The sequence below is a fragment of the Cinclus cinclus genome, chromosome 6 (assembly GCF_963662255.1).
Source record: "Cinclus cinclus chromosome 6, bCinCin1.1, whole genome shotgun sequence".
Classification (NCBI taxonomy): domain Eukaryota; kingdom Metazoa; phylum Chordata; class Aves; order Passeriformes; family Cinclidae; genus Cinclus; species Cinclus cinclus.
In genome coordinates, this window is record NC_085051.1 from 18,022,299 (window position 1) to 18,155,544 (window position 133,246).

At 46.5% G+C, this 133,246-nt stretch overlaps 4 protein-coding genes, 1 non-coding gene and 1 pseudogene across 5 annotated transcripts; 2 read left to right on the forward strand and 4 right to left on the reverse strand.

The window, feature by feature from the left end:
- Positions 1–9,207: 9,207 nt before the first annotated feature.
- On the reverse strand, positions 9,208–33,909 carry CRACR2B (calcium release activated channel regulator 2B). Its single transcript, XM_062495011.1, has 17 exons — positions 33,661–33,909; positions 32,115–32,226; positions 29,383–29,560; positions 27,083–27,229; positions 26,686–26,776; positions 26,460–26,552; positions 23,425–23,612; positions 22,702–22,773; positions 22,217–22,271; positions 18,223–18,302; positions 15,653–15,947; positions 15,334–15,475; positions 15,026–15,107; positions 12,615–12,729; positions 11,031–11,138; positions 10,264–10,340; positions 9,208–9,292 (listed from the first exon to the last, which is right to left on the reverse strand). The coding sequence occupies exons 1-17, from the start codon at positions 33,871–33,873 to the stop codon at positions 9,208–9,210; spliced, it is 2,133 nt and encodes a 710-aa protein (XP_062350995.1). The 5' UTR covers positions 33,874–33,909.
- Positions 33,910–58,887: 24,978 nt separating this feature from the next.
- Positions 58,888–83,305, reverse strand: PNPLA2 (patatin like phospholipase domain containing 2). Its single transcript, XM_062494373.1, has 9 exons — positions 83,107–83,305; positions 67,260–67,492; positions 67,008–67,073; positions 62,891–63,100; positions 61,964–62,024; positions 61,110–61,277; positions 60,544–60,676; positions 60,021–60,143; positions 58,888–59,152 (listed from the first exon to the last, which is right to left on the reverse strand). Exons 1-9 carry the CDS (start codon positions 83,291–83,293, stop codon positions 58,888–58,890), a joined length of 1,446 nt encoding a protein of 481 aa, XP_062350357.1. The 5' UTR covers positions 83,294–83,305.
- Positions 83,306–89,437: 6,132 nt separating this feature from the next.
- On the reverse strand, positions 89,438–93,699 carry RPLP2 (ribosomal protein lateral stalk subunit P2). The gene is made up of 5 exons (XM_062494495.1): positions 93,615–93,699; positions 93,095–93,218; positions 91,605–91,653; positions 89,974–90,072; positions 89,438–89,559 (listed from the first exon to the last, which is right to left on the reverse strand). Exons 2-5 carry the CDS (start codon positions 93,215–93,217, stop codon positions 89,483–89,485), a joined length of 348 nt encoding a protein of 115 aa, XP_062350479.1. The 5' UTR covers position 93,218; positions 93,615–93,699; the 3' UTR covers positions 89,438–89,482.
- Positions 91,351–91,483, reverse strand: LOC134045873 (small nucleolar RNA SNORA52). The gene has a single exon (XR_009933331.1). It is a non-coding gene; the product is annotated as a small nucleolar RNA SNORA52 (small nucleolar RNA).
- LOC134045533 (uncharacterized) lies at positions 93,246–94,984 on the forward strand (annotated as a pseudogene).
- Positions 94,985–96,123: 1,139 nt separating this feature from the next.
- On the forward strand, positions 96,124–112,135 carry PIDD1 (p53-induced death domain protein 1). Its single transcript, XM_062495358.1, has 16 exons — positions 96,124–96,460; positions 97,634–97,975; positions 99,703–100,116; positions 100,779–100,982; positions 101,825–101,879; positions 102,079–102,280; positions 102,932–103,060; positions 103,368–103,547; positions 104,121–104,268; positions 105,252–105,387; positions 105,623–105,773; positions 107,098–107,221; positions 107,576–107,694; positions 108,106–108,213; positions 109,180–109,385; positions 110,110–112,135. Exons 1-16 carry the CDS (start codon positions 96,124–96,126, stop codon positions 110,345–110,347), a joined length of 3,093 nt encoding a protein of 1,030 aa, XP_062351342.1. The 3' UTR covers positions 110,348–112,135.
- The last annotated feature ends 21,111 nt before the right edge of the window (positions 112,136–133,246 follow it).

Below are 133,246 nucleotides of genomic sequence, written 5' to 3' on the forward strand. Positions count from 1 at the left end.
CAGCCCAACTCCACTGTTTCTTAAGAGTGTCCATCTTCCATATCACAGCTACAAGGACAGATTTCACCAAAGTACAGGCACTCACAACTCTTTCCACTGCCCCGGCTCCCCACTGTTGCTTTCTTTCTTACAGAAGTAAAGAAAACCTGGGTTAACAAGTGAACTTTGCACCTTTTGTATTCAGATCTGGCACCAGCCACAGATAACAAACAATGGCCAATGCCAAACATTTTATGTCGCCGACTTCTGCCTTGGCTTTTCTTTATGAAACTTCATTACTTCCGCCAGGAACAACCCATGGGTCTGAGCAACATCCTCTCTTGCACCTCCCAAACCACACATCTCATTTCCGCCTCCCTTACGAGGCTGTGACACATCCCACATCCTCCACACTCCCTCTCTGGGATGCACTCACCCCAGCAGGTAGGAGAGGCAGCTCCATGGCAGCCTACAGGGATGCAGGCAATGCAACATCAATCAAGAGTTGCACAATGTGTATTTGCTTGGCTGCACCCTGCAGACAGTGCCTGTAGATCATCACTCAATTGAATTTAAACAACTGCCAAGGACCCTCCCTCACCTGTTGTAGAACAGAATTCCTGATGTCCCTTATCCCACTAAACCAGTATCCTGCTTCAAATAATGTTCACCAGTACTGGCATCAAAAGCATGCATGAAATATACACACACACATATATATACAAGTAACTCCATTAAAAGCCCAGCTGGCATGTCATGGCATCAATTCATGCTTACATCCTTCTAAGGAGCCGGACACACTTTCAGTCCCACACTGAGCTTATTGCACTCTGGCCCTATGGAGCTGCATAGCAGTTTTCCAGCTTGGATTGAGGTCATAACCACCCAACCACCACAAGAAACTCAGGCTAGAAACAAGCTGGTCACACCCAAGTGCCCAGACCCCAAAACATACCTCTTATTCAGCCATGAAATTCCAGGACTGGAAAACAGTCATCACCCTCCTGCTCATCTTGCCAAGAGTTTTATTACAGCCAGCAGCCAGGACGCAGGACTTAGCAGGACTCCCTGAATCCGTTCCCCAGGATCCCAGGGTGTTGAGATCACAACCAGAGGACTTTGGCAGGCAGGACAGAAAGGACCACTGAAGAGAGATGCCCATCAGCAGTGCTGCTACTATGGGGCAGATCCCTGCCAAGAGGGCCTGGCAGCCAACAGCTAGTGTGCTGTGGGGAGGGATGGAATGAGGCACTCTCCACAGAACTGACAGAACACCTCATCTCCATTCCACTCCTCGTTTCTCCCTCCACACCCTGGTTTCAGACACAGGGTAGCAGGGAAAAGCACATTTCTCACAGACTGGGAAGATAGTCACCATATTGGGGAAAAGTTCTGTCAAAATGCAAGTACAAAAATTTCATTTCAGCTCTGCTGTAGCAAAAGAAAAATCACATTCAGGGTCTGAAAGGTAGGATGAGACAGAAGGAAACCTGGTCTACACCCTTAGGATCTTAAAGGTTTTTAAACAACCAGGGAGACTTAGGCTTCTGTTCCTCAAAGCCAGAGAAGCTGAGATGAGCTGTCATTTCTGAGAGCCTCCCTCCCTCAGGCTTTCCATGACCTCAGCTGTCAGTGCACAAGCTTAGACAGAGCTGGAGATAACCCAGTGTTGAGCACAAGAGCAGAAAGTAGAGTTGAGGGGTAGAACATCCTCTCAGGAGGCTTAAGGAACAAGGCTGATGAGGCTACTGGGGATAGTAATGGTAAACTGGGACATGAAAAAGCACAGCTACCCTTTTTGTTTTTCAGAGGCTGTCAATTTTTTTCTTTCTAAGCGTCTGCCTTAAACAAACGGCACAAGAAGAAGAGAGGGACAGTATGATTGCTTTATAAACGACCAAATTACTTGGGAATGCCAGACAGGATAGTCTGCAACAAATGGGTACACAAGATGATAGAGATGTCACACAAACACATGAAAATACACATTTTCCTTCCGTCCATAACCAATAGTTCAATGCATTCCTGAGCGAAGAAGCCAAACTATGTAGAAGGAACAAGTGAATTTGTCAGTGGGATGACCTGGATAGAAGAGACACAGCTCTCTAATCAACCCCCTCAGGGCTGTCTCAAGAGCAAGGGAGTTGGTGCCTTCTGTGCATGTGTGATGGAAACAGTTCGAGCCATGGTACAAGTTTTATCTGCTGGGAATGATAGGCCTGCTGTAAAGTTCCTGAGAGGAAAGAGAGCCCTTCATCAGCCACTCCCACCTAGCATTTTTGCTTGACAAGGGAATACAAGCAGCTTTCTTCCACCCCCTTATTGAAGAATGTATCACACCCAGAGAGAGAAACCTTCAGAGGCTACATTCAAAGCAGCAAATAAAACCCCTTTAACACAATTGCCCTTAGTTAGGAGAAATAAAACCCGTTAAACTCTTACAAAATGTACCACAAGAGGGATTAACCACCTCAGACTCCAGAATAAAATAATCACACACTGGACGTTATTTCAAGTAGTCATTAAAGGTGTTTTCCTGAAGGAGCCAGGCAACTGGGAGAGTCATTCTCCTCCACTGCAGAAGCCACAAGACAATGAACACAAGCAACAATTTGAAATGAGACACATTTTGTGCAGAAATACAGCATGCGACCAGAAGTAAATACAAGCCAGGAACCCAAAGACATCATCAGCAAACTACAGAGCAAGGACGTGATCTGAGGTGAGTTACACGGAGGAGCTCAAAAGCTGCCACCTCCTCCAGCTTGCAGCTTAAGCCTCCAGCAAGAGCACCTGACACAGAGCAACCGTAGCAAACCAGAGCCCAGGCCCACCTGTCCAAGCCAGCCTTGTGCCTTTGACAGGGATCTGTCACCAGATGTGTCACACAAAGCCTAAGTGATGCTACCCCAGCTTCCAACGCTCCACAGACTGGGAACTGCCTGTCCTAGGCACACAGAATGTCTCAGAGAATATAAAAGCACTGAAACTTTTGCACTGACTTTTCTAGTTACCACAAGCTCAGCCAAGTCAGGCACTCTGCCCCCTCCACCACAGACAGTCCTTTGGCAGCAATGACAGTCACCCAGGAGGACAGGGATGGACATTTGTCTGACTTGTGGCACGCTAAGAGGCTCTTCAGCCTCCGCAATGCCAGCTGGTAAGACCACCCATCACACCAAAAACTTCCCCAAGAACCTTAGCAATAGCCATGAAGGTCGCAAAGTTAATGTGCTTTCTCTAAACGGACTTATTTCAAAACTGTCTGAATAAAACTGCCTCTGATGGTGATGCTATGTCAATCAACCCTCGTTCTAGGAAGCACCACAGGAACCCTCAGAGAAAGCCGGGAAGTGCTGTAGGAGGACAAAGGAAGCAAAGCAGCGCAGAATTTAAGGGATGCTATAGAGTAGCCTGAAATCAAGATATATAATTCCTAAAATTCAACAGGACACTGCAACGAGTTAATTACAAAAGCCTTCAGGAAAAGTCAGACTTTAAAAAAAAAGTTACCGCAGTTTAAGTTCTTCACGATAGGACAGGAAGAAGCAGCTACTCATAAAAGATTCCTCATGGCAACCAATAACCCACTGCCATCAGCTCCCCATCCGATGCAGCTTCCAGAAAAAGAAGGGAACAGAACATCGCCTGGACTGTGTGGTAAACAAGTACTCACTCTCTCCCTCCTCCGCCTCCGAGGGTCCCACCAGCCCAGCATGAAGGCCAACTCTTTATTTGTACAACAGGGAAATCTGACTGAACAAAAGGCGGAGGGGGGTAATAATCGTTTCACAAGATTTATGGCAACATTCTGAACATCTTTTTACTAATTCCGCGGCCTATGGAAAGTTGGTGACATCACCCACAAGAGGTTAAAACACTTCTCCAAGGAAAAAAAAATAAAAAAATAAAAAACCAAAGCACATAAGAACCGAGCCCCTGCAAAGCTGTGCAATGCCATAGGGCGCCGGAGGGGAAGCGAAGCAGTGCTGCGGTAGAGCCGCGCTCGGGTGGCCGCGGCCCCACAGGTGCGCGGTGCCGGCAGGGACGGAGGGAGCGCCGGGCCCCGCCGCCGCACACGGGGCCCGCGGGCCGCGCTCTGTCCCGCTGCCGCCCCGGCCCCGCTCCCCGGGGGCCCCCGGCTCCCCCCTGCCCCGCCGGTGCCGCCATTTCGGGCGCTCCGCCTCACCCTCGGCCGCCGCTCCGCTCCGCGCCGCCGCACGCCCCGACCTGCCGCGCCGCCCGGAGGGAGGCAGGCAGGCGGACAGCGACGGGAGGCTCCCCCCGGAGGGGCGGGAGGGAGGCGCGGCCGGCCCAGCCCGGGCCACCTCCCCCGCCCCCCGGCCGCTCCCCCTCGCCCCTCCGGTCGGGGCTGCCTGCGCTTTGCCGCGCCGTCCGCAGCCTCGGCTCTCGGCTCCTGCGCCTCGCGTCGCCGTTTGCATTGCCGCGGGCAACACGTTACAGCCAGCTCCGGCTGGAGCGGCTTCTTTTTTTCTTTAAGGCGCCCGATAAAAGTGTTCTCCATGAAACACCCTGTAAATCACGATCGAGTCCTGACTGACACGTTGCCTCATCCTCCCATTACCTCCCTTGAGCCACAGCCCGCATGCTGCTGTGCTAAGCAGCAGCCCTGTGCGAGGGGTGCTCCCAGGAAAAGACCTGCGGCCTCTCCACGGCTGAGTGGCCGCACATGGTTTTTCAAGAGTGGGAGGAAGAGAGGAGACCTGGGCAGGGAAGGGAAAGGCTAGTTTAGAACTTCCTGGGTGCTTGCCTTAACCTCTCCCTGTGCCCAACTCAGAAATCACTTCATCCTTCCCAAGGAGTAAGCTCACTTTAGCACAGAGCTGCCGGAGAACCAAGTGATCAACTAGAGCCTTGGGGGATCAGCTTGTTTGCGCACTGACAGATTTGTTGCAGGAAATATATGGCAGAACCTGGAAGCCACAAGAGACACCAGCCCCTGCCCAAGTCCTGGCCCTCCTTGGTGGAGCCCTGGATAGTCGCCACACTGGGCCACTGCCTTCTTGCTGTATCCAGGGATTTCATGCCCAAACAGGAATCCAAATAACCCCCCAACCCCAGCAGATTTGGGTCAGCAAATGGGCATGACTGGGCACAAGTACTTCCTTGGGAAAGCCTGCAGGTAAAGGCGAGATACACCACAGGTACCCCCCCCCATCCCCATCCTCAGTTTATTGCTGGAGTAATATTTTTATTTTTTTTTATTTTTTTATTATTTTACTGGAGATAGCTGTTTACCTTGAGGATAACTAATTTTACCTGGTCAGGTCCCCTGTGGACTAGTATTTCCAAAAGTAGCACACAGCTGCACTTGTGTTTGCAGTATCCTATATACGTATATAAACATGCCCTGCAGGCTGGAGAGACTACCGGGTTAGTGTAGCCATGCCAACTGAAATTTCCATGCAGCCAGATCAGTAATGAGCTGAGCGCCTGTTAACAAAGCCCTGAACTGCAGGGCCCTGGGTCTATTGGCAGTGAAAGGGAGATTGCCAAACAGAGCATTTGAAGGTGTATTATGGGCTGTAAGATATATTTATAATTGGAGATGAAGTACTTGGCCAATATATATATATATTTATAGTCTAAGCAATCAACAAATAAAAGATCGTGAAAAGACACAAACAGAAGACAAGTGACAGGACAGAAAATAACGTGTGAGTGACTCCATGAGCCCCATAGCAGGAACTCACTAATTGTGTGTAAATGGAAATAGTCCCTTGGAGTTCAGGCTGCTGGAATAAAGAAGGCAGTAGAAAACATCTCAGACCTTTGCAATGCCTGCATTTGTCCTGTGGAAAAGCTTTAAAATTAACACCGTGACTTAAAGCTCTCTTTTCAGCCCTGTCTTGGCTTTTCAAAGAGATGCTGTCAGCCTAATCCTCTTATGCTTACCCTTTGCATATTGACACGAAACACACAAGCAAAAGCAAAACAGAGTGAGGCCCCGTTGCTGGCCTGCAGAGACCTGTGGGACCATGGCTGCTTATCAGAGCAGCTGGCTTTTTTGCTTTTGCCCCTACACCTGACAGTGTACACAGGTGCACTGTTGCATGTGCTAGGATAAGACTTCGCAGGCTGTAAGAAGAGTACTTTCTTGTGATATGATTCCAAAATACCTTACAGATTATGTGCAAAAAGTCATCTGTTCACTAAGAGGCTGGAGCCAATATGGTGAATATATAAGCCCCCAGGCAGTCTTATTCTGCATCCTCCCTTATCTCATGCTCCCTCAGAATATCCCAGTATTTGCATTTATGCTGCAGTTTCCAGCAGTCACTTACAAAGGGTGGCTGTTCCCAGAGCTTCCATTTAGAGCCAAGAGAGATTCTGACAAAAAAGGGGGATGTAGTAAAATGAAGAACTTTTTTGAAATTCTGGTCTCATTTAGGTCTGATATCAGACAGGCTTAAAAACTAGCAACATGCCCCTTGAGACCATGTCTGGGTCTTCTGACAGGACATTTAATTAATTGTGCTGAGAGACAACAAAAGACCTTCCAGTAATAAACCCCATCCTGCTGCTTACTGTTGTCCAAGAACAGCCTGCTCTAATTCTGTGCCATTTTGTCGTCCTTTAAACAAGAATCCACCCTTTCCTGCTTACAAAAAAAAAAAATGTTACAAATAACTACTTGTGCTATCATTTTATAGCAGGGGAAATGAGTAATCATTTGTTTGGTCAAAACTGCAGTGATTAGTCCTGTAATGCATGAACATCCCGCTGGAGCTATGCCAGGGCACAAGGATTAAAAGCAGCTAAATTGCTAACTCTGGTGAAAAGGATGCATGGCACATTAATAAAATAAAAGTTCAGTTCTATGAATACAGGTAACAAAGTGAGAACCTGTCCTCTCTGACAGCACTACAACCCCCAGACATTGGGGAAGTGTTTCCCCTTTTTCTCCTGTGTGCTCTGCCTTCCCTAATCAGTTGGACTCCAGCTGCTTAAAGGAGGTAAAAGAAGACTGGAAATTAATTTCTCCTGAGCTGCCTCCAAGACATGGGTTCCTGGTTAACTCTTTCCCTGCTTGCAAGACCCCCTGTGTACCACCATGGGGGACAGGCCACTTCCTGAGCAGTGAGAAGGGAAGGCTGCACTAGGACCATCAGTGACTGAAGAGGGAAGGCTGAATCTCCCACAGCACCTGAAAAAAAAAAATCTCTCACCACAACCACCCATAGGACAGTGTTTTTTATTTCCTGTACTGTTTGCACACTAAGAAAACATACTTAAGGTTGTACATTAAAATAATCTGATGGTTCTTGCCATTGCAGTATGACAGCACTGATAAAGATAACACAGAACTAGCCCACATTTGTGTGACAGCTGTATTTCACACCTTTGCCTCGGGTGTGCTGTGTACAGAACGTGGGAGGTGCATGTTCAGAACACCTTCCCATGGATTTCCCTTCCCAAACGTCACTACCTGGAAACACGAGCAGTTCCCCTGGCAGCATTGTAGGTCTTACTCCAGGCTCCACACTAGCTACCCTGGTTCCTTCAGGGCCTCTTGTAGCTTTCTGATTCCCAGTCTCTGGAAGGCATTAATGCAGTCAAATAGTGTGAGCCACAGCCAGCCAACAGTAAGGACTGAGCAGGATCTTACTACTTTTAGCTCTTCCTTTTACTCAGAAATCCTGCTCTTCCAGAGAAACACTTCTTTCCTGTCACAAGAAAGGGCACCAGGAGGAACCATGGAAATTCTTTGTAATACTGATGGTCTGTAGGTGACTCAGAGCACTTTTCCTGCCTGGGATTTTCCCAGCAAACTTGTGCAATAAATAGACATTCAGAGTAACCACTTCATCCCAAGAGAGGAAAGACCATGGACAAGTAAAGGCCTTCCATGTGCCGCAAGGTTTGGGGGCTGCATCACAGCTGCAGTATCACATCTTGTGCCTAAAATGTCAGAGTCACAAACGGAAACAGCCTTGAAGACAAAAGGGGAAAAGGGCACACACAAAAAAAAAAATCTCAATCCCAAGGCTTTAGAGCCACTGAGCTGCAAACCAGAAAGCATTGCAGCCCAGAAGCTCCATGCCCAGGCACCGTGCCAGCTTTGCTGACAGGAGCATTTGTGGGGACAGCTCCCATCTCTGCCCCTAGTCCTCCTTGCCCTTTTCCCACCCCTTAGCAACAAGAAGGCCCATTCCCAATGGGAACAGGTTCAGTTCAGCTCTTTCTCAGGCCCTTCACCAGTAAAGTGAGGCTGTCTCTGCAAAAGAAAAAGGTACATTTCACACAAGCAGCTGCCTTGTACTTTCATCCCACGGGCATTTGAAAGCACTCTGGGGGAATCTTTCATGACAGCGGGTAAGGCAGTTCCGAGTTCCTGGAGATTCCTCAGGAAAGGATAAGAGAATGGGAGGAAACAAGCAGCATTAGCCTTAAAACAGGCTATATATGGCTCCTCTGGTTTGTACAGCACAGGTCCTGCAATGGGCTATGAATCAGCAGCACATGCCAGTGCCTGCGGGTCCCAGGGCAACTGCTCTGTGTTCTGTAAACATACACTAGGGCAGTGAAAAGGTCCATAAGGGTGACAAAGCAATGAAAACCATTGGGATGACTCGTCCTATCAATTCGTGCTATAATCACATATGGAATCTGTTAGCTACAATATTGACAAGTCCAACCAAATCCTGCAGTAAATCCGGGCCCCATCCAGATCTTGCAGGAAGCATTCTCACTCACCACAGCAGGCTCTCAGTTGAGCACTGCTGCTGCAGAACCAAGAGGAGATGCTTCTCTCCGAGTCAGATTAATCACTACTTAGAGCTAGCCCAAATTTAAATAATTTCTTTCACTCTTACACAGAAGTTCTAGTTAATACAGACCCTCTTTGTCCTCTGCTCTCTGCTGCTAGGCCACTTCTTCGCCAGAAAGAACAGGAGCAAGACTTTGTCCCTTTATGGGGAACCAACATCCCCAGACAGAAGGCCCAGTTCTGTGCTGCTAGCTAAGACCAGCCAAATTCCCCCAAAGAAGCAGAGGCCTCAAGAGACCAGGGCAGCATGCAGACTTAGGAAGTAGACAAGTGCAGATAATATGCATATTTTGGCCTGATTTATGCCTCAAATTCACAGATGGGGAAAAACTGTACCTTCCCCAAGTCTCTAGAGAGCTGATACCATCAAATTCAGCTTGCTTGAAAGGAACCCCCAGTTTCATGACACATGTATCTTGCTGACACATTGGTGTGCTTTATGTGCAGCACCCTTTCCTCCTGCTGATATCCTCCAGCTGCAGGGCATTCTCCCTCTGCCTGTCTTCTTGTGCTGTCAGCAACCTGGAAAGAGCAGCACAGATTAAGAACATAGCCTGGTTACTGAGCTCTTCCTGCCAAGGCATTTGCTTCTGCCCTTTGCTCTCCACCAGCCATTTAGGATTTACGTTTAAGATGGCAAGAAGCAACAAGGCCCAAGAAGAAGGCCGAAAGACTGGACTTCTCTGGAAGTTGGGCTAGATAAACCACACACAGAGAATAAGCATGAATTTCCAGGTAATAGGGAAAGAAACTGGACACATATGAGAGAGGGGTACCATGGCTTAGCAATCTAAGCACCAGTGTGAGTGGCCTATGTCTTATTCCCAAGATCCCCCACTGATGTCAGAATCCTGGGTTGCTTGCTCTACCTGTCTGGGCCATCTTGGGCAGCACCATGGTAATAAAACATGCTGAAGGCACATGCTATGGGAGATGTGATTCACCTAGATGCTAAATCCTCCCAGTTACATCCTGCTGTGGGGCTTTAACAGAGATTATGCAGGAGGAGGTAAAGAGATAAAAGAAAACAGAAGGATAGTTTTCTTGCGAGATTTGAAATACTTTTTTCCAAAAGCTACCTGTTTGTTTCTTTTTAACTGTAAAAATTTAGAGCAAATTTCTTTCAGCTGAACAGTATCTTATCTCATTTTAAAACTAGTGCCACTGAAATAGCTCAGTCTGTACAGTGCTTATTAAGGCAGATATTAAGAACACTTTAGCTGCATGAAGACTTCAACCTGAAAACACTAGCTTAAAATCTGGGACAGTATGCAAGGGTTTTTGTAATGAAATATTCAAATTTAACTCCTAATTTTGCAACAGCCAGTTCTACCAGGTGAAGCTTTGTGTGCGAAGAGTCCAGTCTACACTTGGTGTTCTCCAGGCACAAAAGACAAGGACACCCCCATCTTCTTGCCCATTCCCCAGGAGAGCCCACACCAGTCACCTCCAGCTGGGGAAGTGTCCCAGGGTGACTGCTTCTGTTCACTGACCTGGCCATATGCAGCATGGGCTCCATGATGTTGTATCCAGTCATTGCGCTGCATTCGTAGAACACAGCCTTGTACTCCTGCCAGAGAGCACAGCAAGTACCCAGGGTGACTGCCAGCTCTCCACCCATCACCATTCACCCACAGCCTTGGGAGCTGGCCCACCCTCATCCACAGGAACCCTGCCAAGAGCCACTGGAGCCAGGAAGGTGGCTGCTACCCTGCTGGGGTGTGTACTCACCAACCCAGGAGGAGGAGATGCTTTTTCAGCACTGGGGGCCAAGCCAGAGTGTCCAAAAGGGAGCACTGGGGGAATTGTTTGGGAAGAGAAAACATCTGTCCAGGGTACTCTGATTCCCTTACCTTTTTGCTGTGAGTCCAGATGGCAGGAAACACCTTTGAAACCCTGTTTCCCCCCACCCAGGGGCCAAGGTGCCAGCAGGCAGACAAGGGAGTGAGAAAAGAGGCAGGATAATGTTGCATTAGGGAAATAAGTCTTGCATGTTCCCCTCAGAAAGATTGTAATGAGGCATCAAGCCCCAAGAAAAATACAGGAGCCTGCTCAAGGGCCATTGTCTGCTTCATCCAGGCCACTACCTCATCCTCCCTTGTACCAGACGGACCTGGGTACATGTCCACACTGGAGAAACTGGGGGTGGGAGGGAGAAGGAAGGTTCCATACTGGAAGGGCTTTCTGCCAGCCAGACTGCCCTGCTTACAGCTGGAGAGTGGCTGCAGAGCAGGTCAAGCAGCAGAGCACTGAGTCACACCTTTGCCAGCCTTTCCCCCTCCATCCTGGGCACATTCCGGGTCTCTCTCTGCACAGCATCCAATTTATTTCCAAGCAGAAAGACCACAGCTCCGTCCTCTATACCTTCCTGCAAAAGAAATGAAGACCCCTAGAGACACAGCCACTCAGAGCAGATCCTTCCAGCTCAAGCAAACAAGACCTTCAGTGACAGCAGGACCAGGCCCACTAGATCATTAAAGGGCCATTCCTTCAATAGTCCCAGGGATTTGTGAAAGGAAGCTTGAGCTAGGGGAACATTCCAAATGTTTGGTGTGTTGAGCTGGGATGGTGAGAGAGGGGAGACAGGACATAAGTGCCTCTCAGGAAAATAAGAAGCCTAAAGAAAAGCAGCTTGCCCCATAGGCCTTTTGGATTTTGTGGTCTGGCAGATCTTAATAAGCTCAGTAATTTTTGTATGTGCAGTACTGTGTCTAATGTGCTGTCCTGAACTCAATGATCCCTTGCTGAAAATCCACTGGCCGAGCAAGTTAAGCAACTTTCACCTATTGTAAGCTGTCTCTGTAGGAACTGTTATTCCTAAACAATTCCTGGAGCCCCTTACCTCTGGTCAAACTCTCTATAGTTGCACTGGCTCACTAGAACATGGTCAGAGTAAGAGCAGGGCTCAAAGTTATCTCCACACTCAAGTGCCCTGGAGGAAATACAGAACCTGAACAGCTTCAAAACAAAATAAATACACAGATGGGGAGAGGAAAATAAGAGAGAAATTAAAATATACAGATTTCACGTGGTTTGATTTTCTGTGTGCTCAGTTTAACCTTTCTCCTGAAAGGAACTGGATTTTCAGAGGCTGGTTAGTTTTGAAAAATCTTAATTTTTGATCTTTTAGAGTCCAAAGACATAAGTGGTTGTTTGTTTGTTTTTCTCCAACAGGCTTGTGGAAATTAACAATACTAGAATCTTCCAACCTATACTTACCGATTCCACTGACATCTTGGTGTTTTGAGACTCAGCACAATCAAAACAAAACTGCCCTTGAAAATATCCCTTCACCTCTTGATCATCTACACACAACTATTGCAATTATAAACAAAGGTATTTTTGTATCCCCAAGAAGATATAAGCCACAGATAAATGCTCTTAGTGAATGTTTGGAAATAAAATAGAAGGGGAAACCCAACAGTATTAATACATTGTTACCAAATTTTCAAATAAAAAAGGAAATAAAAAGGACCACCTCACTTTCCTGTGCACAGGCCAGACACCAGGAGATCTCCCTGCCTGAGCACAGGTGGGATGTGACCACGTTTAAGAGATGTAGCCAGTGCATGTGGGTGTTTACATAGCCACACTACTGTTTTGGCAGGTTCTGTCACAGAAACAGGCATCCCTGATATAATGGGCTACCACTGGCTTTGTTACCTTCAACACAAAGCCTCTGGTTCCAAACTAACCACCACACAGGCATCTGCTTTGATAATTGAGATCACAAGGTCAATAGGACTTCCTGGGGCACTGAAAAATGTCACTTGCAGACAGACTGTTGGAGCTGGTGCAGAGCAAGGGAGCACCAGCAGCACTGAAGCCCAGGTCCCTCTCTCACCTGGATGCTGCTCATCCAGTTCCGCACCGCCACGAAGGAGCACTCGGCCGTAATGTCGTACATCACCAGGATCCCATCTGCCTTCCGGAAGTACTGCTTGGTGATGCTCCGAAACCTGAGCCCAGACAGAAGCAAAGGCACTCTCAGAACCTCGGCTGTGCAGCAAGAAGGCACAGGGTGGGATTAGATTATCTGTCTGTTAATGCAGGTTCTCTGCAAGGCCTGGCATTGTGTGTCCCTCTGGGCTGGTGCCTACACACAGATCCCTGCATCTTTGAGACAGGCCAGGCAGCTGTGGGTAAGCAGGAATCTTGCCAAATGCATGGTGCTGAGAAGGCAAGAAGGAAGACCTTTGCAAGTCGGGAAGAAAGAAGGAGAAGAATCTGGGTGGGATAAGAAAAGGTAATTTCCTATTAAAAGGGAAACATTATCTTTCTCTATAGTCTGGAATAATCTGCAGACTAAGCTGTACCACAGTACAAACTGAGCATGCATATTGTCTGCCCCAGGGCTGCCAAAACAGCAATTAAGAACTCAGCATCAGTACAGTCTGTTTCCACTATTGAATCTATAAATCAATGCCATTATATATAAAAAAATCAGGAGCTAGACATGATTTCCAAGAAAAGCTCCTGCCAGACATCTACTTTTTCCTGTCTGTACCATTTAAAACCACAGGCTTGTATTTTGTGAATAAATTTCAACCAAAGCAAATCAAACAACCAAAACAACAAACCCAAACCTTAGAATCTGTAAGCATTTTGTGACAGATCCATGACATAACCACCCCGATTGCATACTGATGGAATTAACAATGTAATTTGGGAATTAATAAATGTAACAAAAGTCTTGAGATCTCACTAGAGAGCTGTGAATTTCCTGCACAGGACAACAAACTCTCCTATTGCAAGCCAAGAAAACCTGCAGCTGTTATCCTCCTGTACTCTTCAGACAGTTGCCTGAAGCTGTTCTTTTTTGTTACAATAAGGACACAATATTCTGGCACCTACCAACTGAGAAAGCACAGACTATCTTTGGCACTCAAGGTGCACCTCTAGATCTGCCAGCCAGGCAAGATGCTCCAGAAGAATCAAAGGTAGCATGCATCAATCTCAGGGAAGTCACCAAGGAGTTCTTGCATGCTCCAAGGGGTTCTTCCATCTCTTCCTTAGATACTTAGAGTTGGACACCTCTAGTTAGAAGTAATTAATATTCCTCCACAAGAGGAAAAGGGCTTTTTCTTCTTCCCAGTCTCCTATTTGGTATCAGCACTGAGCCAAGCTCTCTCTTGTGGGTACACATCTAAGACCTGCTAGTCCTGCAGGGGCCTGTGCTAAAGGTCCTTCTACAGAGACAATATCTTGAATTTGGCCTCTGCTGCAATCTGGCCTCAATAAAGTGTCATATTTTATGTCATAGCAACTCCCCTTACTGCTCAGTTTCAGCATCAAAATAACCACAGGAGTCCCCTCAGAAATAATTATTTCTTCAGCATGAAGCCTTATTTTGGAAGAGAGAGTTGCTTTTCATTAGATACTCCGACTTAGTACATTCCCACCACCTCTGCATGGTCTAGAGACAGACAGCATCATTGGCACAGTTTAGGATTAGAATATTCCCATGACCTTGGCTGCCCCCAAAGGCCTGCCCCCATAACATATTTAGCTCAAAATACCCAGTGCTTATTTTTGTCAGGCCCTTGAGGGTCATGGTCCTTTTGAAATAGCTTTTCATCTTAAGCTTTGAATTATATCCTAAATAAAATGTAATTTACATGGAGGCAGTGATGGGCCTTCATTTTTAGTAGCAGATGAAGGTGAAATATGTCCTCTACTACTCTGATCGTCACCAACACTGCTGGTAATGTCTAGAGATATCCCATGCTTTTGAAACTAGAGGGCTTAATAGGGGGAACCAGTATTCAGTGTCACAAAAAGCTGCACAGTCTCTCTACCAAGGATTATCACTTTCACCATTCTATCAGCAGAAGGGACAGTGAAAGGGGCCAATAACCTCACTGGCAGAGCCTAGCAGGGTAATTCAAATCACCTTCCCCGTACATCACACTAACTCAGCTGGCTTTGACAGCTGAATCAGATCTGGAAAAGTTCACAGTCCTTTCCACCCTTTGAACCCCATGACATACATCTATGGACATACTGCTTGGAGCATTGCAGATCAGACACATGGGAAACTACTTTTCTGTCAACCCTCAGAGTGATCTCCCCAGGCTCTGCTTCACAGTCACAGCTTCTAGAAATCTCTGGAACAAACCTTTTCTGCAGATTCAGCACTGGAATAGCTGTCATGACCTGTCAGGTCCTTCTGAAGCTGGTAGTTTTCCCAGGGACAGAAACCAGCTGCATGCACTCTTTCCCTTTCCTCCACCTAGCCTGGCAGAAATTGCTTACCTCTCTTGTCCAGCTGTATCCCACAGCTGTAAGGCAACCTGGGTGTTATCCACCATTAGACTCTTCACCTGATAATCAATACCTGTCAGGAAAATGACAATGATTATGAGGTAGGATGGGGAGAGCAGCTAGCCATTACAATGGCCAGACCAACTCAGTTTAATTCAGGGTAACTGCAAGATTGATTCAATACTGGGAGACAGATTATCTTTACCTCTAGCTGGGCTATAATACAGGCAAAAAAGCATTTGCCCAGGCTGACTGTCCCACCTTCCTTATTCAGGTGAGCCAGGCACCCTACTACTTACCAATGGTTGCATTGAGCTCAGCCAAGAACCTGTCATAGCAGAAGCGGTGGATGAAGGAACTCTTCCCAACACCAGAATTCCCTACAAACACCACTTTAAAGATGCGATCTGGGGAACAGCTGGCTGGTTCCAGTGCTTGGAGCTACAATGGAAGAAAGGCATGAGGTTTTGAAGAGTCCAGCTGCAGGTAGTGCTTTGATTTAGGGATTGGACCCCCTGCACTGTAAATCTATGGAGGTGGAGTTGGATGGGAAGAGAGTCAGACACTCTCAAGTCCCTAGCAGATGTTTGAGGAATAACCCCAGGTAACTGCACTCACCCTGGTTTCAGTGCCAACAGGCTGTACTCGAGGAGGCAGTGGAGCAGCATCTAAGCCATCTGCATTTTTTCTGCAGTCAGAGTCACCCTTCAAAGTCATCCTAAACCACTCAGGATCTTCTGCTAAGGGCCATCTCTCTTCATCTCTGCTGTTCTCTCCAAAGTTGGTGCTGCCTCCTTCTCCTGTCTTCATCCATACCCCGTTGCCTAGGAAGTATTTACAGTTCTTTCTGTTGGGTTCTTCCACTGCCACATCCACTGGGAAGGTGAAGGGAAGGTCTGCAGAGGCCAGTTGTCTGTATTGAAGTCCACAGGCAGCACAGATAGGGTGGGAGGGGGTGAGGAGATAAGGAAAGGAGGAAGTTGCAAATTCCCAACCAACCAATGAAATCCAATTAGTGTGAATGAAGCTCTCACAGGAGCTCTATATATTCACTCCCCACACTCCCTGTGACTAAGACATCAGTGGCTCCCCTAGGGAAAGAGAAAGTTCACCAGAGCTGTGCTATACTCATATGTGCTAACAAATATTTCGTTAACTTGAAGAAAAAAATGCCACTTTGGCTTTTCAGGAATTCTTTGCCTACTGCTTCACCAAAATGAGACAAAACATACAAAATGAAAGCCCCTTTTTAAGATAAAAACAAAGAAAAAGAAAAGAAATAAAAAGAGGCAATAATTACCCCTGTATTTTTGTTACTAAATATCATATAAAAAGAAATAACAGACTGTGCCCACACAAGAGCAGGCTGATGCACTTTGGGCAGAGCTGATGTGGTAGTTGGAGGAACAACCTTCCAGAGAACACCTAAAATAACCAATTTAAACTACTGGAATCACTGCTGAGGAACAAGTCAGCACTGCTGGTTTTCTATGGTTCAAGATCTAGAGGAGAAGCAAGAAGACATAGAATTAAGCTGAAGGTATTTATCCATCACAGATGTTTCTGTTGCTTTCACTGGTCAGCAGACTACATTTGGAAACAAATTACAGTGACCAAAGCACACTACAGTCAGTCTCTTCAGGTCAGGACATCCCACCCTGCTCTGCAACATCTTTCTCTTTCTATTAGTGCAGGAATCCAGACAATTCTTCTTTCTCACTCCAGCAAGTACACTTCATCTGGGCTCAAAATGCAGTAGGCTGCCATGCCTACACTTTTTTCTATGAAAGGGAACTCACATTCCTGGTTGCCCCCCCTGCATTTGCCCCAAATGCCAGTCCAGAGTCAGGCCAGCTGGAACCTCTCCCTCTTAAAAATGAGCACGTACTCTCAGGCTCTGGTGAATGGTGCCCATCTCCCAGGGCTGGCAAAATCACACAGTGAGGGGTCTCAAGACCCTCTTTAGTGGGAGCAAAGGGACAAACCCAAAACTCTGAACAGCAACCCCAGATCTAATGGATTTCTTTTCACGTTTCTCAAGCAATGTGGTGTGACACAGCATTAGGACAGAGACGGGGCCAAGAACTACTCCCCTTCTCTCATTATCTGCCTTCCCAGGAGGTTTACTTACTGCAAAGCAGCATTTTTGCAATAAATAATTGGGGGAGAAGATGGGAGAACTTGGTTATCTGATTCAATGGATAGAATGTACCAGTCACACAACCATGAAAGAGCTCTGCCTCAGAGCTCAGGGCTCAAGAATCAACCTTCCTCCACAGTCTACCAAAAGGCCACAAGCCAAGGAGCCTCCAGCTGAATCCTTAAATGTTACTACCAAAATTACTAGTATTAAGAGTGAGTTGAAGCTGGAAGAAACTGTGCCTAGACCTGTGTCTCTGGCTGGCACCAGGAAAAACTGGGAAACAATGGAACTTTGCAGAGACCTGGTAAGAAACAGGGGAACACGCTGCCTTTAAAACTTGTTTGGGGCCAGTTGTTGCAGGTGAGATCCAGCTACAAGCCAGGTCACTGTAAATTCTGCATGTAGAGTGGAGAAAAAAAAAAGGCCTTGGCCACACAAATGTGCTGCTTGCCCTGGCTGAAGGGAGGCTTGGTGTGCCAGGTGAGCTTCTGCATAGGGGTAGAGGGAGATGAGCAGGATGAACCCACCTGGAGCCAGGCCCTCTCCTTGAGGCTTTCAGTTGCCAGAAAGAACCCAACCTTTGTGTAATTTCTGCCCTCTCCCATGCCCCAGGGATATGGACTCTGGCATGAGGCACCAGTGGACAGGATTTATGCCTGAGGACAAACTGGCACACTTGGGAGTTGATCCAGTCCTTTCAACAGAGCTGTCTGACTCAGAAAGAGGCAGCCTTTGTGACTCCCATCCCATTAACAGTCCCAGACCTTCTGGTAATATTTAGATTTCTCCCCCATTGCTGCAGGCAGAAGAAGCAGCAGGGCCACCTCCCTGTGGAAATAGTGAACAGTATCCTCAGCTTCATGCTGAGCCAACGCCACCTGATGCCAAGAGACAGCTAGAGCCACAAAAAAGCTGCACCCCACCACACTCCCAAAACTAGACAGCACCAAGGTGGGAGAACCAGACACAGGACACAGCTTGACTGACAGGGTACTGCAGTGGGCACGGACTGACACCACGGACACGACACAGACACCCATCTAACCGTTTGACAGGCTTGTCCTCCAGCAGGCAGCTGCCTAGCACTGACCCCTTCTTCAATGGGGGCTTTTTGTTCTGAGGCACCTGGAAGTTGAAAAGAAGGAATGATGAATGTGATTACAGCCCCAGTTCAACCACTCCCCACCTCTGTAGAGCACTCTGGGGAGGCAAGGCTGGAGCCCTGGCACCCCCACACCATGCAGTGGTAGTGCCTCACTGGAAGGCTCAAAGAGGTGAGCACAGGGCTTGCTTTGCTCAGTTCAAATAATGTAATTCCTGCAAGAAGCCATCACTGTTGCTGCTTTCTCCTTCACTTTAAAATCTATCAAAGAATTGATGTCTCAAACTGAATTCTTCCTCTAGCCAGACAGTTTTTATTTGTATGGCTTAGTCTCCACTTAGTCCCACATCTGAATCTCTCTTTCCCCACCTGCCTCTTTCTTACGCTGATGTTTTGTGGGACAGACCGATTGTCCCTTCGTCAGAAGAAACTAGTACCCTTCCTCAACCTGTACTCACCTAGAGCTGCACACAAACCACAGGAAAGGAAGGAGGCAGCTCAGGAAAGGGCGAATGTACATGCTCTGCCTTACACCCTCTCCATGCTTTCCTCCTGCTTGCCACAGAGACTGAACACTTCCTATAGCCAGTATTTACCAGCTCCTCAGAGAAGGAGGGACAACATCTCCCCCAACCCTCTTCCCCCCATACAGCAGCTTTGCCATTCCCAGCAGAGTCACTGCTCTGGCCACATTCAAAATGTGAAGCAAGAGACAGCATGGAAAGGTGCCCATCACATCAGCACTGGGGGAATATCCCATGAATACTGGGAGATGTACTCAGTCTGCAAATCTGAAGATTTCTAGCATGTCCTTACAAGTTTATTTTTGGGGGAAAGGTGGAGGAAGAAGGGTTTGCAGTCTGCCAGATCTGCTTCTCACAGTAGTTTTGAACTGACCAAACACCTGCAGGTAGCTCTGGACAGGCCTTCCTTCATGCTTTTCACAGCCTGGAGGATTACAAAGATTTCTTCAATAACCCTTACTGAAGACTTATTTAAAAGGCAAAAAAAATTAAGAAGCTGTTCTATTGGGTGAGAACTCCCAGAACACCTTTACTGCAATGCAGTCCAACAAAAGGAGACACTCTGGGCTCCACAGAGGGCCTGACCCAACTAGGAACTTTGTGGGGAAAAAAACCCCATTTTTTACATATAAAACTGATGTTCAAGAGAACCTCCAGCTACAGAAACAATCCAGCACTGAGAGGCTCACAATTGTGGAGCACAAATCTTCCAAGACAAACAGTACTCCATACTTCCCGAGTGCATAACAATACTCCAGTCAACACAGCCAGGCTGTGGTAAAGACCACCAGTGGCTCTCCAGCAGGGACAGAAGGGGAAGTTTTCAGTGTTTGAGCAGCTTAACTCGAGGGTACCCTCTAGCCACACAGAAAGAAGGAAATTGTGTTACAGGCCACTGGAGCTTAGTCACAACCATCAAGTCACCTGCAGAGCAAAAGGACTCCCACACAATCTGCTCTGCCACCACCTTACCTGGAGAGGGAACAGCCTGCAGAGCATGTACTTGTATAAGAAAGGAGGAACAGTGGGGCATGTTTTGCCATTTCTTCTGCCATGCTTTATTGGCCTGCCAGGTTTGTGTAACATTTGGCTTTTCACCAGAATGATAAAGGGACAGATGCAACATCACAGCTGTGTAAAACATGATGACAAGGATTCCACAACAGCACATGTACAAGCATTTTGAATGGGAAAGATTCTGGTTTACCAGTGAAATAAAAATACATGTCAAATGTAGTCAAAGCACCAAAACACTCTTCACAATGAACAGACATGAAATTTGCTCTGTCAACATAAAGCATGCAAGACAATAACTACATAGCCAGATGGATCATGGGTGTGGAACTGAATCTGCAACCCCTGGGTCTTAAAAATACCCATCAGTGGTTTGCACATAGACAGAAAGAGCCACATATTGCTATGTGTGACCCAGCCTCTCTTGCCTGGGACAAGACAGTGCCCCACAGTGCAGTGGGGCCAGGGTCTGCCCACCGTGGCAAGGCCAGAAACTCTTATGAAGAGCAAGGTATTGAGCTGGGAACAGAGAAGAGCAAAGGAGCAGTGACTGGGTTACTATCAGCCACATACAGCCCAACTCCTCCTTCCAACCACCTCAAAATCTTTGCTATGAAAGAACCTCTGTTCACCACACTTTCATTTCACAGAAATAACTCTTCCCAGCACTAAGAGAGGGTATTAAGGCCTTGGGTTTCTTTTTAGCCTGTAAAAGCACTGATGGTCTCTGGCAGAGAGTGTATTGCACACTAGGGATCCCCATCAGAAGGCTGGACTCTCCATTTTGCTTCTGCAAAAGCATTGCCATTTTTTCTCCCTCTTACTATGAGACAGGCTGGGGAGCAGACCTGCAGGTATGCATATGATGATAGTAGCATCTCTGTAAGCCCTTAGAGCCCTGCTTCCCTGTGGACTGAAATGAGAGCAGCCAAAGGAAAAAACCTTACTCCAGTACAGGCTTCAACTGCCCAGCAAGACACAGCATTGCCAGATGAGCAATGGTGGTAGGAGTTCACCCTGTGCCTCATTCCCTACTGCCAGTGCTGGGAGAAGGGAGAAAGCAGCCCCTCTGTGCTGTGACTCTCTCTGCTGGGCTCTCTCTTGGGTCCATCTGCAGCAGCAGGTTTTTAGCAGGGGAGCAGAAGAGAAGAGATAAGAAGCAGACAAGCTTTGCACATACACAGGTACATACCTGAGCTGTGGTCTCCACAGGCCACCTGCCCACCCATTGGAACCCACAAGCTGATGAAGCACAATACACAGAAAGAGGAGAAGAAACCATTTTCTTTGCCTGCTTGCCCTGGACTCTGCTACAGAATAACTGTGTTCATGGCTTTTCCAAGAGGGAACAGGAAGCTCTGGTGTACATCCCCATAGATAGCAGCTTTAGAAATGAAGGTTGAAGAAAAATCTTCCAGATTTTAGAAACACACATACTTCACCTCTATCTAAAATTGTTACTGACATTATTTTATACCAATGAAGCTCTCCAGGAGCTCTCCACCTGGAGAACTCCAACCTCTGGGTCAAGCAGGGCATTTTGCCTCCTATATGGGCACAATTCCTGTGTTTCCTTCCAGAGTCCTTTACACACCCTTCAGAAAGACTCTCACAGCCCTTCCTCCCTGCAAGTCACATACTTCCAGATCTTCAGGTGGGGCATGATGGCAGAGCAGGCAAAGAGCAGCATGGTGGCAGGGATGGGTCCAAGAGGGCAGAGCAGCTGTGCAAGTGACATTTGGGAACACAAAAACCTTTTAATGAAAAATAATAATTAAAAATAGACCACATATCCGTGCTTATCTTGGTGACTGGGAAAGGCCAGAGATTGGCAGTTCCAGATGAGAGAGATCCTGCTTTCTCCTAATTCTCTGACACAAGACTCACTGCTGTACCCAGCAGAGTTCACAGGAATGGGGAACTCCCCAGAGGAACCTCTGAAAACAAACTTAGGGTGTCAGAAAAACTCCAAAACCTTCCTGTGCCACTCCATGCCCAGTCAGCCAGCAGCACATCTGAGAGTCCATCTTCTTCCTCACCACCCAGCTGCAGGATGCATCCAGCTTCTCTCCCCTCCTTGCATGTGCCCAATGCCTGGCACAACACACAGACCCACATGTGCAGCAGGCAGCACCCACTGCAGCCCTGCACGGGGCTGTGTGACAGTCCCCAGCCAGCATGCCTTGGGTTAAACCCAGGGAGCTGGCAGCAGCAGCCAGCAGAGCTTGCCTCCAGCACGAACACAGAGGTGCTGCAAAGTCTGTATTAAGCACAACACCAGACCCCGAGAGCTCTTGTCATTGTCCCCCGTGGAAGTGACAGGCCCCCGAGTGGTGACAGCAACAGCAGCAGATGAAAGGAGGGTGGTTGGGAATTAAGGTTTTCTTTCTTAGACTAACCAGCTTCTTGGCTTCAAAAGCATCTCTCTCATCTCGAAGTTTCTTGTTCATTTCTCTGCTCCAAAGGAAGACACAGGAAAGACACAATGAGATGCTTGTTAAAAATTAAGTATACCCCAATATTTGAAAGTAAGAACAGAAAGAGAGCTTGGGAACAGATATAAAGATGTTGTTTATAGCCAGACTTGCTGGGATTTCCATGTATCCCAGCTGAGGTCATGGGCTCTACATAGTTGCCTTAGCCAGCAGGAAAGACTAAATTCCTCCAGAGGAGAGATTACCTCGTGAAATAACATAGCCTGCAATGGGCCAGAGCTGGCCAAATTGTACAACTCTGTCTGGACCTAGAAAAACAAGCAGAGTCTAAACGCTGCTTGAATATAATCCTGTAGCTTTCCATGGGAGAAATGAGTACAGTGCTGAAATCTCAGTCCTTTACAGGCATAAGAGCCCAGCATTTCCCTCCAGCCTACACCAGTTCTCACCTGAGGAGCTCCAGCTGCCGAAGGAGGCTTTGTTTCTCTTTCTGCATGTTCTTGGAGACTCTAAACACATCCCTGGGCAAAAGATATTTTAAAATAAGGGGAAATAAATAAATAGGAGAAAAAAATACAAACATCCCTTTCTCAGGGGCACTCGTGGTATCAAAGACAAGGGCCTGCCTTATGCTAGGAGAATTCAGAGGAAGCAGCACTGTTCTGGGAGCTGGGATAGTTGGGTTGTACCAGAGCTCTCCTCCAACATGAGAGCAGGCAACTCATCCTCTCCACTTCCTCAGCTGCTAAAATTGGGAAGGATGCTCACTGCCATCTGGATCTGAAACATCTTAATGTTTTAATAGGCATTATTAGATTTAACCCAGAAATGGGAACAGAATTAATTAGAAGAGGATCTTTAAAGAAAGCATTATAGAGAGGATTGTGTACTGGAAGATACATGGAGAAGTCTCTTTTAGGCTGAGGAACATCAGTATTTTTGTACTGATTTTCTAGAACATATTCATTTCCCACAAAAGGTAGGCAAGAAGTAGCAGTATCACTCTCTGTTTAGTCCCATAAGAACATTGGGATGTTTCTTCTTTTCCTTAAAAAGAGACAAGGCTCCTAACTAGGGATACCTTTTCTTTAATTGCTTGCCCACCTTTCCTTCTCTGTCCATGTCTTTGCCCTAGCACAGCCCCCCACCCCCCCCTTTCCTGATTTTCCCACCTGTCCTTCTGCTCTTGCTCAAGCTGAGCCTCTTTCTGGAGCTTCTGTAATTGTCCCTTCACTGCCTCTAGCTCCCACTTGCTTTTCTCCAGCTCTTCCAGCAGGTTTTCATTCAGGTGCCGGAGCCTTTCATTCTGCACACGGGTCTCCAGCTGCTCCGAGTTCAGCGACTGTAGCTGATGTTCCAGCTGCATTGGGAGAGGAGGAGGAGGAGGGGTTAAACACAGAGGAAGAGTCTTCTGCTACAATCGCAACTGTAAAAACAAGCTGAAAAAGGAGATGTAAACAATGAGGCAGAAGGGTGAACTGGAAGGAATTCTCTCTCACCATGCCAGCAATGGGGAACCAAGCAATGCAATTAGGCACAGCTGAGGAAGTGCTTCAGGCAGCATGAGTAGCCTGATGCTGTCAGGCACTGTTGGAATCAGAGTGCAAATGAGAGTCAAAGGAGGACTGGAAAAACTTGGGTGGAAGCAGGGTTGTGTCTGTCGGGACTTATTAAGCAGAATTGTCGAAATGCATCCTCTAGCTTAGGGGTTTCCTGAGCCCATGGTAGCTGAAAGGAGGATATATTGAGGTGCTAGGAGCATCTCACACTACACCTGGAAGGTAAAGTGATTGGGTGGCCTTTACTACTGCTAGAGACAGGACCTTGGGCTAGAGATGTCATTTAAATGCCACCAGGGCACAGCAGCACTCTAGGCAGCACAAAGCCCCAGCACAACTAACAAACCTGATTTGGGAAATTCAAAGCCTGCTATCATTGAGCCAGTAACTGAGTTCCTTACAAATGGCTGGCATAGTCTGGGAAAGGGTCACAGACAGATGCAGCCCCAAAGCTTCCCATCTTAGATGACAAGCAGGGCATTCCAAGAGGGATCATAGTGACACTGCAGTATCCAGCCAGCCCCACCAGCTAACCAGGGCCCTCTACTGAAGCTGCCGCTACACAGAAACTGCAGAACTGAGAACTTATAGCCCAAAATAAAAGCATGCAATTCATGTTTATAACTAGACAGAAACACCAGGAATCAGGTCTGATCAGGGCAGCAGGTGGCAGAGTCAGCCTCCACATTTACACCTTCCTCTTGCCTTCTCTCTCAGCCTACTTTCTCCCCCTCTCAAAAGAAAAATAAAGCAGCATACCATGGCAGAAGATAAAACGTTTTTTTTCTTCCTACCCTCCACTCTACCAGCACACATGTACAAGTGTCAAGAGCAGGAATGAATAGACCTGATCTTCCCTGGGTTCCTTGAAACACAAGCCTCATCTCTCTCCTCACGGAGGCTGGAAGGGCAAGCCACACCCAGCTGTAGGTGGAGTCCTCCAGTCCTGTGGACACTGGGGAATATTTCAACAAGACTACATATGCTGAGCAGTGGAGTTTAGACTGAAAAACAGCAACCCCTGCTTACAGCCTTCGGATCTTTCAATAAGCCAAGGAACCGGCTTTAAATAAAGCACACTTGCCCCTCCCTAAAAAACCTCCATCACGCACAACTCTCCGGTTAATGAGGTCTGTCCTTGGAAGCCATTCTGTGGAACAGCACCATCACAGTACTGGTCTTCGGCCACAAGAGGGACCCGATTATCCACACAGCTCAGTACAAGCCTCAGAGTAGGAGCGCGGGAACTATTAGAGTAGCACTAAGTGTCCATGCAGCTCAAGTGTTCTGCTCTGACCCTCAGCAAGAGCAGATGCTACCTAGGAAGAGCATGCCTGAGCTCCTAACTCCCCTCATGTCTATCTTCGCTTCCCATTTATGATCCCTAGACTAGGGATGCTAGAGGCCACATCTCTGACTATTCATTTCAATGAGTATTTGCAAGCCTATTGTCCATTTGTTTGTCCAATTCATTTTTGAACTGCTGATACTGCCTGCCTCTTGGGCCAGAAGTCCAGCACTAATCTCGGTATAAAGAAGTGTGTTCTTCTAAATACAATTCATACTGGTCTCACTGAGTGTCTCTCACCTTTGCTGTTGCAGGACTTGGGGAATAAGTTTTCTGTTTTCTCATTACTTTCCTGAGCTCATGAAGCTCATGTGTATCTTCCCTCAGTCTCCTTCTCTCCAAATCTAAAAGTCTAGACTTTCCTGGTTTCTCTTACTAAGGCATATTTTCCATTTTCTTAATAATATTAGCACTCTGTACCTTCATACTCGAGGAAGACACAGTGGAATTAGAGGAGACCAGAACTGCACACACTGAGGCACATCAAAGATGTGGGCAGCAGGAAAAACACATCCTCTGTCTTATTCTCAATATCCTTCCTGATGGAACCTCAGTTGTGCTGGCTTTTTCAGCTGCTGGACAATGAGCTGGTGATTTTAGAGAAGCGCTGTTTCACTCACATCACAGCTAGGTATCTAACTGGGATACACCTTCCCCCCCCGCACCCCAGTCTCCAGCATCTTGCAAGTACCTGCCATGACTTGTTTCTGTAGGGATCACATCCCAGTTCTTCAGACACCAAGGAAAAAGCCATCTGGAAGGGACCATCCCATACAAATGCCCATGCCAGGGATGGCAAGCTAAAGGAAAGTTTATGCTTCGATCTTTTATGTGACTGATTAATCAGTATGTCATCAAGTGCCCAAATGCAAGTATACAATATATAGCTCTCCAAGTGTCACAGAGCTGTTCACGCCGGGTCATTTTGGAGTAGCCAGAATACAAAACCTAGAGAAATCTGGCTCTGTTATGTACATAAACATCTTCTTTACACATCACAAAAAGCTTCAAACTCACAGCTTTAAAATTTTTATCCCATCTTCCTTGACAGCATTTAAAATTGACAGGACCATTGTGCCAAGAGAACACAAAGCAGGTAAGAAAATGCACGAACAAAACATTCACAGAATGGCATGTCAGCTCAACACCTTCAGAGACAGGAGACGACTTCACTAGCAAGAGTCAAATTATCTAGTGCCAAACCCTCCACATCTGAACACCATTTTCCATCAGAAAACGCCTGAGCAGAAAGACAGGAGAGGGGGATGCCCTTTGTTAGAAAGGATTTGGATCCCATTACCTTCCTCTGGCAGTAGAGGATTTTCTCCAGCTCCTGCTCTTTGTTGTGCAGTTCCTTCTGGAGCAGGTTACTCCTGTCATGCCTCAGTGCTTCCTGCAGAGTTAAAGATACACAGCTCTGCACAACACTCAGCACAGTAAGAGCTGTTCCTTGGCCAGACAAGCCACCACCTTTACTTCAGAACAAAGGAAGGTCACCCTCAAGCCAAGATAGAGAGAGAAGTTACCTGGCAGACCAGCTTCTCCCTTTCTGCTTTGATTTGTTGTTCCATTTCTTCATAAAGGCACCTGACTTCTCGATCATGATCTGACTCCTTCCTAGAAAACACAGGCGCAGGCAGGTCAGGAGAGAAAAACAGTACAGAAAGGAAAGAGAAGCATGGAAACAGATTCCTACTAACAGCTGTGTGGCAATAAGTGGGATTTTTAAGCAGACTAAATGTTATGAGTGAGCACCACTGCAGAGCAAACCCATGGAAAACAGACCAAGAAAGAGTCGTTTTATTACAGCAAAAAATGTCTTCTTTACTGGTGGAGCCTGTAACCCAGTCTCTCCTTGCATCTGAGGCAGGATCCAAGCATCAGCTGGCTCCTGGCCGCAAACGGCCATGATGTTCTCCTTACCTCTTCAATGCTTGTTCCATAGACTCCTTCTCATGATTCACCTCCTTTATGTATGATGAAACACGCAACAGAAACTCTTCAAAATTGGATAAGAGCTCTGGACGCTCCTTTCGTAGGCGAGCCCAGAGCTCCCGAATCTCATGTGGGCTGGAGAAAGCATAGAAGAGAGAAGGAAAGCAAAATAGTTACTGTGTCATCTTATGGAGTACTATTCCAACTCCAACATGCATTCAGGACAAACTGCCATCTCCCTGTGACAATCTCTGTTACACCATTACAGCAGAAAGAAAAATTGGACAGTGACAGAGCATGCATGTGGAGTGGGATCTATTGTGAGGTCAAAATAAAGGAAGTCATCAGAAAGAAGAAAAGAAAAATAATCCAGGAAGCAAACATGGAAGGATTGCTTTTCCAAGTATTCATCAATCACACATTTGGTGTCTACATCAAGACTTGGAGAAATGAATATTCAGCAAATTTACTGTGTGTTATGGTCAAACTGCTATAGCACACATCACACATCATTGGTGTTTTTTCTTAGACTGTACTGGTGGCTGCTACAGTCCTCCTTATTTTTTTACAGGCTTGGAAACCAAGGGACAAAAAAATATGCAAATTTCCTCAAGTGTCATATCAGAATAACAATGAAGGAAGCCCTGGAAAAGCAAATACATCTTTTTCTAAACCTGCTATAATGATCACACTGTTTAGACATTTAATTAATTGCAAGTTGATCATAGCACTTACAAACTTAATTCTCAAAGTGTCTTGTAAGCCTGCAGACTTCATTGTTTACATCTGCTTTTTCAGATTTCATGTTTCATTTTAGGGAAGAGCTTTTTAATTTTTTTTTTTAAATCATAAAACACTTTGGAAAAACTGCCTTGAAAGATACAGAATAATTATAGCTATAGTCAGTATCCATATAGCTATTTTTCTTTGTCTATGTATTTGTCTCCCTTAGTGTTCTAAGTGAAGCAAAACAAACCAACCAAAAAGCTTTTGATTTCCTTTGCCAGTATTGCATGACAGCCTTCTTTTCCTGTCACAAGTTTAAAAAGTTATAGCACTTCATCAATCTTTATATTTGAAATAAAATAACATATTGAGTCCTGTTAGGAAATGAAACAATTTCTTTCTAGAGAAAGCAGTGAAAATATTTCAGATTCCTGCTCTCACCCCAATTAGCTTCTATTTGATATTACTGCTTTACAACAGCTGTTTTGGCACAAAGATGTGACATGAAGTAGCTACTGAACTCGTTGCATAAAACTGCCAGTAAGTGGTCAAAATAAAACACAAGATAATTCCACTTTGGGACTTCTGCTTCTCAAAGCAGAGTTATAAACAGTAGACTGTTTTCCCAGAATGGTAATATGGCCTTTCACAGTGTCTGTTTTGGCCTGTTTTTTGAAGCATAACAGCTTTCTAGATTTTTTCCCAGACATAAGTTCTTTATCACTAAAACATGCAGGTGCTTTGCATCACAATAAAAATGAGGGGGAAAAAAAAAGAAGTCTGTTTTATGATAGACGTCCCTCTGAAAGCAGCAAATTCCATTACTCTCAGCAACTGTCTCAAATCCTGTCCACCTCTTTGCTAAATGGCAACACATTTGGAGCACAAAGCCTGAAAAGAAGGACAGCTGAAGATACAGTTGGGCACTCCAGGCCCTGCAGATGTACATCAGTAAGAACCAGTAATGCATAATGCCTCATGTTGGAAAGCCTAAAAAAAGGCTGAATGACACTGGCGCCAGCAGACCCTACTGGGGCTAAATGCAAGGACCTTAATACCAAGTTTCAAGGCTCACAGGAGCACCCCTTTGCCCAGTTTAGCCTTCACACTCTTCAAGATCAGCACAGTCCCAAGCAGCTCCTCAAACACAGATCCTTAAGAGACTCTTAAAACTGATTGTCTGGAAATATGTGAACAGTCACACATCATTTTGGAACAGAGAGAACTCATCCTCCTTACCTCATCTAACCCTCACATACTTCTTTTCATTTGCTTCCTGTGCTGGACTTGTATGCCACCAGCTGTTCCGTTTTACAGCTATGAACTCAAATTTGGGAAATTGTGAAAAGCACTGAGCTAAAAGTAATTGGTACCCGATGAGAAAACCCAGATCACACTACATTTGCTACCAAGCATACGAAAATCCAAGGCAACAGTACAGAGAGCCCAAGCAGCGCTTCAGAGAACAAGCAGGTTGGTTCAGCTTTTTGGTCTTTTCTGGTACTTTGGTACTGCAAGATCAAATCAGGATAGAAACAATGCCATGTGACTCCCCTACTTACTCTTCAAACAACTGAGCTGCTCCAAGCTGCTCCATCATGGAACAGAATCGTTTCTCTTCATCATCATCATCATCTGCAGGGTCCAAGTCATCTGACCAGCCTGACTCAAAGGTCTCCTCGTGTCTGGAGTGATCCATTCTCCCAGCCCCTTGACACAATTCAATCCCTATTAACTTTCCTGGTGGAAGGTGAAGAGAAGAAGAATAAATAAAGTCAAATTGGATGTCATTGAATAAGCTGCTATTTACATGACAGCCTGGCAGAGCTCCACGAGAAGCCTCGTGCATGCTGCTGGTGTAGGATCCAGCTCCTGGTCAGTGAAGCGCCTCCGTTCTGACGTCCTGAGTGATGTCAGTGTCTGTTCCGCAGTGCCGGGACTGAAACTGGCTCCCAGCCCAACCACAGGCTGCCAGGGCTCTGCTCACATGTGTGCAGATGAGCCCCCACCCATGGCCTTGGGCTGCCAGCACGGAAAGCGTGCCATGAGGTCACTGCACTCCCACAGAGCTCCGGGTTCAGCTGCCAATGATCCCAAAGGTTCTCTCCGGACCGTGTGCCCGGCCCCAAATAGCTCCATGCTGCAGTGCCTCAGCTTAAAACATGGAGAGGAGGGGCTCATTAGCCCTCCCTCCTCATGTGCTCCCTCTGTTCTGAGTCAAGCCCTGTGCAGCAAGGACTGCCCCTTGCTAGCATTGTGTAGAACAGAATGAACTGGACCTCCAAGCACCTCCTCCTGCCCCGGCCCACGTACAGATAGCTTTCCAGCTATCTGGATTATGTTTCATGCTGACACTAATGCCACGAGAACCTCCTGCTATGCAAGGCATGTGACAAATACTGGTGCGGGGAACAAATCCTTCTCAAAGAAACAAATCAAGCAATCCAAAACACAGCCCCTCATCTGTATACAGAGGTCAGGCCTTCAGCAGCAGCTACTCATCCTGTCCAAAATACATCTGCTTGGTTCAAAAGACAGAAATTACATCCCAACTACAAGACCAGGAGTCAAGGATGTTCACAGAGCACAGAGTAGCTTCATATTCTCATCTAAGGGGAAAAATATCCATAGTTATGCTTCAGAGGACTCAACTTTACCTCTTGCCTACATAAATCCAGAATTTAGCTGCTTCTCTCTCACTCTTAAAATGTGCTGTAAAAAAAACTTGTAATGTGGAGGTCCAGGCCCTACTTAGTTAAAACCTGATGATCAGAGAATTAATTAAGGAGAATGATCTAGATTAGGCACTTTTGATGACTGCTTTTGAGAAAGAGTCATTATGTCTCATTATCTCTCTTTTACAGATGGGAAAATTGAGATGGAGATGAGAAAATTGACATAGAGAATGATCTGAAGATTGTTTTGATATCCTAGAAGGTGCAAGGAGCCCTCTCAAGAAGCAGACTTGATTGCAACTTGAACTGCTTCCCCTTGATTTGCTCCTGCACACTTTATAAGAAAGAGAGTCAGGCCAAACTCTTGAGTTAGGGGCAAAGTCTGAAAAGGATTTTATTGATGCCAGACACAAGTAATAATCATAAAGAATGGAAATGCATAAATCAAGTGTTTTGCCTGTTTAGACTGAAGCAAGTGTCATGGACCCAGGCTGCCAACACAGGGTGGTTCCTGACACAACGAGAAAAATTTCCCTACCTCTCCCAGCAATGGCACTGAGGCAGATGCCCATTCTAAGGCTGTGCCCATGGGACAAATGACTCGTACAAGATTTGGAAGTAACCAAGTCATAACGCAGAGGGCACTGTGGATGCCAACATGCCCAAATGGTGCCCATTTACCTGCTACATACAGTACTGGACTGGAAACCCCCACTCCCAACAGGACTCTTGTTTCTGCCAAAGAAGTGGAACCAGACAACAAGGACAGAGGCACAGGGCAGGAACAGGTGTAGTCAGCAGGCACTCAGTGGGATAAAACAGTCCCTGTACAGGCTGGCCCAAGACACAGTTTGCAACTTTTCCTCTCACGGTGGCTGTTTCTGACCATTCAAATTGCAGCATGAAAAAGCTCTCCCTCCCAAATTGTGAGAAAGCCAGGAGCAAATACAATCTGAACAATCAGGACAGCAAAATTCAGGAGCCTCTTCCACCACTTCTGAAAACCCTAGCCCACCTGTGTTCACTTGCTTTGACCTGATCCACTTAACACCTCTGCATGTCCAAGGAAGGTGCTGACAGGTACAGGTTTTCTGAGACAGGTCGGATTTTCTGACAAGGCGCATGAGCACCTGTGCTGCTGGGTGAGGACTCTGGTCAAGGATTAGCATTCTCCTACTGTTTGGAAAAGACAGCAGTAAGAAAGCAAAAAAGGCTTATTTGCCAGTGTTCTAGCCTACCAACAAGACTCCTGCTAATGCCCTTGAACAGCACTGCTACCAGCTGGGGACAGCTGCCAAGAGGCATATTTCTGTGCAGATGAACAACTGATGAGATAGCCAGGCACAGTTTGCTGCATGTACCCTCTCCAGCAGGAGATGTTCTGTGGCTGGCTCTACCACACAGGCAGGGAACAGGTGTGGGAGAAGGCAGCACAAGGACTCCAGCAGCAGGATACACACCCACCTTCTCCAATGATGTCCACATCATGCTCAGCATGGAGCATTGTCCTGCATAGCTGGTGCACCTTCAGCAAAACCACTGCACTTTGGTTCTTACCAACAAAAAACATCCTGTCACAGGTGGGCTTTTTTCCTCCTCTGCCCCTGTGCAGTCCTTACCTAGACCCATACTGAACTCCACAGGTGTCAGGTATCCTTTATTATTCTGCTCCAAGCTGTCAAAAACAGTCTCCAGCTGCTCAGGGGTTAGTGGGAGTTCACTTTGGAGCCGCTGCAAAAACAAAAGGACAAACAAACTTGAGCCAAAGCTCAAGTCTTCCTTGTGACTGTCCCTGCTATCCTCAGCTCTGGCCCACAGCAATGTGCCCTTTCAGCATTGCATCCTGCCCAGGGTGCGACAGTCTGCCAGTAGAGCTCAGCGATGACACAAATACCTGTGTGGAGTCATTGATATGTTGACTTCTTCCATTACTGGGTGTTTCAACCAGGACTTCAGAGAGGGAATTTCAGGTTATTTTGTCTGGAGAAAGCTCAACCTGCCTCCTCCCCCACTACAGAGCCACTGTCTCTAGTTCACTGCCTGCCTTCCTCCATTCCTGCTCAGAGGTGGCACTGCCAGCCTCCCATGACCACTGCTGCTCCCAGGAGAGCTCTGGGCACACCAGGTACCAGCTCTATCTCTTTGGCCAGGTCAGAATTGCATGTGTCTGGATGCAGTTCCAGGCTCTTGCAGATCCCAAAGGAAATGTTCAGTCTGTAACAGCAAGCCAACTTTCCTATGTCACCTTCTGTCCGTTGGGACTGTATCACTACTCCCACAACACAGACAAGGAGCAAAATAATTTCCCTTCATAATATACAACCAGAGCACCTTTTGTGGAGGGGCACCCAAAGAAACAAATAACAAAGGGGTGTAGACTAAAACCTTGTAACTGTCCATTAAACATGCAGCTTTAGAAAAAAACTTGATAAAAATTTGTATTAATATAAGTGTAAAAACTAGGCATCACACAACCCAAAGCAAAGTGAGTCAATATTTTAAGTGGCATGGACATGTCAAGCATTATTTATAGATGTTAGGAGAGATGGGGCAGGAAAAAAACAATTCACATGTAACCTTCCTGATAAACCTTTAAAACAAAACTCACAAAGAACTACAGAGATTTTGTTAACAAGTACTTTTTAACAAAAAGCAGCAAAATATATCATTGTAGAGCAAAGTTATAGTTCAGATCTAGGGTGAGTTTTTGGATTAGGATTTAGCTATGATTGTATCACTTTGTTGTCTCAACTTCTTTTTGAGAGGCTGATGGATCGTGCATTATGTAGTTTTTCTGCAGGGTTTGTTTTGCTTTTTTTTTTTCTAAATTAGAACAAAGATTTTTTTCCCCCTCTAGATTTCCCGTCTACTGCATGTTTGATGTTTGTAAGAACAGTCACAACTTTTTTTTTTTTTCATTTCTTAAAGATTTTGAATTGCAGTCCCACTTGTCTCAGGAATTCCCTGTAGGTGCGAGGCCCTCCTGGGAATTTTAGTTCCTAGCAGCTGTCTGTGCCAGAGTTTGTCCTTAGAAATCTCAATAAGGCAGAGGCCATATGCATATGCACACTTGCCAAGAGTAAGGCATGCCACACTGTCTCCTGTTTTGCCACTCACAACTTTAGAGATCCTCCCAGGACAGAGGAAGAAATTTTTTCCCCTCACCTGCATGTCCATCTTGGTGATAAAACCTTTCTCATCCTTGTCACACAGCTGGAAGAGTTCCCTTGCCTTCTGAATCATCTCCACCTGCACATCTTCCAGTCTGCTCATTTGGCTGTGAGGAGAACCGCGAGGAGCCACCCCATCTTCCTCACCCCCTTCCTCTTTTCCTTCCCAGTGGACATATCCCAAGAGCACTCCATTCTGGTTCTCCATCTTCTCAAAGTCTTTTTCCCCTGGGCAGGTCCAAACGGAAGAGCTGTAGGGCAGGAAACAGAGAAAACCCAGTGAAACACAACCCTCCACTTCCAACCCACAAATGATATAGTTAAATGCCTCAGTGGTTGAAAGAACAACATTCAGCATCCATATCTGGACAAACTAACCTTTGAAGTCCCCTCCTACCCAAAATATTCCATGGTTCCATGAACTGAGCACAGGGGGGAAAGGGAGCTTGTGTCAAAGACACATCACACTAAGGTACACATCACATGTTGGTAAACCCTGCACACAACATGGGTGTAGCTAAGCCTTCCATACACCTGTAACCCTGCACCCAGCAGGAGGGCTCTGCTGCCATCTCTCCTCCTCTGCCTCAGACCCACAGCACAGTCCGAGTTCTTTGCTGGTGAAAGCCAGGTGCCAAGGGAAGGTTTCAGCAGAGATGAGAGAGCAGGAAGGGAATATTAAAGCACACAGGTAAATCTGCATGGAGCACAGTGATAGTTCCACATCAGCTAAGATGGGGCTCAAATGCTGCAAACTGCTCCTCTCTGGTCTTGGTTCCTCTGGGAATGACAAGCACTTTTCCTTCTCTTGTTACTTTTCTGCACCACACCTTTGAGCACCAAACCTGCATTAAAACTGCAAAAACCCAGAGCAGGATGAGAGCAGATAGGAAGATGATCTGTGCAAGTGACAGAAGAAAGAGAAGAAATGTCATTCCCAGCCAGGTCCTCTGTCTGGCCTTCCATCTCTGACATTTTCTTGTTAACGCTTTCCAAATAGTAGCTCCATATTTATTTTTTTTTATGCTGTTACAGTACAAAGAAAGGTCAGACAATTCCTACACTGGGAAAAATTTAATAAGCTGGGCACTCCTGACCCCTTGCCTTCAAGCCTCTGTTTTGAAAACTCATGAGCTGCCAAACAGAATTTTAATCTGAAACATCCACCTTCAAAGGAAGGAAACCACAAAACTATGGAGACATTTCAGAGGCCAAAGAAAATATTTCCCATCACTTACAAGTAACTAAAGCAAAAAGAAATGGGAGCACCCATTTAAGCTTAGCACTGTGACTGTAAATATGCCTACAATGCATCCCTACACCAAGCCACCTTCTGACTTACTGATCTCATGGAATCAGACACCTTCTCCAGACAGCTTTTCTTCAGCAACACCACCACATTTTTGAAGCCTTGTTGCACTGACTGCTTTAGATTTCTCTGTCTGCAGACCTGTTTTCTGCATTGCAGGGCAGAAGTGAGCTGTGCAGGCAGGCTGAGAGCAGATTTAAACAGCGCTGGACAAAGAGGGTTTAAGGGTTGGGTTGCTTGGGTATTTTTAACCCCCAAGAAATTAAAAGTCATGTACAGATGCCATGATAACAAACTAATTCTATTTGCACTCCTGGTACAATGGGAGGATAAAGAGCATGATGGCCAGGAAGAATGTCACATGCGAGAACTATAGGAAGCTGACACAAAAGGAGAAGGCAATTATGCCCCACGCTCTTTGACTCTGTTTATTACTGCTGGTCCACGAGCCAGCGGGTGGTTCTGCTTCACAGAACAAGCGGAACGCTTCATTCCCCCTTTCAAATCGGTGTTTTTCCAGGGCACCTCTGTTTCAAAAAAGTATCTGCTCAAGTGACACTAAACTCTGCAGATGACTACCTATAAATGGGTACTAATACATGTTTATAGTCAAGTAAACATCCCTGGCAAGCAATAGACACAGGGTTGGACCCAAGCTTTGTGGAATACAGCAGAAGAAAGAAAGGGAGCAAGTATAAGAAATAAGGAGGTGTACCATGTTTTTCTCTCTATTCCTCTTTCTCAAACCCTCCCACCAAGCATTTTTTTTTGTGTTATGGAGCCAACACAGCAAAATTTGGAGACTAAAGTTAGATTCTATGCATTAGCTGGACAGTCAGCTTGCTTCTGATAAGTCTGTGTGTGTAAGTAGTAAAGAAGTCATAAAGAACACCAGCTTACTTTCCATATTCAAGTAAAAGTAGCAAAGCTGGCCTTGAAAGAAAAACAAAAAGGAGCCAAATATCTTCCTAGATATTACAGGTGATTCTTCTTAGATTTTACAGGTGATTATGGTGAAGAATAACAGCCACACTGGTGAATGATAATTATTGGCTTCTACAGGCCACCTTCCTAAACGTTTTTTCCAGATCCATTCCTTTTGCAAAGACACAGCCTTAGCACAAGCAGCACCCTGTTCCACACAGCAGCAGGGGTGGAAAGCAAAAGGGATTTCAAAGCAAGAGCCGTGACAGGATTGTAGAAAACAGACAGACTAAGAAAGGGCACAAGTAAGCAGTGTTTTAGAAAACATCCTTAGCTGCCTAAGAGACAATGAGGATCCCAGAAGTAAAGATTACCTTACTTTCTTATCAGCTTCCTCAGTTCTAGAGCAGCCCACACAGTTGATGTCTCCTCAGCTCTGCTGCAGCAAACAAAAGGTGGTGCAAAGAGAATGCTCTGTTCTCTCTCAGAGACATTTTTTTGAAGCTGAAATCCAACCCATTACATCCCTACCTCTAGCATTTCCTCATTTTATCAAAAGCCCAGCTGCACTGTAGCTCCCAGATACTGGCTGAGTTAAAAGCCTCTTAATTAGAAGAGCTGAGAGCCTGACATGGACAAAAAATCTGAAAGGATTTCACTCGTGTAAAAGACCAAGTCCATTAATTCAATGTTCAGAGCAGGAAGTCTCTTGTCCAAGATGCTGCAAGTGGCTTCAAGCCAGATGTGGCTTTTTCGATGTGAGACAGCATTTGCAGAGGAACAAAGCAGCAAATAAAAGAAATCCCCAGGAAGCAAAATATATTTCAGATTTAATAGATTCCTCTCCCAGAAGCCTGTTACTAAGAAATTCTTCCTCTCTGTGCCTGTTTGTAAGGGCACTGCATGGTGCAGGTGGGGCCCAAAGCAGATCTCAGTCTAACAAGTGCTGTCATACCTTCCCTCGTTACATCACCAGTGCAAAGGACTGGGGCAGCATCTTCAGCAGCACGATGCACAACATCACATAAGGACCACTTTGAAAGAGGCTGAAGTCTTTGGAGTACCAGAACTGTGGACTGCTATCCAGAAGTGAGGCAAGCAGAGCTGGCTTAAGTGCAGAAAGATCAGCTTGGGAAGAACAATGCTTTCCTAACACAAGGGCAAAGACAGAAAACATATGTACAGGCAGCTAATGCTTTTGGTCAGGCAAACCTGCCAGGCTCTGCCAGGGAGATGAAGTCAAGCCATCTCCAAGGACAAAGCCAGTGGTTGTTTCCAAGTCTTCTTCTCAGCATTAGTTTTTCCAGGTCCCTTCTTGCAGGAAAAGGTAAGAATCAATTTCCACACCTAACCTGAAGTCAGGACAATCTCTGCATCTTGAGCTGTTGATTTCCATCACAAAAAGGTGTGCAGTGGGTCACAGCAGAGTTTGTCTAGCCTAGCATCCTGCCCTCAACAGTGGCTGTGAAAGGCTGGTGAAGGAAGAGTCACAGCAGGGCAAGACAAGAGACTTCCCTGAAGACATTGGCCAACTAATAGCCACTGTCAGGCTGGGGCAATTCCTGAGCCACATGCTTCCTTCCTTATCTTCCAAGGCACTTGTCCAGCTTCCCTTTGAAACTGTGTGAAAGCTTTCACTGTTCCCATGAACATGCTGATAGAAACAGGATGCCTGCTGCAGCCAGTGGGTGCTGACAAAGCTTAGTGGGATTATTTTCGGAGTAGGTAGTTTGACCAGCATCAACTCCACAAGAGATGGAGTCCAGCTTCAGTTCAGATGAATTCTCAGCCACCTTCACCCCTGGGAACTGTGTTGGAGACCAAAACTCTTCCCAGGGCCTGGAGATCTAATGGGAGGATGGAAATGCCAGGGATCTAGAGGGCATCTGTACAACATGCTCAAATCACCCTGGTGTGTAGTGTTTTTCTTCAGCCCTGTCTTCCCCCACCCCTCAGGTTTGGCTGCCTATGCTCAAGGTCAGCTCTGATACTGTACAGTCCAGGTTTGGGCAGTGTCCAACACCTGAAAAACAGAGCTATGGATTAAACCAGGTAACTCCTGCCATAGTATGTGCTGGGGCTTAGCAAGTAAAAATTCACCTGCTCCTGCAAGACAACTTTCCCAGAGCCTGGAAAGCAAACACAAGTCTTCTCAGACACAGTACAGAACAGAAAATTGCATTCCATAAAGACATCTAGCACTAGCTCCTGGATTTCTATACTGAGGAAACTCAGACCAGTCTTACATGACTATTTTAACTACCTAAGGCATAAACTGAGGTTTGACCTGTGCAAAGCTGTGGCAGAAAGTCAGCTGGCTCCCACGGGCTTGGCATTGTTTAGGAAAATCCTAAGACTTGAATTTTAATCCTGAATCAACTGGCCATATGGGTAAGTCATGTCACTTGCCTAAGGATGTAGGCTGTCAGCTCCTCCAGTTCAGTTCCTGATGCTTGTGACAGCTGGAACTTTAAGACTCAGTATCTAGAGACTGATAATTACATGTCAAATGCAAGCATCCAAATAGTTTCAAAGCCTTGAAGCTGATGAATGAAAAATTTGAACACAGAAACTGCAAATTTCAACAAACAGAAAGAACAGACAAGAGTTGTTTTTCCCAGAAAAGAGAGGTACTACTTTCAAGGTAGCACTACAGGGTCATAATTTCCAATTTATTGCCTCATAAAAGCTTCTCTTGTAGCCGTAAGCAGTGTTAAAGAGGTACAGGAAAGTCATGGACAATATGCTATCAACAGCCAAGCCTTTATCTGGGTGACCCTGACCACCATGTGCACATGACAACTTTGGGGTGTTGTTGTTTTTTTTTTCATTTTTTCCATAGCCTGATGAGGAGGAAAGGAAAGTGAGGAGTGCAGCCAAATTTCCACAGCTGGTCCTTAGATGACCCTAGTCACTGCAGGGCATTGTGGATGCACTGAAAACGATGCAGTCTCCACAGTGCAAGACAATGAATCAACAGTTAATGAAGGAGAGAAAAACTAAGCACAACTGGCTGAGTGGCTTATCCAGGATTACAGAGCAAGGGCAGTGTTTGGGTCCTGTAGAAGGAACCTATAAGGGGAAATCTTTCCTGTACCACTGAATTTTTGGTGACAGAGTGGCAGAAAGGAATATTAAAGAAGAATCTTTATAGGTGTAGCACAAAATGAAGTGCTCAGATATTTCCTTGGAGGTTTCCCAATAGACATCCTCCTTTATCTCCGCCTAAGACAATATTATTAGAAACAACAAAACCACCCCCATACTAAAACTAAATATTTAAGCCATTTATTTAAACAAATCAGAAGAACACACACCCTTTCCTTTCTAATCCTGTTGCAGAAAAATAAGTCTTATAACTTCAAAGGAAGGAATTCACCAGGTGTTTAGGCACACAGTGATCACACTGCTGGTGCATACGCTGGACAAGCCAGGTTTGATCCCATACATGAGAAGATATTGCACAAAGAGAAGATGAAGGGCTGGGTAAGGGATCACTGCAGCAGAAAGCTGTTGCTCCAGCACATTACAAATGCACAACAAAAACAGGCCAAGATGCAGTAGGTGCAAAGCATTTGTTGCTTGGTCATGCAATGGAAGCATCACTCAGGAGCAGGTGAGCAACAGGTAAGTTTTATAAGAAAAGGACAATAAAAACGTCACAGGTCTTTATACTATTTTGTATCAAACATATGCCACTTGCTCTGTTTGTTCTACCTACCTTTTGCTCCCAAGGTTTTGAAAACTAGCAATTGCTATAAAAAAGTGCTCATTGTAGGTCACAGTCACATGTACACATTCCAGATTTTATAGTACTGTAAGATTCAGTGATCAAATATAGGTATTTACGATCATTATCCTAGTTACAGTCAAAAAGCACATATACATTGACAAAAATCACAGCCTTACAAAACTGACCAGGTGAAGGCAGAGCAGAAATCTTGCCAGGGAAAGACACCCTGCGACAAATCAGCTTCCACAGATGTTAATTTCCAAAAGCTGCTCAAAGGACCTGGGTACTCACTTGGTGAAAATTATTTTAAAAGGCTCTGCTAAGGCTCAGCCTGAAAAGGCTAGGACAAGGGCAAAAATAAAATAGTTATTTCTCTAGTGTACTTTGTTCAAAATTAATTTTGCTCTTTCTCTTCTCTAGGAAATTTGTTTCCGTTGTTTGGAATTTGTTTGGGTGGTTGTTGGGTTCTCCCTTCCCAAAGGGAAGGGCAGGAAAAGAAATACACTAAAAAATGAGAAAAACATCAATTGTTTCGTGAAAGTTTTTTTCTTTAAAAAAACCTAAGAAACCCATGCACACCCTGGGCAGAAAGCCTGAAATCAGGTGTTCATATCTAGAGCTACACTTTACTCTCTCTCTTTTAATTGCCTGCACTTGACTGTATGCCTTTAAGGAAACAGGAACAAATCCAGGAACCTTTGTGTTGTTTATTCAGCAGGGGATTAGCCCAGCCTGATAGCCCTGAGCTAACCCGTGCTGCCTATCTTGGATGACTTCATCATGGGATACGCCAGCAGGATACCGAGGTATATCCCAGAAACACTGACAGGTTCAAGAGCCTTCATCCTTCTGAACAGCCACTTATAAAGAGGCTCTGCTGCAATTCACTATTTCCCTCACCAAAACTGATCAAAGAGGAATTTACGATTATCAACTTCTTGATCTTTGCTAAAAAAAATCTTGTCATGGGGAAAGTCGTTTGATTCAGACTCTATGCTCTTATCACCAAGCAACCTGAGAGCAGTAAAGGTTCTCTTTTTCCATTTCAGAAGCTGAACAAATAAACTTGTTAAATCTGCACTCACTCATGCTTCCCAATTCAACAGCACAACAGAAACCACTGACTGTGCCAACAACTACCAACATAAGAAGTCTGCAACACAGACAGGTATCTACAGAGTCCCAAAACAACACCCTTCACCCCAGAAATTGCCACAAATCCTCCATCACACTCTCGTGCTGCTCTCACACCCTCATGCTGGTCCCCAGCTTTGGCATTGCCAGCTAGTGGCATTTTGCAGCTCTCTCACACTGGCACAGCACACACTGAGGGAGAGTTTGCTCTGGAACCTCTCGCTCCTACTAATTGGGCTTTTGGCTTTGTTAGGTTGTTTTGCTTCGGGAATGGAGAGAGAAAGCATCAGTTTTTCCTCTAATAATATTTGGGCCAAGAGTTAATTCTCAGCAATTAAAAACAAAATCCAAACCACATTTTTTCCATAAACAGCTAATGTTCTTGGATCTGTCAGTGTAACTAGCACACAGCTGGTTTCTCAAAAAATAAAGAGCATGCCTGCAATAAGACATGACAAATAACAACAGCTAGTTAAAAAACAAGTAATTTTCATTAATTCCTTTACTTTATAAAGGAACAGGTTTCCTGACTACTCAGAACAGATTATTACATCACATAGGGATTAATCTTATATACTGCAGCATTAAATGAACACCACTAATAGGCCTGTGAAGTTGGAGGTAGATGCTGCTTGGAGTTGAGCAATCAGAAACTAGATCATGCCTAACACCGAGTATGTTGACAACAGAATGTGTGCTCTGCAGGGAATCCCAGCAGAACAGGCAAGTAGGCAGAAGGCAAAGAAACTTTATTTGCCAGCCCAGATGAGGGAAAAAGAGGATAGAAGACAGAGGACTTGGCACTTGACATCAGGTCCAGCTTGGCAGTGGATCATTTTTGATTCAAAGTAAACACTGAGCACGAAGAGCCCAGGCTAAGATCCCTGCTCTCTTCTACTCCTCTTTTTCAGGGGCTGTTGAGGCAGGTAGGAATGCCCCATAAGGAAGACAAGATCCAAACCTAACCTGGCATTTAAAGCTCCTCAGGAAATGACATAAAACCAGGGCAGATCCTCAGCTAGTTTAATGGAACAGGAGAGGCAACTCTCTCCTGCCTTACCTGCCCCTTTAGAGAAGGGAGCACTGGCATGCAGAGCAGGTTGTACCAGAGACAACCAGGATTCAGCACCTTTCTGCTGGGCTCATGCCACCTTTTACTGAACAGCTAAGGTGTCACCAAGCTAAAAAGGACCTCAGTGGCTGCAGCTCAGCAGGGACACATCAGGAGAAAGGCTGATGAGGAGACTCCTTTCACACCCTGCAAGCAGCAGAAGCCCCGGGTACATGAGGCTCTTCCCCAGCTCTCAGGAACGCAACCACACTTGGTGTCCTGCAGACAAAAATTCAGGCTGAAAGCAGGCACACCTCAGTCCTCTGCTGGTGGAGGTCCAGACACATTTCAGCAGTGTTCTTGAAGTATGTCAAAGGCAAAATTATGCAGAAACAGCTTTTTGTTTAATAAATGGGTAAAAGATTCTAAAGGACACACAAAGCTTCAAATGTTAAAATTTGAGGATTTACCTTTGATTGGAATTCCCGAATGGCAGAGATGGTAAAGAACTGTCCTCAGTCACTGCCTTCCATAAGAAAAGAATCCAGGAGCCTCAGATTAAGCTGTTGATGGCATTTGCACATCAAACAGGAGGAAGAACTTCTCTACAAACCCTACAAGTGTGTCATCTCACTGACATGAGATGCTGAGAATGTCAGAGGCATTCATGAGCTGTAGAAGTAGCTGTTTTGTTCTGCTCTGAGCTTGTCCATGAAGGACTATTACAAAAAATAGCTGTTTTGGTGAAAATTCTCTTCTCCACAAATAGCAAAAAGAGTGCTCTAGGACAGTAAGATCCCATTTTTATGCTGGGAAGATGAGGGGATCTGCTATTAGCTGCTGTAGGAGACACAAGGCTGCTTTAGCCTGGCTGCTCTTCAGCATGAATAGAGGCTGCTCCCTCACCTGCAGATATCCCCCTCAAAGTACATGGAATCTTTGACCAAAAGGACCAGAGAATTTGCTGCATTTTCACCAGCAAAAAGTCGAATGAACTGGACTTGGTACTCCAACAGCCATAGGCCAGGCTTCTCCCCACAACTGTCCCAGCCATCACGGCTACTGAAATCCACTCGGCTCTTCCTTGGAGTCCTCAGATTCTAGCTGCCTATGTCATACCAGAACAAAGATCTTCCTTTCCAATAAGAAGCTGAATCTCTCAATGACAGCCTCACACCTTGTCTGGCCTCAGTAGGATCCCTCCTGGGCTGCTGTTCCACATGCCCATTCACCCAGCAGAGTCACTGTTTAAGTCAGGCACTCTCTCTGGGCTTCTTTCGAGTAGTTTTCACCTCTGTTGTAAGAGAGAAACATCTCGTGTTGCTTCATGGAGGATGAACTTTCTGCCACCCAGCCTCAGGATGCTGAACAAGAAAAGTGTTCCTGGCTTCCTCCAGGTGATTCCAAATCTTGTTTTGCCACTTCTTCATTAAATTTCCCAACAGCCACCCACTGACTTGAGCACTAGTCCCTCCTGGCCACCTGCAAGTTTTCCTCAGCCACTTCAGCGGCCTCTTTGTACAAAAGCTAAAAACCCTGTGACAATGCCATCTCACCTGGAGTACCAAGGTGTGAGCTCAGAGAAGTGCGCAAGAGCCTCACCTTTGTTGATCAAGATCCTTTGTCTTGAAATAAGCCTCACACAAACAAAAATTCATAGCCTTATGTTGTCCACAGATTGCTCCCCCAGCATACACAGGCACAGATAAAATATCAAACCACAACATCAGACTGCCCAATCCTTTTCTCTTTCCCCTTTCAAAGGGAAAACTTCTTTTTGGTAAAACATTCACATTGTTTACTGAATACATGTGGTAAACAGTGGTTTCTCCTCCAGCTGAGCCAGCAAGTTCTCTGCAGCACCTGAAACCTCCTTACCCAGAGGGCTGGATACAACTGCTGGGGGGATGCAAGAAATTCAAGCATATTTTCCTCATCCCAAGAAGTTCTCCAAATTTTGAGGACTGGACATGACTATCTCACCCCCACAGTATTTTCTAGGCTACATGTTAGCAATGGGGTCAGCATGAAAAGCTTTACCTTGCTCTTCTGAACCTGCAAGATGCACTTAAAAAACAAAAAAAGTTTGCAAACATTAATGAGAAGGAACGAGCATGGATAGGATTTCTAGGCGCCACAGCTCCCTGTGCAAGTATCTCTCTGGCTGATGCTGTATTTGTTTTGCCCAGGAGGGATGCGTGGATAGTTTGACCTTTCTGAAAACGTTGTTAAAACAACAAACAGAGCCGAGGCAGGTGGGTGAAGCCAATTTCCAAGAAGATGGTTAACCCATTCTCTGCCTCCCAGAGAGGAAAATTGCTCTGTGCACAGGTGCGTGACACAGTTACCTCTCACCTCTTGATCTACCTGCCAAGAGTGAGTATAAAGGCAAAAATTCACTCCTTCCTGTGAGCTTAGGAGGTGTTGGCTATGCTGTGCAAAACACCTTTCCTAAAATACCAGTGTAACCTATGCACTGGAAAAGGTTCAGTCCATGCTCTGAGTAGAGACACTGCTTGGCTGTCAGACCATTGAGGGGAGCACAGGTAGTCTCAAATCCAAATACCAACACTCCCCATCCCAAAAGATGGATTTTTATGTTCAAGAATTCCAGGATCTAGTACATGCTATCAGAAGTACCCTTTCCTTTTCTCATTCAGAGGGGGCAATCACAACCAAACACTAAAAGCCTTGGACTTCTATGAGACAGAAAACTAGAGAATGTTTTGAGCAGCCACAAGCCTTGAATTTCTCTTCCACACAGCAGGATAACACTGGCACACTAAGGGCACCTGTTCCTGGCATACCAGGCACGGCTTAGTGCAACCAAAGCAAACAACAGCAATTGAAGCAAAGTTGGAAGCAGGTGCCAATTGAGAGCTGCTTTTGTTCAGCACGTACAACTGTTCAAGGAAAAGTAAAATTACTGCGGGGTTGAGGGGATAGTCCTCTCTTTGACAAAAGCTGTCACTGACTCAGAAACCCACAGCAGGAACAATGAGGTGGGATTACAGAAAAGGGTGGAGGAGAATAGGGGAAAAGTTATGTTTATGAGAGACAGTGGGAAATTTCCTGCCAAATGCTTTTAAAGAAAGATTTCTAGCTGTCTTCAGAAAGCATGTAGCTTAGTCTTTAATCAGACCTGCTCAAGACATCCATTTCTTAAAAAAACAAACAAAAAAAACCCCACCACAATTTTACACATTCTAATATTCAGCTATTGCTCCAAATCAGCAATTTCACAAATCAGTAAGTCACTAGATAAGCATCTTGCAGAACCACATCAGAATTGAGAGCAAGTTTCTTCAATTCAACATTTGCAAAGATCTTGAGTGATCCAAACTGAAGCATTAATTAATTAATTAAGCACGTCCAGCTCTTGAAAACCAATCAGTGAATTTTCCTTCCTCTGCCACAGGAAAAACAACTGTTTTTTTCAGTGATATAGAATGCCACTGCACTCAGTGAGCTCTACTCTGCTGCTTTAAAGCAAAAGCAGGAAGTCAGAACAGAAAATTCCTAGGGAGAAACTCTGCTGAGACACAGCAACTCACAAACTCATCCAGACTTCCTGCTAAAATAATTCTTTGCCCAAACAAGGGACTTTCTTCCCTCCCCTCCACCCCACTTCATCTCTCTGCAGGTGTCCCCAAATACCTGGAGCAGCAGGCCAGTGTTGCTCCCCTTCCCTGGAAGCAGCAGTATATTCCACAGCAAAAATCTAGCGGGGGAGGAACACTGCCACTGTAAATAGAGGATCAGAGCCGGTCCAAGCCAGGAGGTGTGGTCTGCACTGCTCCCTACGCATCCCAACCCCTTTCCAACACAACTTAGTAGTCCTCAGTTCAGAAGGCAGCACAAGAAAACCAGCCCTCAAGCTACCAAGGTAAATTCCTTGTAACCATGCCTTGAGCACAGCTTTGAGGGAGAAGGGCTTGTTTCTGAGCTGCCTTAGGCAAGAGGGGGAGAAGGGGTAAGAAAGCAGATGATCCCTTGTCTCACATTGAACTTACCTTCCCTGAGAAACTCTAGCTTTGCTTGTACTTAGCTTGCTGCCTTGCCCCCAAGCAATTTCCACCAGGCAAGGGCTGGAAACTACTCCTGTGAATTCTGCCTCAAGTTTAACTCCAGTTTAATGAAACTGGCAACCTATTTCACAAAGAGAAGTACAGAGACCTCAGGAAAAGAGAGAAGTAAAGTATGAGATGACAGGGCAAGGAGCCTGTTTCCAAAGCATCATAAAACACACAGGAAGGGTGGGGTGCACATCCCAGGACTATCTCACTAAAGCAGCCAGAAATGCCACCCTCTATCCTGCCACTGGCAGAGCACCACTCTATCCATTAAAGCATCCCCAAAAGAAAGCAAAGCCATCCCTGCCTGCTGACAGCTGAAGATCCTAATGGGGATTTGTCACTCAGTGGCAGCTCAAGAGTCTCCAGGCAGCACAAAAGATGCTCTCAGCTGTGTCAGGTCCTACTAGCTAAGCCTGAGGTCTTCTCAGGATAGGTGACAAAGGAAAGAAAAAGTGTTGAGACTCTGGCAGGCTGGCTCTTCATCACCTGGTAAGGTTTTGTGCCCTTTTCTCACCCCTACCCCAAGTGCCTCTTTTGCACAGAAAACAAGCTTTGCCATACAAGTAATAAGCAGGCAAGTCAACCCTCTACAGAGAAGAAAACCCCTTCTTCCACCAAATTTCTACTAAGAAGACTCCAGCTAGTATCTGAACAGCAGAGACCTCATCAACCTGCAAAGAAAGGAGCTCAAAACAGCTGCATTCTCCCAGCTGCAAGCAAATGGGACCTGCAGAAGGCAAAGATGGGTCCTTCCCTATTATTTTAAGATGATTATTTCAAAACCCAGACTAAAAAAATGGACACAAAGCCTACTACAAACAATCACAGTCGTCTTTACTAGAGACAGGGCCAGTGAGCTTCCCTGAGTCATCTTGGAGGTCTCTGCTAGCATAGGGCATGATCACCTTTCCATTCCTCACAGGCTCAGCTTTGCCTTAACTGCAGGACCCTAAATCCCCTGAGGCAGGCTCTAATGCTGCAGCTATGGCAAAAAACCCAATAAAACCAAACAAACCATACCAAGTGAGGTGTCTGCCTCCAAGCAGGAGAGTTTACTCACCATTTTGTTCATCATTGCTGCAGAAGTCTTGCTTGACACTGACCCATGGTCTCAGTCGGGATGCTGCTAGAACAGCACAAAAAAGGGAGCAAACTGCTTTCCTGCACCTTGCACCCCGTCCTGTCTCTAATCTCCTCCTGGGGTTCTTTATAAAGGTTCTCTTAGTACTGACCACAACAAAAAAGCTTATAAAACACACAAAAGAAACACTCCAAGCTCCACACTTTGGAGACACATTAATGAATCCTTAGTGTTACACGGATAAAGGTCAGGAAATACAAAAAAAGTTATGGTTCCCATAGTAATGCTAATTCAACCATACTGCACATCCTGTGTATTTAGTGGTACGCATTGAAAAGAAAAAGGCTTCATTTACCAATGCTTAAAAGGTTTTTGATTTAGTAAAGACACTTGAATACCACCCCCCACATGCAACATTTATTGTTCAGAGCAGTGGATTTTCACATCGAATTGGATTAAACGAATCTGAGCATCACTCCAGCTCCCCATATCTAGGGCAATAGCAAGAGCTCTCAAGCATGTTTATAGACTGAACATTATTTGCCCAACCTGAACAGAGGAAAGGGATCCAGGCATCAGAGTGGCCTGAGTCACAGATTTACACTGGGATGCAGCAGAGCCTTGGTAAGGAGAGAGGGGAGACAATAACCAACTGAACTCCCAAACCCATAACCAGCAGGTGTTAATCCATTCCTATAACACTCATTTATTCAATGCTAACAGCTTGAAATATCCTGCCTGGTGTCCCACCTCGCAAGCCTGGGAACAGGTGAACTACAGCCACACTGACCTTTCTCTGGCACAAATCCTTGTATTGCTCTGCTCTCCCAGCTCCTGAGGGCTCATCTCCATGCTTTGCATAAAGCCCACACCACTCTTGGAGAGGGAACAGCTACAAGTGGTCCATTTGCATTTAGTGGCTTGAGCAACCCGATTTGCATAGGAAGCAAAAGGTTCTTTGTGCCATAGGAAATCCATTAAATCAAAGGGGCTGGAGCACCTCTACTGGAGCAGAGGATTACCCCTCTGGCTACATGTCTAGGGGAAAGGAAAGGTAGATCAGGCACCTTGCAAACTCCTTAAAGAGGCAAAGGGAATTAGGAAGAAGGAAGGCAGCTTTCAAGCACGGGAGCAAAGTGTGCAACAGAAGAAACATGGACATTTGTGGGGGCACCCATACGTCCCTTCTCCCTCCAATAAATCTGAATTTTTTTCCTAGTTCCCACGATCTCAGACAGAAGGACACAGTTCAGGACAACAGATACCTCAGAACTTCAGAAAGGAAAGAAGAAAGAGACCTCTTGCTGCTGAAGAGGTTCTCAGCTCTGCTAGATACAGGTCACCCTCACAGCCCTGCTCAGAGGGCATCAAGCTGAGGGAGCTGCCATGGAGCAACGTCTGCACCAGAGCCTGCACAGGGCACAGGCACAGGGACACACAGCAGATGTCCTTCTGCCCACAGGGTTACTGGCTGGCTGTTCCTTTACTCACACCCCTCAGACCCTTGTACTCACCTTCCCTGCTGGGCTCCAGCATCGAGCCTCCACATTTTAAAGAGACTTTGCCACTCTCCCCACAGCTGAAGAGCCTGGTTATTCCTCTGAGCTGCACAAATTCAAGACAGCATCTAGCCACACCTGCCAAGGGTAACAAGGTTTTGGTCACGCTTTATCTTATCTAAGCAATGATGACGCTTGTCTTTCTTCTTGGGCAAAGCTCAGTAGCTTGGCACCTGCCAAGGCTGGGAGCTGGGCAGGGGACAGGAGCGTCAGACTGCAGCAATTCACTCCAGAGCAGGATGGCTCTGCCGGCCTGCCTGTCCTACCCCATAAAAAAATGGGCATTTAGTCCACAAACCAGGGCTGTGAGGAAAATAAGGCTCAGCAACACATACACTTCTCATCCCACCTTCATCTCAGGTACTGGCACAAGCACACAGCTCACCTTCCCTAGACACAATACAGCCCCACTAGTCCTTGCCAGGAGACAAAGCAGTACTTTACAGGGAGGCAGAGGTCTTGTCTGGAGATAAGACTTCAACATCTGTCATGCTGTCAACCTATAGGTCACATACCACTTCAATTCCCAGCAGGAGATGAGCTTGGTTTCCTCCTCTTCATTTTCCAGAGGGGAAAATGCGGCAGATAAAAGCGTTACTCTTACAAATGTTATGCTGAACAAAATGTAAAGGAATTCAGCTACTGTAACAGCAAAGGCCACCAAGTTCCTGTAGGATGTGTTAGATCTTCCTCCCTGCACTTGCACCTCTGCCCAGCTCCCACCACGCTCAGCCAAGGGTTTACAGCTAGCCTGCAAGTTTTTTGTCTCCTCTTCCAAGGGCTTGACTCACCCAACTATACCCAAACATAGCTGAAATTTTCCCAAAAGGCTTGCTTTCCATAGCCTAAATGACATGTTTAGACATTCCACAACTTTATTTTTAACACAACAGCTACTCTTCCAAAGGTCTGCAGATATCCTGCCTGTTATTCATTGGAGGAGCTTGAAGTAGGAACCAACAAACAGGTAGATACGTTACCTTTATTGCACAGTTACAATAATTGGGCTTTTTTCAAGCCTTCACTTGCACTGCTTTACTTTCACCCAGCACATATGCTAAAGGCTAATTCTTTCAAAAAGCTGTGGGATATATCTTCAGAGCTTTCCCCTTGTTCATAGTCCCATCTCTCCAGAAACAGTTTGCCTCAGCCCATGATAAATCCATCACCTGCTGTGAGCAGGGACACTTTTACATCTGCCAGGATCTTACCAACAACACAAACTCCAGCCAGCCCCACGCCCACACAGTGCTGGACCACCACAGCAAATCTCAGGCGGTTCACAGCTCCCAGGCTCATTTTCAGAGCTCTCCTGCCATCCCCAGAACAACACAAGCCTTTCCTGCAGGGTTTCCAGGTATGTGTAATCCTCGGACACCTTTCTGAACCAGGCAGTCCCTTCCACACAGATGGGACAGTAACTTGTGCAGAAGAGTGATACAGTCTCATACCAGCAGACTGAAGGTACAGAAGCAGAGGCAAGAGCTCCTCCTTCAGATGATATCTCTGCTAAATTAACCGCAATCACACACTTAACTGGATAGAAAGCAGGGATGTTACAACCCCCCTTGCTCTCACTCTTTTTACTTGACAGATTTTCTTCCAGTTATGCCAAGCAGATAAGAACACTGTACCCTTCCAAAGTGTTGCACCATATCATTTCCTCCAACACAAAGCTATGATGGAATTAGAACCACAGTCTCTGAAAGCACAAGACAGTATTTGTTGCTGCTTTAGTGCTCTGTCACACAAGATTAAGAGAAAAACATTTGGTTAAAAAGTCCAAAGGGCTTCCCAGCCATGTAACTCCAACCTGGACTAAGCACAGGAAAGCCCACCATGGCTCCAGCCTTTATTTCAAAGTCCACAGTACCACAACCCGCCGCTACTTTGGGTGCTTCCCCAAAGCTCACAATATTTGTTATTCCACTTGAGGCACCTAAGTCCTGCATCAGACAAGAAATTACAGTCTTGGGGTGCAGGATGAGGAGACGAGAACATTGCTAGGAAAATATTAAGAGGGTAAATGAGGACATCCACAGCACCTCCCTTTCAAGCTGCTGGGCTATGGGTACCTCCAAGGATACACAGTGACAAAGGGCAGAAGCTCTTACTAATTGTTGCAATTCTGCTGTTCTGGTAGGACAACAAATGAATCATGAGACATTCAGACCTACAGAGTAAACCAAGCATTTCCCCCTCAGACTTTACATAGACAGCAAGACAAGGCGTCTGGCAGGAAGGAGGGAGATGCTGCTCCACTCAGTGGAAGATGACACATTTGATACAACTGAAGTTTCTAGTCACTGTCCTCAAATCCAAGATGAGCTCCTACAAGCAGGGGAGGAGAGGAGAGAGGATTCAGTCTCCAGAGCAGCCTTATGAAATGAAAAATATTTAGACAGTGAGTAGCTGCATTATGGAAACCAAATCTAGTTTGCTGTACATAGGAATCAATTTCCCTAAAGCTCTTTGACCATGAAGAACACTGTGCATGAAGCTGAGCCCATGTGATTTCTGTTGCTGTCAATTGTCCTCATCCCATTAGTTCATTTTCTGAGGCTGCCTGGTAAAGTCACTAGGAACAGCAGTTCCCTAGCACTGTCTTTGTGCTGCTAAAGACAGCCCCACGTGGAGCCCTCCTTTGCAGCACCATCTTCAGGTCAGCAGACAGGTGGCTCTTGGTTCATCAGATGAGTCAAATTGGGGTGTGAGGGAGAAATTTTCCTATCTGATGGTGACAAAACAACCAAGCAGACTTTCCAACTGGACAGTTCACACTCCCCACTGTAGCTTGCCACAAGAAGCCAAGAGAAGAGTGATGCTCCAGGGAATGAGAATATTTTTTGCCCAGCAAGGTAGCTTCAAAGACATTTCATACCATTTTATGAAGGATTCTATAATTTTATATCTCAGGCTTCACATCACTGTGAAGCAGGGTGTCCTGGAAAAGAGAGGATTCTTCCACCCCAAGTCACTGCAGCTTTTCAGAACCTCCTCTGGACCACCTGAACCAGCCAGAGAAAGGACAGACCAAACTGATTATCTGTTCAAGCAAAGAAGTTTCCATAGCCCTCAGGAGATGCGTACATATATATATACACACATATACACACACACATATACATATAGCAAGTTAGATGATCCTCAGAAATAAACATAGCTCTAGAACATGATAAATAAGACACAATTGCCCCTGAGCCTGCATAAGGCAAAGCTAGAAATTAAGGTTTTCTGAGCCCCCTCTGATGCAGAACAATCATCAGAATAAGCAAGAACTCAACAGGCCACAACTAAACAAGCAAGCTGTGTTTGGATTATCCGGCCTCCTCAGGATATTCCTAGCACAGCCATCTCCCTGGGGCTAACCTCTTTTCCCCTCAGCTGTTTTCAGGAAGTCCTACAGGAAGGACTCAGGTTCAACATACAAGTTCACCAAAGCGCATCCCGTGAGTGCAAGATATTAAAGAGAAAGAATCCGCATTCTAAGGAGAGGGAAAGTACTGGTATTTTCTTCCTTCCAGAGAAGGAGAAGCAGCAGCAACACAGCTGCTGTAGGAACCTGCAGCATCTTTATATAGTGCAGTATCATCTGCACCTAGACCATTGCAAGAAAGAATATTCCCTGAACAAAGGATTTTGGAAAAAGAAAAAGAGAAAATTACAAGGTCTCCGCTCAGGTTCAACAAGAAAGACCCAAGTTCCGTGACTTCGCATCAAAGGAGCCTGCAGACTTCACAGCGACAGAGGAGGAGAGAAGGCGAAAGGGGCAGCGGCTCCGCATGCCTTTCCCCACCGGGGCCGCGCTCCCCATCCCGCGGCACGGCCGCAGCTACGCCTCAGGAGCGCTGTGTGCTGGACAAGGCGGCACTGCACAGGAACGTGGACGCTCCGGACCCGTCCGGCCCCGGCGAGGAACCCGACAGCTGCGGACGGGGCAGGCGTGCGGCTGTGGCCAGGCGAGGACCCCCGGCCCTCCGCTGCCCTCTCCCCACAGCCGCGGGCGGGCAGCCCGGCCAGGCGAGGGCGAAGGCGCCGGCGGGGCCCTCGCCGGGGCAGCCGCTCCCCAACACCTCGGCTGTATGGCAGCTGTCCCGGGGAGGGGACCGGCCCCGCAGCACCGCCCCTCACGCCGGGCTCCCCGCACGACGCTTACCTGGCCTGGCCCGGCCCGGCCCTGCGGGACCCGCGGCACCTGCGGCCGCCCTGGCGGGAGCGGAGCCGCCGCTGGCGCCGGGGCGGCCCGGCCGGAAATGAGCGGGGCCGCGGCCGGGCCGGGAGGGCGGCAGCGAGAACCAGGCCAGGCCAGGCCGGGCCGGGCCAGGCCGGGCCGCCCCCGCCCCAAGCGCCAGCACCCCCGAGGGGCCGGCAAGCCGCGCACCCAGCCCCGCTCACGGCCACTCCCCGGGCGGAGCCGCCCGCAGCGCCCGGGCGGCTTTACGGGAGAAGGATCCGTTTTACTGATTAATAGCACCGGGCTGGGGGTTTTGTCATTTTGCAGGCATTAGCGGTTAAGAAAGCTGTTTGCTTTACCAGCTGCGTCCTATAATACCAATTACAGCACTTGTCCCCATCACGTGACAGCACATAACAAAGTCTCTTCCTAAAGTTTCCGGCTGTCAAAAGCCTGGACAAAGAGGAGCCCGAGCTCTGTACCGTCCACCCGCCCCGCGCAGCGCCAAGCCCAGCCTACGTGAGGCTCCTGTCCCTCCTCCGGGCGATCTCAACTGTGCAGCCCGGCCATGCCCAGATACCTGGGCTGGCACCAAGGAAAGCCCCAGCCTTCGCACAGCCCACGGGCCGGTGGTTCCCGTGCACTCCAGCGGAGGAGTAACCGGGCAGACCCCGGTATCTGTCCTAATAGAAACGCACACAACAGTCAGTGGCATCTATTGCACCAGCAAGGAAACAGACTCTCTAGAAAAATGGGTCAGTTTCCTCAAAAGGTGGTCCCATAACGGAGAAGTTTCAAATTCGTGAGTAACTTACGAACTCTTTTACAGGTGCCAAACACCGGCTATTCCCACAAGAGGGTGCTTAATTTCTCCTGGAAACCCGGGTTTGCCACAAAGCTCCAATAAACAGATGCTAATAGCACTTGGGACATCTAAGCTGGAGTAAATCAGAACTGGACCAAAATGCACCCTTTTTCCACCTCTACATTAAGGCCCCCTTTATTGTGTACTGATAAATGTTGACCCTGAGAGGAACTTGAATGGGCTTGGGCCTAGCAAAACAAACCCACATCATCCAGCACATCCAAAAACTATTCACTAAACCTTTAAACATCAAGAAAAGAAGCCTACCAGAGCCAGGTAAATATACTGAGAAAGTTTTTATTAGAAGATATATTTCTGCCAAAATAAATAGTTACATTTTATTCAGCAAAACATTAGAAAATAGAAATGGGAGGGGGGGAAAAAAGCATCAACATTTTAATACTGATCTATTAAAGTGACTGTGAACACTATTTAGTGACATTGCCAGGTAAATACATAACTTGTGTATGCTATTGCTGGTCTGGTTGCTGCTCTGACACCAGTAATTTCCACAGGACTTCCACATGTGTTGTGTGCTTAATGGTCTTCTCAAACTCAGTGGCAGCAGTGGAGTCCCAGGACACATGAAGCTCAAAGAGCTTTAGATGCTGTTTTCAAGAATAAGAGAAAACCCCAGAAGTGAGAGGTATTTATTTCAAATTTACATTTCCAAGTCTTCTGTTTGGAACTAGAGTTTCAACCTCCCTATCCAGGAGGGCTGGTCTGGATCCACAGAGTGAGATAGGTGCAGTTAGGAGCTCTCCTAGTGAAGCTGTCTGCAGGTTGGAAAAGAAGTGATGTCCCACCAGCAGGCAAGGGGAAGGAGGAAAGGGGAGCAAGTCCTGCTGCACTCAGAAGAGTGCAGACACCAGAGGGACAGGAGGCCAGAGCCCACTGTAAAGGCACAGCATGTGTTTGGCACAAACAAGCTGGCTGACATGGCAGCCAGGTGAGGTGGTCCATTCTCCCACTGATTTAAGAAGACAGAAACAAAGATTGAGAAAACTGTTGGGAAGGCCCTCTGATTTTGGCTGCCCTACCATCCACCACATCCAGCATATGTTTAGAAGAAATGGACACCCCTAAGGAATAAACGCACACAGAGTTTCAAGTAGTTCTCCTACAACCACTTTAGTGAAAGTGAGAGCTCTTTTCTCCAGGGAAGTAGTGAATTATGAGATAATTTTTATAACTCAATAAAACCACCAGGGACTATAAAAGTACTAGGGACACCCCAGTGCTGGCAGACAGCAGATTCTCTGTTATTCTCTGGTCTGAGTACTGCAGGTACACAGCCTTCCAAGAAGCCTTGAGAAAACAATTCCTAGGTCCTATACATAGTGGTCAGTATTTTCTCCTAACCCTTGAAAATCAGCTTACAACAACATTAGCAATAGGGCAGGCAGGACAGGCAGCAAACCAAACCAATTATACTACACACTAATTGTGGGTTGCAGAGCATGCCATAGGCACAAACTGTTGTACACAAAACAACCCTACAGTGTTGTACAGGTTAGGGGCTGGTTAGATGCACAACAAGGTCACCATTAGCCTTGTTAAAAGCAGCAAGTAATAACACAGGAAGGGGAAAAAAAAGTGGATTCCTGAATGCACAGGCTCTTTATGTGAAACAGTGGAAATAGCAAGGGCTGGGATTCCTGCAGGAATCCAGTGAATGCTATAAGGACCACTGGACATGGACTACAAGATGAATTTTTAACCAGGAACCTGACCACTCACTCACCATACACTGGAGAGTGGACAGGCCCTGCTGGGCTGCCCAGCCACACACATTTTGGAGAAGAAATGACTGACTGCAGATGACCTTGCTCCTATGGACTTGGCAAGTGAGGGTTAATCAGCAATGGCTGCCCAGCAGATAACTTTGCACGCCATGAGATACCCACAGAACAAGGGGCTGAACAGTTCCAGTGAGCACTATTGTAATAAACCCCTCCATATCCAATCCATAGATCTCAAAAACAGTGGGTTCTCATCTAGACAAGGCAGAACTGCATAACAAAAAACTACTGACAAGCTGACACAGCCCATTTTCTATACCAGTGGGAAAGGTGATCTTCCCCAATTCCTTCATCCTTTGCAATCTGTGATGGATGAGCAGCAAGAAACTCAAGCAAATGGGTGAAACTTTTCAAAAGGAAAATGAGGGTAGTTTGAGGTATTTTTAACAGATCTGCAGTTCGTTTATCAGAGCTCAAATCTATAAAGCCAACAAGCTATCACACAATAGCCATTGTAACATGTGGGGAATAAAAACGGGGAAAGAAAGGGTTAATACAGAGTGGTATTTTCCCAGTATCCCTTCACACCCTGCAAATTAGCATAGGAAAAACAGAAATTTCCTTGTGAAGAGTTGTACCTTGATTTTTAAAGCCAGGCTTTGATTTGTGGTTATAGTTTGAAGTGTACCGAAGTTTCTCTTGAGAAGTTATTATTAATAAGTTAAACTACAGATGAGGTGAAACACAGAACAAAACTCATGCCTTTTACCAGGCACAGCTGTTGCTCTCTTGAAATGCATGAACCAGAATTCCCAAGCCTTCTGGATCAGAGCACTGGAAGACAGTGGCATCAGCCCAGTCGGCACCAGATCAGTCGGTTCTGATGCAAAAGGCAAGGGATAAGGGTGCCAAGCTGCAACTTCTTAGCATGCTCTGTTGCCAAGAGTATTTTGTTTCATAGTTTAGTGGTTAACATAATGACTCAGTGGTTTTACCAGTCCAGGAAGAAGGGATAAAAAAAAAGACTTCCATCATTTTCTCCACCCATGTATTAACTCATTAAAAAAAAAAAAATCAAAAGGGCAGCAGCTTCTAAACACAAGATTTTCTTTATGCAGTCCTGCCCCTCTCAGATGGTTTCCTTCTGGATAAAATGCCTTAATTTCTTGACACTATATAGCTCTATGTTCTTGCCAATTGCTCTGTGTGCACTAGGGACAAGAGATATGCATTTAGCAATCTAAGTAGTTATGCCTTTGCCATTCCATCCAAGAAGGTAGTCCAAAACAGTGGGAAAAAAGAAATCCCATACCAAACCATGAAATGAATACCTTTTCTCAGTTCCAATTTTCATCAAATTCATCCTGCTCCCACTAAGTGATGTAGCTTGTTGCTGGTTCACTTCCACTAGCATTTAGCATTTTTTTTCTGTGGGCTTTAAACAATCACAATATTGACTTGTTTTGTAATTGAATGTTCTATTCTGATTTCAGAATCCTCCAATTTTTTTTCTTCCTGTAGTGACTTCCCTGTTCCCTAACTGACTTAATCATGCAAAGCTTAAGACTAAATTTGATTGCATAAGTGCAGGCCTGCTTTATAAGCTACACAGGCCCTTGTGTTACATAGGTAAGTTACATTCAGCAAGGGCAGTGGGGTGACAATCTAAGTCACAAGTTCATTCTTGTGCTGGCATCTCCTGGGCAGAGGCCCACTCCATTGCCTCCCAGCTTGGCACAGCCACTGCAGCAAAGTCCTGGTGCTTATTGGAGTCCACACAAACACCAAACCCATGCCCAGTGGGAACTGTGTTCATAGGAAACAGCACCCACCCCATTACCCACACTGCTCATGAAGATTTACTACTTTCTCCAGTTATTAGCACAACTTCTGGGTTTATTTTCCTTTCTAAATATAAGGTGCAAAACAGAGTCTGTTAAAAATCACTATTCCATGTATAGACTATAAAATCATCTTGATACCCTGTCCTGCTCCCCAGCAAAGACAGCATATGCTTGCTTTGGCCATTGCACACTGTTTGTCCTAGGAGAGGTAGAAGATGCCTCATGTAGCAAGACAGGCAGCAAAAAAAGATACCAGGAGCTGGGTTTGTGAAGACCTAAGCTTAAGTCCATGGAATCCCCACAGGAAGCCATGTCTCACCCTATGAAGAACAGGGAGTTCATACTTCTCACACAAAGTCACAACCAGACCACTGATGATAAGTCAGTGCCTCAAGGCAGAGTCCTGCTCTGCTACAAACCCACTAGCTCTGGTCTTGTAAGGTGCAAGACAAAGAGGAGCCAGTTCCAAGTGCCTGCATGTGCATCAACAGTCTTGTCTTCACTTCTCATGCTCCTGCTACTGCTAGCTGCAGAGCAGGACCTGTGAGCCACAACACCAGACAGGCAAGCTGTGATGCTGGTGTAGCTACAAGCCTACATCCTTCTCAATACAAAGCCTCAACAACCAAACATTCTGAGCAAAATAGAGACAGAAGCCTCAATTTGGCAGGAGATCCATTCTATATCACCCACTTGGAATTTGCCTCACTTGTACAGCCCCTTAAGGAGCAAAGCCTGACTGACCACTATTTGAGGCAGCCACTTCCCCAGCACTTGCTGTGACACTCTACCACAAGCCTCTCAAAAATAACATGCCCTGCACAATTCTCATCTTCCTACAAGCACTTCATACTACTTCAGCTGCTAATCCTGAGATAGCTAGGCTGAGCTTTTTTCAAGGCAGCCCCACACCAATTCCATTCACAGAGTCAGGAATAGGTCCTCAAATTTAACATGTTTCCCTGGGAAAAAAAAAATCCGTCAAAATTACTTCTTTAAGTAAGCTCAATCACTTAACACTCAGAGTTCAAGTCACAGCAGCTCCCTGAGGACCCCAATCAAAAAGGGAGTGAGGAGGGCAACATGAATCAGCAAAAATATGTAACTTTTCCACACTTCTGCAGTTCCAGTGTAGTCTGCTACAGGACCAGCTCCGGCTTCCAGTGTGGATGCAATTCAGGGACAGAGGAAAGGACATGGTTTCAGCCAAGAAGAAAGCAAATAAGAGATTTGAAAGCCATGAGAAAAATTGGTTTGGCAAAAGGCTACTTCATCTTTCAGTAGCACAAAGAGCTAAGGGTTGTCAGATGATTTAAGGAGAGGAATAAAGACACATGCTCTAAAAACCCAACGGAGGTAAAAGCTGTATGAACTTGAGAGCATCATCTACATCCTGGTTATTTGGCGGTAAAGAGCCAGTGGCAATTCAAAGTGCACTATTTGGGAGAGCCCAGCTGGGTCAGCATCAGCCTGGCCACAGGCAATGGCCACGCCTCACCACAAGTCTAGAGCAAGGAATCAGCCTGTGTGTGTCTGTGAACACAAACGTCCCTTGCTTGGCCCAGTGGACAACAAATGGCTACAGTCAATTCCACCAGTCTCCATCTTGGGGAAATCCCCTTTGCAACATATTCAGGAGCAGGGGGCAGCCTGCTGCTGAGGGATGAGACTGGTCCCACCCTATGTCCGTTCCCCTTCCCACCCACCCTCATCCCCCCACAGCAGCAGGTTCAGAAGAGTGGCAGGCACTCTTTTGCACAGTCTAGAGGTGGAAGCTTTAACTGAAACCCTTCCCGAGGGAAGAGGGAGGCTTGCATGTCCACGTTGATGCAGAGCAAGCCCAGCATGAGCTGGCGCTGGTACTCCTCCCACTTCATCATGACATCAGAAACCGAGCGGTTGCTTCTAATCCACATAGGCAGTGCTTCACCACAAGGTGGTGGGGGAGAAATTGGCAGCTTCTGGGGCCCTCCGAGCTCGAGGTGGTAGTAAAGCCTAAAAGGCAAACACATGCAAAGACTCAGTACATGGGAAGACTTAAGCAGGTCACTAGAAGACTAGAGCTCCAGTACCACAGTCCTGTTTTGTACTAAATTGACTACGTGATTTTAGTGAGGAGTCTCTGTGTGCCCATTTCACACACCTCCCCCCCAGCCCCCCCCCCCCCCTCAATATCTCAGTTATTCGGGCCATGAACTCTTTTGGGTAAGAATCACAACTTTGTACCAGGTTCAAATCACAGCTGGGACCCCCTGACTACTACTGTGAGAGTTTCTTATTCTCATCCACACAACATCTTGCCATAGCCTCAAGCCAGGGGTTATTGCAGGAGTTCAGTCCAGAAGCACAGGTACACACAGGCCCAAAGCACTCAGTCTCATTTGGAAATTCTATTGTGTTCCCTGGCCTCCATATTCCCTCGTCCCAAAAAACGAGGCTGAGATATTTGAGGTAGAAGAGGTGATTTGCACACAAGTATTTCTTGGAAAGGACTTTCAGGGGATCCTGGGTGAGCAAATGCCACAAAGACAAGCATCTCTGTCTTCTAGAAGGAGCATGAAATAAGCTGGCACACTGTTTGAATCAGACTTGTGTCTTCTAACCTACTGCTATAGTGACAGCTTCATTACAGGGTCTACCCTATAATGGGACAAAGAAGGCGACCATGTGCTGAGTCTATCCAACAGTTAAGGAAGCCAAGAAACCATGGACCAGATTTGCATTTCAGTGTAAGTGGTAAATTATTCTGGTCAATTTATGCTGTATTTGCTCTGCTACAGTGGAATAGAGTCTCTAGAATTCAAAGATAAAAGGGGAAATGAAGGGCTCATCCAGAACAGTGCTGTGAGAAAAGCAGCCATACCTGGCTGAAAGATGGCTGCCCAGTTTCTTCTTAGCTTTCTTCACAAGATAGTTGCAGATTTCTGTCATCTGCTCCCTCATCCATCTTATATCCTCAGGGATATCTGGGAGCCATTCCAGCAACCTGTTAAGAGACAGGAGACAACCATTAGCTGGGTCATACAAGGGAATTTGATGAAAAGAACACCAGTTCCAAAGTCTCTCTTAAGGCTCAAAAGTTTATCACCATTTTCTGGGGTAAATTCTAGCACACAGCAATCTTCCTTCAGGCTGGAAGTAGGGGCTGTAACTACATGACATAGGAAAATATGAAGTGCTTTGGGTTCTTGGTTTTTCTGGTTTTGTGGGGGTTTGTTTGTTTGTTTTAATTCATGTCTGATAATTATCAGGAGCTCCTTCCCCAGGAACACCAGCAGCACAGAATCAGAGAGAATCCCACTCTCTGTCCATTTAAACACTATAGGTTCATCAAACACTTGTCTGCACTGGGAAGAACACCACTGAGGGATCAGCCCAAGGCTTACCTGACAGTGAAGGAAACCGCAGACTCCAGAGGCAGCATGTAGGGAACCATCATGGCCGTGGCCACACGCACAGGCAGCATGTTGCTGAGGCCAGTCAAGAAGCTTCTTCTTTCAGCACAGGCCTCCAGGAGAGCTGAAGGCAGAAGAAAACATGATTGAATATCCCCAGTGGGACTCTTTTCTTGTCATACCTCAGAAGTTACTTAGCCCAAGGCAGCTTCTCCCAACTTCTTAGGAAGTCTTGCTGGGGTTAGTAATTCCCTGAGCACAGCTAAAACCAGCAGCTTTCAGCTTTATCAGACTCTAAAGGAGTGAGCAGCAAGACTGCCTCATCTCCTTACCATGCAAAACACTGTCAAATGAATTAACCTCTCCCAGTCCGGCCTCCACAGTATAAACCATATCTGAGACCCCCCCCCAAGTCATCTAACCTTCAGCAGGTGTCATTTCAATCCCTGGGCATGACCAACCCCAGCTATACAAAATAACCACACATCCCAGTAATCCTCTGAGGGAGGCCAGGCAGTTCCGGAAGATTACCTGGGATCTCTCCCTTTGAATCATACCTTGGTTCAGTCTGGGAGGCAAGTGTTCAAAGATGTGCTCTTCAACAACAGCAAGGGCAGTGTTGTCCTCTAGTTGGTCCTCAGCTTCTGTTTCTTCCTCTTTCTTCTCTCCTGGTGGTGCTTCTATGGCAAGGAGAGGACGGGCAGGACTTGGACGATGAAGGAGACCTGAGAAGAAAAGTTATACTGTAAGGATGACACAAACCAGCTGCCCTGCCTGGTCTTTAGGGTGTAACTCCTTGCTTCACCCTAATTCCCCTCTGAGGCTAAGGTCATGCCCAGCCTCTTTAGCTTACACCTCTTGTAATGCTGACCACAAGGAGATACAAACCTTGCTGCTTTAAGTTCACTCCTTCCCCGTCAGAAGTTCTCATATTTCCCTTTTAAGTTCCACAGGGTGCTGTTTTGCGGAGTTTTGTTACTATAATCTTGCAGGCAAGATTTCCCCTCTGAGTGCAATCCCAGTTATCCCGGTCTGCATCACTGCCCATGGACACGAGGTGGCAGCAAGCGCACACCCAGCTCTGGAGGCGGGAGAGCGGCACCCAAGTGTTCGCACCGGGGCTCTGAGGGCAGCACCACCCAGACCCAGCTGCACACAGAACAGCAGGGTGCCTGCAGGAGGTCCAGAAGGCACTGCTACCCAGCAACTGTGTCTGTAACTGCAAAGGTCACGTCTCCTTCCTGAAGTGCTCAAGCAGACTTACTGATAATTCCATACCCTAGTATCTAGGCACAGTTAAATTCTCCCCTTCCTCCTTTCATATGCACCACCAACTACTCTCAAAGCCAAGGCACCAAGCACGGCACAGAACAGGCAAGTCAGTGCACCCTACAAATAACCAGTGCCTTACCATTTTTCTTCAGGAAGTGCAGTGCATCTCGATAGCCCTGCTTGCACATATCCCGCAGCACCTGTGGGCAGAGGAAGAAAAGTTCCATGTGGAAACTAGCTGAGCAAACACCTACCACAATGCTGGCTTCAGAGGAATTCTCCTGACTTCTAAGCTATCCCAAGAACAATTCTTGCCAGCCTTGCTCAGGCTATGAGCAGGAATGGGAGGTACAGCATCAGTATATCAGCTATGGGAATCACTGGACAATTTAGATCAGAAGGGACACCTAGAATCCTACCTAAGTATGGGCACAGAGTTGCAGCTACCTCATTGCCCCATCTACAGCTGATGCTGCTATGGGCAGCCTTCAGGCAGTCACTCTGACAAGCAGCATAGAATGCATCCCTGCAGATTTCAGGAAGGGCCATTGTGTTTACAGATAAAGCCAGCTAAGACTAGAGAGGGGGTGGGAAGAAACTTGCCCACGTAATTCAGCACATGAATGCATGCTTATTATGTCCAAAGGTCAGGGCTATCTGGCACTTGCATCTTCTCAGAAGTACACAAAGTTTGCAGTGCTTCATATTGGCAGCTCCATCCTTACTTTATAACACTGAAGTGCACATTGGTTCTGGTGGCCAATACATCTTTGTTTACAGTGAGCCTGTTTTGCAGGCAGAGTACTCTAGAGAGAGCAATATGGGAATATTTTACAAGCAACTGCTACCACCTAAATTCCAGATGTTCAAGTATTAAAAAGAAGACCAACCCTTGTGCAGGTGCTCAAGGTTTAGCGAGTCACTGGGTTGATAATATCAGGATTAAATACAAAGCACGAGACACAAAACTAACAATGTCTGGAATCTTCTCCTGCCAAAGTGCACACAGTATAGCCAGTGCCTGAGATCTGTGGTCCCCAAGCTCTGGGGTGGCCAGGAAACTCACCTGTGGCTCCGGAGGAAACAGGGCCTTTGAAAGGCGGTAGAGATTGCGAAGGTTGAACTGGATGCTTGTATTGGTGACTCTCAGCTCATGCATGTTTGTGGAACTGTCCCGTGGGCAGATATCGCTCTCTCCAGAGAAAGGAGACACTGTGATTGTGTTCTTCAGCTCATATTGGGGCAAATTGTCAGAAATCCCTCCATCAACATATCTCTGAAATCAAGACAAATGCAGCAATCTTCATTCTTGCGACTGATCAAGCAGCTTTTTTACTCTGTCCCTTTTCCTGTTCGTGCCAACAACTTGGGAAGAGAATGAATACATCCACCAGCATTGGAGGAATAAAAACCAGTGATAGCACAGCTGTGTTGTTTATAACAACTCCTTTTGCTATGTGCTTTTTCTTGGTTGACTGTGCTGCTCACAAATGTTCAGTAAGAAAGGCACATTCACCAGTATGACTGCTGACTTACATCTCCTATGTGGTCTGACTGCTGTCCAATTAAATAATAATACACACCAATAACCACCCGCAGTGCAAATTAGCACTGATCTAAGCTGTCACACTGTGACATTGTGCCATTTTTCACTTGTGTTTAAAATTAATAAGCTCAGACACAAGTCCCCACTGGCAGAAGGTTTATTACCTGTGAGTAAAACCAGCTGATTTGTTGCTAGCAGACTTATCGAGCAGCAATCCCAACACATGCATACACACTGGGAATCAACATGCTGTGGTATAATAACAGAGCACAAGGGACTTGGGTTTTGCTCTTAACAGGCACCCTCTTATCAAGGAATGTTCTGTCCTTCAGTACCATAAACACATTTGCGTTACCCTTGCAGGAATGGCAACCCCAGTAGTAAGTTCTCAAAACATTTGTTGGATACTATAATTGCACAAGGAGCTGAGCAAGATGATCCCTATCACAGGTTTTGGCAGAGTAAGCAACATGCAAAAGATAAAAGGAAAAGGATGTTGGTCAAGCCAAAAGAGAAGGAAGCTTCAGGTCTTTGCAGAGCAACAATTCCAGCTCTTGTGAACCTCAGTTACAGAAGAGTACTGCTGGTTTTGTATCAGGGTTGTTCCTGCAATTTCCTGCCTGGATCCATTTCCTTCCTACCCAAATACAAATCATGACACAGGGACTATGCAGCCCCACAAGTAGCAGCTGTCTTTCAGCTCTCTTCTGGGTGAGAAACTGAACCAGTAGAGGCTAAACCCAGGTGGAGCACAGAAATGCTGATTGAAGGAGGACGTGCTCCATTCTGCATCCTGCTTCCTCTGTCTCACAGGCAGACTGACCACCAACATTGCTCTTTTGCTGCACAATGCCTAGAAAAACACCAGATGTGTTGCCTGAAGTGCTTTGCATTTTATTCTCTCTTCTGCTCTGGATGGCAGACAAGACAGAGACCTCAAGTAGCTTCTCTAAGCCTGGGGAACAGTTCACAGGCTCGTGGGCTAAAAGCAACTCAATTCAGCTATAGTAAGCCAGCTGTCATTGATGCAACAGGGTCAGGGTGGACTGCACACTCCCTTCTTGGGAGGCAAACTAAACCTCAGGGCTACCTTTGCATAGAGCCTACAGTTTTATGGGAGACAGCTTTGATTACAGTTGTAGGCTACAGCAGCCCAAATTCAGAGCACAGGACATTTTATCCTCATGGCAGCCCTTGCTCACCAAACCCTGTGACAGGCCTTTAGAAACTCCTACATCACCTGAATTTGGACAGCAAAGAAAATGGAAGGACAGGATAGATTAAACTCAAGGATAAGTACACCCTCTCAGAAACAGTAACATGCTTGCTCACAAGATGTTTTCTGGTAATAGAGCTTCCAACAATCACCTGAACCCTCTCCCCTTCTAAAGTGGGCATCAGTGTTCCCTAAGCCTAAAGCAACCACAGCAGACTGCCATTGTCATCCTCTTCCCAAAGATGCTCCACTGAGAGCCAGACTAGGCACAGCTAGAGCTGGCGACATCTGCCTGACTTCCTTTGCAAGGATGAGATTCCAACATGCTGAGTGGGACAAGAACAGAGTAAAGCAGGCAGCGTGCACTTTGTTTAAAGAAAAAGGAGGCAAGCTTTAGTGGTGGACAGCATTAGTTTTACAGAAGGGGTGCAGAAGACACGTTTCCCTGAGGGTGGCAGCATGATTACACAGATGCCATTAGAAAAAAGGCTCCACTAAAACAGAGCTGACAGGCAAGGCCTTCTGACTCCACAGAAATCCAGGAGTACACATGCATACCCCACTCTCTGGTCCACTGCTTCTAAGTAATGCTGATTAACATTTCTCAGTAAAGCCCAGCTGCCACTTCTTTGGATTTGCCTGAATCTCCAGTTACCCAAGTGTAATCACTCTCCAGCCTCCGACAAAGCCCAGAACAGCCCAAAGCCACAGGCTGGAGCCAGCAGCTGCCTGCAGGCATGAGCAACAGCAGCTTTAGGGGATGGTTCATAGACTGGGGTGCCCACTTCCATTCCCTTATCACGTCCTCCCACGCACAGGGCACCTCACTCACATGATTTGACAATCAGCTTTGTGACCCTTGCCAGGGATTCATCTCACCAACATGCTGCAGACAATTCACAACTATAGTGTGTAACAGGTCAGTTACTGACTTTTCCATTTCTCAATATTTAAGTTTTTGGGGTTTTTTTAACTTCCTTGCTCATCTCCATCATCCACTCTGAGGCCAGATCTCAGAGAAGTGAACAATGGAAAAAATTTAGGAGGAAGGTAAAATATGGACTTTGCAGCTTGCACACAAATAACACTGCCTTGAAAACTAGTCCTATTGCCAGGCCTCTCAGTTTATCCTGTGGCAAATACAGTCACCACAGGCATGCTAGGAACCATGCATTCCTGTTTCAAAACCATGTCCCAAGCTCATACCAACCCAATTTAACCTCTCACCTCATCAGCAATCCCCCTTCACAGCCATACTTTTCTGGGGGAGAGGCAGGAATTAAATTTCCTCATCTCATATTTCCTCCCCACCTCTTCCCATGAGAAGTTATCCCTCAGTGTGCCAGGGCAGCTGCACATTCCAGAAATCCTGATGTTGTACACAGTTTTGGAATTGTGAGATTTTTTCCTGATGCACACTGACCTCAATTAGCCCCAAAGAAATGTAAGGCAAGAGCCACTGCTATGGTCCCACCAGCTGAAGGGAAAAAGCCCTGCCTGCAGTTGCTGAGCAGATACCAAACCATTATTGATTCTGTCACTTCTCTGAAGGGCTGGATAACACTGGACATCTCCAGGTCATTTCCCTCACCAACATGCTTGCACAAGACAATACCAGCCAAGTTGTATATTATGCAGGAGCAAAACTAACCTCACTTTCAGGACACAGGTAGCAATCAGAGTAGATTTGATGCTGTGCTCTGACAGACAGAGACACTTTGGTGAGGACACATTTTATAACCGTTCTTCATCTCACTTTTGACTGTGTAATTTGCAAAACCCCTGCCTTTTACATTAACCTGTGTAGCACAAGGGAGGCCAAGCTCAATCAGGAGGCCCTTAAAGCATGACTGCAATATCCAGAAATGCTGCAGCCCTGCACAGCGTTCACATGTTTTCATTTCTAACATGCAAAGACAGAGGGATAAATTGCTCTTGAACAGCTTTGGACACAATTCAAAGAAATCTGTGGCGTGTGGCAGAACATTATTCTCAGAGAAAGGACAGGAACTCCATGGAAAAGAGGGCCAGTATCCACACCACTAGTTAAAGCCCTGCAGAAAGTGTCAGGTGTGTGGGAGAGGGACTACACTCCTGACTTTTATCCTGGACCCAACTTCTTTCCACATGCAGACAGCTGGAGCCTCAGTGATGGAAAGTGTTGTACCATGCAGTCATAAGAACACTCTGCTAATCCAGACTGCTATGTATTACACTATGTTATATCCACTGGTCTTCAGGACATTTACAGTCAGCCACAGGCAGCAGTGGAAAGAAGGCCTATCCACTGCTGGAAGTTGTTTATTTGGGAATTTCTTGTGTCTCTTCAGATAAATGCTGCCAGCAGGCATGCAATAATATTGTCAAAACCTTCTCATTAGTGTGCAATTTAATGAAGGACCATCTTAGAATCTTACTTACCACTCCACGCAAGGTTGGAGGTATCAACCCACAGTAGACAGGGATAAAGGTGCTGCAGACACAGGCCTGAGGGAGAAAGAGATCCACAAACTAAGAATCGGATCAAAGCCTACTGAAACTATTACCGTTCTCAGAACACCATGCTGGCATGTGCTGACAATTATACTCCAGTACTAAGGATGTTTGGAGACCAAGGCAAAACAAAACTGCATGCAGTTCCTGCCCAGCCCTCTACAGTAAGAGTCCATTCACCTGGATCAGTTCCTCCTTGGAGTTGAAGTCTGACAGTATCACATTTTCTCCATCAGACACCCGTGTCAGGGAAATACCCAAACGTCCTGCTGCAACCTCGTGCCCATTCTCTGGGACCATCTTGGACAGGGACATCCGAATGGTCTTCACCAAGTTGAAAGAGGGGTGGAGTGGGCCCAAGAACCTCTTCCGGGCTTCTTTTGACACCCGAATAATGCTGGCACCAGCCTCACCTGCAACAAGAAAAAGACCAATGCACCATGAAATGCTACCAAAACTTATCTTCTTTATAAAACTAGGCACAGAAAAACCTCATTCCTAGCTTTCCCCAGAGGTTTCTCCCCACTGGCTAATATGCAACTCAAACCAAGAGTATTATTTACAGAGGGTGTTATAGGAGTCACAGAAGTTTGCTGTCTTGGCCCTCACACACCCCCCATCATAAAGAGCTACCCTCCTCTGACTTATGTTTTATGAATTCAAGGAAAATTATGTGCATCTGACTAAAGGCCTCGCACTTTTTTTAGATCCTGATGCACTGGCCAGTGCAGGGCTGGCGAAAACAGATTAAGAAAACAAGGCTGCTTTCGACAGCTTTGAGCTTATGGATAAATCCACTTCAAAACATATTCCACTACGACTTTTCTAGTAAGCATCTTTTTCCTGACAGGAGAAAGGATCATCAGCCAGTAAGCAGAAGTGCCAGAATAGGAAAGGTGAAAACAGGAAAGCAGAATGGGAAACAAAGAGGAATGCCTTCCAGCTAAGTGATCCCAACTCTGCTGTGAATGTCAGCCACATCTCAAGTGAACAAGAGGGACTAACACTCCATCAAGGAATCAGAGACTTAGCTCCTCCTTCAGAGCCTCTGGTGTCCCCACCCTTTCCATATCCAATTCACAGCACTAAACTAGGCCCTGACGGCAAGCCTGATTTGTGAAGGAATGCTTGCTTTACCCTTTCACAGTGACCCAGCTGGGTTTGAGAAGAAGAGACATCCCAGCTGCACAAAAGGGAAGGTATCTGCTAAGCCCATTATCTCAGTCACTAGGAGCTCCATCTGGCAAGTGCATCAGAAGTCTCCAGTAGGAAAAAAGGGATGGGAGGAAACAAAAATACAAAACTACAGCATCCAACATGTTGCCCTTTGCACTCACTGACTGCTGCCTCCACATACATGCAGCCATGGTGAGGCACAACAGTTCCAGCTAAGTGCATTCACTGCATTCCAAGAGTGTCGGGAGCATACATGTGACAAGAATGTGAGGGGAAAAATTAGAGAAACCAGGAGAAAAGAAACATGCTTTTACAAATGAAGACTCCTCTCCAATCAAACTGAAGGTCATTTCCTGGAAAAGGACGAAAGACTGCCAGTTCAAGCCAATTGGAAGTCCCCTCATTTTGCTCTCCCACTCAATTTTTCAATTGAACAAATAAGGCAGCAGAATGAAAGAACTCAAGTTAGACCCAGGTTAATAAATACAACGGAGAGAAGAGCAACAACCCTCAATGCTATGTTGACACATCCCAATCTTTTGCAATACATGTGTGCCAGCAACATGTTTTCCATCAATGCAGCCTGGGAACGTGATTCTGGGCTGAGGAAACCTACCAAAACCAGTAGCTCAAGCACGCAGAGAACTGGACCCTTGAACATGACCAGAGACCCTGAGGTCAGGATTTCAGGCACTGTGAGGTAGCAACTTAGCAGAAAAGCCAAAGTTCCCCCTCTGAAGCAATTTTTAGCCCTGTAATCCCAGTCTTCTGTCTTCTAGAGCAATGTTTAGCAGTCTAATTCTGATCTTACTTACTCAATTAGCAGTAAGCCATTGAGCCCAGCCTGTTCCAGATAGTAGCCACATGGTTCAACACCTTTCCCAACATGAAAGAAGTCAGCCCCACAGAAATACACTTTATAATCACTGAAACACTTGCACCCAAAACTCTAAGATTCCTCCCCTTGACAGACATAAAGGTAAGACACACAAACTGCAATTGAGCAAAAAACTGAAGGAATCCCAGCCCAGCACCTTGGTCACATGACCCCATAAAGGAAAATCCTCTGCACTGAGTGCCTTGCAGGGAACTGTTGGCTTGGTTGAAACCCCCAGTGGGAGGGTGGGTGTTGAGCATGCAGCTGAGGGGAGACCTCTGTGTGCAAAAGCCGTGCTGGGGAAAGGGTGGGTTATCCAAGAGATGGTGCTTAGAGAATGATGCTTTCAGGCTAGGCATCTCAGTGTGCAGAAAGACATGACAGCAATACTGAAAACAACTGCAACTAAATGGAGCTCATTACTGCTTGAACAAAAATGTGAGCTGGAAGGGGTGTGGGTTTTTTTAAGAAAAACAGGAGAGCAAAGTCCTGACTATGCCAGGAGACAGTATTTGAGGGGATCCCCAAGTTGCAGCTGCCTGCTCTATCAGCATTTCATACCCAAGAGGGCAAAGTGAGATTATTGCTAACTAGCAAGTTCATTCTTTGAATACTTTCTGGGTGTTTTTTGTTTTGGGTTCCTTTTATACATATGTGCAGACATGCATACCCACAGGAGCTTTGAGGCACTTCTGTTTAAAGACATCTGTGATTCTGTTGGACTGGCTGAATCACGTACACCAAAGCTGGATGTGGAATTGCTCTGTGGGAAGGCATGGGCACAGGGTGACCTGCAGTACCACCAACTTTCTGGGAAATAAGGCCAGCTGAGAGGCAGCAAAAGAAGCCAGGTTTATGTAGCAAGATTCATGATAGATGGAAAGTTTTCTTGGAAATATATTTGGAAGGAGAGAAAAGAAATGCCAGTGTTTTAATCCTGGTACTACCAGAAGTTCTATTCCAGGAAAACCAGCTCAAATTCTGTTTGCAGTCTCTCAGAGGGAACAGCTGAATTAGAGGCAGTCAAGAGAGAACTCCTACAGAGGTCAGCCAATAGCTCTCGCTTATTTCTAGGACTAGTCCAGTGCCAAATGCAGCCCTTAGGAAAGCTTCTCATTGTTTTTTATGGATCTAGTGATTCAGGACACAGAGTCATGTGAAAAAGCTGAATTAAATTTATATTTCCTTATTGAGAAGCATACCAGAGGACAGAGGCAATTCCTAACAGCTAGCAGTATTTGCTGTGAAAACATTTCATTCTCCTCACACCAACCAATTAATTCAACACCTTTCCCTACACAGATATCAATATTCCAAGCCAATATTCCTCAAAAATGTTGCATTAATATCTGCAAAGTATTTAATTTTCATTAGAAAACCCACATTCCCCTTTATCCCCATCCCTGCCCCACTAGGTGTTGTTATACATAAACCCAAGTACTGCAGGGCTATTGTCCTTATCTGAATTTCAGCTGTGATGACGCAAAGGAGCAACACACAGTTGTGTCCTGAAACACCCCAACTTGTCCCTTGCCAGAAAAGGGGGGCCAGCTGCTCTCCCCCTGCTGATTTGTCATCTGCAGTGGCTACAAGGGGCAGGACAGTGGCACCCATGGGAAAAGCCTGAAGGCAGCTGTTAACTCACATATAATTTTTAAGCTATATCAATCCAGCTTCACATGAGCTTATTGACATAGGGTTAGATTGTTCCCTTTATCAACTGACTTCCATCTCTATCAGTCATGCTCAACTCCAAAATAACCCAGTCTGTACTGCCTGGCATTCCCTAAACCCTAACCTGAAAAGCATTCAAGCAGCACGTGCTATTTATAACTGTAAACAAACAATCCAGCAGAGCAGCCTGCTGTTACTCTGCCTCTGGAACAGCAGAGCTGAAGATGGATCACCTAAAACTGATGTTTGCCAGGCAGCTGGGAAAACCCTTAACTGCTGCTAAGGGCTCTGGGATGAAACAGAAAGGCTACTCCAAACCTGTGCAGTGCATGAGGACCATAACAAAGCTTAAACACAGAATGACAGGAGGGGTGACAAATGGGGAAGAAGGGCCTCTTCGGACCCACATCTGCAGCAGCAAGGCTTTGGCACCAAGCGTGCTGTGATGGTCTCCTGCTAAACCACATGTTAGACCATATTGGTATCCACTTGCCAGCCAGTAAAATGACAGATGACCCATGAAGTATTTCAAATGGAAAAAAGCACCTAAGACACAGACAAAAATAGGAGCAGAGCAAGCTAAATAGGGGGAAGGGCATTCTGAATATTCAACCCTGTAGCTGACCCATGACACTGCAGGTTGCTCTGGGAGACCTCTGTCAGCACAAAGATCACCCTCTGCGCCAGGGACATTCGCACTCCTTGCCTAGTGCAACAGTAAACAGGCTACAAACTTCCAGGAAAAGTTCTCCAACAGGGATGGAGAGCAGAGGACGGCACAGAGAGAGAGCTGGTGGATGCAGGGACAGTACTCTCTGTCCCTGCTGGCAGGAGGCACAGAGAGATCACACCCCAGACTGCAGATTCCATAACTTGCCTGGACTAGTGGGGCAGGTAGGAAACGGCAGATCCTCACTAAACCTGCTTCTCATTCAATACCAACAAATGGACTCCTTCCTACACATCAGCAACACTCCTACCTCCTCATTCCTACTACCCAGCTAAGGCTCCAGACTGGGCCAACACACCAACAGCTTTGAAAGGAAGCCAACTAGCAGAAGGAAGCACAGGTACTTTTGGTATTCTCCCAGGACCCTGACAGCCCTATGCCTTGTTAGTCTGGGATCACATGACCAAGCTATTTTGACTGTAAGATTTTCAGGACAGGAGTCCTGCCAGCCCTGTGTACTATAACCAGGAACCTCATTCCAGAACTCCTTAAGTTCTGCTCAGCTCTCTGCTCCAGGGGGGTTTGTGTGATACTCAGCACAGATGCCCATTTCAAGAGTCCCCAGCTAAATTCTTCACACTTTGCTTTCAATGCAGCTTGTTATTGAACACTGCTGGAATTGTCATTATCCCACTGATAGATCCCAGTGGGATGTGAATTTAGGATGAGTCAGAAGGAATTTATTAGCATGATCTTCCCCAAAACTAATTTATCTTGGTTGCCCATGTCTTGCTATTTCAGCTGTTCTGTGCCACATACATGGAAGAGCTAAAAGTCAGTCTCTAACAAGGAGCAGAGGTTTCAGGAGAGCTGCTCCATGTTCTTCCAGGGCAAAAATCCTCAAGCTGCTCCAGCTCAGTATGCACAGCTCCCACACCTGCCTCTTTTCTAAGTACTGAGAGTAAGCAATGCACATGCCTTCCTGCCTGGCCTCTCCCAGGAGATGATATAGTCCTAATTATAACACAGTCCTGTCACCAACCCAAAAGAAACTCACAAAGCTATAAACAAGAGATACCAAAAGTTTTCCAACATCTAGAAAATAATTAACAGAGAACTTTATTGGGTATTTCCTCATGGGTAGCTCAGATCACAAGAAAATGCCTGTTTGTTCATCCCAAGGAGCAGTGCACAGCAATGTGCCTGCGACCCAAGGACAACCCCAGTTCTTGTGAGCAATGACCTCAGTTTGTGAAAGATCCCACTGCTTGGATAGACTTCTGTTCCACTTTCCATGCTCATGCTGAAGCAATCTGATTTCCACTTATTGTCCCCAAGGGAACAAAAACCAGCCAACATTTCAGCCAAGCTGAACAAACGCCAACTTGTCCTGAATGGGAACCTGACCCAGTATGTTCTCTGATGGTCCATCAGAGAGGCTGAAGAGATGTCAAAGGGGGCCCCAAAGACAAATCCATGACAGCAGGAAATGTTTTACAACCTGCCCTTATAAGACGTATTCAGGTGACTGGTGTACCCCACTGCTGGTGACAGCTCTTTAATTTCTATCTGAAAACCTGGACAGACACCTAAAAGTACTGGCTCTGGAAAGAATATCCCTCACTGTCCAGAAGCTGTAAAACTGCCACTATTTGACACAAACAAAAAACATCAATTTTGAAACATTTGAGGCTGGGAGATGACAGCTATCAGTGAAGCCTTTAAAAGCACCAACCCTTTTCACATCTATGCAATTCTTCCTGTAAGCCAGTTTGATTGAGAAACACCACGTACCACAACTAGCTGTTCTTCTGGGACTTCCCTAATTTTTGTTGTTCTGATGTATATTTTTTATTCTATTTTAGGTCTTCACTCAATCCTCCTCTGCAACTATTTTGCCATCAGGTAATAAACAGTTCAGCTCACTTGGCTCCAGATAAGAGATACAGGAAGGAAACTTTTTATTTTTGGTGATACATTGAGGTAAACACAACTCCCCGCACAACCACACCCTCTCACTTTGCAGCCAGATCTACTGCTTGACCAGCTATTCCCCGCAGCAAGATCAGGGGCTTTGTGTAGGTATTTAACCTCAGAGTTCAACAACAAACAATTTTATAAAGGAGAGTTCTTGGAAAGCACAGCCACCAGCTGTACATAATGGTATTTCTCCCCCTTTGCTTGGGAATTAGAGGCACTGACACCCTGCTGGAGCAACTCCTAAGGATCCCTGTTAAGACTACAGTCAGCAACACCTATTCTGACCTTACAGGTGGGGCAAGTGCAAACACCAAAAGAAAGAGCTTTTCAAGTAAGGCCAGCTGTTGCAGCCAGAGGCAAATGCTAAAAGGGCTCAGCCCACAATACTTCCTGGTTCAGATTCTTCATGTTCAGCATTGCTTAGACTAGACACAAATTGTTTAGCCCAAGACACATTGTGCAGCAGGAGGGCTATGTAAATTCAGAGCATTTTGCAACTGCTTCAGAACCAGAAGCCTCCCTCTTAACAAAAAACTGTCAGTTATGTTACCCGTTTAAATAAAGCCAAACCAAAAGGAGACATTTTTCCCATTTGAGCCAAAAGATACAGTTAGTGTGCTCTAGATATCAGTTAATAAATGAACCAGAACTATTGCCACATGCTAGATACGAGGAACATAAGAAAAGATCTGCTTTTAAGTTGCCATGTTTTTTCCCTGTTGCACAAAGCAGCTCAGAGTGACTGCCACATGCCCATCCATCAGCTAGTACCTACAGGGTAGGACCCTCATGCAAGCCCGAGTGCAGATGTATCATTCATACCTCACCTTAAGGCCCAGTGTTCTGCTTTGTACAGAAGCAAACAGGGAGAGTAGGCATAAGAATTCATGGGCTTGATGATGTCTCCAGCTACATTTTTGCACTGGACTTAAGGAAGTGCTGGCACACCAAAGCCTTACTAGAACTGCTGTTCTGCAAGCAGAGACTTGCTTTGTTTCTGTGGTCAGGACAGGAGTGCTTATTTTTGCAACACAAACCCAAAGACAGCTGCCACTGTGAAACAATCTATAGAAAGAGCAGGAGGCAGCTCAGTGCAGGCAGGCAGCCAGGATCACTCTGTCACAACCACAACAGCAACACCCACTAGTCTAACCTTTCTCTACTGCAAAGCCTTAATACAAGGCTTAATGCTGCATTTCTATTCATAGCATTAGAGAAATTAAACGTCATACAGTGCATGAAAAGGAAAAGCTGCTCACGACCCCTGGCAAGCTGAACTGAAAGCCATGTTCCATCTTCATCCATGCATCGATCCCTATCAATGCTATAGTGCAATTCAGACAGCATGGGATGGCAAGAAAAGCAGGTTCACAGGGTAGACAAGGTGCAGCTCAGATCCCTGATAGTCACTTTGGATCAGGTAATACTGAGTTTGAAGCAATTTTTTTAAAAACAAGTACTCATCCAGAGAAAGCTAGTAGAGGGGAAGAAACAGACAAAAAACTCAAGTTGTAATGAAAAAGTACTTTTCTTCTCTGGCCTGCACAGAGGCAGAACTGGAACCACATCCAATTCTCAGTTCATTCACCTAGGTGAAAATTACTAACACAAAGCCTTCAGTCAGTGTCATTCTGAGTGGGAACTAGTGCCGAAAGATCAACTTCACCCACAATGTTACATACAATGTGTAACACAATGTGCACAATGTTACACACACAGTTCATGTTCACTTCTCAGGGTCAGTTTCCAGGATGGTATCACACACACACCGCTAGAGAAAACTGAACTGTTTCCACTTCACAGGGGAGGCATTACTTGAGGAAAAACGTTTTAGAAAGAAATCAGGACAGGCGCCACTTTACCAGGCACCACAGATCCACAGCGACAAAAGCTGGAGCTAGCAGTCATCATTTCTACTTCCAGTCTGAAGAAACAGCTGCCACTTCAGCAGCTTTTCAGCTTTATCACATACCAGCCATTACCCTCAGCTGGCTCACCAACACCAGAACAAAGCCCACACACAGCTTTTGGTGGCTATCAGCCTAAGCCTTGCAGAAAGCTTTCCTGTGTGCTTCCAGGTGACAATTGTTTCATGCTCAGAAATTATACCAGAGACATGGCTGGCTCTGTCACACAGCAGCCTGTCTTTCTCCCTTTCCATTGCACACTTTTAAGACTGCTAAACCCTGACGAAGATGAGAGGAACAGCCCTGACACCCTCCACTGGCTATCAGCCTGCATCATGCCCAGCTGCCATGCTCACAAGGCTCACCAACTCCTCCAGTCCATGCCAAGCCCCTTCCTGTGCACCTGCGAGTGCACTGCCTGCTGGGCCCGATTCACCCTCACTTCCCAGGCAGGTCAAGTGTCACCTTACACCCCAAACTCCTCCCCACTGGCCCCGGCATAAGCAGGGCAGACTCCAGCGAGGAAGCGAGAATCAAAAGCTTAGTTTTCAAAGCAGTCCTCTGGCAAGGGGTGTTGGCATTTTGCTCTAGAACAATTCTCCTTTTATTGGAGCAGCACCAGGCAGATCACAAGGTTTAGGCTGCATACCTTGGGAACAATGGCAAGGAAATATAGAAACTGATGCTACCTTTCTTCCAGAAACATCAGCAGTGGATCCCAGTCAAAACATGACTGGATTCGGAAAACAGCTGTATGAGAAGGACAGGAGCCGCTCACAGAGGGTTGCACACACCCCTGCAGGGGAAAAGCCTCTGCTCAACTCTTCCTGCAGGGCTAAACACACAAACAAGGACAGCAAGACACATGCTCAGATAAACATTTGACACATGAACTCTTCTGTGTGCAAAAATACAGCTAGTAGTTAAATACTTCCCTTAAACATTATTTTACCAATCCCACTATGTAAGAACACTAGGATAGATAAATCAATGTAAGTCTCTGTGCTGACAGCCCACTGTCAAAGAGTTTTTCCATGCATGGCATAACTATGGCAGCCTGAATCCACACTCTGCCTCCATAATACAATGGATTTTTTTTTTTTTTGCCGGGCCCAGCACTGAATCAGCAGCATTCAATGCAGCCAGCAAGACTGGCCCTTGTAATTAACACATGTAAAGGGATTCCTGATTCATTTACACCCTCAGCTGTCACCTGAGCTGTCATCTACTTCAGGATGCTAAACAAGATAATCCACAGGAGTGGCAAGCTCAAAGATTGCCAGAACCTCCAACACTACAATGATATTCAATCCTTTAAATCCTCAGCCTAAAAAAGGCCTTCAAAACCAAAATCCATCCATCCAAACTTCAGTGTATGAAGAGGAAGAGAATGGTTCATCCCCAGAAGAAATCAGGCACAGCATAGCTAAAAGCCTAGGAAACAGTGGCAGAAGACATTTTATGAAGCTTGCAGATTCCAAAGGCTTTGTCAGGCAGAAGTCATCACTGGGGATTTGGACTTGATTCTGTACCAGAAAGCATGACTAGTTCAGTTCTGGGAGAGTGCCAGAGAGCAGCACGAAGCCCTGGGTTGTAACAAAGCTACCAGCTCCCACTCCTGATGTAACACAACTGCACTGCAGATCAGCACAACCCCAGGGACAGGATCAGACCTGCTGCAAGCAGCTGTTGTATCGCAAGTGACAAAAACTCTCTCCTCCATTCCTCTGGCCTTTGTAGCTACAAATGCCAGCGCTATAACAATCTCTAGCAACTTTTCTACACTCCCAGGCTCACTAATTCCCTCTCTCCCATGTGCTCCTTGGAAGGGATTTTCCACTGCCTCAGACTTTACCACTTCAAGGACACATTCTGCCTTTTCCCAGGGTCATGGACTCATCTAGGGGCTTCCACATGGAATCCTTTCCTCTACCCCTTCTTTTAACTAGTTCTCACTCCACTTCCTTGGCAAGGCACACAGCCTAAGGTAAGTACATATACATAGGCTCTACTGACTCCCACATAATTGAAGACACATGCCAACTTTCACCTCAAGTCCCAAGAACACTTAGCAGAAAGGAAGAGAACAAGTATTAGAGCTGGGCAACAAAAGTGTAAAAGTGCAGAGAATTCAATGGAAAAGTAGTGGCCACTTTGGGATTCAGCTGAGTAGGGTTTGTATTGCAAAGAGCAAGGTGAACAGGAGTCACCCACTCACACTGCTCCTTGGAGTAAGATTTCTGAGGTTTTGCAAAGGCCCTGTAATTAGAAGGCCTGCCCATTCCCATCTCCAGAAAGAAGGAATGCTGACTAATTACCATTTCCAGCCCTTGCATGGTCCTCTTCAAGTACAGTGGAAGCACAGAAGATGTGAAAATCCTCTCCAGCCAAGCCAGGGAACATTTCATCTGTGCTTCATGGAGAGCACAGAGAAAAACATGGAAAAACCCAGAGTGAGCAGGGTCCCAACATCTGAGTACAATCCCAAGCTCACTGCACTGGAAGGTAACAGCCCCCCTGACAGACAGCAAACAAGCACCACCAGCTAGTGGACATGCAGGCAGAGCTGCTGTAAGCATTGCAGCAGCAGGAGTTTGGAACTGAACAACACAGCAAGACATTTGAAGAAGGCTTTTTGATTTATCAGGACTAAATTTCCAAAAACAATCAGTAAGTGAACATAGGATCCTGAAGAACATAAAACACCTTCTCCTATTTTACATTAAGGACTTGCAGTTGCTTTGAAGAGTTTGGGGAGCTAAGAGGCAGGGAGAAGTGGAACAGCTCAGACATGCTGCAAGTTCAGGAGACGTGTTGAGCCCATGGGTCAGAAGAATTACCAAAGACCTCCTGTGCTGTTGCCAGTGACATTGCACAGCTGCTGCCATGGCTGACAGCAAGGCTGGGCACCGAGCTGCTCTGCACACCTACTGTCTATATGGGGTGCCAGAAGAACTAACGCATGCCTTGCTAGGACTGTTTTTTGCTAGAAGTGGCTCCTTGGCTTCTCTTGCACTCATCCAACAAGATACTTGCAAGAGCACCTTTCCTTACAGAAGCTTTCTTATTAGAGCCAGGCAGACAGCAGGAACAAGCTCCTTCCCTCCCATTAAAAGGAATTGCAGGGTGCTCTGGCTGCCAGCTTACTCCTCCAGACACCTGATCCAACAGCCCTGTGACTGCTGAGGGCACTGATCCAGGCTCAGCAGCTTGTCCACCAAGCCACTGAACATTTCTGACTATGTCAGCATAGAACATCTCCCCTCCACCTCTATTTCCACCACAGAAAAAAGTTTAATCACTTCCAAGAAGCACCAGAAGGTTCCTCATTAATTATATACATATCTCCATGTATGTACATAAAGGTGCCTCCTTCCTGGGCTGGGACTATTGACCAACAACTTTTTCTCCAAGGAGGGCCTCTGCAGGAGGCATGAGTGCCCATCTCCTGTGCAAGGAGGGACCTGGCTACTGAGACACCACAGATGCTACAAAACTTTCCTTTGTGTCCCTGCAGAGATCCATAGCTCTCTTCACACAGCCACAGAAGACAGCATCACATATACTTCCCCTAGGAGAAGCATCCTGATTCATGCTTTGGCCAGCATAAACTGGCATTGCTCTGAGGATTCCACAGACTCTAAGCTGCTTTATTTCCCTCTGCCAATCTGGGATTTAGTGTTAAGATTATACAAACACAGAGAAAGTAAATCTCCACAACTAGTACTTAAGCGTTTGCATGCACATAATCAAATTGCAGAAGCACAACATTTAAGATGCTGATATTGCTAATTATCTCAGCTTCAAAAGGTTTTGTTCATCAGACTTTTTTTTTTCCTTTTTTTTTCTCCTGCTACCCAATGGACAATGTCTCTACAGTTCAGGATCACATTTCCTGGTTGTCACATGGTGAAATGTGAAATAACTGTTATTACATCTCATGTCAGGCCTGAGACAGAGTCCTGGTTAAGGCTGCAATTTAAAATAACTAAATAATAAAATGCTATAAACAACCCAGTAAGGGCTCTCCAAAGAGCATCCCAAACAATGCTACTCAATCTAGCAGACACACAACCTCCTTTCTGTATTCTTAGTACTAAAAAGCATCTCCTCAGCTTGCTTTTTCATTTTCTGTCAACCTTCTAATGCTTTAGAGAACAGCTAACTTCCACAGATGGGGTTTGATAGCCAGCTTTGCATTTGACAGCAGAACTTACCCCTTCCCCTCAAAATAGAAGCAATTCAGCAGTTCCAATCCACCCACAGATAGAACTGTCTAGGACAACATTCACATGCCACGCAGACAACTGGGATGCTGTTGGTTAACTATGAGTCAAAAGTACCTTAGTACCAGCTCAAAGACAGCTTTTCAGTGATAACGGCATCACATCCCATCACTTACTCAGGCTGCTATGCTCCCAAATCAGGTACAACGAATTCCATACAGCTCACCAAAGTGAGATGATTCCAGATCTTACCAAAAATACATTCCCTAGTCAGTATTAGGGATAAAAAAAAATCCTACAGGAGCTGCAGTTTACCATTCCTCGTGACTGAAAAAGGATGGTCTACCATGTTGCATAAGCCAGTTTTTCTCATCCAGGCCAGTGACTTTCAGATTTATACTGACAGGTGACCATCCTCAAAGCTCCACACCTATAATTTGTGAAAAGCTGCAGGATTTGAGGTACACACAAAGAGGAGACTGCAATGCCAACATGAAAACTTTTCACTTGCTTGGCATATAAAGGTGCATTTCCTGGCATGCTGGACTCCAAAAAGCCCCAAGAGATGGTATAGGCATAACAGAGGCCATTTTCCAGAATACTCTTGGGGCAAGAAGCTATTCATGCCACAACACTGCACTATGCACAATCAAGTAACTTGTAAACACAGGAGACTGCCCAATGCACCTTGATAGCCATACAGATTATTCTAGTGGAAAAACTGCACTGATTTTTCATGCCAGCAAACAGAAGAACCTCAAAGCTGGAGAGAGAGCACTTCAGATGCAGGGCAGCATCACTGTTACAACCTTGAACAATAAATCCAAGATCCTTACAACTTAATGGTAAAGTGCTTAACCAGAGCTAAGCAAGGTCATATCAGACTGTAAATACCTCCTGATCTCTTATATAAACATAAGATGCCTTGCCTGAGTAATATGCACTCCCAAGGTTGTTTTCTTCAGTATTCTCAAACACGCCTTTGAAGCCCACACTGTGCTCTAAAGGCTGCAGATCACTTGGTCGGGGCTCTCTGTTCAGTGCCAGCCCATAGCAAAGCCTTCCAGTCCTACACAAATTATGACAGTGAGGTTTTAACTAACAGAGAAGGCAGAATGAGTTCACAGGCAAGCTGAACAGATGCAAAGGCCATAGGGAAAAAGTTGGAAAAGAAACCACTAAGTGGGATCTTATTCTCCGAAGTCAAGGAAGATTTCTGCTCTCTCTGATCAGGGTCTCAAAAGACTGGACTCAAAAAAACCAAAAAAACAAAACAAAACAAAAAAAAACCAACAAAAAAAAGAAACACCCGAGGAAGAGGTTTCTCCACTCCTCCCCTGCAAGTATTTGTCTCTGCACAGTGGACTCTTGAGTTCACAGTCATAAGGACACTACCGTTATCTACACCCAGTTAAACAAGCAAGGCTTCTGCAAAATTCCCCCATTCATCAAGAGACACCATTTAGCATTCCAGTTTCATGGACAGGGCAACAGTGCAGAGTAGCAGCTGCCATAGGATTCAAGGCCCATGGGCTACCATCTGCTTTCAACAGCACAGCAAACACAGGTACTCAGGACCCTAGAAGAGCCTTTATGAGAATGAACTGCTCTCCTAGTTCAGGCTTAGCTGTACCTTCTACCCGGTCCTCTTTTACCCCTATGATTTCATTCTAACCTCTGGACCTCTGCTTGGAAGCTACACTGTCAGGAGGGTTTATAACATGAACAAGGTACAGCAGTACCACGGCCCAGCCACGCACTCCATGTGCTTTTACTTTCAGAAGTCAATTCTGTTGCCTTAGAGCTGCTCTCTACCCATGATACATGTCAATCACGCAGGTGAGTCAGAAGAAAACAATTCCAGGGAAGTCAAACACAAGACAGAACTGGAACACCCAAGACCCAAGCCCTGGTTAGCTTTAGACAGTATGGTTTGCCCCCCTTCAGGAGGTAGGTGAACATTTCCAGAACGTGACCCCTAACTCAGTCCTCTTAATAATGCCTCCCTCTGCACCTCACAGGGAGTAGGAAAATCTATTCTGATTCACAGAAAGTTCTCTACCAGGCTGGATGCCTCCCTCAGGGTAGTGCCTGGCACACCATGGATGCTCTGGACATATAAATAGCAAGGACAAAGTAAGCATAATAATGGGATTGCTCAGCACTCAGGATGGCATCTGAGCAAGGCAAAGGATTTGGGCACTACCGTCAGCCTGTGGCACGCTTGTACCACGCCTTTGAGTGGTAGAGGGATCACCCTGTTAGGGAACTAATTGGGGAGTCACCTCTTCAACAGCAGCAACAGCAATTAAACTACTAAATCCCTGGCAGCTACCTGCAAATGGATCCCTACAAAAGAAGGGATTAGGGATTTTTATCCCTTGTCCACAGTGAAAGCTGGCACCAGGGCACCACTACAGCCTTTGAGATCTCAGATTGGGGTCTGAACAGCTTTTAAGAGCTCCACAGCTGCACTGTAAACATTTCTGTAAACAAAATACTTAGGAAGGGAAACTTCAAGCTTAACTACACAGAAAATGCTAACTTTTTGCTGCATCAGGGCTACATCTCAGAAAGGAGAGCTGTGGGAAAATACCTGTCAAGGTGAGAGAATTTCAAGCAGTAAACAGCTCTGGCTGCCCTTGGCTCTCAGAGAGGCTCATAATTCTCTGAAACTAAATAGATATGCCTGATACTCTCTCACTACATTCCCCTTTCAATCTTAAGAAACTTTTCTGCATTTGTTATTCTGAACATAAAAGCTTCCAAGTACAGACCCTAACACGTGTTTTTTTACTTCCTCCCATATGCAAAACGACAAAAAAAGCCAGGAGGTACCATAGACCATTTCTTTCAGCCGTTCCGCAGGCATAGGAATACACTACACTATGTGCTTGCTTCAGAGATAACTTTTTAATGCTATTCTGTAACTTGAAAACAGAGATAAAATCTAGCTAAACTGCAGCTCTTGCAGAGGGCAAGAGAATTCTTCAGTGCCCAAGACTCCAAGGAAAAACCCTCTTCCAGAAATAAATACGCAGACTGAAGGCTGTGCTACCCAGAGATGCTGCCCAACTCCCTTTGCACGCACAAATTCGATGTCTCCATCTCCAGCCCCTTTACCTCCCGTTCGCAGCCACCACGGGCTGGTGCCCGCACGGCGAGAGGCTCCTGCCTCACCCAGAGCCCCACCAGACCTACACCCAAGCAAGGCAAACCCACACACCGAGCCCAGCCAGTATGCATTATGTCTGTATGTCTGTGTGGGTGGGTGTCAGAACCAGGGCCCCTGCGCTCACCTCCTACCATCGGGGGCCTCCTTGACCTCAGCCACCCGTCAGGGACCGGGGCGGGGGAAAGGCCTTAAAAACAAAGCGCCGCTCGCACTTCGGGGGGAGGAGGGCGCAGCGCTATTTGCACGCACATACACCCATACCTCCTCGCTGTTGCCGTCATTAACAAATTAGCAGTAACGAAGGGAGCAGGCGAAGCAGCGCCGAGCTCGGCCCGCGCTTACCGAGGCAGGCGCCGCTGACGAGGGCGGTGGCGGTGAGCGCCCCGGCCGAGGCGCCGTACACCTTCTTGGCGTTGGCGACGAGGAACGGGGCATGTTCCTGCAGGCAGCTGGCCACGCCGATGTGGTAGACCCCCAGGAAGCCGCAGCCGGCGAAGGAGATATTCCAGGTGGAGTCCAGCGGGAACATGGCCTCCGCGCCCCGCTGGAGGCGGAGGGTCCTGGGGTGGAAGCAGCAGCGGCCGCGGCGGAGAGGTGAAGCCGCGGTTCTCTTCTCGCACCGCCTCGGGACGGGCGGGACAGCCGGGAAGCGCTGCTGCCGAAGGTGAGTTTAGAGAACACGGCAGGGCTTGCCGCTAGGAGAGCCGTGCCGGCTGCCAAGCTTATATGCGGCGGCCCGGCCCTCGGGCCCGCCCCCGGCATGGCCGCCGCCCCTCGGCAGCCCCGGCGCGGGCGGGATCGGCCGGCCCCTCCTGCCAACCCTTCCTCCGGTGAACCTCTCCCTGCCGGACCGGGGGCACTGCGGCCGCCCGCCGCCCGCCGAGCCAGGGCTGCTCTGGAGCGGCAAGGGCCGAGCCAGCTTCTCGCAGGAGAGGGTTGTGGCTGCTCGCAGCACCCCATACCTCGCCCTGTCCCGCCGCAGCAGGATGTCCTTCCCTCACGGAACATCCCGGTTCCAGGCAACTGCTCCAAGTCCTCGGGGTTTCCTTCGTTTTTAAGGGTCCGGGCAAGAAACGTGGGAGAACGGGAAAAGCTCTCCCCTTTCACAAAAAGCTAAGGAGTCAGTCAGAAGGAGGCAAGTCTTGTCACAGCAATAGAGAAAGACCTGGGGAAAAGGCAATCCCCTCCTGTCCCCCCTCAACAGCTTTCTCTGCCTCTTAACTCATAGAATCGTTGGAAGGGACCCACAAGAATTATCGAGTTCAGCTCCTGGACCTGCACAGGACGTCCCCAAGTGTCACACCATGCGCCCAAGAGTATTGTCCAAACACTTCTTGAACTCTTGTTAAGGCTTGTGTTGTGACCATTTCCCTAGGGAACCTGTTTCAGTGCCCAGCCACCCTTTGGGTGAAGAACCCTCTTCTAATACCCAACCTAAACCTGCCCCAACACAGTTTCAGGCCATTCCCTCGAGTCCTGTCACTGGTAACCAGAGGGAAGTGATCGGTGTCTGCCCCTTCTCTTCCCTTCATGAGGAGGTTGTAGACTGTTGTATATTAACCACTAAAACACACACAGTCACTTACCTTTGCTGACCTTTTCTCAACAATTTTTTTTCCACATTTAGCCAGAGCAACTGTGATTTTCAGCAGAACTTCTGCACAAGGTAGCTACAGAGCAGCACTAGGTGAGAGGCCAGTGCTAGTAGGTCATCCATCAGAATAGATTTCAGAGGCTGTAAAGATCTCCTTGCCATAAACAATACATACTACAGTCATCCAAATCATTATGTAAATATGAAAGTTTACAGAGATATCAAAAAGATCAGCATAGCAAGAGAAAGAGGTGCTCTACTCAAAGCTAGGAAACACGATCAGCAGGAGGGAGGTTTGGGGTATACAAAACAAAAAGCATAAATTTTTGATAGAAGCAACACAGAGCAAAAAACACTTTCTAAGAAAGTTTTAAAAACTGCTTAATTTATCTTGGCATAAAGCAATTTCAATTAGCTGTCTTATAATTGGTCAGAAGTTTCTCACTTGGGATAGTGTTATACCTGTCCTTAACAGCTCTTTCACCTTTTATGCTAGTGGAGGTCATCCAAGTAGCCCCTCTTCCTGTTCCTTCCGCTCCATACATCCTTTCAAATGATATGAGGGAGGTTAATACCCTACCTAAGGAGTGGCCATCCAGGTTCCAAGAACAGCTGTTTAATGCCTCAGTCTACTGCTTCACAGTCAGGTGATGGAAGCAACTAAATTCAGCAAGCAACCCTAGCATAAGTCCAATATTTGAGCTCAAGTTAGACATCATACTCCAGCCTCTACAGACAGAGCACTTTTTCATTAAGTGTTTGCACTTTGCTTTCATCAGACAGGTAGAAGTACAGATTTATTTTGCTTTCAGGTCCTGCCCCCAAGCCCACCACCTCACCTAGCTGCCATGAACTACCCTTTATACATATTAACATCCAGTGTACATAAAGAATTAACCCTGCTTATATTAATCCTCTCTTTATACCCACCCTTCTCTCCCTTCCTCTCATACCTCTAGCTGCTTTTGTAATTTACTTCCTCCCTTGCATTTGGTGTGGTTACGTAACCCTTGTCAGCCCTCATCTCCTCCACCCGGAGAGGTGAGCCCTGCCACACTTGTGCATTGACTCTCTTACAGGCCCTTAACACCAAGGCCATCTTGGAACTTCCACCCCTTGCTTCTGATGACACAGAAAGGTATTTTCATGTAGTCAAACCCAAAGGAAACATCGTGTCTCACCTTTTCCAGAACAGGCATTGTTCTGCAGAAGAACTGGTCACTGGGCTGTGACTTTAGCAGAAGTCTGTGGCAAAACTGACCACTGATCCTTGTCTGCAGATACCTCCCAATCAGTTGTAACTGTAAGAACATCTTCATTCTGGAGCCAATGCTGCTCCCTCTTTTTCCAGCATTTCAGAAGCTTTAATGTTCCTATCATGTCTGGAAAACAGAAACAACAATGCTGCGACAATACTGAGCTACTTTCACTTGATTTCCCAACAGCAATCTCATCCTGAGTTGTTTACATCAGTCCACCTTGGCCCTCAAGGTTACTTATTTGAGGAGGTTAATGCTGCCCTGTTGAAATAGGTTGAAGTAATGAACCATGTGGACACTAATCTCTTGTGGAGTGCTGCCTGGGTACTGGCACTAGCAAGCTGACAAACAACTGTGCTTTTCTCAAAAATAAATTAACCCCCAAAACTAATCTCTTCCCCCCAGTAAGAAAGAGCTATAGTTCTGCTATTGCTCACGATGCAGCAGTAAGCCAGACCAGCAAGATTTGCAAGGCAGCTTTTCCTGTGTGTCAAACTCCAAGTGGAACTCTTCAAATCCACTCATGCCCCTACAAGTTGAGATGCCATGGAGACAACTTCACATGCAATCTCTTGTTGTTGAGTTTATTTTCTAGCCTAATGAATGGTGAGCTGTTAGTACCTACGAGATAGTAACATACAAGCAACCTCTGCCTTTTCAACCAATACCTTGTGTTTTTGCTGGCCATTGGGAATTCAAGGGAAGATGAAAGGCAGCCTGTTAACATGTTGATTCCAGAATGTTACTTTAGTATTGTTGTCCATAGTCAGCCAGAAAGGCACACCAGCCATGAACTCAACCCAAGTGCTCTTAAGATCACTGGAAACCTGGAGTTATATGTCTTTTTCTTACCTGTGATGTTTGTGTACATCAGGTCATTCCATAACAGACACTTGGCACTTGCTTCATAGGAGCATCTCCTGAGGCAGAGGAGTGCTCCTGCTCTCTTGGGACTGAATTTTTCTTCTAGGAAAAGAAAATCAGCCATCTCTGCCCCTACATAAGTCAAACCTACTGTGATCAGCAGGCCTGCCTGCATGTAGCAGCTTGCAAAACTGGGCCTTGGTAGTAAGAGTGAAACCAGCTGAGAGTGGCCCCAGGGAGCCATCTGTTATTGCTTTACAGTACAGTCCAGGACATTCTCCCTGCTTTCCAAGTAGTGGAGATGTCTCATCCCTCTCCCTGCCCCTTGGTGTTTGTAAGGAATGATTTTCAGTGATAGGTGGTTTGAGATAGCACAGCATTTGTGTATCAGTGAGGAAAGCCTCACATTTCAACGTCAAGCCTATGACTAAATCACTCTCTCCTGATGCCAATTTGGTAATGATCAGTTACCAGTGTAATCTCCAGGCACAAGACTATCCCTCCCTTTCTCTTCAATGCCCTTGAGCTTATCTTTTATGAAAAATTCTCTAGCTAAAATTGATTCTGTAAGGGGACTAGGCCACAAATTTAAGTACTAGCAGACACTAGTCTTCCCTGAGAATCATGGAATACAATGCACCCACCTCAACAGTACCCTTGCCTTTGGAAATCATTAGTAAGTCTGAAAGGGCATCACTGAGACTTGAAATTTCAGATCAGTGACTCCAGAGCAGATGCAGGGAATCCCATCTCCTTCACAGATGAAGCTCATTGAAATCAGAATAGAGTGGTGAACTCCATGCAGAGCACCAAACAAGTGTGCAACAGACTTCCAGGCACATCACTGCTCATGTAGAAAGGCATCAAGTGGCAAGTTTCATAAATAGGTAAGGAAGGGGGAAGTAAGCTTAATAGGTTTGATTTTGTATTCAGAATAAATGTTCGCTATGCAGAGGTTTCAGCAAATTCTGCAAAATATGTGTGAAATCTTGGAGCAGAGCTGAGCCATGCCCTGACCTTCTCAAGGTCATATATATATATATATATATATATATCTCAATATAAACCTATGAGGTGGTTATATTACATCGGCTCCTTGTGGCACTGTGATGAGAGCTCTATTTTCAGAGTGTTCCCTGAGAGCTGCTCCCAGAAGTTTCTTCTCAGAACAGTTTACCAATTAGCTGTACTCATCCCCAGAGCAGGCTAACAGTTTTCATAAAATTGTGCACTTTCAGAAAGGAATTTAAAGTTTCTCAGAAGATACCCACCACAGATCAGGTCCATAATTCAAGGTTAAAAGGTCATATGGAGAAGATATAGAAAAACACCATGGAAAAAAGAAGTTAGTCCAGATTTAGTTGTGTTCCTCCCCTCATCACAGCAGCCAGCAGCTGGCACCCCAGGTTTCATCCCACAAGCCTGGGCACAGCAAACTCATCAAATAACTCCGTGCCATTCAAACAAATTCCTTTGTGCATGGAAAAACCCTGAGTGGCGTGCCAGGGCAGTCCTTTCCTATGTAAACACTGATGGTGCTCTAGAAGCAGCAAAGCAAGGCACTACTGGGGAGGGGGAGAGGCACCTCTCAATAAAACCACATCCAAGAATTTTTTTTTTTCAGCCACCTAAAATGGGAGAAATCACCAAGAAATGCAACACAGCCACCCTGATCCCAGGGCTAAACCATTGCCATTACGAGTTGACAGAGAACTACAGCAAACAATGAGCGGTTTTCATTACTACCAGATCACCAGGCTGGCACTTAAAGAGACAAACTAGATGAAACATATGTACATTTTTCTTGCAGCAGGAACAGAGGCAGCAAGGGTTAGTTGCTTAAATCATGGCCATTTTGAGGCTCCAACTTCCAACTATTCTCTCGCTTGACTATGAAGTATTGGGTGTTTTCTCACAGCACAACACAAAGAGGTACATTTTTCCTACTTGGATTTCACCCATCTCTACTCCCAGAAGTACTTGCCACGCTTTGTCCAATGACTCATGAATACAGCTGTATCAGCAACCACTTTTTCCTCCAAAAACACTAGAAATCTCCTCAGTATACAGGCTGCAGGGATAGCTTTTTGACTCTACCTGTGCACATATCATACATACAATTTGTACTCTACCAATGTACACTGAGAGATGAAAACTTCCACAAGAAGCCAGGGTAACTTGCCTGCCAAAACCATCTTCTAGCAGTGGACACTTTATAAAATGAAGTGAAATTTACCTTCCTCTCAAGCTGATATATTCTTCTTGGCATGCCAGAGATGTTTCAGTTCTCCAAAAACACCATTCTCATGTTTCTTTGTTTAGGTCAAGGTACGATTTATGTCCTGACAGGCCAGAACAGCCATTCAGCAGGAAAGGCACCTCTGCATTGATCTGTGTCCCACAAAAGCAGGATACAGTTAGGGCTTTTTTTTTTTTTTTCCACAGGCTTAACTGTTAAGCATATGGATGTAACAGGAAACCGCAACCATTTTATTGTTGTCCCTAGATCTTAGAAATCTGACAGTAATGAAACTGGTGCTCTTAAATATTAAAAAACCAAATTACTATAAATAGCTCTGAAATCATGTTTCGGAACTAATTCAGGCCTGCTGTTCATCCAGTTTCACATTCTGGAATTGAATAAACAGATCCTGGAAAACTAAGTCCTTTTATTGCTGAGTAGATGAGCCATTTCACGGAGTAACCACAAGCAAAATAGTATAGAGAAGGCTAACATCAGGAAGATTCAGTTTCCACACACTCTTTAAAAAACAGCAGCGTCCAGGTTGGCACAAGCTTTGCCATTTCCTCTGTACTCTCAGACTTGAGTCCTACAGTCTGTCAAAAAATTCACACACCTATTGCAGAGATAAAAATCAAAGCTGTGTCAGAGCTATTTTAAGCTGAAACCAATTGAATCCATGAGTACTTGTACGGTAATAATAATAAACACAAAAATATTTACAACAAAGAATTTTAATAACTTCTCTATAACAAATAATTAATCGAAGAGGCCAAATCCCATGTCATCATCAGATTCTTCTGATTCCTCCTTCTTCTCTTCTTTCTTTTCCTCAGCTGAAGGAAAAAAAACCAAACAAGTGGTCAGTATTAACATTGCACCTCAGATTTTCAAGATACAAGTTCTGGTCTTCTCAGCTCCCCTGCTTACTGGTATTGGAGCCTATAGGGTTCATCTCATTCTCTTCCAGCAACCAAATACACTGAATGGATGCTGACACTACTGTTGCAGGGGTGTGCTTTACACCACCAAGTCCCTTTGATTCTTGGTTCTAAGCAAGACCAATACTAAGGCAGATAAAGAGCAAATGCCAAATGACTGTCCCAAGGAAAAGTAACTGTTGAGTTGACATTTCCATCACATACTGAACTGCCGAAGTGGGGAAGCCCTGTAATGTGGAGTCAGTTGTTAAGCTGTTCCCAGAGACAGAAGGAGTTGCCCTGTAGCCACACCTCTCCACTCACACTCACCGGCAGCAGGGGCAGCAGCTGCAGCAGGAGCAGCAGAGCCCCCTCCAGCAGAGACTGCCACGGCTCCCCCAGCCGGCATGCTGGCAAGTTTTCCATTACCTGAATGGGACACAAGAGAAGATATTTATTTACATGCTCATCCCAAGCAGAGACATTAGGGGAAATGGAAGAGTGCAGAAAAAAAGCAGATCCTGTCTCATGGATTCAGCCTGTCACTATCTGCCAAAAAGGAACAAGAGGCTGCATCCATAATAAACTGTTATGTGGAAAACACTCAGGGGTTTTAAGATTCACAAAGGCTTATCCCAAGAACACTGGCAGCATATTATTAAGTTTTCTTCTGTGCGCAAAGTCCCTGTCTTTTTTTCCAAAAGCTGTCATAGAAATAGTAGCAAACGCATCCAATTTCATACACCCACATTGTTCTCTGAATACAACATAGTAGCCCAGAAAGTGATAATGTACCTCAAAAGTAACATATCAGCAGCACCTGCTTCACCTGCCTTTTTTTTCCCCCCCTTTAAGGGTAAAGAGCATAACTGAATCACACTTACAGGACAGAAAGGGGAAGACAGATTGATTGATTTATGGCAAAGATTACAGTATTTTAAACAAATTCTTCAGCACCCTATGAACCCTATTGCATCTCCTTTGAGACTTCTGATTTCTGCTTGTATTTGGAAAGCCAGCTAGCTCTCTGGCCCCTTGTCTTTCACATACCAGGGCTCCCTTGGCATTCAGAGGTGACGTACACACTGTTTGCCTGTATTTCAGTTTCTGGGAATCAGTTTCTAAATAATTCCCAGTCAAGATCTAATTAAACTAGCAAAGTAAACAAACATGTTTCATATGCATGTATGTTCTAAGAAGCAATTTATTTAAAGTATTACAGAAAGAGACAGCATAGTGTTGCAACCACATGTATAATAGTTCTCTTAGGTCTTTCAAACCACATGGATGGAAATGTCCAGTGCTTGCTCCTGACCACAAGGCCAGGCAAAGTCCTGGCAACCTTTGAGCAAAAATATGCTTGCAAATTCCCTTGTGCCTATACACTTAAACCTTTGCACTACCTCAGTTCTGCTTTACTTCAGCCCTATGACCCAGTCAATTAATGTGACAAGTTCCAGCTTCAGTAAGAGCACAAGTTTCTGTGGAGATCAGCCCTTAGAGTTTTGTCTCAGGGAAAAGGAAATGCTGGACTCTGAGAGCTCTACAAGAGATGTGCACTGGAGAGGCTCGTGCTCATCACAGGGGGTTGAGCTGCACCCCAATGCCAACTGCCTGTTCTTCATGCTTCACATCACTGGTGCACACAAGTGGGTAAAACACAAAACATCTCCTAGAGAACTTGAAGGACAGCTCAGTCTCTTATCAGTATGTCCAGAAAACGACATCATGAGCAGACTACCAGTATGCTCATATATGCTTAAGTTCTCTGGTTTAATGTGGTCCACAAGCGAAACCCAGCAGGTACTGGCACTGACCTGCAGGGAATTAGAATGGACCTGATTCAGCTGTGATCCACGATGCTGAACAGTCAGTGACTTGGCAGCAATTCTACATTCTCAGGTCTAGGTTATCAAAGCAACAGGAGGCAATTACCTGGGTCACTCAGAGACTCTACTTACCCTGGGCAATTACATCTTCAATGTTTTTTCCATTCAGCTCACTAATAACCTGTAAGTAAAATTTAAAATGTTAGAGCTCCCAAATATGAAAATAAGCTACATATATATGAGTACAGATGAATCATCATACGCAGCACCTCCATCCTGTTGCTTATATAGCACCAAAATCCCCTACTTCTCAGTGCCAGGAACAGAATATTGACATGAAAATTTCAGCTAAGTCTCCAATACTTTAAGCATTTTAATGAAATCCATTACTGAATTCATAATTAATCCAATGACCTTGAAAAAAAGAGGATACAGAGATGTAGAGGAACCAATTAGGAAGCCCCCACCAACACTCTAAGTCACTGAGGGACTGTTTACATTTCTTGCTTAATGCCCCCTGGGACGCTCTGAAGCACTGGGTTCTGGACCCAAAACCAAAGGGTCCCATTCCTAGCCCTACTAAATGTTAACAACCAAGCTATTGTAACCTTGTCCTGGAACACCGAATTTCAACTTCAATTTTACTACCAGTGTTAGATAACCAGGGATGACAAAAGCAAAACAAATCCCAAAACTGCTAAAGCAAGCACTTAAAAATAATGCTCCAGAACTTACTGGTGAGTCCCAGCTATCAGGAGTCAGTGGCCAAAGCCAAAGGACTTCAGTCAAGAGCTTTTTAACAGGCACCTTCTGCTTATGCAGAGCACGGGATGTGTGAAAGTGTGTGCCTGCATGAGTGCTCCATCCAGGAAAAAAGTGCTTTTAAGACCTCACTACATTTAAACAGGCTTAAAATACAGACAATACAAAAATTAATTATGACCAAAACATATTCCAGAACAGCTTTCTAAATACTGAAGGATCAGAGAAAACAATTCATTAAGGTAGTAAACCTAAAGGACCAAACAATCTGGCACTTCAGCAGGAGCACCAAGAGTTCAAACCAACATAGTAAGGATGCTGTAAGCTGAGCTTTGAGCCTATGGTAAAGCACTGGGGAAATCACTTCTTTTACCTTTACCTCTTTGGAAGCACTTCACATACGAGTATGAGACAAGTGATAATTATTGGTTTTTGTTTTTTTTTTTCTCCCATGCCTAATTATTTTTAGGTCCACAATGCTGAAGACTTTTATTGTATCACAAGAAACATTCTAATTAAGATACCCTTTAAAAGTCTGTTTTTCAACACAACCACTTTGGTACTTATTTCCAAAATCTTCCTATATATTCTCCTGAAATCTCTAATCTTCATATTAGGATTCGCCTGTATTTTTCAGATCTTTGCAGAGACTAGGTATTGAATAAGAAAGACTTTTAACAAAAATCGCAAAAACTTATGATTGGCTCAGCAGTATTTAGAAATCACACTGGTAAAAATCAGCGAACATCTGAACAACGTAAGAGCAGATCAACAGGGAGGCAACGGGAACACTGAAGCCAAGGAAACAGCTCCAATGTCTGGTGGCGGCTGGGACACCTGGAATTAAGAGGCAACGCCACCTTGTTCATGCGTTCATCGTCCGTCTCGATGCCGACGCTGTCGAGGATCTTTTTCAAGTCCTTGGACGTGGGGGAGTCGTTGCCCCCGAGCACAGCGAGCAGATAAGCTGCGACGTAACGCATCCTGCGGACAGAAGAGTGGAGTTTCAGCATGGCCGAGTTACGTATACTAGGAGGGAGCGCATCCCTTCTCCCTCTGATCCATAATCTTTTGACTCCGCTGCTAAGAACTCGCGGCCCGCGAGGCCACGCTTCCCAGACTGCGCCTGCACGGGGCCCACCCGCGCCGGCACCGCGCACCTCTCCCGAAGCAAAGCGGCAATACGCCATTGCAGCCCTGGCGTTCGCCTCAGCCCATCCAGCGCAGGCCGGGACAGCACATGGCCGCCATTCTTTCCCCCCCCCCACGCCCCGAGTGATCTCGCCCGAGCCCCGCGGGCGGCGACGGACTGGCGGGAGTGGGCCGGACTCCACCATTCCTGTAGGGGGGGAAAGGGGGCAAGGCGCACCGCGCGCTTACCTGGGCGGCGGCGGCGCGGGACAGCGGCCTGGGACGTGCGCTCGCGAGGGACAGCGGCGGCGAAAGGAAGGGGCAGGGCCTCTGCAACGCCTTCTTCCCGCCACCCCTCAACAACGAGCGCTGCCATTGGGCTGGACAGGCGGGCAGAGCGCAGGCCAATGGGGAGCCGCGCGTGCGGCCGCCACCAGAGCGGGCGGTGGCGCGTGCGCAGAGCGTGGGCTTGTCATCCGGGCGGTCTTGTCGTTTGTGTTGGAGTGGTTGTGATTCCCCAAAACCACGGAGTCACAGAGTGAATGAGATTAGAAAACGCCTCTGAGATCATCGAGCCCAACCTGTGACCGAATACCATTCTGCCAACTAGAACATGGCACTTAGTGCCACATTCAGTCTTTCCTTAGACACCTCCAGGAACGGTGACTGCACCACCAGCCCAGGGAGCCTGTTCCAACGCCGTGAGAGTGAACACTCTTTCTGTGGAGAAATTACTCCTGATGTTCAACCTAAACCTCCCCTGGCACAGCTTAATAATGTCCTCTAACTCTGGAATCCTGCCCTGCCCTGGTAGGGTCAGCACAGTCCCCTCCATTGGTCCCATGAGTTGGGTTCTGCCACCATGTGCACTTGAGGCAGATCCACACAGAGTCCTGGTATTTGAATATTTTGTATCAGCACAGAGATAGGCAGTGGGTGATGAATCCAGAAAGCCAGCGCCTGTCTCTGTTTCTTCATGTGAAGGGTGGTCAGGCATTGAAACGAGCTCCCCAGGGAGGTGGTAGAATCACCATCCCTGGAGGTGTTCTAGCAACAACTGGACATATCGCTTAGCTTTGGTCTAGTTGTCACGGTGGTGTTTGGTCAGTGGGGGAACTCAATGATCTTGGAGTGGCTAGCAGGATTAGGGAAGTCATTGCCCCTCCATACTTGGAACAAGTGAGGCCACACCTCAAGCCCTGTGTCTAGCTCTGAGCCACTCTCTTCAGTACAGATATTGAGGTGCTGAAATGTGTCCAGAGAAGGGCAATGGAGCTGGTGAAGGGTCTGGAGCGCAAGTCTTATGGGGAGCAGCTGAGGGAGCTGGGGGTTCAGCCTGGGGAAAAGGGGCTCAGCAGTGACCTTACTACTCTCTTCAACTGCTTGAAAGGAGGTTGTAGCAAGGCTGGGGTTGGCCTCTTCTCCCACGCAATTAGCAACAGAACAAGAGGACATAGCCTCAAGCTGTGTCAGGGAAGGTTCAGTTTATAATTTGGAAGAATTTCTTCACAGAGAGGGTGATTAGCCATTGGAATGGACTGCCCAGGGCAATGGTGGCGTCATTCTCCCTAGAGGTTTTAAAGGAAAGACAGGAGTTGGTAATTAGTGTCGTGGTCTAGTTGACATGGTGGTGTTTGGTCATGGGTTGGACTGAATGACCTGGGAGGCCTTTTTCCAATCCAAATGACTTTGTGGTTCTGTGAAATACCCCAACTCCATGTGTGGATTGGCTTCTTGCACTCTAGGTGACAGAACCCACTGGTGGGACAGCACACTGAGCAAGGTTCTTTGCAGGAAGGACAGGGCTGCTGTCCTGTACTGGGAGCCTGGGAGGTGGTAATCCTGTGGCAAGGTCTAGCCATAGGATCATGGGAGTCACCACCTGTGCTTGTTCACTTGATTTCCTGCATGAGGGAAATGAATAGAAGTAAAAAGTTAACACTGTGCTGAAACCCATTGGACCCAAACAAACCAGGAATTGGTTTGCTGGTTCAGCAGCAGGGCTGTGTGTGGGCTGTGGCTATCCCTGCCATAGAGATCTCCAGTATGATGTGGCTTCTGTGAGCTCTCTTCTGAGAGCTCAGTTGCTCTCAGGAAACAACCAGGCTCACAGTATTATAACTCAGCCAGAGCTTGGAACAGTAGTCAGTGGTTATTGTCTACTACCTGTAGGAAGAGAAATTTCCCTCAGGGCTGTGTGCAGCTTGCATCCAGAGTCCCAGAATCAGTTAGGTTGGGAAGGACTTCTGAGATCATCAAGTCCAACCTGTGATCAGACACCAACCTGTCAACTAGACCTTGGCACTAAGCGCCACGTTCAGTCTTTCTTTAAGCACTTCCAGAGACAGTGACTCCACCAATTCCCTGGGCATCTCATTCCAATGCCTGACCACCCCTTCTGCGAAGAAATTCTTCCCGATGTCCACCCTGAACCTGGACATCAGTTGGAGAGCATGTCCTCTTGTCCTGGAACTTGTTGCCTAGGAGAAGAGGCTGACCCCCACTTGGCTACAACCTCCTTTCAGGGCAGCCGCAGCCCTGCACCTTCTTGGGCTCGCAGCCCCTGCTCCATTTCTCTCCCTGGATTTGTACGGAATGAGCACAACACTTGGAGCTGCCCGTGCCTCCCGCTCCCTGGGAGCCCAGGGGAGCCGCACCAGGACCAGCTGCGGTGCCGTGACCATGTCAGGTAAATCTCCTTCCGTGGCCCTGCTGCGGCAGCAGGACGCCGGGATGCGGCTCCCCATGGCATCCGCCCATGTCCCGCTGCCTGGGGCACCTCCCTCGTCCCGTCCCACCCCGGATCGCGGCGCAGCTCCCGAGAACTTTTCCGGAAGTGGCGGGCAGAGCCCAGCCCAGCCCTGCCCCGGCTGCTGAGTGCCCGGGGCCGGTGCGGAGCGGTGAGACCAGAGGGGCCGTGCTCGGCCGGGCACGGGAGCGGCTGCGGCTGGGGCTGCTGCCGGGGCCTGGGCAGTGGCGTGGGGCGACGGGGCCAGGGCACAGGGTGCTGCGGACAGCCCGGGCCCGGCTGTGTGTGTCCGTGTGCGGGGGTTTTGCGTGTGTGTCCGTGTGCGGGGCTGTGTGCCCGTGTGCAGGTGTGTGTTTCGGAGTGTCTTTGGCACTGTCCGTGGCGTTCTGTCCGTGTCTGTTCGTCCCGAGGCTGCCTCTGTGGCTTCGGGAGCTGCCCTCTGTTTCCTTCACCACTGAGAGTTTTACAAAGCTGTAGGAGATGGACTTTTTTCTTACACGTCTGTACGGGGGCTGTGTACGTGTTGTGCACAATGTCTTTTCAAGAAATACCTTTGTACTAAAGCAGTAGTTTCACTGTTATCCCACTGGCACTCAGTTTCAGATTCAGCGAGGACCCAGCACAGTTTGCGAGCTGCCTCTGGGCTCTGCTTCCTGTTCGTGACCTGACATTCCTGTTCTTTCAGGGTGAAGCATTCCTGCTCTTTCGGGGGGTGACGCCTCCCCCTGACTGTGCCTTGGGAACATAAGTGCTGTCATGTCTCACAGGCTAACAGTAAAAACACTGCTCCTCAGGATGTTGCTGGGGCATTAGCTTGTTTCTGCTGGCTTCAGACAGCAGCCAACTTTGTTCTAATTCTGCATCAATCAAAAGAAACTTGTTTACCAGCTCAATCCGTGGCAGGGTTTACAAAGAGCTCCTGATATTCACACCATGAGCTAGTATAATTGCCAAGCTCAGGAGATGTTTCTCCTGCACCACGGATGCGCCTTTTCTATCCCTGTCCCTGCCCGTGACACATTTTCTTTGTTGCCCTTTGTCCACTTGCTTTTATCCCATTGACATTGGGTTTCACAACTGGGTTTGATAAGGGCCTGTCAGTCTGTGAGACACCTCTGGGCTCTGCTTCTGGCTCAGCTCTCCCTGCTCCAGTTTTCTTCTCCATTTGTAAAGTTTCTCACTAAGGCACCTTGAAATTTGCATTAGGCATAGGCATTTACATTTATATATTTTAAAGTTAATATTGGTCTTTATTTTGATGGTGTGTGATTGGTCCATTCCCTGTTGAGATGTTTGCTGGAAAAATTCAGAGGTTTTCCCTAGGAGGAGAAGCCTCTATGACATCTGTCACACTGCATTTCTGTGTTGCCTCCAAAGCTTTCAGTAACATGCATGTAATCTTTCCTATCATCTTGCTGTGATAATGAGCTGTTTCCAGCCACTCTGGACTGGGGCAGGAACCTTCATTGTGTGCCTGTGTTCTTTTTCAGAGCCATCTTTCCTACTCTCCTTGTCCCAGCTGCCTTGTGGTGCTGCCAGTGCCTGCCTGCCTGGCAAGTCAGAGCATGTCTGGACCCTGTGGATGAGAAGCAGAAGATGGCAGAGCTGCTGGGGCTCAGGGATGAGTGTGGGGAGGGGACTTCGGGGGCTCCTGCCTTCGCTGACTCCTGCCTTGCGGACAACAGACTGAACCTGGATGTTTATCCTGACGGCTGTCGCCGTTTCCTCCAGCTGTTCAAGGAGCAGCAGGGAGAGGTTGTCCAGATTGAGTTCCTCCGGCTCAGCAGCAACGATTGCCTCCTAGACACCACACTGGGCAGCCTTCCTCATCTGAAGCACCTGAAATCCCTGGTGCTTAAAGGTAAATTCCGGGGCCTATCACCATCTAGCTTTCCTAGGCTCAGCTTTTTGTTAATCCTTCTGTCCACATCTGCAGGACAAACTTCCCTTAAAAATGTTTTGTTCCAGTTTTGTTTCTTCCCTTACCTCAGCTTTGGCTCAACCTTGCTCAGAGCTGAATGCAGATTTCAACAAGATACAGCTTCTGGACTCTTATTTCCTCCCTTTGTTTCTACAGCTGCCTGGGCACTGGGTTTTTGGAGTCTAGTTGGGTTGATGCTGCAGCATTTTCTATAACATCCTCTAGAAGAAGAGCATTTTTTTGCAGTTAGGCAACAAGAGAGGGATTGAAAGGTGTTGATTCTTTTGGTGAATGTCCAACTCCTCTTTCATTTTTGAGTGTATAATAAGCTGTCTTTTCTGTGTTTCTATCTGAATCAATCCATGCTTAATCCTTGCTTACTGTCAGTGACTGCAGGTTTAGCAAAGTTCAAGACAGACCAGAAGAGGCTGTTCAACATTTTATCTAAAGTAGGACACAGGATGTGCATGTAATTTTACAAAGTGTAATAAGTTTTAGGGCTATAAATATTAGATCATTCTTGACTGTCTCATCTATTTATTGTGGGAGGATCTAATACAATTTATATAATTTCTCTATCAGCCTGAATAATTTGCTCTTTGGGAGGTAGAATTTTAAAAATGAGAAAGAAAAGGGGGAGTTGGGTGCAGAATTCAGGGTTCCAGCAGAAAACTGAAAAGTCTGAAGTTTGTTACAATATCTGTCACAAATTTCTCATGTGAATAATTTGATTTGTCTTTTCCTCCTTTAGTAAGGTGGCAATAACAGCAGTAGCTTTTATCAGTCTTGTTTTATGAGATGTACACACACCCTGAGTCTCCTGGAGTGCAATAAAAGTAGTTCACTAAGATCTTACGTAAAAAGTGCAAGGTGCACTGTTAGTTTGGTTATTCTCATTTTGTACCATTATGCAGCATAAAAAAATGTTTGGTGCCCTCTGCTGTATATGGATGTAAATAGAAAACAGTGAAGAAGGAGTATGAAACAATGAACAAGTGGAAAAATTTGGATGTTTCCTTTTGTTTGCTCAAGTTATTTTCCAGGAGTGCAGCCTTTCTCCCATTTGAGTGTCACAAGCTGGGATATGAAACTTTCATTCTTCCCTCTCTGTGCTGTCTGCCCTACAAAATACTGAATTACCTACTTTTTCCTCCCACATTTTCACTGCTCTTTCCTCATGTGTGCCCTCCAGTCTTGCAAGGGCAGATTTCAGTTCTCAGGGCTGTTTGTTTCTCAACAGCACAGATAAAGCCTTGAGAGCAAGGACTATTTATTTGATCTACGAAGTGTTGTGTGTTGGCCACTGGTAGTGAGGAAGAAGTGGGGAAGGAGACTGGGAGGCTTGGAGGTATATGGGTCACCCTGCTGAAATATGGTAAATGTTTGGGGTGGCCTGGCTCATTCTGAGCTTTTACTCCAGATGTGTTTAGCAGAGCTGTACTGGTTTACTGTGGCATCTGATTTCATAACAGTTCTTCACTGTTACACCCCTTTCACTAATCAGGAAACTAAGGCATGGAGCAGAAAACTCACTTCTCTGATTACTTCATGATTAGTGCTGCTCATTATGATCAGTAACTCCCAGTCTTGTGGATCACGGTGCCAAGTCTCACATGAGGCTGGTGAGCTCTCCTGGTCATACTGACCTCTTTCTCCACTTCACCCAGGTGGCCATGCTAGAGATGAGTTTGGTTCCTATCAGCATGGCTCCCTGACAAGCTTGCCACCAGACTTTGGGAACCTCAGCTGTCTCACCCACCTGGATCTCAGCTTCAATAGACTCTCCACCTTGCCAAGCTGCATTCTCCACCTCCCCAGCCTCCGTGTGCTCCTGGTGAACCACAACAGCCTGGTGACACTTCCTGAGGACTTTGGCCATCTGAGCAAACTGACTTTCTTCTCTGCAATGAAAAATCAGCTCAAAGTCTTACCTCAGAGCATTGGGGAGCTGTCAATGCTGCAGGATCTGGATCTCTCAGAAAATGCTTTGGAATTGCTCCCTGAAGAAGTTGGGAATCTGCACAACTGCACAGAGTTGGATCTCTCTGGGAATCGCTTGTTGAGCATCCCAGACTCCCTAGGTATGTATTTTATTGAGGAAGAGAAGGACATGGGCTTGCCAAGCATTTGGTACAACCTCTGAGACCCTTGGTCTCTATCCCCTGAGTTGTTAACATAAACCATGTTATACTGGAGCCAAATGGAAGGGGTGTCTAGAAAGATCATGCTTGGTTCAGTCAGTCCCTTTGAGCATGAACAGCTCTCTGGACCACACTTTGTGTTTCTGTGAATCAGTGACACTGCTGAGATTTCAATACAATTTACAGTGACTAATCTGGCCTGGCTGGTTTTGGGTGGCACCTGGAACTGGTAACAGAAGAGCTGAGGTGTGATGGGATGCAAATCTGAGCTTGAAATCACACTGCCACTGTGGACCAGCCCATGGAGCCGGGCTCTGACTTCTGCTGCCCAGCTTCCTTTACTTTGTGACCCAGGTTGTGTTTTTTGATGCTGTTACAGAAATGTTAATTGTAGCTGAAAAGCAGAGGACAGAGGAGCCTCTCAGCTAATTCCTTGCACTCCTTTATTTTGTGAGCTAAAGGGATGCTGAGCTTTTGTGCTTTTCCCTCATTATGTATGTGTTTACAAGGGCTGAAGAGATGGGGGTGGGGGGACGTTTGGAGCTGACGTGCAATACAATTAACAGCACGGATGGGGGGCCACTTCTTGTTCCAACCTGCAGCCAATCTGAAGTCTCTGCATCGGCTGCATCTCCACAGCAATCTCCTGGTGACAGTCCCTGCCTCACTTGCCAGCCTGCCCAACTTGTCCAGACTTGATCTGCAGAACAACTGCCTCCGTGCCATCCCTGCTGAGATCCAGACCTTGCCATTCGTGCACATCCGAGGCAATCCCTTGGGAGAAACGGAGCCATCCCTGCAGGCTGGTAATTACAAGGCTTCTGCTGCTGTGTGTTCTGCCCAGCTGTTCCTTCACTCAGCCCAGCATGGTGTAGATGGATTTGGATTAGAGAAGACAAGCAGGGGGGAATCAGATCAGCATTTATTTCTCTGGAATAATTATTAAGTTGTCAGGGTACAGACAGTACTAGTTTATGTTTTTATGAGGCATATTCCAGTCTGAAGGGCTCAGTGGTCCCTGTAATTGGGCTTTCTCAGTAGGGTTTTACAGTGGAAGTGAAAATGGGACTTAGGGGAGACAGATCAGGAGAGGTTCCTAAAGAGGTCCAGCCTTTTTAGCAGAGGTCAGCACCAGTTTCTGGATTTGCTGAATGGCCCTAAGGCTATGGTGACTCATGCTAGAACCTCAGACAGCAGCAAGGGGTCATTCTGCTGTGCAGTTACTTCCTGCTTTCCTGAAGTTCACGGGCTGCAGAGGAGCAGCTTTTTGTCCAAGTGGAAGGTGATGAAATGAGCAGGAATCTGAGCAGTGTTTCCCAATGGTGCTCATGTTCACAAGAGCAAGCACTGGTTCCCAGGCAATCAAACATGGCCCTGAGAGCTGCAGGGATAAACTGAAATATTTTCTAATTCCCTCTGGTTCTGAACTTCCCTGGGGGAGAGCCAGCATTTTCAGTACATCTTGGGACCTTGAGGCCTCATGTCATCCTCTTGCTTCAGTGTGTTCTGGAGCCCACTGCAGTGTGACCAGGATTCCATTAACGACTTCTGTCAGATTAGGATTAGGCCAAAACTGTTCAGCCTTTCTTGTCTACCTTGGTTTAAGTAACCTCTATCTCCTTCTCCTACCCAAATCTTATTGCCACAGATAAAGCCAGTACCAGAAGGCTAAAAAGACTCTTCCTTGCAACAGGAGAGGGCAGGTAAGCCTCTGTTATTAAGAATTTATATTATGGTGGTGTAAAAGGGTCCCAGACAAGGTGCATGGTGGGTATTGCAGGAATGTATAGGAGCCTATAGCCTCAGTAGGCCAGTCAAACACAAGTATGAGATTCTTCTATTGATTTTTGGAGGGCTTAAGTCACTGCACAATGTCATAAATTCATGCATTTCTTCTGGAAGCTTTACTGTCAGCTCTGAAGGCTGCAGAGTGGTCCTGTCCTGTGGCATCCATTTCTACTTTCCACCGGGGGCTGCCTCTGATCCTCTGCAGATCCACTTCCGATCCCTCACACCGGACCCTCAGTGGGTAAAACTGAGACACCATGATGTTGTGCTGAGTAGAGTCCTGGAGCTGCAGCCTCATGGGGTCCAATTCCAGCAGGTGAGGATACACCCAGGTCACCTCCTGATGAATCTATTTTGCAGTAGCTCAGTAGAGCCTTCTGAGAGCACCTTTTCGGACCTGTGAGACAGTTATCTCTATCCCTTTAAAGTAGCTGCAGGACTGCCTCTCAAGGAAGCCCTGCTGCAGAGAATCAGGAAGGACACAGCCAGCTTCTCTGATGCTGTGCTGGCCTGGCACCTTTGCCTTCCCCACTGCTCCTGACTGACCTGAGCTATAACCTTTTTTACTCTGGATCCCCCTGCTCTACCAGAGGATAAGTCCAGCATCTGGCCTTAGCCTGAAAGGAGAACGGTTTGCATCCTTCTCTAAAAGTCTGATTGTGTGGTTTGCATTCAAGATGGGGAGTAGTCACACCACTTACCAGCCCCATCATGTCTGACAGCAGCTCACTGCAAAAGATGCTTTGCTCTTTCTGCTCAGAAGCTGCTGAACTTTACCTGCCATCAGAGTCCATAGCAGACCTGACATTTCCTGTCACCTCCCTGGAGACTGCAGGGAAGAACAGGCTCTTTGATTCCCTGCATACAGGCCATGCTCTGCCCTCCCTCTTCTTGTCTGCATAGGAAGCCACAGAGCAGCTTGGTTTTGTCCTTTCAATTGGTATTTCATGGGAATGATTTTTTCTAGGAGGTGCAGATCTGGATGCCATATATCTCACCTCAAACCCCTCACCAGCATGAGGTGGTAGTTCGGACCTTCAGTGGGCAGAGCTGGAGTGATCTGAAAACAAGAGTGAAGCGGAAAAGAAAATCAAAGGTGAGCAGATTGAAATTACCAGTGACACACTTTGTTCCTGTTCCCCTCTTTGGTTGTGCCCAGCCAAAAGTGAACCTATTTGAAACATCTCATGAGCTGTGTTTTGACCAGCTGCTATAAAATGTAGTGGATTTCAGCTCCCGGTTTCCTCTCTCATGGAGGTGTGTCTCCTGAAGTTGATGAGTTGCAGTCTGCCATGCTTCATCCCTGATGTAGTATTTTCTTCTGCTTGGCTGGTACTCATTTTCCTGCCTTTATTGTATTAAGTTATAGACATATATGTTTTCTTTTTTGTCCTCTGTTACAGAAGTGTGTGGCCCACTGTTGTGTCCTTCACTTCTCTTGGTTCCTTGTTGTGTCTCGACTTGTGCAAAATGAATGCAAAGTGCCAACAGAGGGAACATTGCTCTTTTCCAGTGTGGATCCAAACATCAAAGTGACCTTTCCTCCTGGAGTCACCAAAGAACCTCGTAGTGTCAAGCTGCAGGTATGTATGCTTTTTGGTGAGCTCTGGTACAGCTGTTTTCTTGTGTTCAGTAGAGAACTGAGCAGAGATGTCTGCCCTAGAGTCATTTATGTCTAGATGTGGTTGCTTTGTGAGCTGGCTCATCTCAGATCACCTCTCTTGACTCCCTTGCCTGCAACATGGGTTGCGCTCCGTGCTGCCTTGTGTGGGGAAGGGATCTCCAGCAGATCAGCGGGTAGCTGCTATGAAGGGACCACAAGAAGATTTTGCATCTTTTTCCCTTGCAAAATTGACCCTAGCAAAACAGCTCAGTGAGAATTGAAGTTGGTGGGGGAATCCAATGTGGATTTAATTGCAAAATCACCCCACTAAAATTAATTGTTCTGTAGAGCTGCTAGATGCAGCTTGTAATACTTTAAATCCATCCCAGCCTGACAGGTTGCCAGTCTTCAGCCAAAGTTCACTCTCCTTTATTTCTCAATGGGCCCTGAAGCAAGAGCAGCATTTGCTTGCTGGGTGCTGGAGGAACTGAGTGAGCAGTGTGGGAATTTGGTGCCTGACTGCTCTGCTCACTGTGCTGTCTGCCACATCCAGGTGCTGCCAGTCTCTGCAGAAGAGATACAGGAAATCACAGCCAGTGCAGGGTGCAGAGCCAGTCCCCTGCTCTACCTCTCCCAGGACTCCACAGTGGATTTTCTCAAGCCAGTGAAGATTCAGCTGCCTCTTCCACCTGGGGTCACAGGTCAGCTTATTCCCAGAATTGACAAAGGAAATGCCATATTTGGAAAACCACAAATGGCAAGAGAGAATTTTGTTTGTTAATTGTTGTTAATAAAGTTTGCTGCTTTTCCTGCAGGAACAGCAAAGTGTGTCTGCAGACTGTGTGGTGGTGCAGAGTGGTGGGAGCTGAAGGTAGTTCAGGTCCATCAGATCAGGGCTGGGGTTCACAGACCAGACTAGCTGGGAGAATGGTCTTGCCAGGATTTCCCTGCCAAACCACATGTGTATTTAAACTGCTGGTGGATTGGAGAGGCACTCCTGCCCACTGAGAAGATGCATTGTAAACGGGCTTTGATTCATGACTGGGAGTACCTTGAAGCAAGAAATGAACATGCTGCCTCCTGGGGTCTGCCTTCTCTTTTCCTTGAATATAAATCAGGTGCTGAGCCACTGCATTTAAAAATGTATGATTGTATGCTAAGCCGCATCCCACTCTGAAAACTGCTAAAAACAGCCTCAGCATGCCAGGGATTCCTCTGTTTGCTGAGTACCCTGAGTTTCCTTACTCCTGTTTTCTTTGATCTCTCCTGGTTTTCTGGTGAAGAAATACATGGCCTTCATTATAACACTACCTGGTATTTGTATGCCTGAAGTGCATCAGGATTGAAAAGTCTGTGAGATGTACGTTAGAAAGAGATAGAACTTAATTAATAACCCTAGATTTAAAGATGAGAATTGTCTGATGAATCTGTTGGTGAGAATGAGTACATGATCATTTTAACTCTGCATATTTTGCCAGAATATCCCAAAAGCAATGGGATAGCTTGGTCCTTTTCTTGCTGCTCTTCTTTGACAGAAGTTCAGTCCTGGATGCCAAAGAGAAAGCCATGAACCCTCATTTGGTGGCTTTAAAAAGTAAATCACCCAAATCTTTGGCTGGTTTTGTAAAGCCATGAATAAAGACTTCTGCTGCATATAGCATCTCTTGATCACTGGTGTCTTTAGGGCTAAATTTGGATCGGTCAAGGCTGCATATTCTCCATGGTGACCTGGAGGGCCAAACCTGGAATGACATTACCAGTGAGGTGGTGCTGGAATTCACCCATCTTTATGCAGTGTTTGAAGTCACTCACTTTTCCTGGTAAGTGTGGGATTAGTCCTGAGGAAAAGATGGAATGTTCCTCTGCCTTGCTTTTCCCACACTCTGACTAGAGGCTATGACATTAACTCTATCTGTTGCCTTTTCCTTTTGCAAGTCAGGCCCAGCATAGCACTTTGTCTCTACCTGTCATTCTTTCCAATCATGTGAATGTGATACTGGCACCTTACTCTGGGCAGGGTCCCTCCTTTTTTTTTTTTTATTTCCCTGTCTCCAGGTACTGGCTGTGGTACACCACCAAGACCTACATTGGAGGCATTGCCAAGAAGGTCTATGAGCGGCTGCGTCTCTACCAGGTGAACTTCATTGCACTGCAGAGGAAGAAGGATCCCGAGCAGGTCCTGCTACAGTGTGTCCCAAAGCACAAGGTCTGATCTGGATTGCACTGCCTTGCTCCTGAGCTTCCCAGACTTCCCTTTGTAGGCTGTAAAGGCAGCAGTGCACCAAATGGTCCTGTTCACCACCCCAGAGTCATGGCTGGGGTGTGCTGTCACCAGACTGTTGGTGGTATGATAGGGACTCACAGGGAACTGGAGGAAGAAAAGAACTCATTCTATGCAGTGGTAAATGCCATGCATTGATTTCTTTCCCTGAGGACTGGGCTGCTAAAACCAGCTGAATTACAGTAACTGGCCATGTATATGCTATTATCATCCAGCAAACATGAGGCAAAACATGTCTTAAATTTAAGTAAAAATTTACATGCCACTTTTCTGACATGGGCTAGTGATGTGGGCAGCAGCACTGCTTTGCTTTCAGCTGCAGTGGTTAGAAATGGTACTTTTCCTCATGTTCCTTGCTGTTCTCAGTTCAAGCGCTGGAAAAGAACATATGAGCACTCCTTAATCTGCTTCAGTGCAACATCAAGTTAGTTTATGCTGTGAATGTGAGCTAATCTGTCTGATTTTGTCAAGAAGGAGATGGGAAGTGCTGACACATTCTTTTCTGCTGCCTCTTCCTAGGGGTATCAGCCCTCAGCAGTATTGTTTCAGTATTGTTAGTGTATGAGTATGCAGCTGTGGAGAATGTTTCCTTTGGCAGGCAGTGCAGCTTGGTGAGGTGAGGGTCATTTTATCAGACTGCCACTACTGGGCTGCATATCCTGCTCTGCAAAATTCTCTGCTCTGGTTGCTCCTTCTCTTTACCTGTACTCCTGTATTGATGTGACCTGTGGACACAAACATCTGCAAGAATTTTTTATATTTGGTTCTGGGCTAAAACTGTCTCCAGATGAAGCAGCAATGACACTCAGAGTGAGATTCTTGTTCAAATGTGTCTGTAATCCTACTGGGAATGGTCATGGAATAAGAGAGGTTTACTGTTACCAAATAGAAAGAAGAACCTAACCTGGCTCTTGCAAAAAGTCAAAAATGCTACAAAGTCAAAATGAGCTTTTTGATGTCCTCAGCTCTGTGCTATTGTAGCATGTATCTTTTTGCAGAGAAAATGTATTTGAATAGTGAGTGGGATATGGTAGCAACTAAATCCTTCCTTGTCTCTGTAGTTAAAAAGACCTGTTAGAAAGATAGAGACACTGCTGAAAATGTTTTTTAAATGGGTGTTTGTTCATTTGTTTACATCCTTTTCATGTAAAATAATCTTCCCTGTTGGATGTGAGAGGAACATCATGGGTATAGAAACATGGGTCGGGGGACAGATGTGTTTCAGACTAAACACTGTTGTCCTTGTCAGGTTGACCCAGTGCTGAAGAAGCTGCAGGACCGCTATCGAGGACCTGAGCCATCCGACATGGTGGAGATGTTTGAGGGAGAGCAATTTTTTGCAGCTTTTGAGCGAGGCATCAGCATTGATATGGGTATGGCAGTACTGGGCTTGTTCTGCTCCTACCTACCTACCTCTTGTCCTGCTCTGGCCTTAGACGTGTTTTTGCTGTGGGTTGTACTCCTCCATGGCATTCCTCTCTGTCTCCAGCTTGCCCACTGGTCACAGCAGCCAGCCCCTGGACATTGAACTTGTCACATTCTCTGGTCACACAACTCTTCTCTGTCTACTTTTCCTTATGGAATTGCTGTTTGCAGACTTTCATTTCTTCTCATGCTCTTGTAAACCTGCAGAGGGCAATAGCCCTCTAGGTGTGTTTGTTTTTATGACTGATCTGCTTCTGCTCACTTTTCCCCACAAGTTGAATGCTTCTTGCTTCTCTGCACAGATCGTCCTGACTGCGTGGACGGACGTCTATCATTCATTTTTTACTCCCATTTGAAGAACATGAAGGAAATCTATGTGACTTCCTGTGTGGACAGAAAAGGCCAAGCTGTAAAAGGCCAGGTGAACAACCAGTTAGACTGATTTCTTGTTTCCTCCTTCATCGTTGCTTTTACAATACTCATCATCATAATCTCTGAATGCAGGGCATGACTCTTTTCCTACCCTCTTTCTCTGGCTTTGCATTTCACTGACTAAACTCTGAATAATCAAGTGTAATCTTGAAGGCTCACTCATCACTTAACTGACTTAGATTCCTGCCATTAATTTTTGGGGTGCTGGTAGAAAGTCCAGCCTGTATGGCAGAACCTCAGTGCTCTTCCCAGTTACACATAATTGAGAGGCCATATTTGTGGGCTGAGGATAGATGAGAATGCTGAATTCATTCTTTCCCAAATGGAAAAGACATGATGCCAATAGGCTGGGCCACTGTGCTTGAATCAGAGTCTCACTGCATGCTCTCTCTTTGCAAAGGTCTCTTTCTACCGAGGGGCAGTTCCAGACAGCATCCCTGAAGATGCCAGCAGGAGGAGAAAAAATCCAGACTCCCTCTGGCTTGCTACTCTACCCATCAAACTGCCTGTGAGTTATCTCCTGCAGAAAAATTAATCTAGATGGTGTAAGAGCATGGCATTCCTGCTCAGCTAATTTTGTTTTCCTCCATGAGAAGGCATGCAATGAATGACCACAAGAAGTAGCTGCCCAGCTGTGTCATGGTGGAGATTTTACACTCCCTGTGAGCGAGCTCTTCTGAAATGAGAACATGAGGAGCTGGGAGTGTTCTCCACCTCTCCTGCTCATCTTGCCTGTCAAGCAGAGGCTTGTTGGGTGGGTGGTCAGAGTCAGAGGGGGTGGATCCTTTGACTAAATGAGAAAGTAGTATGCGAAGGAAGCTCACTGTAATTAAGGGAAGTGTCTGTTTTGTTTACAAATTTCTTAGTCACACAGCTCATGCAGCAGGAAAAAAGAAAGGAATAGGATGAGGTAGTTATGCTGGATTTGAACATAGACATTGAGTGTAGGTATTCTAGTGTGAGCTTTAAAGGGTAGGCTGTACGTTACAGTGAGAAATGCAACTTTTTCTTATGGAATTTAAGTGACATTTGAGAAGCCTAAAACAATAAATACCTTGGTAGGCTGAATGCTTCCCTTCCGATCACGTATGATGATCTCACATCCCTTTCTGACACATGCAACCTCAACTACAGGCCTAGACTAAGTGCTCTCTTATTGCTGAGGCAAATTATGCTTCAGGGATGTGGCTTATTTTAAACTGCTCTGTAAATGCAGGAAAGGAAATTTCTGATGTGAGCTATGACTGTGAGCACTACGATTTGATATTTTCCTGAGGCAGTGAGCATTGCTGGCCACTGCCAGTGTGAGTCCTCCTTGCTTCTTACAGCCTGACCCTTCAGCCCCAAGAACTTCCTTTCTCCCCAGCAGAAGGAAGGAGATTTCATTGTGGAGACTGAGTGGCCGGACACTGTCCTCTACAAAAATAGATGGTAGAGGAAAGAATGTTTTTTCTCTCTCTTCTTTGTGACACAGCAACTGAAACCGCGCTGGGATGAGAATCCCAGTCCCCTGTATGGCTTCTCCTTCCCTCCCTTGAACCTGGGCAATGCTGAGACTGGGTACCTGACACAGGCAAACCTGCTGAGCATTGCCAGACGTGTGGGAGCTGACTGGCAGAGCATCGGCCTCAACCTGGGCCTGACTTACCAGCAGATTGAGCGCATAGGATACAATAACAGGTGAGATAGGACACAGTAATCAGCAGTGATGTATTATGTCTATCTGTCCATGTATCTGATGTGTAATGGTATAAATCAATACTTGGCTGGTTGAAAGTTCTTCCACTGTAATTGTTTCACTGGATTAAAGATGGGTTGACTAATTATTCTTCTGAAAATAATACCTTTTATAATGGGAAACTGATTCTTTTCTTTTGCTATTATAAAATAAAGCTTTTTCTGTTTGAAAAACAGAAGTGGGAAAAAACTTGATGAGCTTTGTAGTTCAGCTGAGTTGCATTCCTGTTTTGTTCTGTGATCAGATTCCTGGCCAGGCTCCATCTCTTACAAAGAGAAATGATCTATGGCTTTAATTGTGAATATCACTGTTATTCAAAAAGAGCTTGTGGTACATCATGAGACATGCAGCCTGACTGAAAAGCCAAAGCAGTAGGAGAGAATTAGACTTGTTATGATCAAACTAGTGTTCCTGTAAGGAAATGATATTCAAAAGCAGAATGCCTTAATTTGATACTTCTGTTAGGAAAATATTTTATAGAGAAACTTTTGTGCAGGAATTGCAACTCCCGTATGCTAGGTGGGGAAGAGGCAGGCTCACCGAGTGCTTTGTGTGTCTGGATGGCTTCTTTGAGGCTCTAGCCATGGCTGGGACTTAGGTAAGGTCTCTTTGGTTTGCTGCTCTGAACAGTGTGTTGGTTACTTCTGCCTTTCCTGCTTTCTTTAGAGAGGACCTCAATAAGCAGATCCTGGACATGCTTTTCTCGTGGGCTCAGCAGAACTCAGAGGATCCTGGCTGTGTGAGCAAGCTGATCACAGCCATGAAGGAGAGTGGCCGCCAGGACATCGCCGATGAGGTTGAAGCCATCATTGAGCTGGGGCGGCAGAAATACAGCGAGTCCATCCGCCGGGTGGGCCTGGAGCAGGAGAGCAGCGCTGAGGACTCTGCAATAGCTATGATGTAGCACCTAGCAGAGAAAAATGGAGTTTGTATGGGACCCCTCTGTGTACCCAGAGTGATGATGCCTGGGGGCTGCTCCCACCTCAAAGGCCAGTGTCTTCCTGAGGAGCTGGGCATTGATTCTCTTGGGTCTGTACTCAACAGGCCATTTCTGCCAATCCCAGGAAGTTTAGAGTGCATTTATGAACCTTTTTTCTACTTCCACTTTGTGACGTTGAGCTTTAGCTTTCAGAAATGTGGAGAAATTTAAGTGTCTGTCTGTCAGCTGATTTGTGGCTTAAGTAGTGTTTGATGAATTAATACTCATGTTATGTGTATTTATTCATAATTTATTCCTGAAATTGGAAATACTGCTGGAAACACTGGGTGTGAGCATTTGGGTCCATATGTGCTCCAGTGCTTGATAATAGAGTGGAAGTGCAGTCATGTTATGAAGGCTTGTGATGTGGTGCAGATTATTTGGCCTTTTCTGTTAATGATGTTTCTGCTCACATGAAAATGTGAACTGTATTCCCCATGAAAATGCTTTCTATTTTTTTTTCCAAATCTCTTCCAGTTCCCTTAAGTCCAAACAAAACCTAAAACCTAAGCATTTGTGGGGAAGAAAGAAGAAACTGACTTCTAGAAGAATTGCTCTGTTTTTTTTTTTGGTTTTGCTCCAAAAGCTATCTTGAAACAAATAGCCTGCTACAGCTGCAAGAACCTTTTTAGACTGCTGATCTTTGACAAAGTTCCAGTTTTATTTTATATATAAAAAAAAAAGTAAAAATGCATGACTGGGAGAGACTCTGATTTAAATGAAATTAAAATTTCCCTTGCAGTTTCCAAGGGGTAGTCCTCACATTCTCCCAGTGAAATGTGACTGTGTAGTAGGGAAGGTGTGACCCCTCCTGAAGTTTGGTGAAAAGCATGACTTAAAATTTGCATTTTAAAAACTGGTCTGACCAGCTGTGAAATAAGGCACTATTGTGGGTTTGGCATGAACCATGCTGAGCTAACTTCCCAGTTTTTTAGCCTGAATATCTTGTATAAGGCTAGAAGCATTTACTGCTTTTTTTAGCTGCTCAATCATTTATTAGTGAGGTGCCTTTCTCTTCCTGTTCTCCATCTCATAATGGCCCTCAGTTAATGATCCACTAATGACAGTAGAAAATTATATGCAAGATGTTTGAAAGACTACTGTCATTTAAATAAATTCAAGTCTTTCAAGACAGACTGAATTCAGCATAACTGTCTAAACATGACTTAAAGGGCCGGTCTTAGTCTGAAAAAACAAAAGCGTGTTTAAAAATGCCAGGTTGCACCACCCACAGTCAACAGGCAGTTGGAGGTTGGATAAATCCTGGTGTTTTCTTCCTCTCATGAAGAATCATTGGTGGCTTCCCTGATGCTGCTTCTGACCTGCCATCAGTATTACTGAAAGAGAGGTATGAAATCGTTCTGCTTTTTCTCTCATTTAAGGCTGTTCTAACATTTCAGTCTGCAGAATGCTTACTGTCCAGTCCAGAGCACTGGACAAGGACTTGAGACAAGAACAACAGATTTGAGTTGTCACCTTGGGCCTAGGGACTTCCACAGATCTGGTTTCTTAGGTTGTGCTGCCCCAAGTCTCATGTTGTGTTCAAGTCAGCTGTGCTCTTTTGAATGTACATTTTCTCTTGTATTTTGTGTCATGTGTTATTGTTTGTAATTTTCATGGATACCAACAAGGTATTTGTTCTTTCCTCCAGTTTTGGAGAGATGTGTTTGAGCATATTGCTCTCACTGGGAATAAAATCAGCACTTAACTGTTTCACTGCCTGGTCTGCTATTCCATAAGTGCCTTGAGTTAAATGGAGACTGTCCCTTTAAACTTGCTGACAGGAGAACACAAGTGAGCTTGGCTGTGCTGTGCAGAAATGGGACAGGAGCTCCTGTTCGGATACTGCTGGTTGCAAAGCACAGGCCTGACTGCAGCTGAGTTAATGGTGTCCCTGGAGGGTGGCTTTAGTGCAGTAGGGCTAAACCAGGAAACACAACATTCAGGGAATGAACTGAGGCTCAGGTGGAGCAAGTCTAGAGAGCAACAAGGCTAATCTAGAAGGGACACTGTGTATTGTCCCTGGACACTGTCCATTGGTGAAGGTGAAGGGAAAAGTCTACAGGAAACACAAGGTAGCATCCACAGCTACAACACGATGAAGCTTGGCTGCACTTAGCTTTCAGTTTGTGATAGTCAGGCCAGAGCTGAGTTAGGCAATGCTGAAATAAAGGATGGGTAGGCTGGACCCTGTGGAGGACTCATCCAGTCATCAGCAGAGTCACAGCTCTTCCAGAAAACAGCTTGGTGCCAAGAGAGAAGAAGGTTAGTGCCAAGTGTTCAAGTTACTCCTAACGGGCTGCAGCCAGGCCAGGAGACAACAGATACCAAAGCCTAAACTGTTTCATCAGCAGAACAGCTCTTCAGGATTTGGGCAGATAACTTAACGAAAGGTAAGTATTGTACCTCAGACAAGAATTGTTATCTCCCATCTTGCCCTGCTGAGTCATAGCCACTGGGCTGGGCCTCCTTGCATGGATCTGGCTTTCTCCTTGAAATGACACCAAAGCAAGCACCCAGCTGAGGACGCCGAGGTGCTGGCGGGGAATCAGAGCAACTGTTCAACTGCTCTTTCCTCAGCTGACTTGGCAGCAAATATTTGAGCTGGACGAGAGTCAGTGGAAAACATTATTTTGAGGTGTGTTATCTTTATCAATAATCTCTTTGAGGCACAGTAAGTCTTTCATGAGGCTGTAGCTGCTATTACTGATAACAGTTGCAGGAGATGGTTGAAACAGCAAAAGAATAACTAACCTGGCATTTATCTTTTGAATCAAAATATGGTATTCTTTTCTAACTTCTGTCATGAATTCATCACATACTGGAATAGTATCACTACTGGAGTCGTAGCTTTCCCTTCTCCAGCTATCTGGCTTTTCCTGGTGCCTAATATGCACCTTACAGTGTCCTACAGATTATATGGCAGATTTTGTGGTTTTTACTGTGCATGATCCAAATGTTCCCAAAATTCTTCCAGATAAATTTTTACCAGGAAAAGCCTAATTAACAAAAATTTTTAAAAGTAAAACAAGAAATTGTTTGGGAGTAGGAACATTTTTTCTCCTTCTCTTTTGGCTGTAACATTTATAGCTCTTTAATTCTCATAATCAAACCCTTTTCATAAACTTCATAAACTTGCAGATCTCCAGCAAAATTATCTGTTTGTTTCCCACATACCACTTTAAGTTTCTTCTAAAGATGATAGTCCTCTAGCTACCAGAAGACAGATCCAGGTAAGATGCTTCCAGCTCCTACAGATATTAAAAAAAAAAAGAAAAAAAAGCTGAGACATGAAAGCCCAGGTAAAGCTGAAATTAGTTTATTCATTCCATAAAAAATAAAAAGGAAAGCTTGATTATGTTCTGCAGGTGGTTAAACTGTTTACACAGTCCTGTCAGTAAAATGCTATATAATTCCCAGTAAAAATTTAGAGTGAGCCCACAGGGGCTGTGTTCAGCTTCTCTGTTTACTGTGGGCAGGCAGCAATACTGTAAAACTCAGCAAATCCATAGGATTGCTCTAATAAGGGAAAGGAGATTGCTGTGGCACACTGAGGATTGGATGGTTCAGCCATGAACGTACTTAGCTTGATGTCAAAACTGAAAGAGCATTAGAAGATACCCAATTTGTAAGATTTCTTGTTTCTTGGGACACACTTATGTCCATACTTGACAGGTCATGCTGCTGTTTCTTTAAAAAGGGAAAGAAAATCTGATGGCCCTTAAATTCACTGTTTTCCTCCCAAGGAAGGATCACCCCTTGTTTTCAGCCTTTAAAGCAAGAGTCGCTTTCACTGGGAAAGGGAGTGAGGCTGGCTTTCAGTCACTGGTGCATCAGAACCCCAGCCCAGGGCTGTGTCAAAGTGAGCCCACCATGCTTATCAGTTGGTATTGTGAAAACCAAGAAAACAGCATTCACTGCAGTTAAGTGTGTGTTCATTTCCTGAACTCTGCAGAAGTGAACTGTGTGTCCTTAAAGCACCCTTTTTCTGTAAATCTATGTCTTGAAAATCCATGAGGAGAGTTTGACCCTCGTTCCAGTTTCCAGCTTCCTTGAAAGAATTCAGTGACTGGGAAATATAGAAACTGGGTAGGCAATATGACCAAGCCTTTATTCTTCCTGCCTCACAGTAGGTCTGTAGGTTGAACCCATACAGAAGTTTGTTTTGGGAGGCTGGAGCTAAGATCCTTCTGCTTGATTTGCTCATTGAACACCAGTGCAGTTCTTATATTTTCCAGACAGGAGATGGTAGAACGGGAAAATGTGCAAGGGCCAGGAGGGGTGCTCAGGGATGAGTACTACACAGCATTTTAAACTCTTTTCTTACAGCAAAGTATTTCATTCCCTGGGAAAGAACGAAGACTGTCAATACATGGTTGCCATCCACTGTTTCTCAACTAGGTGGCACCAAGCGAAATAGTCCAGTATGACCTGCAAATCAACAAAAGTGGGTACTTTTTTTCCCCCCACTATGTGTAGTTCTGTTGTTGACTCTTTGCTGTGGGATGTTTGAGGACAAAACATAAATGTTGTGTTCAGAAAGTGATTGATTTAATTGCTGGGGAAACAAATCCTCTAAAAAACAAACAAATACAGAAAGCTGAATGCATTCCCATGAGGAAGGACCAAGAGATTTGGGGATGCCTTTCTCAGGCAAGAGGTGAATTAGAAGCAGCAACTGAGCATGTGGAGAAACAGAGCAGGCAGAGGAAGATGATCAGACATCACTACCTTCTTTCTCTAGAAAAGCAAGATGGCTGGAAATTGTGTTTCTGCAGAAGCCCTGTGAATAAGAGGAGACCACAGTTGCAATGGTTGGAGGAGGCTGCTGTTGCTTGAGCCTCTCCTCAGAGACATGTGGCTGAGCTTCACTCCTGGTCTGAGAATTCCAGTAATGACCCAAAACAAACTAGGTAGGACTGCTCAGAGAGGGAGACAGGATTTCTAATCTGGACATGTCAAGCTTAAAAACATCTGCTCTGTCCTGATTTCAGTGCGTCTCAGGCTGAGTACACCAAATCCCATGTGCCGGGTCACCTGGTGGAGCCACGTCTTGGCACAGGCCCTCTGTGGTCATCATCTGCTGGGTCACAGGAGGCCAGGGAAAATAGATTGAGCACAACCCAGAACAGTCTGGTCAGCTGGAAGGTGCTCCTGCCCATGGCCGGTGAGTTGATCTTTAAAGTCCCTTCCAACCCAAACCACTGTGTGATTCCATGAAGTTGAGCATGTTTTGATTAAACTAATAGGACATGAGAGCTTAAGAGAGGCTGTCTGCAGACATTTAGTGAGTGACTTGGGGAAAACAGCAAGATAATATTCATCATCTCTTAGCTGCCAAGCTGTCCTAAATGTCCATGCTTCTACAACTCTGCCAGCCCTCTGCTTGAGGCAGCAAGGTTAAAGCTTGGAATTTCTAAAAGACCCTTCAAATAGCTTAAGAAATCATTTGAGTTTTCAATCCTAATGCAGGAAACTTTTTCCTGATCAAATGAGGTACCAGGGTGTGGCAGACCCACATGTGACAACAAGGTTCCAAGGCAACAGCAAGAACTTAAAGCTTTGGGTATGAACAGGACCACAGAGTGATCTGAGTAACCTCAGATGTGTCCCAGCCACATTGTCTCTGCCAGCTTTCTGCCACAGGTCAGGCCTGGGCTTCTGATGGTGGTTAGCATCACCAGGTTTATAAACAGCGAATCTGCACGCCCTGAAGAGAGTGGGACTTTTGCAGAGGATGGCTGCAGCCTCTATGGGGTCACCCATCTCTCCCTATCATGTGAAGAAGAGACCTGGCCGATGACCCTGGCTGGTTAGGCTTCTGCTTCTGCTCTGTTGGGCTGATGGAGAGAAGCTTTAGATTAAAGTGAGAAGTAGGACAGGAAAACTGGATGAGGGAAGTAGTAACAGGGTAGTCGGGGGTGGGGGGGAGGCATGAGCTTAGGTATGAATCTTCACCTTGCTGCTTCTTCAGCCACATCCTTGGAAGATTTTACTTTCTCTGGAAGCAGCAATGGTCCAGGAGAAATGTTTTGGGTTTTTTTCCCTCCAGGTTGGAGAAGAATGGAAATCGTTATGATTCTTAGCATCTCCCCAAGGCCACAGCTGAGAACAAACATGGCTTGTGATATTGATTGTAGCTGCTCCCTCTCAACATTGCAAGTTTCTGTTTCCTGGAGTCTGCACACCCTTCATGTGTTGCAGGAGCATCAGGCTGAGTGACAGTCCTGGTGAGGCTTTCATCTTGGTGCATTGAAAGGAGAAAGAAAATAAGGTGTCGCCCCTTCAAAAATCCCCACAACAGATGATTTGGTGAGGCTTTCATCCCGATGCATTGAAAAGAGCAAGACCACATGGTATCTTCCCCTCAAAAGTCCCTTACAAGAGATGATTTCTTTGCAGTCTGGGCAAAGTAAAGAAAATCCTGCTGCTTAAACAGGCTATTTTGTGACAACTGCTGTGCATGAATGATGGCTGGAAGGCAGAGGCAGCCACAAGTGGATCCGTCAGCTTTTTGGGGTCCTAAAATATCATGGCCCTGGAGGAGCTGGCTCCAGCTCTTGGTGAGGCAGCAAGCCTGGTGGGAACTGTGACTGTCCCTGAGGTCCAGCTGTTTCACTCGTGGTTGGATGACAGTGTCCTCAGCATCCACTTCATCCTCCATCCTGGCAGTATGGAGCTGTCTCACCTTTCTGTCCCCCAAGAAACAGCCATGCAGGTTACTGCTGATGCAGATTCCTCACAGTTTTTTGTCAGCTGCTGAAAGGGGCAATGAACAAACAAGATGTGGAGGGTGAGAAATACTGAAAAATTCTGGAGCAAACTGCATTCTGTGGCACCCATCTGCACTCTTGGGCCATACACCCCAGGGGAAATCTGACAGCACCTCTGCATGGGACAGATACATATAGTGGGATGCTGTGGGTCATTTTCTCCCTGGGTTGAGGGAGAACACCCTGATGAAAGGCTCCCAAGGCAATAGATGGCTGCAGCTGCAGGCTCCCTGCCAGCAGCTGTGCCCAGAGTGGGATCTGGAGGCTGATCTCACAGCCAAGACAGCACCATTCATCGGCACTCAATAAACAAAAGTGCCTCGCTGTTTTATCCCAGAGATAAGCATGGAGAACATGAGATTGCTTTCCCTTGTTGTTGTCTGTTCTGAGCGTGGGAGCCTGCCAAAGGAGCCAAGGCACTGCTCCTGTGGCACATGCTGTGGACAGGCAGGGAACAGGGCTGCTGAGTGTCAGGCAGCCCCGAGGCTGGAGCCTCACAGCCTGGGACTGGGCACTGTAAGATGCTTGGTGCTTACTGGAGGCTGCCAGCCCTGCAGGATGTGTTGCAGGAGCTCATGACGTTACTCATTAGAATGCCAAGGTCAACCCAGCTGCATTAAAAGTCACTTAGAAAAGGAAGAAAATTCTACCTTTTTTTTTTTTTTTTTTTTTTTTTTTACATACACTTGTGTGCTTTGAGCGTCAGGGACTTTATTCCCATTAATTGTTCAGCATTTGAATCAAATAGCTACTAAGATGTCTGCAGCCTCTTTTCAAGGAATAATAGGCAGGGAGGATAGACAGACCACATACACTGGGTTCAACAGTGTGGTTTTGCAGCTTGACCTTTTGGGGACAACAGAACTGGGTTTGGGGTTAAGCTGTCCCCTTCTCACACTCTCCAGCTGCATCCACATCTTCTCTCACTTCTGTAATGTCAAGTATCTGCACAGAATATGAAACCATATCTGCTGGGTCAGTGGTTTCTGGATGCTTCCTGTCATCCAAGCTGGTGACCAGCTGTGAATATGTTCATTTTACTCATTCTGTCTGACTATACCCCGTATGCCTCCCCTAATGTCTCTCTGCTGATACGTTTGGCAACACATCCCGTGGTCTCAATGGAGAACAAGATCAGGCTTGGTTGGGATTGATTTTTCCAGAAAATTATGTTGACTGCTGCTAATTACATTACTGCCTCTTCAATATTTATGAGCTAAATTGTCTGCCAGTGCTCTGAGAGTCATGTCCAGAATGGCTACCAGTCCAAGGGAACAGTGACCAATCTTGCCCAATTTTACTTTTTTAAGTGTTGGTTTAATAACCACACTCATCAGGCACTTGGGGATTTCACTGGCAGTCCACAAATTATTGAAACAGAAAAAAATACAAATGGGGAAGGAAACTGAAAAGCGAGATTTTGTGAAAGGCTCTTTCTTTGCAGCAGACTGACCCACATCCTTGTAGGGCTGAACCAGCCCACCGCTCCTCTGGGAGGCAGGCTGAAAGCAGTGCAGGATTTTGAGACTCACACAGGACAAGCTTTGCGACAAGCTGAGCACAGACCTGGTATAATGCTCTCATGAGCACCATGATGACAATGTTGCCTTGTACAGGAGATCCTGAGTTGTGCTCTTCACCTTGTATCAGACACAGACAGTGCTGCTTTTGAAGCTCCATTTTGTACCAAACAGTTTTAAATCTCTTTTGTGTCTGTCAGGAGAAAAAAATTCAGGTCTGAAAGCAGAGGAAACCTTGACAACCTGGCACTCACTGAATGCGAACTTTCTTCCTCTGCTTCCTTTTTTTCCCCCCTCTCTTAAATGCTACTGGAAGAAACAGGTCCTTTGTGCCAGGCAGGTTACAAAGAGCAGTTGTTCTTATGCAACAGAACCAAAAATAAAAATGTGTGATTGCAGTCCTCCTGAGACGCAGCACAAAGATGGACAGTGTTAACCTCTTCTTTGCCAGGGGACGGTAATGCCCTGCCAGCACATCTCCGCTGTGATAAACAGTAACATCTATACCTCAAGCCACACTGAGTTCAGTTCAGCTTTTGACTGAGAGGATACTGCACACTGAAACCCACTGATGCCTTTACAAAACAGGGCAGAGTGGGGATATGCTACCACCAAGGAAAGGGGTGGGAAGCAGTTTTGCAGCTGGGGAGTAAGAAGACCACAACTCCCCCACACTGTTTCGATGTTCCCCAAACTGGGAATTCCTGCAGCAGTGCCCACCACAGCAGCAGCCTGCCTACAGTCCAGGCCTTGCTGCCTGTTTTTCCAAGGATGTGGTGGAGGTAAGGCTGTGGGATTCAATGGACTATTCTGGCATCTCCCTGACCATTCCACTTGCATTTTTCTCTTGTGCTGGATGCTCATCCAATATACACCCATTATATGGCCACAGCATGGCCAAAGGTCTCCTTCTTTTGTCAGGCACCTTCCTTCTGGAGGGAGCTTTCCACCTCTAGGGCTGCATCTTCTCATGCTTTGCTCAGCTCAGATTGAAAAGTGCATGAGAAAAGCTGAACCCCTTTTCACCTGTAGCCAACTCATTAGCACTGGTATCTGATGCTTTACTGGCCTCTGGTTTACATCTTCTCACCTTAGGTTCCAGGTCCCTGACTGTGATAACAAGCTCCTCTTGTTTTCAGGTGTGTGAATAACTGTGATGTTTCTGGGCTGTTCACCGTGACTCCATATAATTGTCACTCTCCTGGGTATACAATGTCCTCATTAGCCCTACATGCTCCTGGGAGCATCCCTGTAGGCACTCTTTTCTAGTTGCCTCTGATATGCTGCACAGGATAACTGTGCACTGATGTTCTGCCAGCTTCCATGGGCCCTTAGTACAGAGCTGGTAATTCCACACTTACCTAGGGCCTGGTGTATGTGACCAATGAGGGAGGCTCTTAGAGATGTATTCCCCTGGAGATCTTCCCCTCTTTCCCTGGTGGTATCACACCTGTGTATGCTACAGAATCACAGAATGTTTTGAGTTGGAAGAGACCTTAAAGGTCATCTCATTCTAACCTCCTCTAGAGGACACTTTCCACTAGACCAGGTTCCTTGGAGCCCCATCCAGCCTGGCCTTGAGTACTGCTGGGGATGGGGCATCCACAGCTCTGGGCAGCCTGTCGCAGTGCCTCACCACCCAGAACTTGGTCATCCCAAGAGGCACAGAGATCTGTCTGGCTGCTGCTGTCCTCCCCAACTTCATGCTTCATTTCCAAGCCCTGATGAAACAGTCTCTGTGGATGTTTTGTCCCAGCAAGGACTTTGGTCACATAATGCTCCTGAGAAGTGCAGGTCCACAGTGGAGCTGCTAACACAAAAAAAACAGTGTGTGCCAATGGTACAGTGGCTTTTCTGAGGGGCAGCAGGCCTGGTATCCTGAAGGGAATGACAAAATCACAGAATATGCTGCGTTGGAAAGGACCCACAAGGATAATGGAATCCAACTCCTGACATCTGGGAGCCACACCGTGTGCCCAAGAGCATTGTCCAAACACTTCTTGTGCACAGGCTTGGTGCGGTGACCCTTCCCTGGGGAGCCTGTTCCAGTGCCCAAACACCCTTTGGGTGAAGAACCTTTTTCTAATGCCCAACCTAAACCTGCCCTGACACAGTCTCAGGCCGTTCCCTCGGGTACAGACGACAGACTTATTACTTCTGCGCTGCTGTCTCTCGCCCCGTGTCCTGCCGTGTGCCGCCTCGCAGGATGGCAGTGGTCGGGGGTGCTCGGGGCACGGCGGGGCAGCCTCGGCACCCCGCGCCGGGCCGGGAGACGCGGCGGCGGCGATCCCCGGGCGCCCCGGCCCGCGTTGCCATGGGGACGCGGCGGCCGCCCCGGCGGGGAGGGACAGGCGGCGGCGGCGGAGGCTCCAGCGCCGAACGCGGCCGGAGGGGGCAGAGCTGAGCCGGGCCGGGCCGCGCCGCGCCAGGAGCTCCGCACCCCGCGCCGCACCGTCCCCGGCCCCGGCGGGAGCCGCCGCCGCCGCCCGGTAAGTGTGGGCACTGCCCTCCCCGAGCCCTCCGGAGGCACCGCCGGGGGTCTCGACATGCCTCCTGCCGCCGGCATGCAGCTCTTTTATTCTGGCCTGGCTCCTGCTGCACCGGCCCCGCCGCCGCTCACCCCGGCCCCTCGTCTCAGGGGTGTGCCGGCCGCCCTTCCCGGGCCCTGGAGAGCGCCTCCTCGCCCCGGAGGGCTGCGGGCTCCCCATGTCCCCCCGCCGCCGCTTCCCTTCCTCACGCTGGGGGTTTTATGTCTTCCCAGCCCCTCCCCTCCTCCCCGGGCCGGGTCCCTCTGCCTGCCTGGGGGCCCCGGGGCTGATCCCCCCCGCTTGCCGCGGTGCGGGGCTTGCCCTTACCGGGCGCGGGGGCTGCAGCCGCGGCGCGCCTTCCTCTGCCCTGCCCGCGCAGGGTGACACGTGTGCGGCTCCGCCGAGCCCTTCAGTGTCCCGGAGCTGCAGCTTTTCATACTGAAAGCCATTTCAGAGTTTGTCCGGGCTTCTGATTTCTGGGGCGAATCCTAGGATTCCCTGACCGCCCCGGTGGCAGTGCAGGTCCTGCATCTAAGCCCCTCTGAGCTCCTTCCAGACTCTCCTAAGCCAGATCGTTGCCTCTTTGAGGTAGGTCAAGGTGATTGTGCTCTTCATGCAGTGGATGGGGAAAGTGGAAATGTGGACAGACGGTGGGACTTCCTCAAGGTCACCCTGGGAATTGGACCCCAAGCGTACTGTCTCTTGCTGCACTCTGCAGCTGCTGGGTGAGGGTGAAGTTGTGGAAATCGGATTTTCCAGTGCCCCAGCCTCTTTCCTGCAAGGCTTTTCAGCTTTTAGTTTATACACCTTGCCAGATGTCAGGGCAGGATCACAGCTATGTTTATTTGGCCTAATGTCTTTTAGCTATTAGATGTTTACACTTAAATAGTGGGTGTTTTTACCGTAGTATGTTAATTTCTGACAGTCTCGCTGTTGTTAGGATCTCACTTCGTGGTGCTGCTGCTGCTGTTGGGATGGTATCTGCAGTGATTTTGACCACTGCAAGTAATTGTGGCTTTGCTTCTCAAGAACTCGCTTCTTGGCAGTGCCAAGAAAAAGGCAGCTGAACTAGAGTGGTACTGATAAGGACGTATCATGCGGGACTGGAGTGGTGGTTGTCTTCTTGTTGTCTGTTTTGCTTTGCAAGCTGTTATAAACAAAGGAGTAGGCAAGGTTTAATAGGCGGAGTTTCTCTAACCTCTTCCTCAGAAAATAAACACCAGGATTTAATGAGGGTTTACCCCTTTGAATGTCTTGCCTGTAGGATTTTTAGCTGCGTGCTACTACTTGTAGGTGTTCATGCAGGTGTTTTTCTCCTGGTGCTGTGCCCTTGGGCTCCTCTGTTCACTGAGTGCCTGTTGTAGTAAGGAGCATGATGTTTTGAGGGTGGTAGTGGTCTGTGGCACAGATGGATGGCTGAGATGGAAAAGGGATCAAATCTGTGTTGTAAACTGAAGCCCTGCTCTGCTCTGAAGGAAAGTCTGCAGTCCTATTTGACGTCCAGCAATCTTGTTAATGTCTTACTAGGATGCCAGAGCCGCTGAGCATCTTCCTGCTGCTGTTTTAGGAAGGAGTAGTGTGCTGTATTAAGTTACTAAAAGGTAGAAATCATTGACAGCCTGTCAAAGCCATTTGCTCCCCTTTTCCTGCCAAGATTTAAATTTAGTGGGCAAGATGCGGGAAAGATCTACCTGGCTGGCCAAGGTGACAGCAGCATGTCCATGTGGAAGCAGCCCCCTGCTCTCTTTGCATCATGTTTTGTCTTGTAGGTCTCTGGCAGGGCAGAGGTGTGATGGACAGAAGGGATGGAGGTACTTTGACTGCTGGTTGGTCTGCCTTGAAACCTGGAAGCTGTAGGATTTGGAGCTGTGCTCTGATAAAGGAAATTTGGGGAAAGTCTTGTTTAGAGGCTGTAAGCGTTTCACGTGCCTATATAGCTGTTCTTGCGTAACTGTTGTCATCCTGAGAATTGTGAAATAGTAGGAGGGAGAAATTTCCCAGAATAGGGCAGATGTGTTTCCAGGTGAGTAAATGTTGTGCTGTGTTTAGCTAGAATAAAATCTGTGTGTAGAGCAAACACCCCTGACCAGTGACCCAATTCTGCAGATTCCTGTGAGAACAGCTTTTCCTTGAAGGTTAAAGCCCAATCTAGGGAACATCATTGTTGCAGGGTGTGTGATGACCCTGCAATGCTGTGAAAATAGTTAAATATCTTTGGTATTTCTTGAGGAATACACCCAGTGTTGATAGCTAGATGTGCATCTGCAGTGTGGACTACAGGTTGTGCTCTGGATGGGGGAAATGTCAGGAGCCCCAGGAAAGGGGCTGTGACCTGGTGCTGACCCTTTGGCAAAGGGCACAGGGATACAGCAGGAGCTAATGACTCAGCAAGAAGACCCCAGACTGTCTGAGTGCACAAACTGTAAGAATATAAAAGCCCAGTAATGCTTTTGTTAGGGATCCCTCCCCAGAGGCATCGGGTCAAGCTGTTTTTGTGTCACTGCACCATGATTAAATTACTTATAGGATCCAGATATCTGAGACTGCTATGGGAAACCCAGGGCTGAGCCAGTAAGGAAACCCTGTCTGACTGTGTGAGTGTGGGGTGTGCAAGGAGGCAAGATGGGCATCCCTGGGGTCACTGGAGCCACCCACTGTGGAGGGACTTGGGTCCCAGCAGTGAAAGTCTTGGAATGAGGGGAGTGTGACTGACTGAGTGGCTCCTGAGTGGTCAGACAGGAAAGTTTCCTTAACACACTCTAGGTTTTATCTGGAAAATCTGCAGCCAGGAGGCTGTAAGATGGATGACTGATGAGTTGTTCCTTCTTCCTCAACAAGAAGTACTTGGGTGTGGAGCAAGGATGCATGGTCTCCATCTCTGGTCCTCCAAAGGGTCAGGCCTTGGGTTTGCTGCTGGGCTGGCAGTTACTTGTTTTACAGATACTGGCAGGCCTCTGGACTTACCCCACTGCAGAAATGAAATGCTCCTGGAGGGTAATTGCTCGATTCACAAGTAGCTACTGGAAGGTGTGATGTCCTTGTGAAGTCTGAGGGATGAAAGGCTTGTGCAGTGGGAAGCAGCATTGACCATAACTGCACAGGGACTCATGTCCCCTGGTGCTGACTAGCAGCAGGTCTGCCTTGTTCCACACGATGCTTGCTTTTGTTACTTAATCCATGGTCTCACTTGCAGGCAGGGAACTGCAAATCTTTTGCACTGCCAACTTTCCAGTGCCAGCAAGATGCCTTGCACAGGGTGTATCTCTTAATGGACTGGGTTTATCTGCCTAAAATCATACTGTGCTGTCAGAATGACATAAAACAGCTTTGAACTAGGCCCCAAGAGGAAAGGAAAAGGGTTGGAAAAATGCAAAATATTTTTGTTCCATTGTCCGTTGTTAGGAGAGCCTGGGCTGGGGAGATGATGTGTAAGCAAACCAGGTTTAGAGTGGCTGGACAAATGCTCCTGAATGCTGCAGTTCATGTGTGTTAGGATGCTAATGCCCTGTGAAGGGAGTTTCTACACTTTCCCCCTTTTCTAGGCTGTTTCAGAACAGAGAGGTACTTCTTCCTAAGCCTACCTTTTCCCTGGGCTTCCTTTTTCACAGTGTTTTCTCCCTTGTGATTTTTTTTTTTTGTTTGTTTGTTTGTTTTGTTTTGTTTCTCCTAAGGATGAAATTTCTACACTGCTGATGGCCCGTCAGTGGTGTCCCAGATCTGAGCACCTTCACCCTTTACTGAAGTAAGTTGATACAGCTCTGGCAGACAGTGGAGCAAATTTAATTTACACCAGCTGAGTTTGAACATTAAGCAGGAGCCCTTGAGCAACAGGAAGAGTCTGGTCCCACAGCCTGTTTAGCCTGTCACTTTCAAGTTTGTTAATGGCCTGTCAGGTTTCCAGTTGGATGTGTCTTCTCCCAGCTGCCTCTGCTCTCCTGTTAAAATCTTCAATACTGTGTAGGACAAATGTCTGTACTGCTCCTTCTACAGCAACAGTGCAGGATGGGGAAGAATATGCCTATTCATATCATTCTGCCTTCTGCTACTGCAGGTACATAAGGACTGGTAATTATTCCTTTTAAATCCATGATGCATTCTCCTAAATCCTTAACTGTATTTTCAGGAAATGCAAAAGCCTGCTTTGATGCCCATGTTTGCGTATTCAGGCTTTCTTAGAAGTGACCAAACCTCTACACTGCTACAGGCTGGGAGAGATGGAATTGTCAATTACTTATCATGGCAAATGAGAGAGAGATACCGCCTGTTGTAAGCAGTATAGGCAGTTTTTATTTGTTACTCTTGAACATGTTGAACACCATGCCTGTGTTCCATGGTGCATTTCTCAGAATTGGCTGCATGGACTCCAGCCTTGCTGGAGACAGTTGTCTGTCTACAGTGAGACATCAGGGATGTGACTACAAGTGCCTATTCTCTGCCAGAGAGATGTCTGAGGTCTAACAGGGCAGTATGTTTCAGCTCCTCTGGCACCATGATTTAATGAAGCCATCCTCCTTCAGCAAGGCTGAGTCCTCTGGCTGTACCTGCTTGGTTTGGGGACTATCACATATCCAGCTAACAGTGGCAGCTTGCTAGAGCTAACACTGTGTTGCTCCAGCTAATCCTAACAGCAGATAAATATATTTTTCTTGTCCTCTTCTGTTTGCCTTCCAGCACAGAGATAGCAGGAAGGAGGAGGTGGATTGAGCTGTCCAATGCCAAAGTGGGATGTTGCTTTAACCTTAGAGTATTGATTGCCTGGTAATTCAAGTTACTGTGAAGATAAAGTAACAGGAGGTACAAAAGCTTTAGGAAACAAGGCAAAATCCCAGACAAACCTAATGAAAAGACCCTGTCACTCTGGGTGGTTTGGATTTCTGTCTGGCAGTTTCCTCGTACACATCTGCAAATATAAAAGCTTTGAACATTTTCTGCCTTAGGTGGGCTGTGTACATAGAGATTATGTGCTCAGGGAAGGGAGAGGCACCAGAGCAGCCATGCTTGTTTTGAATCAGAAGGAATATGATGGGTTACTGTTTATTTAATTTATGGGGTCTCTGTCGATCTTAATTTAGTACAGCCTGTGGTGAGCTGCTCGCAGGAATGCAGTCTTATTTTATTTTGTTAAATTTTTTTCATAACCACTACTTGTTCTCATTTTCTTAATCCCATTGTGGGTGGGTGACTGCATCTTGTCAAACCTTCCTGTGCCCTGTGCCTTCCTTTGGCACTGATGCTGGCATATGTATGGCATATCAGAAGAGCTGTCTGGATTTTTTTTTCTTTCCTGTGTCTGAAGCATTTATCCAGAAGTCAGGAGAGAGGTTCATTTTGACCCAGCTAAGTTTCCCCAGATAGTATGAATTTGAGGAGCTGGAGATGACTAAGTCACATCAAAGATTCTACCTGCCCTACCTGGAGTTTTGACTCTTACGTAGGACAGTGATGCTTCTGCACTGAGTGAGTAATTGGCTTGGAGGAAGTATTTGGGAAGAGAGTTATGTGCTTTTCTGTTTTAATTAGAGCACAAAGGTAGGGGACTTTCAGCAAATTGTTTCAGTAGGAGAGAGATGCTGTGCAAGTGAGCAATTGATTTGGATCAAGCCAGAAAGAAGTCCAGTAGCCATGTTCCTTCATTTCTGAATTCAGCTCTGAATTTTGCTCTGACAAGGGGCTGTGCTGTGTGGTGTGAGAGTGCTGAGCTGGACACTGCTGGCTTTTGTGTGGGTAAGTGCCTGGAATGAAGCTGTAGCTTTGTTTTGTGGTGTGCTTAGTCTGGGCCAGCCCATCTTCATTGCTGCTGCTGCTGCATCTCTGTCCTTGTCACTGTGGTGTCTGACACCTTACTGCCTTTGATGGATGTGCTGCCTTCACCTTTGACAGAGAAAAGGACAGCTCCCTGTTGGCTGATGGGTCTGATGGGATGGATCATGTTCTTCAAGGCCACGTGCCTACTGGGAGCATGTTTGGTGCCCTGTTCAGTGCTGTTCTCTTTGCTCTGTGATAGGTAGGGATTTATAAAACAGAAGAAATGGTATTTCAGGGACAGGCTGTGTGAAGGGCTTACTGTGAATTTGGTGCTGCTTTCTCCTTTGCTACAGATTTAGAGCATGACCTGGGGTGAACAATAAGATGTCTCTGATCCTGTCCCTTACAATCCGGTGGGAACAGCAGCGCTCCATGGATTTGCCGCTTATACCCAATGGCTGTGGCAGCTGAAAGTATGATCTGATCTAGCAACTGGTCTCTTCTTCTAGGGGTTTCATCTCCCTTTTTCAGTTTGTGTTGGCTTTCTCAAGGATAGCGGTACCAGCTTCCTTTTCCATGCCCTGGGCAAGCCGAGCTCTTCTCTGTAAGGCAACAGGAGCACTTGTTGTTTATGAAGGCTATTTTGTAAGTGTAGTAGTTTTTTCAAAGGACATAAAACTCACTGTGTTGGCCTGACCCCTTTCTACTGAACTATCCCACTTGCTTTATTAGTAGCTAAATAATGTGCATGACCTGAGCAGCTGTCATCTTTTTTATTTTTTGCAGGAACTTGCAATGTAGATTCATTTACTGTTGCCTCACACTGGTTCTTCAAAACTAATGGAGAGCTTGAAGGAAATAGCTTGGGTACTGAAGTGATAAGCACTGCAGAAATGCCAGACACTATATAAACAACTAAACTCAGCCCCCAGCCCTTCCTGAAAGAGGGACGATTTGCAGAAATACTTCAACAGATGGTCTGAATTTGGCTTTGGAAAGAGGGGAAGAAATGCCAGGTCTCTGCTGAGCTGTGTGTGGGCGCGTGCCCGCGTGCGCCGTGCAGCGTGTTCCCTGCCAGCGCGCTCTGGGGAGGCTGAGCAGGCTGCTCCCACAGCCTCCTGCGCTCAGGAGGCATCTGCACTCCACTGACTCAGTCTCTGGGGCTCTGCCAGGGCTCTGTGCAGAGCAAGCTCCCATTTTCCCTGTGGTGAGGTTCAGCTGTGTCCACTCATCTGGCTGGTCGGGTGGAGGTGAGCCATAGGCAGTTTGCCTACAGAGGGAGTCATCTTGTGGCAGAAAGGCTGCAAGAGCTGTTGTGCAGCTTGTGAGATCTTTTTTGGCACACGGCTGAGGTTGGTGGAGAGCCTGAAGACCCTGTAGGGTCATCAACACTGCGTTGTCCCTGATGCTGGTGCAGTGACCTGTGTCAGTGCAAACTGAGGTGGTGTGGAGCTGGAAGCAAATGGATCCGCCGTGGTAAAGGGCATGTGCTGCTTGGATGCACCTGTGCATACATGTGAGCTGGCAAACTTGCTGGCAGATTGAAAAGCGTGGGGAAGAGTTTACATGTCACGGTTGGGAACCCTGACGAACTCTGGCAGAGCTGGTTGCTGTGGCCAGCCTCCTTTCTTCCTCTCCCCGAGGAGATTACTGCTCTTGCAGGGGAGGGAGAATGTCTTTCTCCCAAAGTGCTGCATCATGTCTTGAGTGGGCTCTGCTCTGGGGCAAACAGGTTCCTATGTCAATGGTCACAGCTGACTCCAGTTGGAGTATGGATTTGGGCCCGGAAGTCCTTGTCCAAGGAGCTCTGGAGCAGAGTGGTGTGTCTAGCTCCTGCATTGCCAAACTGTTGCTAGTCTTCCAAGGCAAGGTGCCTGTTCCACTGCTTAGTGGCATGACAATTCCTTGTGTCTGCTGCTGCCTGCTGTTGCGGCTATGCACTCACTCTTTGTGAGACAGAGTTGGTAATTACAGCAGAGTTGTGAGGTCCCCTTCAGGAGTGTTTTTCATTTGGAAACTTTTTGAAAACAGGTCTAATTCTTAAGCAATGGAAGATGAATTGCTTTCCTGAGAATGTGTCAAGTAAAGTCTTGTGGATACATCTGTCAGGTAGCAGCATTGCACTAAGCATATGGAGTAGCCAGGTGAGACATCTGATGTTCAGAGAATGACTTTCCAAGTTTGATTACTTCACTTTTTCCTCTTTTTCCGTTCTTGCGTTACTCATCTGTCTGCACTCTGTTTAGGTGGGCAGGACTGGATGTGTTTTCATTTGCCTGTAGCCTCCAAAATACATTGTCTTCTTGCTGGGAACGCCTCGCCTGCCTTGCAGCCTGCTGATTCACAGCCCTCTGGGTGAGCAGGGAGTTGGTGAATGGATTATGCCACAAACCCCTGAGCCATCAGGCGGTGGTTGCAGTCCCCTTGACAGTTCCTCTCTTAGTCACAGAGTGTGTGTGAGTTTCCTGGAGGAGCTTTTAACTTCTTCAGAAGCAGCATGACCCGTGTGGGGCTGCTTAGCGAGATGTGCGCTTAGCGAGGAACCATTTTGCTGTGATCTGAACAGTTTTGGCGTGAGCAAAACAGCTGAGGTGGGAGGCAAGAAGGACTGTTGGCAATGAAGGAGTGGAGCAGTTGCATTCACATACCCCCACAGCAAAGGGACTGTCAGCAGCAGTGTCCTGTGGCCAAGAGGCAAGGAATGTTGACTAACATGACATTTAAATGGCATTTCAGTGCACAGGGAGCATTAGTGAAATTCTGCTTTTGACGCTGAAAGGTAATGACATAAACTTTGTTCTTCAGAGAGGTCTCTACCTGCTGTTGGAAAATGTTTGGAAGGCTGGGAAATATCTTTTTGTTATCCTTCATGTCTGGGCTCTTGTACAAAAGGCACCCAAAATACAGCCTTAGCTCTAGCAGGTAGTTGAGCTTGCAGCCTGTATACCAGTGTAGGGCATGCTTACATGGTGCCTCCTGCTTGATGCTTCTCTGTCACCTTGCCTTAGGTGGAGTCTGGCTCCTGCCTCCAAAGGGTGATGCAGGAAGGATCCATCCTTTCACAGGCTGAGGTCCTGTTTCATTAAGCTGTGATATTTTAGTGTGGGTTCCCATGCTGGCAGCTGATGCTCTTGGTGCACTGTGACTTTGCTACAGGGACAGGATGTGGGGTTTGTGGGATGCTTTGCAGTTCCAGTTAAGCCCAACCGTCCCTGTTTGGGACTCTTGAGTGAAAGCTCTCAGCTGACATACAGACGCACAGGGCTCTGGGTTACTAGGCCTTTAAAATAATTTTGTTAAAGGCCCAGAAGCTCTCATCTCCCAGGCTTCTCTGGAGGGATTCTTGTTCTATTTTATTGTTGTGTATTGGTTTACTTTATCAGTGCACTCAGCAGGCTGCTGCAGGCCACTGCCAAGAGGAACAGCCCTGCTTCCACTCCTGCCTCTCTTTGCTTATGTCAACACAAGCATATGTGTGTTCACAGCTATGCATGACCTGGGAATAGGCCTGGTCCAAAATGAGTTCTTTGAATTGGTGGGGAAAGGAAGAGCAGTAGTCTGAAGTTAAGCTGGACAAGTGGTTGAGTAACCACAGTCTCTGCTGGGAAAGTAAATCATGTGGCATTTTCCAGGGGCTAAAAATCCGTGGTACTGTTCCCTTCATTAAAATATTTGCACCTTCTCCACCAACACACCGTCAAGACTGCATCGAGCCTGTACCAGTGCTTCTTTGTGCAGAAAAGGTGGTTGTGCTGCCATTCCACAGCACACTCGCCTGGTGCCTGGTTGTAGATTCTCTCTTTGATGCATCACAGCTTTATAACACTTAAAATTCACATAGCATAGCAGCCGGAAGAAGGTGGTAGCTTTTCACATCTGGTCAGGATGGCCCTGTGTACTGCCAGATGCATGCAGTATAGAAGAAGTGGGAAGAGAGGGAAAAGAAAACCCCAACACCTTTGCTTTGCTCCAGCACAGTCCCCTAGGACTTAGAGGAAAAGCACATCCTTCAGAAAGTACTCGGTGAGCATGTGTCCTTGGAGGTGCCAAGAAATATGACCAACTTCCTCTTATCTTCCTTTCCTTCCCTTGCATGCCAGGAAGTGGTGACAGTTCCTAGCAGACATCTCAGTGTGAACACAGCTGATGCTGAGCCTTCCTCTCCAGGGCTGACAGAGGTTAGGGGTATGCTTACCCTTGGGCTGGAGAGATGGGATGCTCCTCTCTGAGCATATCTGAACCTTGCTGGGATTGTGTCTCTTTCCTGCTGTCCTGTTGCTTCTCCCTACTGCAGCCTGTTCTGTTTGTGAAGGCTCTGTTGCCATTTTGACATGAGAGGCGCAGCTGTCCCTTCTGCCTGCCTCCATTGCCAGGTAGGTTTAGGGAGCGTGTTGGAATTGCCTGACTTGGTTAAGGTCCCACGGCAGATTATGCTTGCTGCCTATCTGGCTGAGCTGTCTTCGGGGATGGGGAGGAGATGGGACTGTATGAGGAGCATCACACGGCTGGATGGCAGGTGACTTGCAGCCCTTGGTGCTGCTCCGGGGCTTGAGGCTGCTGGTGCTATGTGGTACTTTGGGAAGGGGACCAGCAGGGTCTCAGGCTCACAGTTCCAAAGCAGCAGGGTGTCATCCCGAGGTTTGCAACGTGCTCTGAGCCACAGAGGTAGGAAGACACAAGCTGGCTGGCCCTTCAGAGAGAGGACCCTGTGTCTATCATTGCACCAAGGGCTGGGTGAATGAACGGCGATTTTGCACATGAACCAGGCAGCAGCTGGGCTGAGTGAGCCCTGGGGTGCCAGCTGCAGCGCTCCTGTGCTTCTCCAAAAGCTGTGTCAAGGCAAGCACTTTCCGCTCTCTCACAGCTATTATGAAGGAGCCTGAGTTTGCTGCACCCTTCTCTCCCTTTGCCCTCAGGGCATGCTGGGCTTGTTTGAATTAATGTAATTAGCACATGCATTATTAGCTCACTAAGGCACAAAGAACTTATGTATATTTGTAGCCAGGTTAAGCAGACCTATTAATTTAATAACCGTGTCCTCTTCAATGCACGGCAACAGTTAATCACTGGTGCTGACTCAGGACCAGCCAGTATGGAGGAAATTTGGGCGAGGTGTGTGTTTGTGTGTGTGCGGTTCTCTTTTATTGTGTTGTGTTTTTATTAAGGAGCAGAGCTGTGAAGGGAATTAGCAGCAGGCGCAGTAGATGGAAAGGAACTTTCAGTGCAGGTTTGCTAAACAACCAGCCCTGGATATTTCCTATGCTCTACGCTGTCGGTAGAAAAGGATTTGTAGAATGAATCAGCGAAATATGACACGACTAGGAGGTGGAAATTTACAGAAATAAACTTTAGCAACCCACGCTTGAACTCTGCTCCAATCAGGTTATATGCTAGGTACTGCTAGTAATTTTGCTTCATTGTCTACCCTATTTCCCCTTGGTGATTTTGGGGCAGAGGAAGTGGCTAGTGTATTCTGGTGCTGCTCATATTTGAGACTGCAAAAGAGCAAGGTTCTTGTAAAAGGATAAAAATAGTTGCAAGTAATTTCATTTGCTGCAGCACTGAGGTCCTTGATTCCTTTTGCTGTTCTGGGTCTTGCCACAAGCAACACTTAGCTAGGTCCCATGGAATGCTGCCAGGATGTTTGACACCAGGTGTTTGGGGGGTTTGTTTTGTTTCTGTTGTTTGGGGCTTTTGTTTTTGCTTCCTTTTTTCACAGAAGCTGCAGGTTATGGTTTGTGCTCCACTACTCTGGAATGATGCAGTCTGTGAGTCCAGGGTGGTGACATGTATCTCTGTTCCAGTAGCTCTGCATGTAGGATAGTAAAGTCCCACACTGATTCTAAAACTAGCGAATTAAACATTTTAGTTTTTTTTTCAGCCAAGACCACTATGCATGCACAGGAGACTTCCTGCATTTCTTCTCTTCCCCTTTCTTCAGTAATCACAGGTAGTGCTCTTTGTGGTGAGCATAAGCTGGAAGGAGGAGCAGGAAGAATGGTACTGGAAAGCTGTTGATGTGCTTGCAGTTACAAGTAACAGGGTGAGATGCAGGTGTCCTACCTACTCCTATTCCCTCTTTTTATTTTACCTGTTTGCTGTTTCTGCCTAATAAGCTTGGGCTTGCAAGGCCTGGACTGTTCTTGGCCATCATGAGCCTGTCCAGGAGCATAATTAAGAAGGTGACATTGTTACTCTCAAAGGGACAGTGAAACCCTGATGAAAGGGGACCAAAGTGTGTATGTACTTGTAATCATG

Bases quoted from the DNA above. Each gene is read 5' to 3' on its own strand.
- PIDD1 (XM_062495358.1), top strand. From the start codon at position 96,124: ATGTCCCGCTGCCTGGGGCACCTCCCTCGTCCCGTCCCACCCCGGATC. The intron at 100,117-100,778 runs GTATGTATTTTA...TCCAACCTGCAG, and splicing joins GAGCATCCCAGACTCCCTAG to CCAATCTGAAGTCTCTGCAT. The intron at 103,061-103,367 runs GTGAGCAGATTG...CCTCTGTTACAG, and splicing joins AGCGGAAAAGAAAATCAAAG to AAGTGTGTGGCCCACTGTTG.
- PNPLA2 (XM_062494373.1), bottom strand. From the start codon at position 83,293: ATGTTCCCGCTGGACTCCACCTGGAATATCTCCTTCGCCGGCTGCGGC. The intron at 67,074-67,259 runs GTGAATGGACTC...TTTCTCCCTCAG, and splicing joins CCAAGGAGGAACTGATCCAG to GCCTGTGTCTGCAGCACCTT. The intron at 61,278-61,963 runs GTAAGGCACTGG...TTTTCTTCTCAG, and splicing joins GCACTTCCTGAAGAAAAATG to GTCTCCTTCATCGTCCAAGT.
- CRACR2B (XM_062495011.1), bottom strand. From the start codon at position 33,873: ATGGAGAACCAGAATGGAGTGCTCTTGGGATATGTCCACTGGGAAGGA. The intron at 26,777-27,082 runs GTAAGGAGAACA...TGTGTTTTCTAG, and splicing joins ATGGAACAAGCATTGAAGAG to GAAGGAGTCAGATCATGATC. The intron at 18,303-22,216 runs GTTAGTCTAAGA...TTCAACTTCCAG, and splicing joins CTTTTGAAGCCAAGAAGCTG to GTGCCTCAGAACAAAAAGCC.
- RPLP2 (XM_062494495.1), bottom strand. From the start codon at position 93,217: ATGCGTTACGTCGCAGCTTATCTGCTCGCTGTGCTCGGGGGCAACGAC. The intron at 90,073-91,604 runs GTAAGTAGAGTC...TGTCCCATTCAG, and splicing joins TGAAGATGTAATTGCCCAGG to GTAATGGAAAACTTGCCAGC. The intron at 89,560-89,973 runs GTGAGTGTGAGT...TTTTTCCTTCAG, and splicing joins AGCTGCTGCCCCTGCTGCCG to CTGAGGAAAAGAAAGAAGAG.